The 139,169-nt window shown below is 46.2% G+C and overlaps 47 non-coding genes across 47 annotated transcripts; all 47 read left to right on the top strand.

Annotated features, from left to right (window-relative positions):
- Positions 1 to 30,385: 30,385 nt before the first annotated feature.
- trnad-guc (transfer RNA aspartic acid (anticodon GUC)) lies at positions 30,386 to 30,457 on the top strand. The gene has a single exon. It is a non-coding gene; the product is annotated as a tRNA-Asp (tRNA).
- Positions 30,458 to 32,416: 1,959 nt separating this feature from the next.
- On the top strand, positions 32,417 to 32,488 carry trnad-guc (transfer RNA aspartic acid (anticodon GUC)). The gene has a single exon. It is a non-coding gene; the product is annotated as a tRNA-Asp (tRNA).
- Positions 32,489 to 34,447: 1,959 nt separating this feature from the next.
- trnad-guc (transfer RNA aspartic acid (anticodon GUC)) lies at positions 34,448 to 34,519 on the top strand. The gene has a single exon. It is a non-coding gene; the product is annotated as a tRNA-Asp (tRNA).
- Positions 34,520 to 36,479: 1,960 nt separating this feature from the next.
- trnad-guc (transfer RNA aspartic acid (anticodon GUC)) lies at positions 36,480 to 36,551 on the top strand. The gene has a single exon. It is a non-coding gene; the product is annotated as a tRNA-Asp (tRNA).
- A 1,953-nt stretch (positions 36,552 to 38,504) lies between these two features.
- On the top strand, positions 38,505 to 38,576 carry trnad-guc (transfer RNA aspartic acid (anticodon GUC)). The gene has a single exon. It is a non-coding gene; the product is annotated as a tRNA-Asp (tRNA).
- A 1,953-nt stretch (positions 38,577 to 40,529) lies between these two features.
- Positions 40,530 to 40,601, top strand: trnad-guc (transfer RNA aspartic acid (anticodon GUC)). The gene has a single exon. It is a non-coding gene; the product is annotated as a tRNA-Asp (tRNA).
- A 1,953-nt stretch (positions 40,602 to 42,554) lies between these two features.
- trnad-guc (transfer RNA aspartic acid (anticodon GUC)) lies at positions 42,555 to 42,626 on the top strand. The gene has a single exon. It is a non-coding gene; the product is annotated as a tRNA-Asp (tRNA).
- A 1,953-nt stretch (positions 42,627 to 44,579) lies between these two features.
- trnad-guc (transfer RNA aspartic acid (anticodon GUC)) lies at positions 44,580 to 44,651 on the top strand. Its single transcript has one exon. It is a non-coding gene; the product is annotated as a tRNA-Asp (tRNA).
- A 1,953-nt stretch (positions 44,652 to 46,604) lies between these two features.
- On the top strand, positions 46,605 to 46,676 carry trnad-guc (transfer RNA aspartic acid (anticodon GUC)). The gene has a single exon. It is a non-coding gene; the product is annotated as a tRNA-Asp (tRNA).
- Positions 46,677 to 48,636: 1,960 nt separating this feature from the next.
- On the top strand, positions 48,637 to 48,708 carry trnad-guc (transfer RNA aspartic acid (anticodon GUC)). The gene has a single exon. It is a non-coding gene; the product is annotated as a tRNA-Asp (tRNA).
- A 1,960-nt stretch (positions 48,709 to 50,668) lies between these two features.
- On the top strand, positions 50,669 to 50,740 carry trnad-guc (transfer RNA aspartic acid (anticodon GUC)). Its single transcript has one exon. It is a non-coding gene; the product is annotated as a tRNA-Asp (tRNA).
- Positions 50,741 to 52,693: 1,953 nt separating this feature from the next.
- Positions 52,694 to 52,765, top strand: trnad-guc (transfer RNA aspartic acid (anticodon GUC)). The gene has a single exon. It is a non-coding gene; the product is annotated as a tRNA-Asp (tRNA).
- Positions 52,766 to 54,725: 1,960 nt separating this feature from the next.
- trnad-guc (transfer RNA aspartic acid (anticodon GUC)) lies at positions 54,726 to 54,797 on the top strand. Its single transcript has one exon. It is a non-coding gene; the product is annotated as a tRNA-Asp (tRNA).
- Positions 54,798 to 56,757: 1,960 nt separating this feature from the next.
- Positions 56,758 to 56,829, top strand: trnad-guc (transfer RNA aspartic acid (anticodon GUC)). Its single transcript has one exon. It is a non-coding gene; the product is annotated as a tRNA-Asp (tRNA).
- Positions 56,830 to 58,789: 1,960 nt separating this feature from the next.
- On the top strand, positions 58,790 to 58,861 carry trnad-guc (transfer RNA aspartic acid (anticodon GUC)). Its single transcript has one exon. It is a non-coding gene; the product is annotated as a tRNA-Asp (tRNA).
- A 1,960-nt stretch (positions 58,862 to 60,821) lies between these two features.
- trnad-guc (transfer RNA aspartic acid (anticodon GUC)) lies at positions 60,822 to 60,893 on the top strand. Its single transcript has one exon. It is a non-coding gene; the product is annotated as a tRNA-Asp (tRNA).
- Positions 60,894 to 62,853: 1,960 nt separating this feature from the next.
- trnad-guc (transfer RNA aspartic acid (anticodon GUC)) lies at positions 62,854 to 62,925 on the top strand. The gene has a single exon. It is a non-coding gene; the product is annotated as a tRNA-Asp (tRNA).
- Positions 62,926 to 64,885: 1,960 nt separating this feature from the next.
- Positions 64,886 to 64,957, top strand: trnad-guc (transfer RNA aspartic acid (anticodon GUC)). Its single transcript has one exon. It is a non-coding gene; the product is annotated as a tRNA-Asp (tRNA).
- Positions 64,958 to 66,917: 1,960 nt separating this feature from the next.
- Positions 66,918 to 66,989, top strand: trnad-guc (transfer RNA aspartic acid (anticodon GUC)). The gene has a single exon. It is a non-coding gene; the product is annotated as a tRNA-Asp (tRNA).
- Positions 66,990 to 68,949: 1,960 nt separating this feature from the next.
- On the top strand, positions 68,950 to 69,021 carry trnad-guc (transfer RNA aspartic acid (anticodon GUC)). The gene has a single exon. It is a non-coding gene; the product is annotated as a tRNA-Asp (tRNA).
- Positions 69,022 to 70,981: 1,960 nt separating this feature from the next.
- On the top strand, positions 70,982 to 71,053 carry trnad-guc (transfer RNA aspartic acid (anticodon GUC)). The gene has a single exon. It is a non-coding gene; the product is annotated as a tRNA-Asp (tRNA).
- A 1,960-nt stretch (positions 71,054 to 73,013) lies between these two features.
- On the top strand, positions 73,014 to 73,085 carry trnad-guc (transfer RNA aspartic acid (anticodon GUC)). The gene has a single exon. It is a non-coding gene; the product is annotated as a tRNA-Asp (tRNA).
- A 1,960-nt stretch (positions 73,086 to 75,045) lies between these two features.
- Positions 75,046 to 75,117, top strand: trnad-guc (transfer RNA aspartic acid (anticodon GUC)). The gene has a single exon. It is a non-coding gene; the product is annotated as a tRNA-Asp (tRNA).
- Positions 75,118 to 77,077: 1,960 nt separating this feature from the next.
- On the top strand, positions 77,078 to 77,149 carry trnad-guc (transfer RNA aspartic acid (anticodon GUC)). Its single transcript has one exon. It is a non-coding gene; the product is annotated as a tRNA-Asp (tRNA).
- Positions 77,150 to 79,109: 1,960 nt separating this feature from the next.
- On the top strand, positions 79,110 to 79,181 carry trnad-guc (transfer RNA aspartic acid (anticodon GUC)). Its single transcript has one exon. It is a non-coding gene; the product is annotated as a tRNA-Asp (tRNA).
- A 1,960-nt stretch (positions 79,182 to 81,141) lies between these two features.
- Positions 81,142 to 81,213, top strand: trnad-guc (transfer RNA aspartic acid (anticodon GUC)). Its single transcript has one exon. It is a non-coding gene; the product is annotated as a tRNA-Asp (tRNA).
- Positions 81,214 to 83,173: 1,960 nt separating this feature from the next.
- Positions 83,174 to 83,245, top strand: trnad-guc (transfer RNA aspartic acid (anticodon GUC)). The gene has a single exon. It is a non-coding gene; the product is annotated as a tRNA-Asp (tRNA).
- A 1,960-nt stretch (positions 83,246 to 85,205) lies between these two features.
- On the top strand, positions 85,206 to 85,277 carry trnad-guc (transfer RNA aspartic acid (anticodon GUC)). The gene has a single exon. It is a non-coding gene; the product is annotated as a tRNA-Asp (tRNA).
- A 1,960-nt stretch (positions 85,278 to 87,237) lies between these two features.
- trnad-guc (transfer RNA aspartic acid (anticodon GUC)) lies at positions 87,238 to 87,309 on the top strand. Its single transcript has one exon. It is a non-coding gene; the product is annotated as a tRNA-Asp (tRNA).
- A 1,960-nt stretch (positions 87,310 to 89,269) lies between these two features.
- On the top strand, positions 89,270 to 89,341 carry trnad-guc (transfer RNA aspartic acid (anticodon GUC)). The gene has a single exon. It is a non-coding gene; the product is annotated as a tRNA-Asp (tRNA).
- Positions 89,342 to 91,296: 1,955 nt separating this feature from the next.
- On the top strand, positions 91,297 to 91,368 carry trnad-guc (transfer RNA aspartic acid (anticodon GUC)). Its single transcript has one exon. It is a non-coding gene; the product is annotated as a tRNA-Asp (tRNA).
- Positions 91,369 to 93,328: 1,960 nt separating this feature from the next.
- Positions 93,329 to 93,400, top strand: trnad-guc (transfer RNA aspartic acid (anticodon GUC)). Its single transcript has one exon. It is a non-coding gene; the product is annotated as a tRNA-Asp (tRNA).
- Positions 93,401 to 95,360: 1,960 nt separating this feature from the next.
- Positions 95,361 to 95,432, top strand: trnad-guc (transfer RNA aspartic acid (anticodon GUC)). Its single transcript has one exon. It is a non-coding gene; the product is annotated as a tRNA-Asp (tRNA).
- Positions 95,433 to 97,392: 1,960 nt separating this feature from the next.
- Positions 97,393 to 97,464, top strand: trnad-guc (transfer RNA aspartic acid (anticodon GUC)). The gene has a single exon. It is a non-coding gene; the product is annotated as a tRNA-Asp (tRNA).
- A 1,960-nt stretch (positions 97,465 to 99,424) lies between these two features.
- Positions 99,425 to 99,496, top strand: trnad-guc (transfer RNA aspartic acid (anticodon GUC)). The gene has a single exon. It is a non-coding gene; the product is annotated as a tRNA-Asp (tRNA).
- A 1,960-nt stretch (positions 99,497 to 101,456) lies between these two features.
- trnad-guc (transfer RNA aspartic acid (anticodon GUC)) lies at positions 101,457 to 101,528 on the top strand. The gene has a single exon. It is a non-coding gene; the product is annotated as a tRNA-Asp (tRNA).
- A 1,960-nt stretch (positions 101,529 to 103,488) lies between these two features.
- Positions 103,489 to 103,560, top strand: trnad-guc (transfer RNA aspartic acid (anticodon GUC)). Its single transcript has one exon. It is a non-coding gene; the product is annotated as a tRNA-Asp (tRNA).
- A 1,960-nt stretch (positions 103,561 to 105,520) lies between these two features.
- trnad-guc (transfer RNA aspartic acid (anticodon GUC)) lies at positions 105,521 to 105,592 on the top strand. Its single transcript has one exon. It is a non-coding gene; the product is annotated as a tRNA-Asp (tRNA).
- Positions 105,593 to 107,552: 1,960 nt separating this feature from the next.
- trnad-guc (transfer RNA aspartic acid (anticodon GUC)) lies at positions 107,553 to 107,624 on the top strand. The gene has a single exon. It is a non-coding gene; the product is annotated as a tRNA-Asp (tRNA).
- A 1,960-nt stretch (positions 107,625 to 109,584) lies between these two features.
- On the top strand, positions 109,585 to 109,656 carry trnad-guc (transfer RNA aspartic acid (anticodon GUC)). Its single transcript has one exon. It is a non-coding gene; the product is annotated as a tRNA-Asp (tRNA).
- Positions 109,657 to 111,616: 1,960 nt separating this feature from the next.
- trnad-guc (transfer RNA aspartic acid (anticodon GUC)) lies at positions 111,617 to 111,688 on the top strand. The gene has a single exon. It is a non-coding gene; the product is annotated as a tRNA-Asp (tRNA).
- A 1,960-nt stretch (positions 111,689 to 113,648) lies between these two features.
- trnad-guc (transfer RNA aspartic acid (anticodon GUC)) lies at positions 113,649 to 113,720 on the top strand. The gene has a single exon. It is a non-coding gene; the product is annotated as a tRNA-Asp (tRNA).
- Positions 113,721 to 115,680: 1,960 nt separating this feature from the next.
- Positions 115,681 to 115,752, top strand: trnad-guc (transfer RNA aspartic acid (anticodon GUC)). Its single transcript has one exon. It is a non-coding gene; the product is annotated as a tRNA-Asp (tRNA).
- A 698-nt stretch (positions 115,753 to 116,450) lies between these two features.
- Positions 116,451 to 116,522, top strand: trnae-uuc (transfer RNA glutamic acid (anticodon UUC)). The gene has a single exon. It is a non-coding gene; the product is annotated as a tRNA-Glu (tRNA).
- Positions 116,523 to 123,808: 7,286 nt separating this feature from the next.
- trnad-guc (transfer RNA aspartic acid (anticodon GUC)) lies at positions 123,809 to 123,880 on the top strand. Its single transcript has one exon. It is a non-coding gene; the product is annotated as a tRNA-Asp (tRNA).
- Positions 123,881 to 125,825: 1,945 nt separating this feature from the next.
- On the top strand, positions 125,826 to 125,897 carry trnad-guc (transfer RNA aspartic acid (anticodon GUC)). Its single transcript has one exon. It is a non-coding gene; the product is annotated as a tRNA-Asp (tRNA).
- Positions 125,898 to 129,868: 3,971 nt separating this feature from the next.
- trnad-guc (transfer RNA aspartic acid (anticodon GUC)) lies at positions 129,869 to 129,940 on the top strand. Its single transcript has one exon. It is a non-coding gene; the product is annotated as a tRNA-Asp (tRNA).
- The last annotated feature ends 9,229 nt before the right edge of the window (positions 129,941 to 139,169 follow it).

The raw sequence follows: 139,169 nt of genomic DNA, 5'->3' as shown, positions 1-139,169 counted from the left end.
CTGAGTGAAGGTATCAGTGGAAGGGACTGTCACTGTAGAACTACTCAGTGTGGGTCGCTAATTGGAGTGGAACACCTGACCCCAGTGTCCATGTATTATTGGGAGTATCAGTCACTGTAGAATTGCACTGAGTGTGGCTCACTAACAGGAGTGGAACACCTGACCCCAGTGGCCATGTATTATTGGGAGTATGTGTCACTGTATAATTGTGTTGAGTGTGGATCAATAACCGGAGTGGAACACCTCATCCCAGTGGTCATGTATTCCTGGGAGTATCTGTCACTGTAGAACAACTGAGTGTGGTTCACTAACTGGAGTGGAACACCTCTTCCTAGTGGCTCGGTATTACTGGGAGTATCTGTCACTGTAGAAATGCACTGAGCATGGGGCACTAACCAGAGTGGAACACCTGACCCGAGTGGCCAAACAATACTGGGAGTATCTGTCATTTTAAAATTGTATTGAGTGTGGGTCACTAACAGGACTGGAACACCTGACCCCAGTGGCCATGTATTATTGGGAGTATCTGTCACTATCGAATTTACAGAGTGAGGATCACTAACCGAAGAGGAACACTTCATCCCAATGGCCATATACCACTGCGATTATCTGTCACTGTAGAATTGTACTGGGTGGAGGTCACGATGCAGAGTGGAACACTGCAGCCCAGAAGCCATGTATTACTGGGAATATCTCTCATTGTAGAATTGTACTGAGTGGGGGTCACTTACCGGTGTGGAACACCTTATCATAGTGGCCATGAATTACTGGGAGTATCTGTCACTGTAGAACTACTGAGTGTGGGTCACTAACAATTGTGGAACAGCTGTCACTTGTGGCCATGTGTTACTGGGAGTATCTGCCATTTTGGAATTGTATTGAGTGTGGGTCACTAACCAGAGCAGAACAACTGACCCCAGTATCCATGTATTAATGGGAATATCTGTCACTGTAGAATTGTACTGAATGTGGGTCACTAACCGAAGTTGAACATCAAACCCCAGTGGTCCTGTATTACTGGGAGTTCCTTTCACTGTAGAACTGTACAGAGTTTGAGTTGCCAACCGGAATGGAACACCTGGCCCCTGGCCAAGTATTAATGGGAGTATCTCGCACTGTAGAATGTTGCTGAGTCTGGATTACTAATCGCAGTGAAACACCTCACCCCTGTGGCCATGTATTATTGGGAGTATCTGTCACTGTAGAACTGTACTGAGTGTGGGTCACTAACTGGAGTCGAACAAATCAGTTCCAATTTTACTTTTTTTTAGATGACTGATCTCTCCCTTTCATGGAGCTGCATTTGTGTTTTCCGAATATAATCAATGGCTATGTGGAAGATTTTTGCTGTTGGTTGAAGAAGTTTGTTATAAGCATATGTGGCGCTGCAGCAAAGGTTCACGACATTGATTCCTGGGATGAGAGGGCTGTCCCATTATGAGACATTGTGTAGAATTGGCCTATACTCACTGAAGTTTAGAAGAATGAGAGGTGATCTCATTGAAACGTACAGGATTCTTAAGGGGATTGCCAGATTTAGATGCTGAGAGGTTGTTTCCCCTGTTTGAAGTGTCTAGAACTAGGGGCATAATCTCAGGATAAAGGATAGGTCATTTAAGACCGAGATGTGAAGGATATTCTTCACTCAGATGGCTGTGAATCTTTGGAATTCTCTGCCCCAGAGGCCTGTGAATATTGAGTCTTTGAGTATATTCAAGACTGTGACAGATGTATTTTTGGACTCTGGGGGAATCAAGGGATATGGAGACCGGGCAGGAAAGGGCTCTTGAGGTCGATGATCAGCCATGATCTAATTGAATGGCGGAGCTGGCTCCAGGGGCCGTATGGCCTACTCCTGCTCCTATTTCTTATGTTCTTATGTACATACGTAAGTTGAAATCTCTTGATATTGCATTTTTGCCCATTGAACTGCACCAGCAGAAACAGATGTTAACTAATGACTGACAGGTAAGCAGCAGGATAGCAGTGTTACAGTATTCAAATCATCTGTATAATGAGTCATTCTTACTCTGTGTAGAATTATTGTAAACACTTTAATTGTTTTGGTGCTCATTAATCCCCTTCCCCCCACATGTTCCTGAGAATCTGTGTGTCTTGAGTCCTGAAAGTTTCCGTTAGACAGGATGTGGTTATTGATTATTCCACTTCTGTACCGGATTAAGTTTTGACGAACCAGTTCTTATCTCTGATTCAGTCTCTACACAGGTAACCTGCACCGATCTCAGTGAGGTGAGTCCCTGCGAGAAGAGTGACGTATAACTGAAGAACATGCATATCAGGTTTTCGTAATACAGAGATCATTTCGGGGCCAGTAAATAATAGCATTAAAATGGATAATAATGAAATAAATAGTGCAGTGCTTCAATAAATAACACACTTCAATATCTGCAATGATTAACTGAACTGATGAATGTGATTAATTTGTAATCAAGTTACGGAGAACTCCTTGGAATTTGCTTTCAACCTCGTGTACTTCCCTAGCTTCCCCTTAAATGAATCTCTGCTATTCACCGCAAGTACTCCAAGTTGTAACGATTTCCACATTCTAACCAATCTCTGAATAAAGAACCGTCTCCTCAATTCCATATGGGATTTATTAGTTATTATCTTTAACCGATTATCTCCAGTTTTGCACTCACATCTCAAGTATAAACATGTACCCTGTGTTATGCTTTCAATATTTAAAGCCCTCTATTAGGCCACCTGTCCACCTTCTCCTTGTAAAAAATTGCACTTTCTCCTGAGCCTTAATATCCTTTATGTAATATGGAGATCAGTACTGCACACAGTATACTCAGTGTGGTATTAACAAGGTTCTATATAAGTTTAAGCTAACCTCTTTGCTTTACGATTCTATTCTTCTGGAAATGAACCCCAGTGCTTTGATTGCATGTTTATGGCTTGCTATTGCATTGCTACTTTATGCATTGCTACTTTAAATGATTTGGTAATCAGCACCCCTCTACCCCATTCCCACTCTGATTTTCCAAGGAGTATTTGGAAACATTATTCTTCCTAACAAAACACAATGCCTCTCACTCAGCTATATTGAAATTAATTTTCCATTTAAACGCCATTTCTGCAAGTTTATTACTGCCTTCAGGTATTGTGTTGCATTCTTCCTCTGTATTAACTGTACTCCTAACTTGGATTCTTCTGCAAGTTTTGACTTTGTGCTTCTGCTTTCCGAATCAATATCGTTTATGTAAATGGTGAACAACAGGGGTCGCAACGCCGATCCTTGTGGAACATCATTGCTCACCATCCACCGATCTGAGTAAATAGCTTCATCCACTTTACCCTATTGTCTGTTCTTGCAGCCATCTTTCTATCCATTCTGCTGCTTGTCCCCAACTCCATTTGAGCTGTGATTCAGTCTGCTATGTGGTACTTTATCGAATGGCTTTAAAAAATCAATGTATATTACATCGACTGCATTACCGTTATCAACACTTTCTGATACGTATTCAAAGTATTCACTAAGTTTATACAAACAAGACATTCTAAAGCGGGTGCAGGAACAGAGGGACCTGGGGGAACATGTACACAAATCGTTAAAGGTGGCAGGGCAGGTTGAGAAAGCGGCTAAAAAAGCTTACAGGAATCTGGCCTTTCTAAATAGAGGCATAGAGTAAAAAAGCAAGAAAGTTATGAGGAACATTTATAAAACATTGGATCGGCCACAACTGCAGTATTGTGTCCAATTCTGGGCACTGCACTTTAGGAAGTGCATGACGGCTTTAGAGAGGGTGCAGAAAAGATTTACAAGAATGGTTCCAGGGATAATGAACTTCAGTTACATAGATATACTAGAGAAGCAGGGGTTGTTCTTCTTAGAGCAGAGATGATTGACAGGAGATTTGATAGAGGTGATCAAAATCATGAGGGGTCTAGACAGAGTAGATTGAGAGAAGCTGTTCCAATTGGCAGAACGTTCGAAAACCAGAGGACACAGGTTTTAGGTGATGTACAGAACATCCAAAGGCGACATGAAGAAAAACTTTTTAAGGCAGCGAGTTGTTATGATCTGGAATGCACTGTCTTAATGCGTGGTGGAGGCAGATTCAATCGTGGCTTTCAAAAGGAAATGGGATAAGAACCTGAAGGAAAACAATTGCAGGGCTTCGGAGAAAGGGTGGGGGATTGGGACTAGCTGAAGTGCATGTGCAGAGAGTGAGCACGGACTCGACGGGCCGATTAGCCTCCTTCTGTGCTGTAACCATTCTATGGTTCCATTTTGGAAAACCTGCTGACTACTTGTTATTATATTTTGTGTTTCTAGATATTTTTCTGTTACATCTTTGAGTAGGGATTACATTATGTTTCCTACCATCGACCTTATGCTAACTGGCCTGTAGATCCTTGGAATTGTTCTATTTTCCATTTTAATCGCAGGAATAACGTGTAAATGGTGACCCACAGAGGTCTTCCCTTCCCTTCCTCGAATTCTCGATCTTCATTTCAAGGGCTAGGACGTCCACCAATATCTACTATAAGCCCACCGACTCTCGCAGGAATCTTGAGTAGACTTCCTCCTACCCAGCTTCCTGGAATGGCTCTCTTCTATTCTCACAGTTTTCCACCTCGGTTGCATATGTTCTGACGATGCCACCTTCCACAACAGTGCTTCTGAAATGTCTTCATATTTTCTCAGCCGAGTAATCACCTGCATTGTGATTGACAGGGCCCGTGACCATGTCAATCCTCTGTTGCTGCCATCACCCCTTGCCCTCCCTGCTAGAACCTAGTCAGGGTTCCACTTGTCATCAGCTTCCTCTGCACCAGCCTTCACATTCAACGGATCATCCTCTGTCATTTCCGCCATGTCTAGCTAAGTCCACCAACAAACATATCTTCCCCTGCCCTCCCGTCGCCCCGGCCTTGGCAACATCCTGGCCCACTCTTCCTTCACCCCTAACATCTGCACTTCTCCAGCAGCTTCCTATGCAAGCGCAGGAGATGGAACAGCTGCCCTTTCCCCTCGTTCGTTCCCACCATCCAGGACCCCAAACATTCCATTCACGTGAAAGACTAACGTACTTGTACTTCTTCCAATTTAACACGTCATATTCGCTGCCCACGATCCAGTCTCCTGTACATTGGGTGGACTAAATGCAGATTGAGTAATTGCTTTGCTGAACGCCTCCGTTCAGTCCACAAGTGTGACCCTGAGCTTCAGGTCAATTGACACTTTAATTCTACATCGCACTCACACTCTGAATTCTCTGTTCTCGGCCTTCTGCACTGTTCCCCTTTTAAACTCATTGAGGAACAGCACTGTATTTTTCGATTAGGCATTTTATTGTCTTCCGGACTCAACACTAAGTTTATAAACTTCAGATCATAACCTCCGTTCCAGTTTTCTCGGACAACATGTGCAGAAAATGAAGGATGGCTCCACCAGATCCACTGAGAGTTGGGGAGGTGTAGGCTGGGGCTTGGGGTGGCGATCCCGGTACACGGCCACTGCGAGTGGAGGAGGTGTGGGCTGGGGCTTGGGGCGGCGATCTCGGTGCATGGCCAGTGGGAGTGGAGGAGGTGTGGGCTGGGGCTTGGGGTGGCGATTTTGGCACATGGCCATCGGGCTAGTCCAAATACCTGCGGTCTACCCAACTTTCTCTCCCACATGTGCTACCGCTCCCCCTTGTTATTCTGCTGTAACCATTTACACCTCCTCTTGAACCATCTTCTGTTTCTTTAATTGTCCCATTCGCTTTGCACCATCATTCATTTTGCATTCAATCACTCCTGCCCTCCACTGATCTCAATCCTTCATCGGTGTTCTTTCTTGATGCTACCGCACATGTCTCTGAAATTGGCATTGCTTTAATACTGTTCATCTCTGATATCTTCCAGTTCTGATGAAACGTCATCGACCTGAAATGATAAGGCTGTCTCTCTATGCACAGATGCTGCCTTAGCTACTGAGTATTTTCAGCAATGTGTTTTTTATCAGACTTACAGCAGTCACAGTACTTTGCTTTTGATCAAATACTTATGCATAGTTAATAAGAGGGGTGGGTTACATAGGCGATGACACGCATGGTTTGGGGTGGATATGTAATATCAGAAAGGGGGGCGACGCCGGAGCAGGACCAGGTAGGTCTGATGCACAAATCTGGAGGGGAATGGAGCCTCCAATGCGCCGGTGTGTCCGATCACAGACCGGGAGTTTCATCGGACCCAGGTGTTAGACTGAGACCGGGGGTTTGACCGGTCCCGGGGGTTTGACCGGTCCCGGGGGTTTGAACAGTCCCGGGGGTTTGACAGGTTCGGAGGGATTGACTGGTCCCGGGGGTTTGACTGGTCCCGGGGGTTTGGCTGGACTCGGGGGTTTGACAGGTTTGGAGGGATGGACTTGTCCCTGGGGTTAGACCTGTCCTGGGGTTTGGTTGGACCCGGGGGTTTGACCGGTCCCAGGGGTTAGATCATTCCCGGCGATGTGTCCAATTCCCAGTCTTGGGGATGTGCGAACCCGGGGTTCTATTCATGGGAGTCGGCCGATGGGTAGACCTTGGGGGTGCGTGTTGAAAGCATTCCAGAAGCACAGCAAGCCCGGCCAGCCGTAGTTAAACATGTAAAACAGGTTAAATCCGAAGCTGCCCGCCTCATTAAAAAATTTATATTGTGTACCCGCCTCTTGGGAGCCGTTCATTGCCCCCCCCCCCGCCACTTCCGTCTCCGTTAAACTCGGAAGCGGGCGGGTTGGAGGTGGGTTGGTTCGGGAGGATGTTGTTCAAATTTCACCTCAGACCCGACCCGATCCCAACTGTTTTTGGTGCCTTAAAATCCAGCCCTTACTGTCTGGGCTCATACACGGAGAATGTGTGATCAGTAATTACCAGTCTCTTTTCCCTTCTGTGTTTTACAGTGAATTTGCTGGCGATTGTGATCCTGTCCCGGGGAAAGTGCGGGCTCTCAACCTGCACCACCCGCTATCTGGTGGCCATGGCAGCGGCGGATCTCCTGGTCATTGTCACTGAGGTCATACTGAGGAGGATCAGCATGTATTATTTCCCATGGTCTTTCCTGTCCATCACCCCTGTGTGTAGTGTTAACACTGTCCTGACCGCTGCAGCCACAGACTTTTCTGTCTGGTTCACCGTCACTTTCACCTTTGATCGATTTGTGGCCATTTGTTGCCAGAAGCTGAAATCTAAATATTGCACCGAGAAAACTGCGGCTGTGGTTCTAGCAACAACCGGCATTCTGCTCTGTTTAAAAAACGTTCCCTTCTACTTTGCAATTCAACCCAGGTGTACAATTGACAACGTGCCGTGGTTCTGTGACACAATCCTGAGCTATTATACTGAACCCGGGTGGGTGGGATTTACCTGGTTTGATCGGGCTTTAACCCCATTGCTCCCATTCGCTTTAATTCTGTCGCTCAACGCTCTGACAGTCAGACACATTTTAGTGGCCAGTCGGATCCGTAAGGGGATGAAGGGTGAGAACAAGGGACAGAAAGCCAGAGACCCAGAGATAGAGAGCAGAAGGAAGTCTGTAATTTTGCTCTTCACCATATCTGCCAGCTTCATGCTGCTGTGGCTGGTCTATGTTATAAATTTCTTATATTATAACATTGCAGGAACAAATCCCTATTATTACAATGGCTCTTTAATTATCTTCAGACAAGTCGGAGTTATGCTGCAGATTTTAAGTTGCTGCACAAACACATTTATTTATGGGGTGACGCAGTCCAAGTTCAGAGAGCAGCTGAAGAGCGCCGTGAAATATCCACTTACCTCAATTATTCAATACATTAATAATCAGAAATAACTGAATGCAACCCAGAGGCGGCTCCCACACTTTCCAGCCCAGCAATGTAATATTCAGCCCCAGACTGCCATCCACTGACTTACACCAGCAATCGCTGGAGATCTGAAGATACAGCCTGCGGCGGGGCGAGCACTGTATTTAGGACTCGGCGCTGTTTCTGACTGACATTTCCCACGTTGTCTTTCGGGCAGGAACACTAGTTTGCTGCTTTCACTCTGAGCTCTTCTGTGAAGAGTCCCTTCAGCGACTGAGGGCAGCAATTCATTCGCAGCTTCCGGAGTAACAGCCTGGTCAATAAGTAGGCAGGCATGGACTATAAAGCACACAAACAGGCCGTTCGGCCCAATCAATCTGTGCTGCTATTTATGCTCCACACCAGTCTCCTCTCATTGAATCTACCTCACCTCAGCCTCTCAGAATATCTTTATATTCCCCTTTCTAGCATTTACTCGTCTAGTTTCCTTCTGAATAAATCTAAAGTATTTTCCTCAAGCACTTCCTGTGCTAATATGTTCCACATTCTCAACACTCTCTGAGTACAGAAATTGCTCCTTATTTCCCTATAGAATTTATTAGTAACTGTCTTGTATTTATGACCCCAAGTCTTGCATTCTCCCACGTGTAAAGATTCTCTCCACATCCACCCTGTCCAACCCATTCATAATGTTCAAGATCTTTATCAGGCCTCATCAAAGTCGTCTCCCTTCTTTAGCAGAAAGGCCCAACCTGTTCAATCGTTCCCGATAGCTGCAATCTTTCAGTTCTGGTGCCATTCAAATAAATATTTGTAAACCGAAGCTATTCTTCCCGTTCACAAACTCCGTTGCCTAGGCAACGACTCCATCCCTCTCCTTAGCACCAGTTTGCTTTTTGCAACATTGGTGTCGTATTTGAGCACGGGATGATCTTCCGACTAGATATTCACTCCATCACCAGGACGGCATACTTCCAACTCCGTAATATCGCCGAAATTCGCCCCTGCCTCAGCTCATCTGCTGCTCAAACCTTCATCCATGCTTTTGGTAGCTCTAGTCTTGATAACACCAACTCTCTCCTGGACAGTTTCCCATCTTCCACCCCCCATAACTTGAGCTCCTCCAAAGCTGTGCTGCCTTTCACCTAAACCACACCTAAACACGATCAAAATCACTAAGGAAGTGGTACTCGGTAAAATAATGGGACTCAAGGCGGATAAATCACTTGGACCTGATGGCTTACATCCTAAGGTCTTGAGGGAAGTGGCGGTAGGGTTTTTGGATGAATTGGCAATAATTTTCCAAAACTCCCTGGACTCGGCAAAGGTCCCGGCAGACTGGAAAACTGCTAATGTAACACCCTTATTTAAAAAGGGCAGCAGACAGAAGGCTGGAAACTATAGACCGGTCAGCCTAACATCTGTGGTAGGTAAAATTTTGGAGTCCATTATTAAGGAGACAGTAACAGGACATTTGGATAATCATAATTTAATAGAACAAAGTCAGCATGGTTTTATGAAGGGGAAGTCATGTTTGACAAATTTGCTGGAGTTCTTTGAGGAAGTAACGTATAGGGTGGATAAAGGGGAACCAGTGGACGTAGTGTATTTAGGCTTCCAAAAGACATTTGACAAGGTGCCACACAAAAGATTATTGCTTAAGATAAAAAATCACGGGATTGGGGGTAATATTCTGGCATGGATAGAGGATTGGCTATCTAAAAGAAGGCAGAGAGTTGGGATAAATGGTTCATTCTCAGACTGGCAATCAGTAACTAGTGGTGTTCCGCAGGGGTCAGTGCTGGGTCCCCAACTCTTTACAATCTATATTAACGATTTGGAGGAGGGGACCGAGTGGAACATATCAAAGTTTGCAGATGATACTAAGATGGGAGGGAATGTAGTGAGTGAGGAGGACATAAAAAACCTGCAAGGGGACATCGACAGGCTAAGTAAGTGGGCAGAGATTTGGCAGATGGAATACAATACTGGAAAGTGTGAGGTTATGCACTTTGGCAGGAAAAATCGTAGAGCAAGTTATTATCTTAATGGCAAGAAACTGTAAAGTACTGAAGTACAAAGGGATCTGGGGGTCCTGGTGCACGAAACTGAAAAGGTTAGTATGCAGGTGCAGCAAGTGATTAAGAAGGGCAATGGAATGTTGGCTTTCATTGCTAGGGGGATAGAATATAAAAATAGGGAGGTATTGCTTCAGTTGTACAAGGTATTGGTGAGGCCGCACCTGGAATACTGCGTACAGTTTTGGTGTCCATACTTATGAAAGGACATACTTGCTCTCGAGTCAGTACAAAGAAGGTTCACTCGGTTAATCCCGGGGATGAGGGGATGGACATATGAGGAGAGGTTGAGTAGATTGGGACTCTACTCATTGGAGTTCAGAAGAATGAGAGGCGATCTTATTGAAACATATAAGATTGTGAAGGGGTTGGATCGGGTGGATGCGGGGAAGATGTTCCCGATGATGGGTGAAACTAGAACTAGGGGGCATAGTCTTAGAATAAGGGGCTGCTCTTTCAAAACTGAGATGAGGAGGAACTACTTCACTCAGAGGGTGGTAGGTCCATGGAATATGCTGCCCCAAAAAGCTGTAGAAGCTACATCATTACATAAATTTAAAACAGAAATAGACAGTTTCCTAGAAGTAAAGGGAATTAAGCGTTACGGGGAGCGGGCAGGAATTTGGACATGAGTCTAGGTTCAGATCGGTCATGGCCCTGTGGGTAGCGGAGCGGGCCCAGGGGCCGTGTAGCCTGATCCTGCTCCTATTCGTGTGTCTAATTCGGTTAGATTCAGGAGATGGTTCTGTGATAGTGGATTGGCGGTTAGGATCAGATCAGCCATGATCTTATTGAATGGCGGAGCAGGCTCGAGGGGCCGATTGGCCTACTCCTGCTCCTATTTCTTATGTTCTTATGTTCTTATCCCTGTAAACCACCACCCCTGTGCTCCGCTGAATTACATTGGCTCCCGTTCCGGCAATGCCTCCATTTTAAAATTATCATTCTTGTTTTCAAATCCCTGCATGGCCTCGCCCTCCCTACCACTGTAAGCTCTATCAGCCCCTCAACACTCCCGAGATCTCTGTGCTCCTCTAATTCTGGCCTATTGCACATCCCCGATTTTAACTGCTTCACCATTGGCGGCTGTGCTTTCAGTTGGCTGGGCCCTCAACTCAGGAATCCCCTCCCTAAACCTCTCTGCTTCTCTAAATCTCCCTCCGTCTTTAAGATACTGCTTAAAACATACCACTTTGACTAAGCTTCTGGTCATCTTTCCTAATATCTTGCTTATGTGGCTCAGGGTAAGGTTTTGTTCAATAATGCTCCCATGAATCGCTTGGGCAATTTTGCTATGTTAAAGGCGCTATATAAATGAAATTGTTCTTGTTGTAAGTCTTTTTTTGCACGTTCTCCAGTTCTTCTATTCCATTTTTATATCATGGTGACCATAACTATGCACAGTTCTCTAAGTGTGACCTGACCCGGGTCCTATACATGTTTAATGCAATTTACAAAGTATTTACAGCACAGAGACAGGCCAGTCGACTCAAATTTCCATGTGGTTGTACATGCTCCACACGAGCCTCCACTCATCCTCCTTCATCTAACCCAGTAAAAATATCGTTCTATTCCTTTTCCCCTCATGTGCTTGTCTCACTCCCCTTTAAATATGTCTCTGCTATTCGCATCAACTGTTCCTTGTGTTAGCAATTCCACATTCTGACCAGTCATTTCTTAAACTGGTTTCTCCTGAATTCCCTGTTAGGATTATTAATGACTATCTTAAATCTATGACCCCAAGTTCTGGTCTCCCCTGCAAGTGCAAACACCTTCATCAATCTACCTTTGAAACCCTTTCATAATCTCAAAGAACATTATCGGATTATCCCTCAGCCTTCACTTCCCTAAAGAAAAGAGCCCCAGCCTGTTGAGTCTTTCCTGACAGGTATAACCTCTCAGTTCCTGTATAATTCTAGTAAATACTTCGCCTTCGCCAGTCCCTCTGTGCCCTTTTTATAAGATGGAGACTATGCTCACAGTAAACCAAGTGTGGTCTAACCAAGGTTCCATACAAGTTTAAATTAACTTCTTTTTTTTACAAATCTATGCCTCTAGAAATGGACCCCAGTGCTCTCTTTGTTTTTATGGCCTTATCAACCTGCATTGCAACTTATACTGATTTATATAACTGTACCCTCACATCCCTCTGTCCCTCAACCCCGTTTAGAATTTATTTTCGAAGGAGTATGTGACCTCTGTATACTTCCTATTAAAATCCACTACCTCACATTTCTCTATATGAGGTTCAATTACCCATTCTGCCAGTTTAATAAAGTCTTCCTGGATTTTGTCGCAGTCCTCTGTATTAACTGTGAACCCTCATTTTGGGTGGCATCCACAATGTTTGCAATTGCACTTCCGATTCCTGAGTCCGAATTGTTTAAGTAAATGGTGAACAAATGTGTTCCCAGCACCGATCCTTGTGAAACATCACTTCCCACCATTGGCCAAATTCACTTCTTTTGAATTCTATCACCTTAGAAATAAACCCCAAATCATTGTTAGCATTTTAATTGCTTTGCTGTCCAGTGATACTGCTTTTAATTTTTTGTTCACCTGTAGCCCTACAGCCCTTTCCACTTCTGCCAGGTTCAGTTTCTTACTTTCTAACGTATCGGTGATTATAGAATCATGGAATGATACAGCACAAAACGAGGCCATTCGGCCCACCATACCTGTTCCGGCTCTTTGGAAGCACTGTCCAATTAATCCCACTCCTCTGCTCTTACCCCTGTATTTTTTTTATCTCAAGTATTTTTTCCAAATCCACATTGAAAGTTACTATTGAATCTGCTTCCACCGCCCTTTCAGGCAGCGCATTCCAGATCACAACAACTCGCTGTATATAACAAAAACTTCCTCATGTTGTCTCGGGTTCCTTTGCATTAAGTATGTGTCCTCTGGCGACCCCACTGCCACTGGAAACAGTTGCTCCTTAATTACTCTATTAACTCTATTTAGGCTTATGAACAGACCGTGCACTCAATCGTCTCCACACCTTCTGCGTCTCGCTTATTCAGATAGCCACCACTTTTACATTGTTGTTTCTTCCATTTTTTACAATCTATCGACTGCCCCCCCCATTGCTGCCACTCTCGCACCCACCATCTATCCGCCGTTAAGCCGTTCACCCTTCCAAACTTGCTGTTTGAACCGCACCTACCATCTGCTCCTGTGCTCCAATTCGATTAATATAACATGAATATTTTTTTTCAATCTAACCTATCCAGACAGTGAAAATACATTAAGACAAGGATAAGCGAAGATCCGTTCTCTATAAGTAGGTGGTGAGCAGGAGTCTGTGTTCAGGATGCGGGTCAGATGTGTTTTTCATTCCATTAATCTGAGGAACGTTTGATTAGGAGGGGAAATATTCCCTTTTATTGTCTCCTCTTATAATTGTGGTAACTTTCACGCTCAATGCGTCAGGAATAGTTCAGTTGAGAGAGCGTTAGAAGGAAGATCACAATGAGCCACCTATGCTCAGAATTTTATTACCACAATTGGCACAATTCTCAAATATTTCTCTATGGAAATGGTTGTCGTTCTTTCTACCTTTGTTTTTTTCTTCCCTCAGGCTCGTTCTCTCCACTCTCACTGACTCTCTGCCGCCGGTTCTCACACTGTCATTTGTTGTCTTCTTGTACTGTTTCCCATCAGGTTCGCACTCTCCTCTCTCACTGACTCTCTGCCGCCGGTTCTCCCGCTTTCATTTGTTGTCCTCTTGTACTGTTTCCCATCAGGTTCACACTCTCCACTCTCACTGACTCTCTGCCGCCGGCTCTCCCGCTTTCATTTGTTGTCCTCTTGCATTGTTTCCCCTCAGGCTCGCACTCTCCGCTCTAACTGACTCTCTGCCGCCGGTTCTCCCGCTTTATTTGTTGTCCTCTTGCACTGTTTCCCCTCAGGCTCGCACTCTCCGCTCTCACGGACTCTCTGCCGCCGGTTCTCCCGCTTTTATTTGTTGTCCTCTTGCACTGTTTCCCCTCAGGTTCACATGCTCCGCTCAAACTTGCACTTCCTTAACGCCTTTCACCATCTCAGGGCGTCCCAACGCTCTTTACAGCGAATGAAGTATTTTAAAGTTTATCAATATGACAATAATACATTTTCAGCCTGAGACAGAGAGAGGAATGGATTCGATTTTAGGCGTTGTTACTTTTCCAGAGAGCACGAGCGATCAGAGAGTCAGTAGACACAACACCAGCCGGCAACACATTTCTGCCAGTGGGAATAGTTGCTCCGTAATTACTCTATTAAATTATTTTGGCTTTTGAACACCTCTATCAAATCTCCTCTTAACCTTCTCAGCTCTAATCAGAACAACCCCTGCTTCTCCAGTCTCTTCACATAACTGAAATCCCTTATCCCTGGTACCATTCTAGTAAATCTCCTCTTAACCTTCCCAGCTCTAATCAGAACAACCCCAGCTTCTCCAGTCTCTCCACATAACTGAAGTCCCTTATCCCTGGTACCATTCTAGTAAATCTCTTCTGCACACGCTCAAAGGCCTTGAAATTTTCCTAAAGTGAGGTGCCCAGAATTGGACAAAGTACTCCACCTGAAGCCTAATCAGCTCTTTATAAAATGTTCTCATAACTACTATGCTTTTGTACTTTATTGCTTATTAATAAAGCGAAGGATCCCATATGTTTTATTAACATACTTCTCAAATTATCTGGCCGGCTTCAAAAATTAGTTCACATACATGCCAAGGTCCATCTGTTCCAGCACTCCCTTTAAAGATGTGCCATTGAGATCACATTGCCTCTTCTCATTTTTCACTTCACAATTCTCTCTGTTAAATAGAATCTGCCAAGTGCCTGCCTAATTGAATCAGATTTCGGATTATGCTGTATGCAAAGTGATTGGATTCGGAAAGAAACGCCCTCAGAGAAGAGCAGGATCATGTCAGGGACGTATCTGAAGCACTCAAAACCTCCAGCCTGAGGTACAGTTTATAAGGGTAAAGACACAGCAAACTTTTCTTGGCCTTTAGATTCTTGCTTTCGGCTCCAATTATATTTTATTCTGTTAATGCAAAATATGTCAGTAAACTGAGTAACGAGATAATTTTATATGCATGAATGAGGGTCAGTTAGAAGGTTTTGCATGAATGACTTTTTAACCGAAGTTCAGCCATGATCATATTGAATGGTGGAGCAGGCTCGAAGGGCCGAATGGCCTACTCCTGCTCCTATTTCTTATGCACTCTTGTTGGCCAGTCAGTCTGCATCCCCTTGAAGTATTTTACTATCCTCCTCGTTGTGTGCTGCTTTTCTGAGATTCGATGCCTTAAATACTTCCCTCCAGTATGAAAAAGAACCCGTCACCACGAAACTCTGCTTTCTGACCCTTAGCCAATTTGGTATCCATGCTGCCCTGTCCCATTAATCCCATGGCTATAATTTTGTGACCAGGTATGTCATGTGGTACTTTGTCAAACGCCTTTTCAAAGTCCATGTACACAACATCAACCACACTACCCTCATGATGCTTCTATTTTCCTACCAAAGTGCATCACCTTGCATTAATCGATGTTAAACATCACTTGCCACTTAACTGCGCAGTCTATACGTTTTATAATGTCTATTGTGAGAAGTCATATAGAGAAATGTCTTCTCAATATTTGAAGCAAAGCATCAGTGTATTGAATAAAAAACAATAATCTATATATATATAAAAGCATCGTGGTGTCTGTCTGTCTGCGTGTCTGTGTGTCTGTGTGTCTGTGAGTATGTCCGGGCTTAACTCAAAGGTTATAGAGCCTACCTACACATATGTTATAACAAAAGAAAGCTTATGATTAGGGGAGTGTCAGAGACGTATTTACTTTTTGGTCAGACAAAAGTTGTTCGGACAGTATACAAAAAATATTCACAAAACGGACAAAATCCACTCATTAGCTGTTGACCAATCCTACGGGGGAATCCGCTCATTAGCGTTGACTGACGTGAAGGTTGAACAATCCTACGGGGGGAGCGCGCTGCGTCACGGGGGGCGTTTCATGGCGTGTGTGGGCGGGGTTTAATGCTTCAAACTGCCGTTGGTGCCTCACAAAATGGCAGCCGTCCATCTTCACCCACAAAATCTCCCTCCGGCTCTCACCTTTTACCGGGGGAGAGGCTGCTTTAAATTAGATTCACTCACTGGCGTCTCTCTTCATCTGTTTTGATGTGGCCCGCGAGACAGCGTGTGGGGGAGCAGCGGCGGCGGGGTGTTTGTTATGGAGCAACTCTGCCTCTGTCCAACCATGGGCCCCAGTCCCACCCTCTGTCTCCTCCTCCTCCTTCTCGCCGCTTTCTCCCCTCTCTCCTGTGGCCCTGGCCTCTACGCTCTGCAGGATGTCACTGCCGAGCTCTTCGGGTCGGAGGCCCGGGGAACCATGGCCGCTTTTGGAGACTTCAACTCGGTGACAGGTGAGGAGGGTGTTTGTTATTCACGTTAGGCGGCAGGCCGCAGTGGGAGCTCAGCTCGGGTGACTCGGGCCGGGCCTCAGGTGCTACGCCGCCCACGGGGGCTCCGGGGCAGCGGGCCACAGCGCGAGCTCAGCTCGGGTGACTCAGGCCCGGTGTCAGGCGCTACGCTACCCCCTGGGGCTCCGGGGCAGCGGCCCACAGTGGGAGCTCAGCTGCGGTGATTTAAGCCGGGCCTGAGGTGCTACGCCGTGCACGGGTGGTCTGGTCTATCTCCTTCCCTCACTCTCTCCTTCTCTCTCTCTCTGTCTCTCGCTCCTTCCCTCTCTCTCTCTCTCTCCTTCCCTCACTCTCTCTCTCTCCTTCCCTCTCTCTCTCTCTCTCCTTCCCTCTCTCTCTCTCTCTCTCTCTGTCTCACTCTCCTTCCCCCTCTCTCTCTCTCTCCTTCTCTCTCTCCCTGTCTCTCTCTCCTTCCCTCTCTCTCTCTCTCTCCTTACCTCTCTCTCTCGCTCCTTCCCCGCAATGTCAATCAACAAGGCACAGGGGCAGACTTTGCACGGGCGCCACCGGGCACTCCAGCTAGTAATTAATAAAGGCTGCCATCTAAAGCAATGTGTGGTATTGGAATTTTATCCAAAATTCTGAGGATTTATTGCAGAGTAAACTCATGGCTTCTCACTTTGTACCATTGCTTCTCGAAGAAGTTGGTGAAGATATTATTTATATCAAATAACAGAATTGCCCTCCTGTATGCTTCAGCCTCACTTTGTGACTTTCGAAATCTACGTATGCATCGAACATACTAAACTCCTTCCCACCCCACCTAATATCCTCAGCTCCGCCTCACCCCATCTAATATCCTCAGCTCTGCGCCACCCCACCTAATATCCTCAGCTCCTCCCCACCCCAACTAATATCATCAGCTCCTCCCAACCCCAACTAATATTCGCAGCTCCTCCCCACTCCACCTAATATCCTGAGCTCATCCCCTCCCCATCTAATATCCTCAGCTCTGCCCCACCCGGCCTAATGTCCTCAGCTCCTCCCCACCCCAACTAATATCAACACCTCCCCGCCCCACCTAATATCCGCAGCGCCTCCCCACTCCACCTAATATCCTCAGCTCCTCCCCACCCCACCTAATATCCTCAGCTGATCCCCACACCACCTAATATCCGCAGCTCCTCCCCACTCCACCTAATATCGTCAGCTTCTCCCCACACCACCTAATATCCTCAACTCTTCTCACCCCACCTAATATCCTCAGCTCCGCCCCACCTCACCTAATCTCCTCAGCTCTCCCCACCCCACCTAATATCCGCAGCTCCTCCCCACTCCACCTAATATCCTTAGCTCATCCCCACCCCAACTAATATCCTCAGCTCCGCCCCACCTCAGCTCATTTTGTCAGCTCCTCCCCACTCCACCTAATGTCCTCAGCTCATCCCCACGCCACCTAATATAATCAGATCCTCCCAACCCCATCTAATATACTCTACTCTTCCCCAGCCCACCTAATATCCGCAGCTCCTCCCCACTCCACCAAATATCCTCAGCTCCTCCCCACCCCACCTAATACCCTCTGCTCCGCCCCACCTCAGCTCATATCGTCAGCTCCTCCCCGCGCCACCTAATGTCCTCAGCTCATCCCCACGCCACTTAATATACTCAGCTCCTCCCCACCCCATCTAATATCCTCAGCTCCTCCTCACCCCACCTAATATCCTCAGCTCCTCCCCACCACCATCCACAGCTCCTCCACACGCCAGGAAATAACCTCAGCTCCTCCCCACCACACTGAATATCCTCAGCTCCGCCCTACCCCACTAATATCCTCAGCTCCTCCCCACCCCACCTAATATCCTCAGCTCCTCCCCAATGCAGCTAATATCCTCAGCAGCTCCTGCACCCACCTAATATCCTCAGCTCCTCTCCACCCCACCTAATATCTTCAGCTCCTCCTGAACCCATCTAATACCCTGAACACCTCCCCACACCACCTAATATGCTCAGCTCCTCCCCGCCCTACATAATATCCTCAGCTCATCCCCACCAGACCTAATATCCTCAGCTCCTCCCCATCCCAACTAATATCCTCAGCTCCTCCCCAACCCAGCTAATATCCTTAGCTACTCCTGAACCCACCTAATATCCTCAGCTGATCCCCACACCAGCTAATATCCTCAGCTCCTCCCCACCCTACCTAATATCCTCAGCTTATCCCCACCAGACCTAATATCCTCAGCTCCTCCCCATCCCAACTAATTACCTCAGCTCCTCCCCAACCCAGCTAATATCCTTAGCTACTCCTGAACCCACCTGATATCCTCAGCTCCTCCCCACCCCAACTAATATTCTCAGCTCCTCCCCAACCCAGCTAATATCCTTAGCTACTCCTAAACCCACTTAATATCCTCAGCTCCTCCCCATCCCAATTAATATTCTCAGCTCCTCCCCAACCCAGCTAATATCCTCAGCTCCTCCCCACCTCAACTAATATCCTCAGCTCCTCTCCACCCCAGCTAATATCCTCAGCTCCTCCCCACTAATGTTCCATCGAATCTTTTTGTACTGAGCAGCTGCAATCTCCTTTGAGCTCGACCTTTTCTTCCACGGGCAAATTTTAAAACGACAAATATTTGAGCAACTTTTAGAAAAGCAACTTACCCAACAACGACAGTAGCAACAACCAGTTAAAATCATATATACAGTAATGAGATATTGCCACCCCAGCACCTCAAATCATGAGGCAATCAGATAAGTTTCTGCAAGTTTAACATAACTTCCCTGCTTTTGAAATCTATTCCTCTAGAAATGAGCCCGTGCTTTATTTGCAATTTCATGGAGTTTTAACCTGCGTTGCTACTTCTGATGATTTGTGAATCTATACCCCGAGATACCTTTGCACCTCTACTCCATTTAGACTCTTATTTTCCAAGGAGTAGCTAGGCTCCTTAAACCTGCTACCACAATGCTCCACCTCAAACTTACGTATATTGAAATTCATTTGTAATTTACATGCCTATTCTGCTATTTTGTTTACGGTAGAATTAATTAAAAGCTTTTAGTTCGACATGTACAAATTCTATTTAAATAAAAACTTGTCAGAAATGACTGGGATATAAAAGAACTGCAGAATGATAAATTAACACTTCAGCAACGTCACTCAGTTACACATCGACAAACAATCCAAAAGCTCAACTTGAGCTGAATGAGGCATATCCATTCATGCGATTTGTATTAATTTTAAAGTTTTCAACTTATTAGCCCATCCCTCTTGTCACTATAGCAAAGGCTGCACAAGCAGCAGGCGCAGCGACTTTCCCATGGCGCTGACGTGCTGTACGTCCAGATATGTAATCAGAATAATAATCACAATGCAACCAGGCAACCAACAAATATGAAGTGCTGTAGTTCTTTAGTACACAGTATTAAAAAAAATTGAACAAAAACGGATATCCATATTTCCAAATTCAATCAATTCCATTAATAAACATGTTCTTGTTGAACCGACACCCCCCCCCCCATGTAACATGACAGAAATGCAGAACTTATTCACAAGTGCAGAAAACATATACACATTTTGCGTCACTGAATTAAAAATAAAAAGCAGGGAAATCGATTTTACACAAATAAATATTCATCACTCCTCCTGGACAAGAGAACCATTCAGACTGACTTCGAAATATTTACTAATATGTTGATGTAAAGATGTTAAGTTTGCTTCCAATGTTTTTCTCTCAAACATTCTCCACAATATTAATCCCTGCTCTTATCACGAAAAGTGTTGAATTATTTTAGGTACTTCCCAAGTAAACAGCAGGAAACAAACTTTATTGTGGTCTCAATTTTCAATCTCCTAAATCAAAAATGTATACCTAATCAAAATGACAGTTTAGCTGTTTAATCAAAGTATTTTGCGTGTCTTTCTCAATAAAGAAGTAATGGTTTCTTCTAAAGTAGCTGCCTCCATTTTTCATACATCAATACAGAGTTCTTGTTTCTATTAACACTCCACTAATCATTTAAGAAGGAATCTATAGTTACGTTATTGCTGGGATTGTTCAGACTATAGAACGACAGACAAAATAAAATCGTTCACAATAGCAAAATACAGCGGATGCTGGAATCTGAAATATACACAGAAAAAGCTGGGAATACACAGCAGGCCAGGCAGCATCTGTGGAGAGCGAGAGATGAACAAAGTTAAGGCTTCAGGTCTGTGGCCTGTTGTCGCAACTGGATAAAGTTAGAGATTTAACCAGATGCAGAGGCCGGATTTAACCACTGCTGCCTTCCACCATATCACAGACCATCCCCTTTTGTTCCTTCCGCCCGCCCACATTTCGCTGACTCTGCACCTGGTTAAAATCTGTAACAACTCTAACATTTTTCATTTCTGAAGAAAGGTCACAGACCTGAAACGTTCAATCTGTTTTTCTCTCTCTCCACCGATGCTGCCTGGCCTGCTGAGTATATCCAGCATTTTCTCTTTTTATATTATGTAAAATAAAATTGTTTGTGTTTTTCCCCATTTTTGGTTCTCTTCCTAAACGTCTTAATTATATTATTATAAAATCAATAAAAAGTAATAAGTTACTCCTCCAAAACCTCCACTACTCTCCCCGAATTCAACTGCATGTTTCTGTGAAGCTAATCACTTCATTCCATTGTTGAAAATCAAATTTTGAGCAATTTCCAATTTAAAAAGTTTTAAGTATTTAGCGCCTGCTTAAAATAATTCCGACTTCAAGACGCGCTTGAAACTTGTTTCGATGCGGGGAACATTGATGTTTGCTTGTTTCTTCCAAAATCATATTCGAAACGTAGGGGTAAAGAAGTGTTTATAACATTTATTTATTGAGAAAATTTCTTTAAAAATCTTTAAGTTCTTTCTGGTCACATCGCAGCTATGACAGAAGAAGTTGCTCCAAGTTTCTCTTTCCCTCTTGAAAGCTGTCTTTAAACATGCTGCAATAATATAAAATAAACTCTAATTACAAACGGAGCTCAAATAAGAAAGTGAATAAAGTGGTTAAACTTCCTAAGAAGGCGGTGAGGTTATCTTTCCCCAGTACCATCGTGAACCATCGTCAGAGCTGGAAAAAGTTGGAGATGCAACAGGTTTTAAGCAGGTGTAAAGGCAGGGAAAGTGGGGGAGCGGAGGAAGGAAATAAAGGGACAGTCTGTGCTAGGATTGAAGGCAGGAGAGATGAAATGTTGCAAATGGGGATGGCAGAATGATCAACAGCTGCCACCTGCAAAAATAAGTTCAGGGGTTATAGTCTGAAATTGATGAACTCAGTGTTGAGTCCAGAAGGCTGTAATGTGCCTAATCGAAAGAGGAGGTGCTGTTCCTCCAGCTTGCATTGAGCTTCATTGGATCAGTGTAACAGGCCTAGGACAGAGTGGCCTGTGTTGGAGTGGAGCGGCGAATTAAAGTGACAGGCGACCAGATGCTCGAGGTCACCATTACGGACGAAATGGACCTGTTCTGCAAAGTGGTATTCCCAATCTGGCTTTGATCTCCCCAATGAAGAGGAGACCGCACCATGAGCAGTGAATACAGTATACTAAATTGGAAGAAGTACAAGTAAATCGCTGTTTCACCTGGAAGGGTTGCTTGAAGCCCTGGACAGTGGGAAGGTAGGAAGTAAAAGGGCATGTATTGCTACTCCTGCACTTACACGGGAAGGTGCCGGGCGAACGGGAAGGAGTGTTGGGGTGATAGAGGATTGGACCAGGGTGTTGTGGAGGGAGCGGCCCCTTCAGAATGCTGAAAGTGGAGGTGAGGGCAAGATGTGCTTGGCGGTGGTATCACGCTGGAAGTGGCAGAAATGGCGGAAGATTTTTGCAGGTGGCAGCTGTTGATCATTCTGCAACCCCCATTTGCAACATTTCATCTCTCCTGCCTTCAATCCTAGCACAGACTGTCCCATTATTTCTTTGAATGTGGAGACTGGTGGGGTGAAAGCTGATGACAAGGGGAACCCTATTGTGGTTCCGCGAGGGAGGGGAAAAGGTGAGAGCAGAAGTGCGGGAAATAGAATGGACACAGTCAAGAGCCGTGTCAACCACGGTAGAGGGGAATCCTAGGTTGAGGAAAGAGGAAGACATGTCTGAAGCACTGGAATGGAATGAGGCATCGTCAGGCCAGAAGCGGCAGAGATGGAGCAACTGGGAGAATGGAATAAAATCCTTACAGGAAGCAGGGTGGGAGGAAGTGCAGTCCAGATATCTGTGGGAGTCCGTGGGCTTATAGTGAATATAATAGAAAAATACTTCGGATATTGGACATCTTACATAACAATAAAAAACGCTGGAAATACTCAGCAGGCCAGGCAGAATATGTGGAGAGCCGAACAGAGTTAATGTTTCAGGTCTGGGACCCTTCATCAGAACTGGAGAAAGCTGGAGATGTAACAGATATTAAGCAGGTGCATGGACGGGGGAGGGGGCGTGGGTGGGAGGAATGTATTGAAGGAAAATACTGTGCTTATGTAGGAAGCGACTCATGCCCTCATTTGTTTAAAGTAATAAGCAGACAAAAACACAGGTATTTGATCAAAATGAACCCGCAGATGACCACGCACAAATAAACAACCAGAGAGGCAGACGGAGTTGGGAAACACCAGGAAATCGACAAGGAATATTGACAAGGAGTAAAGTGCTTTGCGATCAGAAAATTGCTGGATTATGATGCTTGTTGAACGGCATCACCCTAACAAATTTAGCTGATCACAGCATGGCTATCAATCAATTCATTGCCAGTGTGAAAAATGCAACTCTTGATACTTAGCAACGTGTGCAAGACTGGAATGAGAGAGTGCCTGGGCCGTGGTCAGTGATAGCTTATCCTGAGCATCAAGATATTCATTAGGCCTGAGCCCTTGCTGCGTAAGAAAATTCTCCTCATCTCCCCTCTGGGCCTTTTGCCGGTTATGTCCTTCGGTTACCGACCCTCCTGCCACTGCAAACGGTTTCTCCTTATTTATTCTTTCAATGCACCTTGCAATTATGAAAAACTCTATTAAATTTCCTCTTAAACTTCTGAGGAAAGCAATCTCAGCTTCTCCAGTCTCTCAACATAACTGAAGTCCTTCACCCCTCGGACCACTCTGTGAGACGTGAAACCGAGGCTCTCGCTCTCTGTGTGTCTCTCTCTATCTTTGTCTCTGTCTCTCTCTTTGTCTCTGTATACATTTCTGAGGGGGATTGACAGGGTAGATGCACGAAGGATGTTTCCCCTCTTGGGGGAATCTAGAACTAGGGGGCAAAGATTCAGGCTAAGGGGTCGTCCATTTAAAACGGAGGAATTTCTTCTCTCAGAGGGTCATGAATCTTTGGAAATCTCTAACCCAGAGAGCTGTGGAGGCGGAGTCATTGGATATAATCAAGTCGGAGATTGACAAATATTTGAGCTGCATAGAAACGTAGAAGATAGGATCAGGAGAAGTCCATTCGGCCCCTCGAGCCTGCTCCTCCGTTCAATGCGGTCATGGCTGATCATCCAGATTCAGCATCCTGTCCCTGCTTTCTCCCCATATCCCTTGATCCCCTCATCCTTAAGAAATATTTCTAACGCCTTCTTGAATGTATTTAATGAATTGGCCTCAACTGTCTTCTGTGGTAGAGAATTCCACAGGTTCACCACTCTGGGTGAAGCAATTCCTCCTAATCTCAGCCCTAAATGGCTTACCCCTTAACCTTAGACAGTGACCCCTGGTTCTGGACTCCCGCACCATCGGGAACAGCCTTCCTGCATCTAGTATGTCTAGTCCTGTTAGAATTTTATAAGTTTCAATGAGATCCCCTCTCATTCTTATAAACTCTAGCGAATATAAGACTAATCAATCCAATCTCACGTCATACGTCATTCCTGCCATTCCAGGTATCAGTCTGGTGAATCTTCGCTGCACTCCCTCCAGGGCAAGATCATCCTTCGTCAGATAAGGCGACCAAAGCTGCACACAATACTCAAGGTATGGTTTCACCAAGGCCCTGTAGAATTCCATCAACTCATTCTTGTTCCTGTACACGAATGTTCTCGCTGTGAAGGACAGCATACCATTTGCCTTCTTAACCGCCCGCTGCACCTGCATGCTTGCCTTCAGCGACTGGTGCACAAGGACACCCACGTCTCGTTGCACTTCCCCTTTTCCCAATCTATTGCCGTTCAGTTAATAATCTGCCTTCCTGTTTTTGCCACCAAAGTGGATAACCTCGCATTTATTTACATTATACTGCATCTCCCACGCATCTGCCCAATCGCCCAACCTATCCAAATCGTACACGCCCACCCAGCTTTGTGTCGTCTGCAAACTTGCTGATATTACATCTAGTTCCCCCGTCTAGATCAATAGTATATATTGTGAATAACTGGGGTCCTAGCCCCAATCCCTCTGCTACCCCACTAGTCAGTGCCGTCAACTCGGAAAAAGACCCATTTATTCCAAATCTTTGCTTCCTGTCTGCCAACCAGTTTTCTATCCAAGTCAGTACATTACCCCCAATCCCATGTGCTTTAACTTTGCATGCTCGTCTCTTATGCAGGACCTTATCGAAGGCCTTCTGAAATTCCAAATACACCACATCCACTTGTACTCCCTTTTCTATTCTACCAGTTACATCTTCAAATAATTCCAGTAGATTAGTCAAGCACGATTTACCTTTTGTAAATCCATTTTGACTTTGTCCGACATAACAACAGAAAATGCTGGAAAAAATCAGCAGGCCAGGCAACATCCATGGAGAGAAAATAGAGTCTACGTTGAAAATAGACCCGAAATGTTGACTCTATTTTCTCTCCACGGATGTTGCCTGGCCTGCTGAGCTTTTCCAGCATTTCCTGTTGTTATTTCGGATTTCCAGCATCTGCAGCATTTTGCTTTTGACTTTGTCCGATCCTGTCATTGTTTTCCAAGTGCTGTGCTATTGGACAATAGCATTTTCCCCACTACCGATGTCATGCTTACCGGTCTATAATGCCCCGTTTTTGCTCTACCACCTTTTTTAAATAGTGGTGTTACATTACCTTCCCTCCAATCCATGGGAATTGTTCCAGAATTTATAGAATTTTGGAAGATGACCAGCATTGCATCTATTATTTCTAGGGCCACTTCCTTAAGTACCCTAGGATGTAGATTATCAGGCGCTGAGGATTTATCGGCCCTCAATCCCGTCAATTTCCCTAACACCATTTCCCTACAAACACTGATTTCATTCAGTTCCTCCCTTTCATTAAACCTTATGTTCCCCGACATCTCTGGGAGTTTATTGGTGTCCTCCTTTGTGAAGACAGAACAAAAGTATGGATTTAATTTGTCTGCCATGTCTTTGTTCCCCATTATAAATTCCCCTGATTCTGACTGCAAGGGACCTGCGCTTCACTTTAACAATCTCTTTCTGTTCACATATCTATAGATGCTTTTACTGTCAGTTTTTATGTTCCCTGATAGCTTACTCTCATACTCTATATTCCCCCTCTTAATTAATACCTTTGTCCTCCTTTGCTGGATCCTAAACATATAAAGATAGAAACATAGAAGATAGGAGCAGGAGTCGGCCATTCAGCCCCTCGAGCCTGCTCCACCATTCAATGAAATCATGGCTGATCATTCAAATTCAGTACCCTGTCCCTGCCTTCTCCCCATATCCCTTGATCCCATTGGCCTGAAGAAATAGATCTAACTCCTACTTGAACATATTTAATGAATTTGCCTCCACTGCCTTCTGGTGTAGAGAATTCCACAGGTTCACCACACTGTGGCTTACCCCTTTTCCTTAAACTCTGACACCTGGGTCTGGACTCGCTGGCCATCTGGAACATCCTTCCTGCATCTAGTCTGTCTAGTCCTGTTAGAATATTATAAGTTTCAACGAGACCCCCTCTCATTCTTCTAAACTCCAGCGAGTAAAAGCCCAGTCGACACAATCTCTCCTCATACATCATTCCTGCCATCCCAGGTATCAGTCTGGGAAACTGCTCCCAATCGTCAGACAGCAAAATGTTCTATAGTTATATAAAAAGAAAAAGGGTGGCTAAAGTAAATGTTGGTCCCTTAGAGAATGAGACTGGGAAATTAATGCTGGGAAACATGGATATGGCAAAAAAGCTGAACAATTATTTTGTATCAGTCTTTACGGCAGAGGACACTAAGAATATCCCAACACTGGACAAACAGTGGGCTCTGGCGGGGGAGGGAAGCTAAATACGATTAAAATCACTAAGGAAGTGGTACTTGGTAAAATAATGGGACTCAAGGCGGATAAATCCCCTGGACCTGATGGTTTACATCCTAGGGTCTTGAGGGAAGTGGCGGTAGGGATTGTGGATGCATTGGTAATAATTTTCCAAAACTTCCTGGACTCAGCAAAGGTCCCAGCAGATTGGAAAACTGCTAATGCAACACCCTTATTTAAAAAAGGTAGTAGTCAGAAGGCTGAAAACTACAGACCTGTTAGCCTAACATCTGTGGTTTGTAAAATTTTAGAGTCCATTATTAAGGAGACAGTAACGGGACATTTGGATAAACATAATTTAATAGGACAAAGTCAGCATGGTTTTATGAAGGGGAAGTCATGTTTGACAAATTTGCTTGTGTACTTTGAGGAAGTAACATACAGGGTGGATAAAGGGGGACCAGTGGATGTATTGTATTTAGACTTCCAAAAGGCATTTGACAAGGTGCCACACAAAAGATTATTGCTCAAGATAAAAAATCATGGGATTAGGGGTAATATTCTGGCATGGGTGCAGGATTGGCTACCTAACAGAAAGCAGAGAGTTAGGATAAATGGTTCGTTCTCAGACTGGCAATCAGTAACTATTGGTGTCCCGCAGGGGCCAGTGCTGGGTCCCCAACACTTTGCAATCTATATTAATGATTTGGAGGAGGGGACCGAGTCTAACATATCAAAGTTTGCAGATGATACAAAGATGGGAAGGAAAGTAGTGAATGAGGAGGACATAAAAAACCTGCAAAGGGAGATAGACAGGCTACGTAAGTGGGCAGCGATTTGCCAGATGGAATACAATACTGGAAAGTGTGAGGTTATGTACTTTGGCAGAAAAAAATCATAGAGCAAGTTATTATCTTAATGGCAAGAAACTGGAAAGTACTGTAATACAAGGGGATCTGGGGGTCCTGGTGCACGAAACACAAAAAGTTAGTATGCAGGTGCAGCAAGTGATCAAGAAGGCCAATGGAATGTTGGCTTTTATTGCTTGGGGGACAGAATATAAAAACAGGGAGGTATTGTTGCAGTTGTACAAGGTATTGGTGAGCCCGCACCTGGAATACTGCATACAGTTTTGTTGTCCATACTTAAGAAAATACATACTTGCTCTCGAGTCAGTACAAAGAAGGTTCACTCGGTTAATCCCAGGGATCAGGGGCTGGTCATATGAGAGAGGTTGAGTAGATTGGGACACTACTCAATGGAGTTCAGAAGAATGAGAGGCGATCTTATTGAAATATATAAGATTCTGAAGGGGCTTGATCGGGTGGATGTGGTGAGGATGTTCCCAATGATGGCTGAAACTAGAACTAGGGGGCATAATCTTAGACTAAGGGGCTGCTCTTTCAAACTGAGATGAGGAGAAACTTCTTCAATCAGAGGGTAGTAGGTCTGTGGAATTTGCTGCCCCAGAAAGCTGTGGAAGCTACATATTTAAATAAATTTAAAACAGAAATAGACAGTTTCTTACAATTAACGGGAATTAGGTGTTACGGGGAGCCGGCAGGAAATTGAACATGAGTCTATGTTCGGAACGGTCATGGCCCTGTGGGTAAAGGAGCGGGCTCAGTGGCCATGTAGCCTGGTTCTGCTCCTACTTCTTATGTTCTAATTATGTGTTAGATTGCAGGAGATGGTTCTATTCCTGTTCCTGGCTGGGGTGAAAATCAACTTTTACAGAATGTAAGTACTGTAGAAAATATAGGGACAGTGATCTCCTGGAAGAGTTGCGATCGCCCAGATGGGTCGGAGAAGAATTTCCCAGATTTTTTTCTCCCAAATTGGCCATTGGGTTTTTTATCAGGTTTTTCGCCTCTCCCAGGAGATCACATGGGTTCGGGAGGGATGTAGAGTAACAGTAGATTTGAGGTTAGGATCAGATCAGCCATGATCTATTGAATGCTGGAGCAGGCTCGAGGGGCCGATTAGCCTACTCCTGCTCCTATTTCTTATGTTCTTTTGTTTGCTGCTTTATCTGTCCAATTGATATGTCCTCTCCTTGGAACTTATGCTATCATTAATTTCCCTTGTTAGCCAATGTTGAGGGAGTCAAGGGTTATGGGGTGCGGACGTTGAGCCGAAGATCTGATCAGCCATGATCTTATTGAATGGCGGGGCATGCTGGAGTGTCCGAATGGCATACTCCTGCTCCAATTTCTTCTGTACTTATTTTTATTTCTGTCCCTTCTGCCACTTTGTCCCTCTGTTCCCAGGTCGATTATTGCTCTGACAGATTCTGCATCTTTCAGTTCCTCGCTAGCATAGTGGTGAGTATCCCCGCCTGTCATGATAACTTATCCTGAGCAGTAAGAAAAACATTACGCCTGAGCCCTTGCTGTGTAAGCCAATTCTCCCCATACTGATTATTTTGCTGGTTATCTTCAATCGGTGTCCTCTGGTTACCGTCACTCCTGCCACTGGCAAGCGTTTCTCCTTATTGCCTCTATCTAATCCCCTTGTAATTTTGAAGGCCTCTTATTAAATTTCCTCTTAACTTCTGAGGAAAACAATCCCAGACTCTCAACATAACTAAAGTCCCTTAAATCTCGGGCCAATCAGCAAGACGTCAAACTGAGGGTCTCGCTCTGTATGTCTATTTTTGTCTACCTCTTTGTCCCTGTCTCTCTCTGTATAGGATTCTGAGGATGCTTGACAGGATAGATGCAGGGAGGATATTTCTCCTCCTGGGGGAATCGATAACTTGGGGGCAGAGCTCAGAATCAGTGGTCGCCCAATTAAAACAGAGATGAGGAGGAATTTCTTCTCTCAGAGTGTAGTGAAACTTTGGAATCCTCTACCCCAGAGAGCTGTGCAGGCGGAGTCATTGAATATAATCAAGGCGGAGACAGACATATGCTTGAGATACAGTGGAGTCACGGGTTATGTGGAGTGGGCGGAAAAGTGGCGTTGATTCGAAGATCTGATCAGCCATGACCTTATTGAATGGCGGGGCAGGCGCGACGAGACGAATGGCACACCCCTGCTACAATTTCTTCTGTTCTTATTCTTATCTCTGTCCCTTCTGCCTCTTTGTCCCTCTGTTCACAGGTCGATTTTTGCTCTGACAGATTCGGTATGTTTTAGATCCTCGTTAGTATAACGGTGAGTATCCCTGCCTGTAATGTGGAGACAGGGGTTCATCCCCCAAATTTAATTCTTTGGGCAGCTCCTTAAAATGCTCCTGGGAGAAGTTGAACAGGACAAAATGAACTAAAATAATTTAAAATATGTACTGGCATAAGAAGAACTGTATAACAATTCCCCCATATTAAATTTCCTCCTAACCGTCTGAAGAAAACAATCACAAACTCTCAACATAGCTGAAGCTCCTTATCCCTCGGACCACTCTGCAAGACGTCAAACTGAGTGTCTCGCTCTGTATGCCTATCTTTGTCTCCCTCTTTGTCCCTGTCTCTCTCTGTATAGGATTCTGAGGGTGCTTGACAGGATAGATGCAGGGAGGATGTTTCCCCTCCTGGGGGAATCTACAACTAGGGGGCAAAGCTTCAGGATATCCGGTCGACCATTTAAAACGGAGATGGGGAGGAATTTCTTCTCTCAGAATGTCGTGAATCTTTGGAATCCTCTGCCCCAGAGAGCTGTGGAGGCGGAGTCATTGAATATATTCAAGGTGGAGACAGACATATATTTGAGCTACAGTGGAGTCAAGGGTTATGGGGAGCGGGCAGGAAAGTGGCGTTGAGTAGAAGAACTGATCAGCCATGATCTTATTGAATGGCGGGGCAGGCTCGAGGGGCCGAATGGCCCACTCCTGCTCCTATTCCTTCTGTTCTTAGTCTTATTTCTGTCCCTTCAGCCTCTGTCCCTCTGTTCACAGGTCGATTTTTGCTCTGACAGATTCGGCACTTTTCAGTTCCTCGTTAGTATAGTGGTGAGTATCCCCGCCTGTCACGCGGGAGACCGGGGTTCAATTCCCCGACGGGGAGAATTTTTAACATCCCCAATTTTAAACCTTTGGGCAGCTCCTTAAAAAGACCCTGGGAAAAGTTGAATAGAACAAAATGAACGAAAATAATTTTAAAATATGTACATGACGAAATGTATAACAACTCCCTGCACCAGTTCCTCGTTAGTAGAGTGTTCTCCTTCTGTTTGCCTGTTGTGTGGGGCACTGAGGAGGGAGAGAGAAAATGAGATAACAGCGGGAGAAAGCACGACTGCTCTTTCAAAGAGACAGCACAGGCACGATTGGCCGAATGGCCTCCCACCGTGCTGCCAGCCTCCATGAATGCATGACACTGAGAAGGATATCTGAGACATACCCACACAAAGAGAGCACATACGGTATTTTGTGTGTGTTTGCTGCTTTGTCTCAAGCACTGCATAACCATTTCCTCGACAATGTCGTGGATATTATGATGTTCAGTTTTCACTTCCCCGACGGCTTCTCTCTGACTTTATGCCTCTGTCTCTGAGAAAAGCATAGAAGGAAATATATGGCAAATGGACGCCTTCCCGCACTTGATGCTGTGGTTTAGTGAACATGTCCTTTGTGTTCTCGTCTAAAAGATGTCATCTTGTACGCAAAGTTTGCCTGGCGTGAAAGTGATCTGAATTTCAAAGCAGCAAGGAGGAAAGTCTGCGTTGCTCTGCTTGCTGGCAGGCAGCTTCTTGCAGCTTCCCTGGTGGTCTAGTGGTTAAGAATCAGCGCTTTCACCACCACGGCCCGGGTTCGATTCCCGGTCAGGGAACAGTGCGTTTTGAGGCTGTTTGAAATGCCTCCAATCAATGCACCCGCGCGAAGCAATGCCTGCTCCTGATCAACCTTTGCAATTTCAACACTGCTGCTGCCTCAACAGGTACACAATGCACTTCCTTGCCTTCTGTAAAACGCCGGCTGTTTCAAAGTCAGCAGGAAATTACATTTGGAACGAGACAATTTAAACGTGTTCATGCCCACATTTAACTGCAGCTGACAGTGTCACAACAGTCACGGTTATTATCAAGCTTCCATGTATTTTCTTGTAGGCTGCACCCCCCTAACAAACTTAGCTTATCACAGCCCGGCTATCAATCAACTCAACGCCAGTGTGAAGAATGCAACATTTGAAAGTTAGCAACGTGTGCAAGACTTTAGTGAGAGAGAGTTGGGCCGTGATAACATTTCTAAGCAGTAAGATATTCAGTAGGCCTGAGCCCTTGCTGCGTAATACAATTCTCCCCATACTGATTCTGTTATCTTCAATTGGTCTCCTCTGGTTACCGTCATACCTGCCACTGGCAAGCGTTTCTCCTTATTACCTCAAACAAATCCCCTTGTAATTTTGAAAGCCTCTTATTAAATTTCCTCTTAACCGTCTGAAGAAAACAATCACAAACTCTCAACATAGCTGAAGCTCCTTATCCCTCGGACCACTCTGCAAGACGTCAAACTGAGTGTCTCGCTCTGTATGCCTATCTTTGTCTCCCTCTTTGTCCCTGTCTCTCTCTGTATAGGATTCTGAGGGTGCTTGACAGGATAGATGCAGGGAGGATGTTTCCCCTCCTGGGGGAATCTACAACTAGGGGGCAAAGCTTCAGGATATCCGGTCGACCATTTAAAACGGAGATGAGGAGGAATTTCTTCTCTCAGAATGTCGTGAATCTTTGGAATCCTCTACCCCAGAGAGCTGTGGAGGCGGAGTCATTGAATATATTCAAGGTGGAGACAGACATATATTTGAGCTACAGTGGAGTCAAGGGTTATGGGGAGCGGGCAGGAAAGTGGCGTTGAGTAGAAGAACTGATCAGCCATGATCTTATTGAATGGCGGGGCAGGCTCGAGGGGCCGAATGGCCCACTCCTGCTCCTATTCCTTCTGTTCTTAGTCTTATTTCTGTCCCTTCAGCCTCTGTCCCTCTGTTCACAGGTCGATTTTTGCTCTGACAGATTCGGCACTTTTCAGTTCCTCGTTAGTATAGTGGTGAGTATCCCCGCCTGTCACGCGGGAGACCGGGGTTCAATTCCCCGACGGGGAGAATTTTTAACATCCCCAATTTTAAACCTTTGGGCAGCTCCTTAAAAAGACCCTGGGAAAAGTTGAATAGAACAAAATGAACGAAAATAATTTTAAAATATGTACATGACGAAATGTATAACAACTCCCTGCACCAGTTCCTCGTTAGTAGAGTGTTCTCCTTCTGTTTGCCTGTTGTGTGGGCCACTGAGGAGGGAGAGAGAAAATGAGATAACAGCGGGAGAAAGCACGACTGCTCTTTCAAAGAGACAGCACAGGCACGATTGGCCGAATGGCCTCCCACCGTGCTGCCAGCCTCCATGAATGCATGACACTGAGAAGGATATCTGAGACATACCCACACAAAGAGAGCACATACGGTATTTTGTGTGTGTTTGCTGCTTTGTCTCAAGCACTGCATAACCATTTCCTCGACAATGTCGTGGATATTATGATGTTCAGTTTTCACTTCCCCGACGGCTTCTCTCTGACTTTATGCCTCTGTCTCTGAGAAAAGCATAGAAGGAAATATATGGCAAATGGACGCCTTCCCGCACTTGATGCTGTGGTTTAGTGAACATGTCCTTTGTGTTCTCGTCTAAAAGATGTCATCTTGTACGCAAAGTTTGCCTGGCGTGAAAGTGATCTGAATTTCAAAGCAGCAAGGAGGAAAGTCTGCGTTGCTCTGCTTGCTGGCAGGCAGCTTCTTGCAGCTTCCCTGGTGGTCTAGTGGTTAAGAATCAGCGCTTTCACCACCACGGCCCGGGTTCGATTCCCGGTCAGGGAACAGTGCGTTTTGAGGCTGTTTGAAATGCCTCCAATCAATGCACCCGCGCGAAGCAATGCCTGCTCCTGATCAACCTTTGCAATTTCAACACTGCTGCTGCCTCAACAGGTACACAATGCACTTCCTTGCCTTCTGTAAAACGCCGGCTGTTTCAAAGTCAGCAGGAAATTACATTTGGAACGAGACAATTTAAACGTGTTCATGCCCACATTTAACTGCAGCTGACAGTGTCACAACAGTCACGGTTATTATCAAGCTTCCATGTATTTTCTTGTAGGCTGCACCCCCCTAACAAACTTAGCTTATCACAGCACGGCTATCAATCAACTCAACGCCAGTGTGAAGAATGCAACATTTGAAAGTTAGCAACGTGTGCAAGACTTTAGTGAGAGAGAGTTGGGCCGTGATAACATTTCTAAGCAGTAAGATATTCAGTAGGCCTGAGCCCTTGCTGCGTAATACAATTCTCCCCATACTGATTCTGTTATCTTCAATTGGTCTACTCTGGTTACCGTCATACCTGCCACTGGCAAGCGTTTCTCCTTATTACCTCAAACAAATCCCCTTGTAATTTTGAAAGCCTCTTATTAAATTTCCTCTTAACCGTCTGAAGAAAACAAACACAAACTCTCAACATAGCTGAAGTTCCTTATCCCTCGGACCACTCTGCAAGACGTCAAACTGAGTGTCTCGCTCTGTATGTCTATCTTTGTCTCCCTCTTTGTCCCTGTCTCTCTCTGTATAGGATTCTGAGGGTGCTTGACAGGATAGATGCAGGGAGGATGTTTCCCCTCCTGGGGGAATCTACAACTAGGGGGCAAAGCTTCAGGATATCCGGTCGACCATTTAAAACGGAGATGAGGAGGAATTTCTTCTCTCAGAATGTCGTGAATCTTTGGAATCCTCTACCCCAGAGAGCTGTGGAGGCGGAGTCATTGAATATATTCAAGGTGGAGACAGACATATATTTGAGCTACAGTGGAGTCAAGGGTTATGGGGAGCGGGCAGGAAAGTGGCGTTGAGTAGAAGAACTGATCAGCCATGATCTTATTGAATGGCGGGGCAGGCTCGAGGGGCCGAATGGCCCACTCCTGCTCCTATTCCTTCTGTTCTTAGTCTTATTTCTGTCCCTTCAGCCTCTGTCCCTCTGTTCACAGGTCGATTTTTGCTCTGACAGATTCGGCACTTTTCAGTTCCTCGTTAGTATAGTGGTGAGTATCCCCGCCTGTCACGCGGGAGACCGGGGTTCAATTCCCCGACGGGGAGAATTTTTAACATCCCCAATTTTAAACCTTTGGGCAGCTCCTTAAAAAGACCCTGGGAAAAGTTGAATAGAACAAAATGAACGAAAATAATTTTAAAATATGTACATGACGAAATGTATAACAACTCCCTGCACCAGTTCCTCGTTAGTAGAGTGTTCTCCTTCTGTTTGCCTGTTGTGTGGGCCACTGAGGAGGGAGAGAGAAAATGAGATAACAGCGGGAGAAAGCACGACTGCTCTTTCAAAGAGACAGCACAGGCACGATTGGCCGAATGGCCTCCCACCGTGCTACCAGCCTCCATGAATGCATGACACTGAGATGGATATCTGAGACATACCCACACAAAGAGAGCACATACGGGTATTTTGTGTGTGTTTGCTGCTTTGTCTCAAGCACTGCATAACCATTTCCTCGACAATGTCGTGGATATTATGATGTTCAGTTTTCACTTCCCCGACGGCTTCTCTCTGACTTTATGCCTCTGTCTCTGAGAAAAGCATAGAAGGAAATATATGGCAAATGGACGCCTTCCCGCACTTGATGCTGTGGTTTAGTGAACATGTCCTTTGTGTTCTCGTCTAAAAGATGTCATCTTGTACGCAAAGTTTGCCTGGCGTGAAAGTGATCTGAATTTCAAAGCAGCAAGGAGGAAAGTCTGCGTTGCTCTGCTTGCTGGCAGGCAGCTTCTTGCAGCTTCCCTGGTGGTCTAGTGGTTAAGAATCAGCGCTTTCACCACCACGGCCCGGGTTCGATTCCCGGTCAGGGAACAGTGCGTTTTGAGGCTGTTTGAAATGCCTCCAATCAATGCACCCGCGCGAAGCAATGCCTGCTCCTGATCAACCTTTGCAATTTCAACACTGCTGCTGCCTCAACAGGTACACAATGCACTTCCTTGCCTTCTGTAAAACGCCGGCTGTTTCAAAGTCAGCAGGAAATTACATTTGGAACGAGACAATTTAAACGTGTTCATGCCCACATTTAACTGCAGCTGACAGTGTCACAACAGTCACGGTTATTATCAAGCTTCCATGTATTTTCTTGTAGGCTGCACCCCCCTAACAAACTTAGCTTATCACAGCACGGCTATCAATCAACTCAACGCCAGTGTGAAGAATGCAACATTTGAAAGTTAGCAACGTGTGCAAGACTTTAGTGAGAGAGAGTTGGGCCGTGATAACATTTCTAAGCAGTAAGATATTCAGTAGGCCTGAGCCCTTGCTGCGTAATACAATTCTCCCCATACTGATTCTGTTATCTTCAATTGGTCTACTCTGGTTACCGTCATACCTGCCACTGGCAAGCGTTTCTCCTTATTACCTCAAACAAATCCCCTTGTAATTTTGAAAGCCTCTTATTAAATTTCCTCTTAACCGTCTGAAGAAAACAAACACAAACTCTCAACATAGCTGAAGTTCCTTATCCCTCGGACCACTCTGCAAGACGTCAAACTGAGTGTCTCGCTCTGTATGTCTATCTTTGTCTCCCTCTTTGTCCCTGTCTCTTTCTGTATAGGATTCTGAGGGTGCTTGACAGGATAGATGCAGGGAGGATGTTTCCCCTCCTGGGGGAATCTACAACTAGGGGGCAAAGCTTCAGGATATCCGGTCGACCATTTAAAACGGAGATGAGGAGGAATTTCTTCTCTCAGAATGTCGTGAATCTTTGGAATCCTCTACCCCAGAGAGCTGTGGAGGCGGAGTCATTGAATATATTCAAGGTGGAGACAGACATATATTTGAGCTACAGTGGAGTCAAGGGTTATGGGGAGCGGGCAGGAAAGTGGCGTTGAGTAGAAGAACTGATCAGCCATGATCTTATTGAATGGCGGGGCAGGCTCGAGGGGCCGAATGGCCCACTCCTGCTCCTATTCCTTCTGTTCTTAGTCTTATTTCTGTCCCTTCAGCCTCTGTCCCTCTGTTCACAGGTCGATTTTTGCTCTGACAGATTCGGCACTTTTCAGTTCCTCGTTAGTATAGTGGTGAGTATCCCCGCCTGTCACGCGGGAGACCGGGGTTCAATTCCCCGACGGGGAGAATTTTTAACATCCCCAATTTTAAACCTTTGGGCAGCTCCTTAAAAAGATCCTGGGAAAAGTTGAATAGAACAAAATGAACGAAAATAATTTTAAAATATGTACATGACGAAATGTATAACAACTCCCTGCACCAGTTCCTCGTTAGTAGAGTGTTCTCCTTCTGTTTGCCTGTTGTGTGGGGCACTGAGGAGGGAGAGAGAAAATGAGATAACAGCGGGAGAAAGCACGACTGCTCTTTCAAAGAGACAGCACAGGCACGATTGGCCGAATGGCCTCCCACCGTGCTGCCAGCCTCCATGAATGCATGACACTGAGATGGATATCTGAGACATACCCACACAAAGAGAGCACATACGGGTATTTTGTGTGTGTTTGCTGCTTTGTCTCAAGCACTGCATAACCATTTCCTCGACAATGTCGTGGATATTATGATGTTCAGTTGTCACTCCCCCGACGGCTTCTCTCTGACTTTATGCCTCTGAGAAAAGCATAGAAGGAAATATATGGCAAATGGACGCCTTCCCGCACTTGATGCTGTGGTTTAGTGAACATGTCCTTTGTGTTCTCGTCTAAAAGATGTCATCTTGTCCGAAAAGTTTGCCTGGCGTGAAAGTGATCTGAATTTCAAAGCAGCAAGGAGGAAAGTCTGCGTTGCTCTGCTTGCTGGCAGGCCGTTTTTTGCAGCTTACCTGGTGGTCTAGTGGTTAAGATTCGGCGCTTTCACCGCCGCGGCCCGGGTTCGATTCCCGGTTAGGGAACAGTGCGTTTTGAGGCTTTTGAAATGCCTCCAATCAATGCACCCGCGCGAAGCAATGCCTGCTCCTGATCAACCTTTGCAATTTCAACACTGCTGCTGCCTCAACAGGTACACAATGCACTTCCTTGCCTTCTGTAAAATGCCGGCTGTTTCAAAGTCAGCAGGAAATTACATTTGGAACGAGACAATTTAAACGTGTTCATGCCCACATTTAACTGCAGCTGACAGTGTCACAACAGTCACGGTTATTATCAAGCTTCCATGTATTTTCTTGTAGGCTGCACCCCCCTAACAAACATAGCTTATCACAGCACGGCTATCAATCAACTCAACGCCAGTGTGAAGAATGCAACATTTGAAAGTTAGCAACGTGTGCAAGACTTTAGTGAGAGAGAGTTGGGCCGTGATAACATTTCTAAGCAGTAAGATATTCAGTAGGCCTGAGCCCTTGCTGCGTAATACAATTCTCCCCATACTGATTCTGTTATCTTCAATTGGTCTACTCTGGTTACCGTCATACCTGCCACTGGCAAGCGTTTCTCCTTATTACCTCAAACAAATCCCCTTGTAATTTTGAAAGCCTCTTATTAAATTTCCTCTTAACCGTCTGAAGAAAACAATCACAAACTCTCAACATAGCTGAAGCTCCTTATCCCTCGGACCACTCTGCAAGACGTCAAACTGAGTGTCTCGCTCTGTATGCCTATCTTTGTCTCCCTCTTTGTCCCTGTCTCTCTCTGTATAGGATTCTGAGGGTGCTTGACAGGATAGATGCAGGGAGGATGTTTCCCCTCCTGGGGGAATCTACAACTAGGGGGCAAAGCTTCAGGATATCCGGTCGACCATTTAAAACGGAGATGAGGAGGAATTTCTTCTCTCAGAATGTCGTGAATCTTTGGAATCCTCTACCCCAGAGAGCTGTGGAGGCGGAGTCATTGAATATATTCAAGGTGGAGACAGACATATATTTGAGCTACAGTGGAGTCAAGGGTTATGGGGAGCGGGCAGGAAAGTGGCGTTGAGTAGAAGAACTGATCAGCCATGATCTTATTGAATGGCGGGGCAGGCTCGAGGGGCCGAATGGCCCACTCCTGCTCCTATTCCTTCTGTTCTTAGTCTTATTTCTGTCCCTTCAGCCTCTGTCCCTCTGTTCACAGGTCGATTTTTGCTCTGACAGATTCGGCACCTTTCAGTTCCTCGTTAGTATAGTGGTGAGTATCCCCGCCTGTCACGCGGGAGACCGGGGTTCAATTCCCCGACGGGGAGAATTTTTAACATCCCCAATTTTAAACCTTTGGGCAGCTCCTTAAAAAGACCCTGGGAAAAGTTGAATAGAACAAAATGAACGAAAATAATTTTAAAATATGTACATGACGAAATGTATAACAACTCCCTGCACCAGTTCCTCGTTAGTAGAGTGTTCTCCTTCTGTTTGCCTGTTGTGTGGGGCACTGAGGAGGGAGAGAGAAAATGAGATAACAGCGGGAGAAAGCACGACTGCTCTTTCAAAGAGACAGCACAGGCACGATTGGCCGAATGGCCTCCCACCGTGCTACCAGCCTCCATGAATGCATGACACTGAGATGGATATCTGAGACATACCCACACAAAGAGAGCACATACGGGTATTTTGTGTGTGTTTGCTGCTTTGTCTCAAGCACTGCATAACCATTTCCTCGACAATGTCGTGGATATTATGATGTTCAGTTGTCACTTCCCCGACGGCTTCTCTCTGACTTTATGCCTCTGAGAAAAGCATAGAAGGAAATATATGGCAAATGGACGCCTTCCCGCACTTGATGCTGTGGTTTAGTGAACATGTCCTTTGTGTTCTCGTCTAAAAGATGTCATCTTGTCCGAAAAGTTTGCCTGGCGTGAAAGTGATCTGAATTTCAAAGCAGCAAGGAGGAAAGTCTGCGTTGCTCTGCTTGCTGGCAGGCCGTTTTTTGCAGCTTACCTGGTGGTCTAGTGGTTAAGATTCGGCGCTTTCACCGCCGCGGCCCGGGTTCGATTCCCGGTTAGGGAACAGTGCGTTTTGAGGCTTTTGAAATGCCTCCAATCAATGCACCCGCGCGAAGCAATGCCTGCTCCTGATCAACCTTTGCAATTTCAACACTGCTGCTGCCTCAACAGGTACACAATGCACTTCCTTGCCTTCTGTAAAATGCCGGCTGTTTCAAAGTCAGCAGGAAATTACATTTGGAACGAGACAATTTAAACGTGTTCATGCCCACATTTAACTGCAGCTGACAGTGTCACAACAGTCACGGTTATTATCAAGCTTCCATGTATTTTCTTGTAGGCTGCACCCCCCTAACAAACATAGCTTATCACAGCACGGCTATCAATCAACTCAACGCCAGTGTGAAGAATGCAACATTTGAAAGTTAGCAACGTGTGCAAGACTTTAGTGAGAGAGAGTTGGGCCGTGATAACATTTCTAAGCAGTAAGATATTCAGTAGGCCTGAGCCCTTGCTGCGTAATACAATTCTCCCCATACTGATTCTGTTATCTTCAATTGGTCTACTCTGGTTACCGTCATACCTGCCACTGGCAAGCGTTTCTCCTTATTACCTCAAACAAATCCCCTTGTAATTTTGAAAGCCTCTTATTAAATTTCCTCTTAACCGTCTGAAGAAAACAAACACAAACTCTCAACATAGCTGAAGTTCCTTATCCCTCGGACCACTCTGCAAGACGTCAAACTGAGTGTCTCGCTCTGTATGTCTATCTTTGTCTCCCTCTTTGTCCCTGTCTCTTTCTGTATAGGATTCTGAGGGTGCTTGACAGGATAGATGCAGGGAGGATGTTTCCCCTCCTGGGGGAATCTACAACTAGGGGGCAAAGCTTCAGGATATCCGGTCGACCATTTAAAACGGAGATGAGGAGGAATTTCTTCTCTCAGAATGTCGTGAATCTTTGGAATCCTCTACCCCAGAGAGCTGTGGAGGCGGAGTCATTGAATATATTCAAGGTGGAGACAGACATATATTTGAGCTACAGTGGAGTCAAGGGTTATGGGGAGCGGGCAGGAAAGTGGCGTTGAGTAGAAGAACTGATCAGCCATGATCTTATTGAATGGCGGGGCAGGCTCGAGGGGCCGAATGGCCCACTCCTGCTCCTATTCCTTCTGTTCTTAGTCTTATTTCTGTCCCTTCAGCCTCTGTCCCTCTGTTCACAGGTCGATTTTTGCTCTGACAGATTCGGCACTTTTCAGTTCCTCGTTAGTATAGTGGTGAGTATCCCCGCCTGTCACGCGGGAGACCGGGGTTCAATTCCCCGACGGGGAGAATTTTTAACATCCCCAATTTTAAACCTTTGGGCAGCTCCTTAAAAAGATCCTGGGAAAAGTTGAATAGAACAAAATGAACGAAAATAATTTTAAAATATGTACATGACGAAATGTATAACAACTCCCTGCACCAGTTCCTCGTTAGTAGAGTGTTCTCCTTCTGTTTGCCTGTTGTGTGGGGCACTGAGGAGGGAGAGAGAAAATGAGATAACAGCGGGAGAAAGCACGACTGCTCTTTCAAAGAGACAGCACAGGCACGATTGGCCGAATGGCCTCCCACCGTGCTGCCAGCCTCCATGAATGCATGACACTGAGATGGATATCTGAGACATACCCACACAAAGAGAGCACATACGGGTATTTTGTGTGTGTTTGCTGCTTTGTCTCAAGCACTGCATAACCATTTCCTCGACAATGTCGTGGATATTATGATGTTCAGTTGTCACTTCCCCGACGGCTTCTCTCTGACTTTATGCCTCTGAGAAAAGCATAGAAGGAAATATATGGCAAATGGACGCCTTCCCGCACTTGATGCTGTGGTTTAGTGAACATGTCCTTTGTGTTCTCGTCTAAAAGATGTCATCTTGTCCGAAAAGTTTGCCTGGCGTGAAAGTGATCTGAATTTCAAAGCAGCAAGGAGGAAAGTCTGCGTTGCTCTGCTTGCTGGCAGGCCGTTTTTTGCAGCTTACCTGGTGGTCTAGTGGTTAAGATTCGGCGCTTTCACCGCCGCGGCCCGGGTTCGATTCCCGGTTAGGGAACAGTGCGTTTTGAGGCTTTTGAAATGCCTCCAATCAATGCACCCGCGCGAAGCAATGCCTGCTCCTGATCAACCTTTGCAATTTCAACACTGCTGCTGCCTCAACAGGTACACAATGCACTTCCTTGCCTTCTGTAAAATGCCGGCTGTTTCAAAGTCAGCAGGAAATTACATTTGGAACGAGACAATTTAAACGTGTTCATGCCCACATTTAACTGCAGCTGACAGTGTCACAACAGTCACGGTTATTATCAAGCTTCCATGTATTTTCTTGTAGGCTGCACCCCCCTAACAAACATAGCTTATCACAGCACGGCTATCAATCAACTCAACGCCAGTGTGAAGAATGCAACATTTGAAAGTTAGCAACGTGTGCAAGACTTTAGTGAGAGAGAGTTGGGCCGTGATAACATTTCTAAGCAGTAAGATATTCAGTAGGCCTGAGCCCTTGCTGCGTAATACAATTCTCCCCATACTGATTCTGTTATCTTCAATTGGTCTACTCTGGTTACCGTCATACCTGCCACTGGCAAGCGTTTCTCCTTATTACCTCAAACAAATCCCCTTGTAATTTTGAAAGCCTCTTATTAAATTTCCTCTTAACCGTCTGAAGAAAACAATCACAAACTCTCAACATAGCTGAAGCTCCTTATCCCTCGGACCACTCTGCAAGACGTCAAACTGAGTGTCTCGCTCTGTATGCCTATCTTTGTCTCCCTCTTTGTCCCTGTCTCTCTCTGTATAGGATTCTGAGGGTGCTTGACAGGATAGATGCAGGGAGGATGTTTCCCCTCCTGGGGGAATCTACAACTAGGGGGCAAAGCTTCAGGATATCCGGTCGACCATTTAAAACGGAGATGAGGAGGAATTTCTTCTCTCAGAATGTCGTGAATCTTTGGAATCCTCTACCCCAGAGAGCTGTGGAGGCGGAGTCATTGAATATATTCAAGGTGGAGACAGACATATATTTGAGCTACAGTGGAGTCAAGGGTTATGGGGAGCGGGCAGGAAAGTGGCGTTGAGTAGAAGAACTGATCAGCCATGATCTTATTGAATGGCGGGGCAGGCTCGAGGGGCCGAATGGCCCACTCCTGCTCCTATTCCTTCTGTTCTTAGTCTTATTTCTGTCCCTTCAGCCTCTGTCCCTCTGTTCACAGGTCGATTTTTGCTCTGACAGATTCGGCACTTTTCAGTTCCTCGTTAGTATAGTGGTGAGTATCCCCGCCTGTCACGCGGGAGACCGGGGTTCAATTCCCCGACGGGGAGAATTTTTAACATCCCCAATTTTAAACCTTTGGGCAGCTCCTTAAAAAGACCCTGGGAAAAGTTGAATAGAACAAAATGAACGAAAATAATTTTAAAATATGTACATGACGAAATGTATAACAACTCCCTGCACCAGTTCCTCGTTAGTAGAGTGTTCTCCTTCTGTTTGCCTGTTGTGTGGGGCACTGAGGAGGGAGAGAGAAAATGAGATAACAGCGGGAGAAAGCACGACTGCTCTTTCAAAGAGACAGCACAGGCACGATTGGCCGAATGGCCTCCCACCGTGCTACCAGCCTCCATGAATGCATGACACTGAGATGGATATCTGAGACATACCCACACAAAGAGAGCACATACGGGTATTTTGTGTGTGTTTGCTGCTTTGTCTCAAGCACTGCATAACCATTTCCTCGACAATGTCGTGGATATTATGATGTTCAGTTGTCACTTCCCCGACGGCTTCTCTCTGACTTTATGCCTCTGAGAAAAGCATAGAAGGAAATATATGGCAAATGGACGCCTTCCCGCACTTGATGCTGTGGTTTAGTGAACATGTCCTTTGTGTTCTCGTCTAAAAGATGTCATCTTGTCCGAAAAGTTTGCCTGGCGTGAAAGTGATCTGAATTTCAAAGCAGCAAGGAGGAAAGTCTGCGTTGCTCTGCTTGCTGGCAGGCCGTTTTTTGCAGCTTACCTGGTGGTCTAGTGGTTAAGATTCGGCGCTTTCACCGCCGCGGCCCGGGTTCGATTCCCGGTTAGGGAACAGTGCGTTTTGAGGCTTTTGAAATGCCTCCAATCAATGCACCCGCGCGAAGCAATGCCTGCTCCTGATCAACCTTTGCAATTTCAACACTGCTGCTGCCTCAACAGGTACACAATGCACTTCCTTGCCTTCTGTAAAATGCCGGCTGTTTCAAAGTCAGCAGGAAATTACATTTGGAACGAGACAATTTAAACGTGTTCATGCCCACATTTAACTGCAGCTGACAGTGTCACAACAGTCACGGTTATTATCAAGCTTCCATGTATTTTCTTGTAGGCTGCACCCCCCTAACAAACATAGCTTATCACAGCACGGCTATCAATCAACTCAACGCCAGTGTGAAGAATGCAACATTTGAAAGTTAGCAACGTGTGCAAGACTTTAGTGAGAGAGAGTTGGGCCGTGATAACATTTCTAAGCAGTAAGATATTCAGTAGGCCTGAGCCCTTGCTGCGTAATACAATTCTCCCCATACTGATTCTGTTATCTTCAATTGGTCTACTCTGGTTACCGTCATACCTGCCACTGGCAAGCGTTTCTCCTTATTACCTCAAACAAATCCCCTTGTAATTTTGAAAGCCTCTTATTAAATTTCCTCTTAACCGTCTGAAGAAAACAAACACAAACTCTCAACATAGCTGAAGTTCCTTATCCCTCGGACCACTCTGCAAGACGTCAAACTGAGTGTCTCGCTCTGTATGTCTATCTTTGTCTCCCTCTTTGTCCCTGTCTCTTTCTGTATAGGATTCTGAGGGTGCTTGACAGGATAGATGCAGGGAGGATGTTTCCCCTCCTGGGGGAATCTACAACTAGGGGGCAAAGCTTCAGGATATCCGGTCGACCATTTAAAACGGAGATGAGGAGGAATTTCTTCTCTCAGAATGTCGTGAATCTTTGGAATCCTCTACCCCAGAGAGCTGTGGAGGCGGAGTCATTGAATATATTCAAGGTGGAGACAGACATATATTTGAGCTACAGTGGAGTCAAGGGTTATGGGGAGCGGGCAGGAAAGTGGCGTTGAGTAGAAGAACTGATCAGCCATGATCTTATTGAATGGCGGGGCAGGCTCGAGGGGCCGAATGGCCCACTCCTGCTCCTATTCCTTCTGTTCTTAGTCTTATTTCTGTCCCTTCAGCCTCTGTCCCTCTGTTCACAGGTCGATTTTTGCTCTGACAGATTCGGCACTTTTCAGTTCCTCGTTAGTATAGTGGTGAGTATCCCCGCCTGTCACGCGGGAGACCGGGGTTCAATTCCCCGACGGGGAGAATTTTTAACATCCCCAATTTTAAACCTTTGGGCAGCTCCTTAAAAAGATCCTGGGAAAAGTTGAATAGAACAAAATGAACGAAAATAATTTTAAAATATGTACATGACGAAATGTATAACAACTCCCTGCACCAGTTCCTCGTTAGTAGAGTGTTCTCCTTCTGTTTGCCTGTTGTGTGGGGCACTGAGGAGGGAGAGAGAAAATGAGATAACAGCGGGAGAAAGCACGACTGCTCTTTCAAAGAGACAGCACAGGCACGATTGGCCGAATGGCCTCCCACCGTGCTGCCAGCCTCCATGAATGCATGACACTGAGATGGATATCTGAGACATACCCACACAAAGAGAGCACATACGGGTATTTTGTGTGTGTTTGCTGCTTTGTCTCAAGCACTGCATAACCATTTCCTCGACAATGTCGTGGATATTATGATGTTCAGTTTTCACTTCCCCGACGGCTTCTCTCTGACTTTATGCCTCTGAGAAAAGCATAGAAGGAAATATATGGCAAATGGACGCCTTCCCGCACTTGATGCTGTGGTTTAGTGAACATGTCCTTTGTGTTCTCGTCTAAAAGATGTCATCTTGTCCGAAAAGTTTGCCTGGCGTGAAAGTGATCTGAATTTCAAAGCAGCAAGGAGGAAAGTCTGCGTTGCTCTGCTTGCTGGCAGGCCGTTTTTTGCAGCTTACCTGGTGGTCTAGTGGTTAAGATTCGGCGCTTTCACCGCCGCGGCCCGGGTTCGATTCCCGGTTAGGGAACAGTGCGTTTTGAGGCTTTTGAAATGCCTCCAATCAATGCACCCGCGCGAAGCAATGCCTGCTCCTGATCAACCTTTGCAATTTCAACACTGCTGCTGCCTCAACAGGTACACAATGCACTTCCTTGCCTTCTGTAAAATGCCGGCTGTTTCAAAGTCAGCAGGAAATTACATTTGGAACGAGACAATTTAAACGTGTTCATGCCCACATTTAACTGCAGCTGACAGTGTCACAACAGTCACGGTTATTATCAAGCTTCCATGTATTTTCTTGTAGGCTGCACCCCCCTAACAAACATAGCTTATCACAGCACGGCTATCAATCAACTCAACGCCAGTGTGAAGAATGCAACATTTGAAAGTTAGCAACGTGTGCAAGACTTTAGTGAGAGAGAGTTGGGCCGTGATAACATTTCTAAGCAGTAAGATATTCAGTAGGCCTGAGCCCTTGCTGCGTAATACAATTCTCCCCATACTGATTCTGTTATCTTCAATTGGTCTACTCTGGTTACCGTCATACCTGCCACTGGCAAGCGTTTCTCCTTATTACCTCAAACAAATCCCCTTGTAATTTTGAAAGCCTCTTATTAAATTTCCTCTTAACCGTCTGAAGAAAACAAACACAAACTCTCAACATAGCTGAAGTTCCTTATCCCTCGGACCACTCTGCAAGACGTCAAACTGAGTGTCTTGCTCTGTATGTCTATCTTTGTCTCCCTCTTTGTCCCTGTCTCTCTCTGTATAGGATTCTGAGGGTGCTTGACAGGATAGATGCAGGGAGGATGTTTCCCCTCCTGGGGGAATCTACAACTAGGGGGCAAAGCTTCAGGATATCCGGTCGACCATTTAAAACGGAGATGAGGAGGAATTTCTTCTCTCAGAATGTCGTGAATCTTTGGAATCCTCTACCCCAGAGAGCTGTGGAGGCGGAGTCATTGAATATATTCAAGGTGGAGACAGACATATATTTGAGCTACAGTGGAGTCAAGGGTTATGGGGAGCGGGCAGGAAAGTGGCGTTGAGTAGAAGAACTGATCAGCCATGATCTTATTGAATGGCGGGGCAGGCTCGAGGGGCCGAATGGCCCACTCCTGCTCCTATTCCTTCTGTTCTTAGTCTTATTTCTGTCCCTTCAGCCTCTGTCCCTCTGTTCACAGGTCGATTTTTGCTCTGACAGATTCGGCACTTTTCAGTTCCTCGTTAGTATAGTGGTGAGTATCCCCGCCTGTCACGCGGGAGACCGGGGTTCAATTCCCCGACGGGGAGAATTTTTAACATCCCCAATTTTAAACCTTTGGGCAGCTCCTTAAAAAGACCCTGGGAAAAGTTGAATAGAACAAAATGAACGAAAATAATTTTAAAATATGTACATGACGAAATGTATAACAACTCCCTGCACCAGTTCCTCTTTAGTAGAGTGTTCTCCTTCTGTTTGCCTGTTGTGTGGGGCACTGAGGAGGGAGAGAGAAAATGAGATAACAGCGGGAGAAAGCACGACTGCTCTTTCAAAGAGACAGCACAGGCACGATTGGCCGAATGGCCTCCCACCGTGCTGCCAGCCTCCATGAATGCATGACACTGAGATGGATATCTGAGACATACCCACACAAAGAGAGCACATACGGGTATTTTGTGTGTGTTTGCTGCTTTGTCTCAAGCACTGCATAACCATTTCCTCGACAATGTCGTGGATATTATGATGTTCAGTTTTCACTTCCCCGACGGCTTCTCTCTGACTTTATGCCTCTGTCTCTGAGAAAAGCATAGAAGGAAATATATGGCAAATGGACGCCTTCCCGCACTTGATGCTGTGGTTTAGTGAACATGTCCTTTGTGTTCTCGTCTAAAAGATGTCATCTTGTACGCAAAGTTTGCCTGGCGTGAAAGTGATCTGAATTTCAAAGCAGCAAGGAGGAAAGTCTGCGTTACTCTGCTTGCTGGCAGGCAGCTTCTTGCAGCTTCCCTGGTGGTCTAGTGGTTAAGAATCAGCGCTTTCACCACCACGGCCCGGGTTCGATTCCCGGTCAGGGAACAGTGCGTTTTGAGGCTGTTTGAAATGCCTCCAATCAATGCACCCGCGCGAAGCAATGCCTGCTCCTGATCAACCTTTGCAATTTCAACACTGCTGCTGCCTCAACAGGTACACAATGCACTTCCTTGCCTTCTGTAAAACGCCGGCTGTTTCAAAGTCAGCAGGAAATTACATTTGGAACGAGACAATTTAAACGTGTTCATGCCCACATTTAACTGCAGCTGACAGTGTCACAACAGTCACGGTTATTATCAAGCTTCCATGTATTTTCTTGTAGGCTGCACCCCCCTAACAAACATAGCTTATCACAGCACGGCTATCAATCAACTCAACGCCAGTGTGAAGAATGCAACATTTGAAAGTTAGCAACGTGTGCAAGACTTTAGTGAGAGAGAGTTGGGCCGTGATAACATTTCTAAGCAGTAAGATATTCAGTAGGCCTGAGCCCTTGCTGCGTAATACAATTCTCCCCATACTGATTCTGTTATCTTCAATTGGTCTACTCTGGTTACCGTCATACCTGCCACTGGCAAGCGTTTCTCCTTATTACCTCAAACAAATCCCCTTGTAATTTTGAAAGCCTCTTATTAAATTTCCTCTTAACCGTCTGAAGAAAACAAACACAAACTCTCAACATAGCTGAAGTTCCTTATCCCTCGGACCACTCTGCAAGACGTCAAACTGAGTGTCTTGCTCTGTATGTCTATCTTTGTCTCCCTCTTTGTCCCTGTCTCTCTCTGTATAGGATTCTGAGGGTGCTTGACAGGATAGATGCAGGGAGGATGTTTCCCCTCCTGGGGGAATCTACAACTAGGGGGCATAGCTTCAGGATATCCGGTCGACCATTTAAAACGGAGATGAGGAGGAATTTCTTCTCTCAGAATGTCGTGAATCTTTGGAATCCTCTACCCCAGAGAGCTGTGGAGGCGGAGTCACTGAATATATTCAAGGTGGAGGTAGACATATATTTGAGCTGCAGTGGAGTCAAGGGTTATGGGGAGCGGGCAGGAAAGTGGCGTTGAGTAGAAGAACTGATCAGCCATGATCTTATTGAATGGCGGGGCAGGCTCGAGGGGCCGAATGGCCCACTCCTGCTCCTATTCCTTCTGTTCTTAGTCTTATTTCTGTCCCTTCAGCCTCTGTCCCTCTGTTCACAGGTCGATTTTTGCTCTGACAGATTCGGCACTTTTCAGTTCCTCGTTAGTATAGTGGTGAGTATCCCCGCCTGTCACGCGGGAGACCGGGGTTCAATTCCCCGACGGGGAGAATTTTTAACATCCCCAATTTTAAACCTTTGGGCAGCTCCTTAAAAAGACCCTGGGAAAAGTTGAATAGAACAAAATGAACGAAAATAATTTTAAAATATGTACATGACGAAATTTATAACAACTCCCTGCACCAGTTCCTCGTTAGTAGAGTGTTCTCCTTCTGTTTGCCTGTTGTGTGGGGCACTGAGGAGGGAGAGAGAAAATGAGATAACAGCGGGAGAAAGCACGACTGCTCTTTCAAAGAGACAGCACAGGCACGATTGGCCGAATGGCCTCCCACCGTGCTGCCAGCCTCCATGAATGCATGACACTGAGATGGATATCTGAGACATACCCACACAAAGAGAGCACATACGGGTATTTTGTGTGTGTTTGCTGCTTTGTCTCAAGCACTGCATAACCATTTCCTCGACAATGTCGTGGATATTATGATGTTCAGTTTTCACTTCCCCGACGGCTTCTCTCTGACTTTATGCCTCTGTCTCTGAGAAAAACATAGAAGGAAATATATGGCAAATGGACGCCTTCCCGCACTTGATGCTGTGGTTTAGTGAACATGTCCTTTGTGTTCTCGTCTAAAAGATGTCATCTTGTACGCAAAGTTTGCCTGGCGTGAAAGTGATCTGAATTTCAAAGCAGCAAGGAGGAAAGTCTGCGTTGCTCTGCTTGCTGGCAGGCAGCTTCTTGCAGCTTCCCTGGTGGTCTAGTGGTTAAGAATCAGCGCTTTCACCACCACGGCCCGGGTTCGATTCCCGGTCAGGGAACAGTGCGTTTTGAGGCTGTTTGAAATGCCTCCAATCAATGCACCCGCGCGAAGCAATGCCTGCTCCTGATCAACCTTTGCAATTTCAACACTGCTGCTGCCTCAACAGGTACACAATGCACTTCCTTGCCTTCTGTAAAACGCCGGCTGTTTCAAAGTCAGCAGGAAATTACATTTGGAACGAGACAATTTAAACGTGTTCATGCCCACATTTAACTGCAGCTGACAGTGTCACAACAGTCACGGTTATTATCAAGCTTCCATGTATTTTCTTGTAGGCTGCACCCCCCTAACAAACATAGCTTATCACAGCACGGCTATCAATCAACTCAACGCCAGTGTGAAGAATGCAACATTTGAAAGTTAGCAACGTGTGCAAGACTTTAGTGAGAGAGAGTTGGGCCGTGATAACATTTCTAAGCAGTAAGATATTCAGTAGGCCTGAGCCCTTGCTGCGTAATACAATTCTCCCCATACTGATTCTGTTATCTTCAATTGGTCTACTCTGGTTACCGTCATACCTGCCACTGGCAAGCGTTTCTCCTTATTACCTCAAACAAATCCCCTTGTAATTTTGAAAGCCTCTTATTAAATTTCCTCTTAACCGTCTGAAGAAAACAAACACAAACTCTCAACATAGCTGAAGTTCCTTATCCCTCGGACCACTCTGCAAGACGTCAAACTGAGTGTCTCGCTCTGTATGTCTATCTTTGTCTCCCTCTTTGTCCCTGTCTCTTTCTGTATAGGATTCTGAGGGTGCTTGACAGGATAGATGCAGGGAGGATGTTTCCCCTCCTGGGGGAATCTACAACTAGGGGGCAAAGCTTCAGGATATCCGGTCGACCATTTAAAACGGAGATGAGGAGGAATTTCTTCTCTCAGAATGTCGTGAATCTTTGGAATCCTCTACCCCAGAGAGCTGTGGAGGCGGAGTCATTGAATATATTCAAGGTGGAGACAGACATATATTTGAGCTACAGTGGAGTCAAGGGTTATGGGGAGCGGGCAGGAAAGTGGCGTTGAGTAGAAGAACTGATCAGCCATGATCTTATTGAATGGCGGGGCAGGCTCGAGGGGCCGAATGGCCCACTCCTGCTCCTATTCCTTCTGTTCTTAGTCTTATTTCTGTCCCTTCAGCCTCTGTCCCTCTGTTCACAGGTCGATTTTTGCTCTGACAGATTCGGCACTTTTCAGTTCCTCGTTAGTATAGTGGTGAGTATCCCCGCCTGTCACGCGGGAGACCGGGGTTCAATTCCCCGACGGGGAGAATTTTTAACATCCCCAATTTTAAACCTTTGGGCAGCTCCTTAAAAAGATCCTGGGAAAAGTTGAATAGAACAAAATGAACGAAAATAATTTTAAAATATGTACATGACGAAATGTATAACAACTCCCTGCACCAGTTCCTCGTTAGTAGAGTGTTCTCCTTCTGTTTGCCTGTTGTGTGGGGCACTGAGGAGGGAGAGAGAAAATGAGATAACAGCGGGAGAAAGCACGACTGCTCTTTCAAAGAGACAGCACAGGCACGATTGGCCGAATGGCCTCCCACCGTGCTGCCAGCCTCCATGAATGCATGACACTGAGATGGATATCTGAGACATACCCACACAAAGAGAGCACATACGGGTATTTTGTGTGTGTTTGCTGCTTTGTCTCAAGCACTGCATAACCATTTCCTCGACAATGTCGTGGATATTATGATGTTCAGTTGTCACTTCCCCGACGGCTTCTCTCTGACTTTATGCCTCTGAGAAAAGCATAGAAGGAAATATATGGCAAATGGACGCCTTCCCGCACTTGATGCTGTGGTTTAGTGAACATGTCCTTTGTGTTCTCGTCTAAAAGATGTCATCTTGTCCGAAAAGTTTGCCTGGCGTGAAAGTGATCTGAATTTCAAAGCAGCAAGGAGGAAAGTCTGCGTTGCTCTGCTTGCTGGCAGGCGGTTTTTTGCAGCTTACCTGGTGGTCTAGTGGTTAAGATTCGGCGCTTTCACCGCCGCGGCCCGGGTTCGATTATCGGTTAGGGAACAGTGCGTTTTGAGGCTTTTGAAATGCCTCCAATCAATGCACCCGCGCGAAGCAATGCCTGCTCCTGATCAACCTTTGCAATTTCAACACTGCTGCTGCCTCAACAGGTACACAATGCACTTCCTTGCCTTCTGTAAAATGCCGGCTGTTTCAAAGTCAGCAGGAAATTACATTTGGAACGAGACAATTTAAACGTGTTCATGCCCACATTTAACTGCAGCTGACAGTGTCACAACAGTCACGGTTATTATCAAGCTTCCATGTATTTTCTTGTAGGCTGCACCCCCCTAACAAACATAGCTTATCACAGCACGGCTATCAATCAACTCAACGCCAGTGTGAAGAATGCAACATTTGAAAGTTAGCAACGTGTGCAAGACTTTAGTGAGAGAGAGTTGGGCCGTGATAACATTTCTAAGCAGTAAGATATTCAGTAGGCCTGAGCCCTTGCTGCGTAATACAATTCTCCCCATACTGATTCTGTTATCTTCAATTGGTCTACTCTGGTTACCGTCATACCTGCCACTGGCAAGCGTTTCTCCTTATTACCTCAAACAAATCCCCTTGTAATTTTGAAAGCCTCTTATTAAATTTCCTCTTAACCGTCTGAAGAAAAGAAACACAAACTCTCAACATAGCTGAAGTTCCTTATCCCTCGGACCACTCTGCAAGACGTCAAACTGAGTGTCTTGCTCTGTATGTCTATCTTTGTCTCCCTCTTTGTCCCTGTCTCTCTCTGTATAGGATTCTGAGGGTGCTTGACAGGATAGATGCAGGGAGGATGTTTCCCCTCCTGGGGGAATCTACAACTAGGGGGCAAAGCTTCAGGATATCCGGTCGACCATTTAAAACGGAGATGAGGAGGAATTTCTTCTCTCAGAATGTCGTGAATCTTTGGAATCCTCTACCCCAGAGAGCTGTGGAGGCGGAGTCATTGAATATATTCAAGGTGGAGACAGACATATATTTGAGCTACAGTGGAGTCAAGGGTTATGGGGAGCGGGCAGGAAAGTGGCGTTGAGTAGAAGAACTGATCAGCCATGATCTTATTGAATGGCGGGGCAGGCTCGAGGGGCCGAATGGCCCACTCCTGCTCCTATTCCTTCTGTTCTTAGTCTTATTTCTGTCCCTTCAGCCTCTGTCCCTCTGTTCACAGGTCGATTTTTGCTCTGACAGATTCGGCACTTTTCAGTTCCTCGTTAGTATAGTGGTGAGTATCCCCGCCTGTCACGCGGGAGACCGGGGTTCAATTCCCCGACGGGGAGAATTTTTAACATCCCCAATTTTAAACCTTTGGGCAGCTCCTTAAAAAGACCCTGGGAAAAGTTGAATAGAACAAAATGAACGAAAATAATTTTAAAATATGTACATGACGAAATGTATAACAACTCCCTGCACCAGTTCCTCTTTAGTAGAGTGTTCTCCTTCTGTTTGCCTGTTGTGTGGGGCACTGAGGAGGGAGAGAGAAAATGAGATAACAGCGGGAGAAAGCACGACTGCTCTTTCAAAGAGACAGCACAGGCACGATTGGCCGAATGGCCTCCCACCGTGCTGCCAGCCTCCATGAATGCATGACACTGAGATGGATATCTGAGACATACCCACACAAAGAGAGCACATACGGGTATTTTGTGTGTGTTTGCTGCTTTGTCTCAAGCACTGCATAACCATTTCCTCGACAATGTCGTGGATATTATGATGTTCAGTTTTCACTTCCCCGACGGCTTCTCTCTGACTTTATGCCTCTGTCTCTGAGAAAAGCATAGAAGGAAATATATGGCAAATGGACGCCTTCCCGCACTTGATGCTGTGGTTTAGTGAACATGTCCTTTGTGTTCTCGTCTAAAAGATGTCATCTTGTACGCAAAGTTTGCCTGGCGTGAAAGTGATCTGAATTTCAAAGCAGCAAGGAGGAAAGTCTGCGTTGCTCTGCTTGCTGGCAGGCAGCTTCTTGCAGCTTCCCTGGTGGTCTAGTGGTTAAGAATCAGCGCTTTCACCACCACGGCCCGGGTTCGATTCCCGGTCAGGGAACAGTGCGTTTTGAGGCTGTTTGAAATGCCTCCAATCAATGCACCCGCGCGAAGCAATGCCTGCTCCTGATCAACCTTTGCAATTTCAACACTGCTGCTGCCTCAACAGGTACACAATGCACTTCCTTGCCTTCTGTAAAACGCCGGCTGTTTCAAAGTCAGCAGGAAATTACATTTGGAACGAGACAATTTAAACGTGTTCATGCCCACATTTAACTGCAGCTGACAGTGTCACAACAGTCACGGTTATTATCAAGCTTCCATGTATTTTCTTGTAGGCTGCACCCCCCTAACAAACATAGCTTATCACAGCACGGCTATCAATCAACTCAACGCCAGTGTGAAGAATGCAACATTTGAAAGTTAGCAACGTGTGCAAGACTTTAGTGAGAGAGAGTTGGGCCGTGATAACATTTCTAAGCAGTAAGATATTCAGTAGGCCTGAGCCCTTGCTGCGTAATACAATTCTCCCCATACTGATTTTGTCATCTTCAATTGGTCTACTCTGGTTACCGTCATACCTGCCACTGGCAAGCGTTTCTCCTTATTACCTCAAACAAATCCCCTTGTAATTTTGAAAGCCTCTTATTAAATTTCCTCTTAACCGTCTGAAGAAAACAAACACAAACTCTCAACATAGCTGAAGTTCCTTATCCCTCGGACCACTCTGCAAGACGTCAAACTGAGTGTCTTGCTCTGTATGTCTATCTTTGTCTCCCTCTTTGTCCCTGTCTCTCTCTGTATAGGATTCTGAGGGTGCTTGACAGGATAGATGCAGGGAGGATGTTTCCCCTCCTGGGGGAATCTACAACTAGGGGGCAAAGCTTCAGGATATCCGGTCGACCATTTAAAACGGAGATGAGGAGGAATTTCTTCTCTCAGAATGTCGTGAATCTTTGGAATCCTCTACCCCAGAGAGCTGTGGAGGCGGAGTCATTGAATATATTCAAGGTGGAGACAGACATATATTTGAGCTACAGTGGAGTCAAGGGTTATGGGGAGCGGGCAGGAAAGTGGCGTTGAGTAGAAGAACTGATCAGCCATGATCTTATTGAATGGCGGGGCAGGCTCGAGGGGCCGAATGGCCCACACCTGCTCCTATTCCTTCTGTTCTTAGTCTTATTTCTGTCCCTTCAGCCTCTGTCCCTCTGTTCACAGGTCGATTTTTGCTCTGACAGATTCGGCACTTTTCAGTTCCTCGTTAGTATAGTGGTGAGTATCCCCGCCTGTCACGCGGGAGACCGGGGTTCAATTCCCCGACGGGGAGAATTTTTAACATCCCCAATTTTAAACCTTTGGGCAGCTCCTTAAAAAGACCCTGGGAAAAGTTGAATAGAACAAAATGAACGAAAATAATTTTAAAATATGTACATGACGAAATTTATAACAACTCCCTGCACCAGTTCCTCGTTAGTAGAGTGTTCTCCTTCTGTTTGCCTGTTGTGTGGGGCACTGAGGAGGGAGAGAGAAAATGAGATAACAGCGGGAGAAAGCACGACTGCTCTTTCAAAGAGACAGCACAGGCACGATTGGCCGAATGGCCTCCCACCGTGCTGCCAGCCTCCATGAATGCATGACACTGAGATGGATATCTGAGACATACCCACACAAAGAGAGCACATACGGGTATTTTGTGTGTGTTTGCTGCTTTGTCTCAAGCACTGCATAACCATTTCCTCGACAATGTCGTGGATATTATGATGTTCAGTTTTCACTTCCCCGACGGCTTCTCTCTGACTTTATGCCTCTGTCTCTGAGAAAAGCATAGAAGGAAATATATGGCAAATGGACGCCTTCCCGCACTTGATGCTGTGGTTTAGTGAACATGTCCTTTGTGTTCTCGTCTAAAAGATGTCATCTTGTACGCAAAGTTTGCCTGGCGTGAAAGTGATCTGAATTTCAAAGCAGCAAGGAGGAAAGTCTGCGTTGCTCTGCTTGCTGGCAGGCAGCTTCTTGCAGCTTCCCTGGTGGTCTAGTGGTTAAGAATCAGCGCTTTCACCACCACGGCCCGGGTTCGATCCCCGGTCAGGGAACAGTGCGTTTTGAGGCTGTTTGAAATGCCTCCAATCAATGCACCCGCGCGAAGCAATGCCTGCTCCTGATCAACCTTTGCAATTTCAACACTGCTGCTGCCTCAACAGGTACACAATGCACTTCCTTGCCTTCTGTAAAACGCCGGCTGTTTCAAAGTCAGCAGGAAATTACATTTGGAACGAGACAATTTAAACGTGTTCATGCCCACATTTAACTGCAGCTGACAGTGTCACAACAGTCACGGTTATTATCAAGCTTCCATGTATTTTCTTGTAGGCTGCACCCCCCTAACAAACATAGCTTATCACAGCACGGCTATCAATCAACTCAACGCCAGTGTGAAGAATGCAACATTTGAAAGTTAGCAACGTGTGCAAGACTTTAGTGAGAGAGAGTTGGGCCGTGATAACATTTCTAAGCAGTAAGATATTCAGTAGGCCTGAGCCCTTGCTGCGTAATACAATTCTCCCCATACTGATTCTGTTATCTTCAATTGGTCTACTCTGGTTACCGTCATACCTGCCACTGGCAAGCGTTTCTCCTTATTACCTCAAACAAATCCCCTTGTAATTTTGAAAGCCTCTTATTAAATTTCCTCTTAACCGTCTGAAGAAAACAAACACAAACTCTCAACATAGCTGAAGTTCCTTATCCCTCGGACCACTCTGCAAGACGTCAAACTGAGTGTCTTGCTCTGTATGTCTATCTTTGTCTCCCTCTTTGTCCCTGTCTCTCTCTGTATAGGATTCTGAGGGTGCTTGACAGGATAGATGCAGGGAGGATGTTTCCCCTCCTGGGGGAATCTACAACTAGGGGGCATAGCTTCAGGATATCCGGTCGACCATTTAAAACGGAGATGAGGAGGAATTTCTTCTCTCAGAATGTCGTGAATCTTTGGAATCCTCTACCCCAGAGAGCTGTGGAGGCGGAGTCACTGAATATATTCAAGGTGGAGGTAGACATATATTTGAGCTGCAGTGGAGTCAAGGGTTATGGGGAGCGGGCAGGAAAGTGGCGTTGAGTAGAAGAACTGATCAGCCATGATCTTATTGAATGGCGGGGCAGGCTCGAGGGGCCGAATGGCCCACTCCTGCTCCTATTCCTTCTGTTCTTAGTCTTATTTCTGTCCCTTCAGCCTCTGTCCCTCTGTTCACAGGTCGATTTTTGCTCTGACAGATTCGGCACTTTTCAGTTCCTCGTTAGTATAGTGGTGAGTATCCCCGCCTGTCACGCGGGAGACCGGGGTTCAATTCCCCGACGGGGAGAATTTTTAACATCCCCAATTTTAAACCTTTGGGCAGCTCCTTAAAAAGACCCTGGGAAAAGTTGAATAGAACAAAATGAACGAAAATAATTTTAAAATATGTACATGACGAAATTTATAACAACTCCCTGCACCAGTTCCTCGTTAGTAGAGTGTTCTCCTTCTGTTTGCCTGTTGTGTGGGGCACTGAGGAGGGAGAGAGAAAATGAGATAACAGCGGGAGAAAGCACGACTGCTCTTTCAAAGAGACAGCACAGGCACGATTGGCCGAATGGCCTCCCACCGTGCTGCCAGCCTCCATGAATGCATGACACTGAGATGGATATCTGAGACATACCCACACAAAGAGAGCACATACGGGTATTTTGTGTGTGTTTGCTGCTTTGTCTCAAGCACTGCATAACCATTTCCTCGACAATGTCGTGGATATTATGATGTTCAGTTTTCACTTCCCCGACGGCTTCTCTCTGACTTTATGCCTCTGTCTCTGAGAAAAACATAGAAGGAAATATATGGCAAATGGACGCCTTCCCGCACTTGATGCTGTGGTTTAGTGAACATGTCCTTTGTGTTCTCGTCTAAAAGATGTCATCTTGTACGCAAAGTTTGCCTGGCGTGAAAGTGATCTGAATTTCAAAGCAGCAAGGAGGAAAGTCTGCGTTGCTCTGCTTGCTGGCAGGCAGCTTCTTGCAGCTTCCCTGGTGGTCTAGTGGTTAAGAATCAGCGCTTTCACCACCACGGCCCGGGTTCGATTCCCGGTCAGGGAACAGTGCGTTTTGAGGCTGTTTGAAATGCCTCCAATCAATGCACCCGCGCGAAGCAATGCCTGCTCCTGATCAACCTTTGCAATTTCAACACTGCTGCTGCCTCAACAGGTACACAATGCACTTCCTTGCCTTCTGTAAAACGCCGGCTGTTTCAAAGTCAGCAGGAAATTACATTTGGAACGAGACAATTTAAACGTGTTCATGCCCACATTTAACTGCAGCTGACAGTGTCACAACAGTCACGGTTATTATCAAGCTTCCATGTATTTTCTTGTAGGCTGCACCCCCCTAACAAACATAGCTTATCACAGCACGGCTATCAATCAACTCAACGCCAGTGTGAAGAATGCAACATTTGAAAGTTAGCAACGTGTGCAAGACTTTAGTGAGAGAGAGTTGGGCCGTGATAACATTTCTAAGCAGTAAGATATTCAGTAGGCCTGAGCCCTTGCTGCGTAATACAATTCTCCCCATACTGATTTTGTCATCTTCAATTGGTCTACTCTGGTTACCGTCATACCTGCCACTGGCAAGCGTTTCTCCTTATTACCTCAAACAAATCCCCTTGTAATTTTGAAAGCCTCTTATTAAATTTCCTCTTAACCGTCTGAAGAAAACAAACACAAACTCTCAACATAGCTGAAGTTCCTTATCCCTCGGACCACTCTGCAAGACGTCAAACTGAGTGTCTTGCTCTGTATGTCTATCTTTGTCTCCCTCTTTGTCCCTGTCTCTCTCTGTATAGGATTCTGAGGGTGCTTGACAGGATAGATGCAGGGAGGATGTTTCCCCTCCTGGGGGAATCTACAACTAGGGGGCAAAGCTTCAGGATATCCGGTCGACCATTTAAAACGGAGATGAGGAGGAATTTCTTCTCTCAGAATGTCGTGAATCTTTGGAATCCTCTACCCCAGAGAGCTGTGGAGGCGGAGTCATTGAATATATTCAAGGTGGAGACAGACATATATTTGAGCTACAGTGGAGTCAAGGGTTATGGGGAGCGGGCAGGAAAGTGGCGTTGAGTAGAAGAACTGATCAGCCATGATCTTATTGAATGGCGGGGCAGGCTCGAGGGGCCGAATGGCCCACACCTGCTCCTATTCCTTCTGTTCTTAGTCTTATTTCTGTCCCTTCAGCCTCTGTCCCTCTGTTCACAGGTCGATTTTTGCTCTGACAGATTCGGCACTTTTCAGTTCCTCGTTAGTATAGTGGTGAGTATCCCCGCCTGTCACGCGGGAGACCGGGGTTCAATTCCCCGACGGGGAGAATTTTTAACATCCCCAATTTTAAACCTTTGGGCAGCTCCTTAAAAAGACCCTGGGAAAAGTTGAATAGAACAAAATGAACGAAAATAATTTTAAAATATGTACATGACGAAATTTATAACAACTCCCTGCACCAGTTCCTCGTTAGTAGAGTGTTCTCCTTCTGTTTGCCTGTTGTGTGGGGCACTGAGGAGGGAGAGAGAAAATGAGATAACAGCGGGAGAAAGCACGACTGCTCTTTCAAAGAGACAGCACAGGCACGATTGGCCGAATGGCCTCCCACCGTGCTGCCAGCCTCCATGAATGCATGACACTGAGATGGATATCTGAGACATACCCACACAAAGAGAGCACATACGGGTATTTTGTGTGTGTTTGCTGCTTTGTCTCAAGCACTGCATAACCATTTCCTCGACAATGTCGTGGATATTATGATGTTCAGTTTTCACTTCCCCGACGGCTTCTCTCTGACTTTATGCCTCTGTCTCTGAGAAAAACATAGAAGGAAATATATGGCAAATGGACGCCTTCCCGCACTTGATGCTGTGGTTTAGTGAACATGTCCTTTGTGTTCTCGTCTAAAAGATGTCATCTTGTACGCAAAGTTTGCCTGGCGTGAAAGTGATCTGAATTTCAAAGCAGCAAGGAGGAAAGTCTGCGTTGCTCTGCTTGCTGGCAGGCAGCTTCTTGCAGCTTCCCTGGTGGTCTAGTGGTTAAGAATCAGCGCTTTCACCACCACGGCCCGGGTTCGATTCCCGGTCAGGGAACAGTGCGTTTTGAGGCTGTTTGAAATGCCTCCAATCAATGCACCCGCGCGAAGCAATGCCTGCTCCTGATCAACCTTTGCAATTTCAACACTGCTGCTGCCTCAACAGGTACACAATGCACTTCCTTGCCTTCTGTAAAACGCCGGCTGTTTCAAAGTCAGCAGGAAATTACATTTGGAACGAGACAATTTAAACGTGTTCATGCCCACATTTAACTGCAGCTGACAGTGTCACAACAGTCACGGTTATTATCAAGCTTCCATGTATTTTCTTGTAGGCTGCACCCCCCTAACAAACATAGCTTATCACAGCACGGCTATCAATCAACTCAACGCCAGTGTGAAGAATGCAACATTTGAAAGTTAGCAACGTGTGCAAGACTTTAGTGAGAGAGAGTTGGGCCGTGATAACATTTCTAAGCAGTAAGATATTCAGTAGGCCTGAGCCCTTGCTGCGTAATACAATTCTCCCCATACTGATTTTGTCATCTTCAATTGGTCTACTCTGGTTACCGTCATACCTGCCACTGGCAAGCGTTTCTCCTTATTACCTCAAACAAATCCCCTTGTAATTTTGAAAGCCTCTTATTAAATTTCCTCTTAACCGTCTGAAGAAAACAAACACAAACTCTCAACATAGCTGAAGTTCCTTATCCCTCGGACCACTCTGCAAGACGTCAAACTGAGTGTCTTGCTCTGTATGTCTATCTTTGTCTCCCTCTTTGTCCCTGTCTCTCTCTGTATAGGATTCTGAGGGTGCTTGACAGGATAGATGCAGGGAGGATGTTTCCCCTCCTGGGGGAATCTACAACTAGGGGGCAAAGCTTCAGGATATCCGGTCGACCATTTAAAACGGAGATGAGGAGGAATTTCTTCTCTCAGAATGTCGTGAATCTTTGGAATCCTCTACCCCAGAGAGCTGTGGAGGCGGAGTCATTGAATATATTCAAGGTGGAGACAGACATATATTTGAGCTACAGTGGAGTCAAGGGTTATGGGGAGCGGGCAGGAAAGTGGCGTTGAGTAGAAGAACTGATCAGCCATGATCTTATTGAATGGCGGGGCAGGCTCGAGGGGCCGAATGGCCCACACCTGCTCCTATTCCTTCTGTTCTTAGTCTTATTTCTGTCCCTTCAGCCTCTGTCCCTCTGTTCACAGGTCGATTTTTGCTCTGACAGATTCGGCACTTTTCAGTTCCTCGTTAGTATAGTGGTGAGTATCCCCGCCTGTCACGCGGGAGACCGGGGTTCAATTCCCCGACGGGGAGAATTTTTAACATCCCCAATTTTAAACCTTTGGGCAGCTCCTTAAAAAGACCCTGGGAAAAGTTGAATAGAACAAAATGAACGAAAATAATTTTAAAATATGTACATGACGAAATTTATAACAACTCCCTGCACCAGTTCCTCGTTAGTAGAGTGTTCTCCTTCTGTTTGCCTGTTGTGTGGGGCACTGAGGAGGGAGAGAGAAAATGAGATAACAGCGGGAGAAAGCACGACTGCTCTTTCAAAGAGACAGCACAGGCACGATTGGCCGAATGGCCTCCCACCGTGCTGCCAGCCTCCATGAATGCATGACACTGAGATGGATATCTGAGACATACCCACACAAAGAGAGCACATACGGGTATTTTGTGTGTGTTTGCTGCTTTGTCTCAAGCACTGCATAACCATTTCCTCGACAATGTCGTGGATATTATGATGTTCAGTTTTCACTTCCCCGACGGCTTCTCTCTGACTTTATGCCTCTGTCTCTGAGAAAAGCATAGAAGGAAATATATGGCAAATGGACGCCTTCCCGCACTTGATGCTGTGGTTTAGTGAACATGTCCTTTGTGTTCTCGTCTAAAAGATGTCATCTTGTACGCAAAGTTTGCCTGGCGTGAAAGTGATCTGAATTTCAAAGCAGCAAGGAGGAAAGTCTGCGTTGCTCTGCTTGCTGGCAGGCAGCTTCTTGCAGCTTCCCTGGTGGTCTAGTGGTTAAGAATCAGCGCTTTCACCACCACGGCCCGGGTTCGATTCCCGGTCAGGGAACAGTGCGTTTTGAGGCTGTTTGAAATGCCTCCAATCAATGCACCCGCGCGAAGCAATGCCTGCTCCTGATCAACCTTTGCAATTTCAACACTGCTGCTGCCTCAACAGGTACACAATGCACTTCCTTGCCTTCTGTAAAACGCCGGCTGTTTCAAAGTCAGCAGGAAATTACATTTGGAACGAGACAATTTAAACGTGTTCATGCCCACATTTAACTGCAGCTGACAGTGTCACAACAGTCACGGTTATTATCAAGCTTCCATGTATTTTCTTGTAGGCTGCACCCCCCTAACAAACATAGCTTATCACAGCACGGCTATCAATCAACTCAACGCCAGTGTGAAGAATGCAACATTTGAAAGTTAGCAACGTGTGCAAGACTTTAGTGAGAGAGAGTTGGGCCGTGATAACATTTCTAAGCAGTAAGATATTCAGTAGGCCTGAGCCCTTGCTGCGTAATACAATTCTCCCCATACTGATTCTGTTATCTTCAATTGGTCTACTCTGGTTACCGTCATACCTGCCACTGGCAAGCGTTTCTCCTTATTACCTCAAACAAATCCCCTTGTAATTTTGAAAGCCTCTTATTAAATTTCCTCTTAACCGTCTGAAGAAAACAAACACAAACTCTCAACATAGCTGAAGTTCCTTATCCCTCGGACCACTCTGCAAGACGTCAAACTGAGTGTCTTGCTCTGTATGTCTATCTTTGTCTCCCTCTTTGTCCCTGTCTCTCTCTGTATAGGATTCTGAGGGTGCTTGACAGGATAGATGCAGGGAGGATGTTTCCCCTCCTGGGGGAATCTACAACTAGGGGGCATAGCTTCAGGATATCCGGTCGACCATTTAAAACGGAGATGAGGAGGAATTTCTTCTCTCAGAATGTCGTGAATCTTTGGAATCCTCTACCCCAGAGAGCTGTGGAGGCGGAGTCACTGAATATATTCAAGGTGGAGGTAGACATATATTTGAGCTGCAGTGGAGTCAAGGGTTATGGGGAGCGGGCAGGAAAGTGGCGTTGAGTAGAAGAACTGATCAGCCATGATCTTATTGAATGGCGGGGCAGGCTCGAGGGGCCGAATGGCCCACTCCTGCTCCTATTCCTTCTGTTCTTAGTCTTATTTCTGTCCCTTCAGCCTCTGTCCCTCTGTTCACAGGTCGATTTTTGCTCTGACAGATTCGGCACTTTTCAGTTCCTCGTTAGTATAGTGGTGAGTATCCCCGCCTGTCACGCGGGAGACCGGGGTTCAATTCCCCGACGGGGAGAATTTTTAACATCCCCAATTTTAAACCTTTGGGCAGCTCCTTAAAAAGACCCTGGGAAAAGTTGAATAGAACAAAATGAACGAAAATAATTTTAAAATATGTACATGACGAAATTTATAACAACTCCCTGCACCAGTTCCTCGTTAGTAGAGTGTTCTCCTTCTGTTTGCCTGTTGTGTGGGGCACTGAGGAGGGAGAGAGAAAATGAGATAACAGCGGGAGAAAGCACGACTGCTCTTTCAAAGAGACAGCACAGGCACGATTGGCCGAATGGCCTCCCACCGTGCTGCCAGCCTCCATGAATGCATGACACTGAGATGGATATCTGAGACATACCCACACAAAGAGAGCACATACGGGTATTTTGTGTGTGTTTGCTGCTTTGTCTCAAGCACTGCATAACCATTTCCTCGACAATGTCGTGGATATTATGATGTTCAGTTTTCACTTCCCCGACGGCTTCTCTCTGACTTTATGCCTCTGTCTCTGAGAAAAACATAGAAGGAAATATATGGCAAATGGACGCCTTCCCGCACTTGATGCTGTGGTTTAGTGAACATGTCCTTTGTGTTCTCGTCTAAAAGATGTCATCTTGTACGCAAAGTTTGCCTGGCGTGAAAGTGATCTGAATTTCAAAGCAGCAAGGAGGAAAGTCTGCGTTGCTCTGCTTGCTGGCAGGCAGCTTCTTGCAGCTTCCCTGGTGGTCTAGTGGTTAAGAATCAGCGCTTTCACCACCACGGCCCGGGTTCGATTCCCGGTCAGGGAACAGTGCGTTTTGAGGCTGTTTGAAATGCCTCCAATCAATGCACCCGCGCGAAGCAATGCCTGCTCCTGATCAACCTTTGCAATTTCAACACTGCTGCTGCCTCAACAGGTACACAATGCACTTCCTTGCCTTCTGTAAAACGCCGGCTGTTTCAAAGTCAGCAGGAAATTACATTTGGAACGAGACAATTTAAACGTGTTCATGCCCACATTTAACTGCAGCTGACAGTGTCACAACAGTCACGGTTATTATCAAGCTTCCATGTATTTTCTTGTAGGCTGCACCCCCCTAACAAACATAGCTTATCACAGCACGGCTATCAATCAACTCAACGCCAGTGTGAAGAATGCAACATTTGAAAGTTAGCAACGTGTGCAAGACTTTAGTGAGAGAGAGTTGGGCCGTGATAACATTTCTAAGCAGTAAGATATTCAGTAGGCCTGAGCCCTTGCTGCGTAATACAATTCTCCCCATACTGATTTTGTCATCTTCAATTGGTCTACTCTGGTTACCGTCATACCTGCCACTGGCAAGCGTTTCTCCTTATTACCTCAAACAAATCCCCTTGTAATTTTGAAAGCCTCTTATTAAATTTCCTCTTAACCGTCTGAAGAAAACAAACACAAACTCTCAACATAGCTGAAGTTCCTTATCCCTCGGACCACTCTGCAAGACGTCAAACTGAGTGTCTTGCTCTGTATGTCTATCTTTGTCTCCCTCTTTGTCCCTGTCTCTCTCTGTATAGGATTCTGAGGGTGCTTGACAGGATAGATGCAGGGAGGATGTTTCCCCTCCTGGGGGAATCTACAACTAGGGGGCAAAGCTTCAGGATATCCGGTCGACCATTTAAAACGGAGATGAGGAGGAATTTCTTCTCTCAGAATGTCGTGAATCTTTGGAATCCTCTACCCCAGAGAGCTGTGGAGGCGGAGTCATTGAATATATTCAAGGTGGAGACAGACATATATTTGAGCTACAGTGGAGTCAAGGGTTATGGGGAGCGGGCAGGAAAGTGGCGTTGAGTAGAAGAACTGATCAGCCATGATCTTATTGAATGGCGGGGCAGGCTCGAGGGGCCGAATGGCCCACACCTGCTCCTATTCCTTCTGTTCTTAGTCTTATTTCTGTCCCTTCAGCCTCTGTCCCTCTGTTCACAGGTCGATTTTTGCTCTGACAGATTCGGCACTTTTCAGTTCCTCGTTAGTATAGTGGTGAGTATCCCCGCCTGTCACGCGGGAGACCGGGGTTCAATTCCCCGACGGGGAGAATTTTTAACATCCCCAATTTTAAACCTTTGGGCAGCTCCTTAAAAAGACCCTGGGAAAAGTTGAATAGAACAAAATGAAGGAAAATAATTTTAAAATATGTACATGACGAAATTTATAACAACTCCCTGCACCAGTTCCTCGTTAGTAGAGTGTTCTCCTTCTGTTTGCCTGTTGTGTGGGGCACTGAGGAGGGAGAGAGAAAATGAGATAACAGCGGGAGAAAGCACGACTGCTCTTTCAAAGAGACAGCACAGGCACGATTGGCCGAATGGCCTCCCACCGTGCTGCCAGCCTCCATGAATGCATGACACTGAGATGGATATCTGAGACATACCCACACAAAGAGAGCACATACGGGTATTTTGTGTGTGTTTGCTGCTTTGTCTCAAGCACTGCATAACCATTTCCTCGACAATGTCGTGGATATTATGATGTTCAGTTTTCACTTCCCCGACGGCTTCTCTCTGACTTTATGCCTCTGTCTCTGAGAAAAGCATAGAAGGAAATATATGGCAAATGGACGCCTTCCCGCACTTGATGCTGTGGTTTAGTGAACATGTCCTTTGTGTTCTCGTCTAAAAGATGTCATCTTGTACGCAAAGTTTGCCTGGCGTGAAAGTGATCTGAATTTCAAAGCAGCAAGGAGGAAAGTCTGCGTTGCTCTGCTTGCTGGCAGGCAGCTTCTTGCAGCTTCCCTGGTGGTCTAGTGGTTAAGAATCAGCGCTTTCACCACCACGGCCCGGGTTCGATCCCCGGTCAGGGAACAGTGCGTTTTGAGGCTGTTTGAAATGCCTCCAATCAATGCACCCGCGCGAAGCAATGCCTGCTCCTGATCAACCTTTGCAATTTCAACACTGCTGCTGCCTCAACAGGTACACAATGCACTTCCTTGCCTTCTGTAAAACGCCGGCTGTTTCAAAGTCAGCAGGAAATTACATTTGGAACGAGACAATTTAAACGTGTTCATGCCCACATTTAACTGCAGCTGACAGTGTCACAACAGTCACGGTTATTATCAAGCTTCCATGTATTTTCTTGTAGGCTGCACCCCCCTAACAAACATAGCTTATCACAGCACGGCTATCAATCAACTCAACGCCAGTGTGAAGAATGCAACATTTGAAAGTTAGCAACGTGTGCAAGACTTTAGTGAGAGAGAGTTGGGCCGTGATAACATTTCTAAGCAGTAAGATATTCAGTAGGCCTGAGCCCTTGCTGCGTAATACAATTCTCCCCATACTGATTCTGTTATCTTCAATTGGTCTACTCTGGTTACCGTCATACCTGCCACTGGCAAGCGTTTCTCCTTATTACCTCAAACAAATCCCCTTGTAATTTTGAAAGCCTCTTATTAAATTTCCTCTTAACCGTCTGAAGAAAACAAACACAAACTCTCAACATAGCTGAAGTTCCTTATCCCTCGGACCACTCTGCAAGACGTCAAACTGAGTGTCTTGCTCTGTATGTCTATCTTTGTCTCCCTCTTTGTCCCTGTCTCTCTCTGTATAGGATTCTGAGGGTGCTTGACAGGATAGATGCAGGGAGGATGTTTCCCCTCCTGGGGGAATCTACAACTAGGGGGCATAGCTTCAGGATATCCGGTCGACCATTTAAAACGGAGATGAGGAGGAATTTCTTCTCTCAGAATGTCGTGAATCTTTGGAATCCTCTACCCCAGAGAGCTGTGGAGGCGGAGTCACTGAATATATTCAAGGTGGAGGTAGACATATATTTGAGCTGCAGTGGAGTCAAGAGTTATGGGGAGCGGGCAGGAAAGTGGCGTTGAGTAGAAGAACTGATCAGCCATGATCTTATTGAATGGCGGGGCAGGCTCGAGGGGCCGAATGGCCCACTCCTGCTCCTATTCCTTCTGTTCTTAGTCTTATTTCTGTCCCTTCAGCCTCTGTCCCTCTGTTCACAGGTCGATTTTTGCTCTGACAGATTCGGCACTTTTCAGTTCCTCGTTAGTATAGTGGTGAGTATCCCCGCCTGTCACGCGGGAGACCGGGGTTCAATTCCCCGACGGGGAGACTTTTTAACATCCCCAATTTTAAACCTTTGGGCAGCTCCTTAAAAAGACCCTGGGAAAAGTTGAATAGAACAAAATGAACGAAAATAATTTTAAAATATGTACATGACGAAATTTATAACAACTCCCTGCACCAGTTCCTCGTTAGTAGAGTGTTCTCCTTCTGTTTGCCTGTTGTGTGGGGCACTGAGGAGGGAGAGAGAAAATGAGATAACAGCGGGAGAAAGCACGACTGCTCTTTCAAAGAGACAGCACAGGCACGATTGGCCGAATGGCCTCCCACCGTGCTGCCAGCCTCCATGAATGCATGACACTGAGATGGATATCTGAGACATACCCACACAAAGAGAGCACATACGGGTATTTTGTGTGTGTTTGCTGCTTTGTCTCAAGCACTGCATAACCATTTCCTCGACAATGTCGTGGATATTATGATGTTCAGTTTTCACTTCCCCGACGGCTTCTCTCTGACTTTATGCCTCTGTCTCTGAGAAAAACATAGAAGGAAATATATGGCAAATGGACGCCTTCCCGCACTTGATGCTGTGGTTTAGTGAACATGTCCTTTGTGTTCTCGTCTAAAAGATGTCATCTTGTACGCAAAGTTTGCCTGGCGTGAAAGTGATCTGAATTTCAAAGCAGCAAGGAGGAAAGTCTGCGTTGCTCTGCTTGCTGGCAGGCAGCTTCTTGCAGCTTCCCTGGTGGTCTAGTGGTTAAGAATCAGCGCTTTCACCACCACGGCCCGGGTTCGATTCCCGGTCAGGGAACAGTGCGTTTTGAGGCTGTTTGAAATGCCTCCAATCAATGCACCCGCGCGAAGCAATGCCTGCTCCTGATCAACCTTTGCAATTTCAACACTGCTGCTGCCTCAACAGGTACACAATGCACTTCCTTGCCTTCTGTAAAACGCCGGCTGTTTCAAAGTCAGCAGGAAATTACATTTGGAACGAGACAATTTAAACGTGTTCATGCCCACATTTAACTGCAGCTGACAGTGTCACAACAGTCACGGTTATTATCAAGCTTCCATGTATTTTCTTGTAGGCTGCACCCCCCTAACAAACATAGCTTATCACAGCACGGCTATCAATCAACTCAACGCCAGTGTGAAGAATGCAACATTTGAAAGTTAGCAACGTGTGCAAGACTTTAGTGAGAGAGAGTTGGGCCGTGATAACATTTCTAAGCAGTAAGATATTCAGTAGGCCTGAGCCCTTGCTGCGTAATACAATTCTCCCCATACTGATTTTGTCATCTTCAATTGGTCTACTCTGGTTACCGTCATACCTGCCACTGGCAAGCGTTTCTCCTTATTACCTCAAACAAATCCCCTTGTAATTTTGAAAGCCTCTTATTAAATTTCCTCTTAACCGTCTGAAGAAAACAAACACAAACTCTCAACATAGCTGAAGTTCCTTATCCCTCGGACCACTCTGCAAGACGTCAAACTGAGTGTCTTGCTCTGTATGTCTATCTTTGTCTCCCTCTTTGTCCCTGTCTCTCTCTGTATAGGATTCTGAGGGTGCTTGACAGGATAGATGCAGGGAGGATGTTTCCCCTCCTGGGGGAATCTACAACTAGGGGGCAAAGCTTCAGGATATCCGGTCGACCATTTAAAACGGAGATGAGGAGGAATTTCTTCTCTCAGAATGTCGTGAATCTTTGGAATCCTCTACCCCAGAGAGCTGTGGAGGCGGAGTCATTGAATATATTCAAGGTGGAGACAGACATATATTTGAGCTACAGTGGAGTCAAGGGTTATGGGGAGCGGGCAGGAAAGTGGCGTTGAGTAGAAGAACTGATCAGCCATGATCTTATTGAATGGCGGGGCAGGCTCGAGGGGCCGAATGGCCCACACCTGCTCCTATTCCTTCTGTTCTTAGTCTTATTTCTGTCCCTTCAGCCTCTGTCCCTCTGTTCACAGGTCCATTTTTGCTCTGACAGATTCGGCACTTTTCAGTTCCTCGTTAGTATAGTGGTGAGTATCCCCGCCTGTCACGCGGGAGACCGGGGTTCAATTCCCCGACGGGGAGAATTTTTAACATCCCCAATTTTAAACCTTTGGGCAGCTCCTTAAAAAGACCCTGGGAAAAGTTGAATAGAACAAAATGAACGAAAATAATTTTAAAATATGTACATGACGAAATTTATAACAACTCCCTGCACCAGTTCCTCGTTAGTAGAGTGTTCTCCTTCTGTTTGCCTGTTGTGTGGGGCACTGAGGAGGGAGAGAGAAAATGAGATAACAGCGGGAGAAAGCACGACTGCTCTTTCAAAGAGACAGCACAGGCACGATTGGCCGAATGGCCTCCCACCGTGCTGCCAGCCTCCATGAATGCATGACACTGAGATGGATATCTGAGACATACCCACACAAAGAGAGCACATACGGGTATTTTGTGTGTGTTTGCTGCTTTGTCTCAAGCACTGCATAACCATTTCCTCGACAATGTCGTGGATATTATGATGTTCAGTTTTCACTTCCCCGACGGCTTCTCTCTGACTTTATGCCTCTGTCTCTGAGAAAAACATAGAAGGAAATATATGGCAAATGGACGCCTTCCCGCACTTGATGCTGTGGTTTAGTGAACATGTCCTTTGTGTTCTCGTCTAAAAGATGTCATCTTGTACGCAAAGTTTGCCTGGCGTGAAAGTGATCTGAATTTCAAAGCAGCAAGGAGGAAAGTCTGCGTTGCTCTGCTTGCTGGCAGGCAGCTTCTTGCAGCTTCCCTGGTGGTCTAGTGGTTAAGAATCAGCGCTTTCACCACCACGGCCCGGGTTCGATTCCCGGTCAGGGAACAGTGCGTTTTGAGGCTGTTTGAAATGCCTCCAATCAATGCACCCGCGCGAAGCAATGCCTGCTCCTGATCAACCTTTGCAATTTCAACACTGCTGCTGCCTCAACAGGTACACAATGCACTTCCTTGCCTTCTGTAAAACGCCGGCTGTTTCAAAGTCAGCAGGAAATTACATTTGGAACGAGACAATTTAAACGTGTTCATGCCCACATTTAACTGCAGCTGACAGTGTCACAACAGTCACGGTTATTATCAAGCTTCCATGTATTTTCTTGTAGGCTGCACCCCCCTAACAAACATAGCTTATCACAGCACGGCTATCAATCAACTCAACGCCAGTGTGAAGAATGCAACATTTGAAAGTTAGCAACGTGTGCAAGACTTTAGTGAGAGAGAGTTGGGCCGTGATAACATTTCTAAGCAGTAAGATATTCAGTAGGCCTGAGCCCTTGCTGCGTAATACAATTCTCCCCATACTGATTTTGTCATCTTCAATTGGTCTACTCTGGTTACCGTCATACCTGCCACTGGCAAGCGTTTCTCCTTATTACCTCAAACAAATCCCCTTGTAATTTTGAAAGCCTCTTATTAAATTTCCTCTTAACCGTCTGAAGAAAACAAACACAAACTCTCAACATAGCTGAAGTTCCTTATCCCTCGGACCACTCTGCAAGACGTCAAACTGAGTGTCTTGCTCTGTATGTCTATCTTTGTCTCCCTCTTTGTCCCTGTCTCTCTCTGTATAGGATTCTGAGGGTGCTTGACAGGATAGATGCAGGGAGGATGTTTCCCCTCCTGGGGGAATCTACAACTAGGGGGCAAAGCTTCAGGATATCCGGTCGACCATTTAAAACGGAGATGAGGAGGAATTTCTTCTCTCAGAATGTCGTGAATCTTTGGAATCCTCTACCCCAGAGAGCTGTGGAGGCGGAGTCATTGAATATATTCAAGGTGGAGACAGACATATATTTGAGCTACAGTGGAGTCAAGGGTTATGGGGAGCGGGCAGGAAAGTGGCGTTGAGTAGAAGAACTGATCAGCCATGATCTTATTGAATGGCGGGGCAGGCTCGAGGGGCCGAATGGCCCACACCTGCTCCTATTCCTTCTGTTCTTAGTCTTATTTCTGTCCCTTCAGCCTCTGTCCCTCTGTTCACAGGTCGATTTTTGCTCTGACAGATTCGGCACTTTTCAGTTCCTCGTTAGTATAGTGGTGAGTATCCCCGCCTGTCACGCGGGAGACCGGGGTTCAATTCCCCGACGGGGAGAATTTTTAACATCCCCAATTTTAAACCTTTGGGCAGCTCCTTAAAAAGACCCTGGGAAAAGTTGAATAGAACAAAATGAACGAAAATAATTTTAAAATATGTACATGACGAAATTTATAACAACTCCCTGCACCAGTTCCTCGTTAGTAGAGTGTTCTCCTTCTGTTTGCCTGTTGTGTGGGGCACTGAGGAGGGAGAGAGAAAATGAGATAACAGCGGGAGAAAGCACGACTGCTCTTTCAAAGAGACAGCACAGGCACGATTGGCCGAATGGCCTCCCACCGTGCTGCCAGCCTCCATGAATGCATGACACTGAGATGGATATCTGAGACATACCCACACAAAGAGAGCACATACGGGTATTTTGTGTGTGTTTGCTGCTTTGTCTCAAGCACTGCATAACCATTTCCTCGACAATGTCGTGGATATTATGATGTTCAGTTTTCACTTCCCCGACGGCTTCTCTCTGACTTTATGCCTCTGTCTCTGAGAAAAGCATAGAAGGAAATATATGGCAAATGGACGCCTTCCCGCACTTGATGCTGTGGTTTAGTGAACATGTCCTTTGTGTTCTCGTCTAAAAGATGTCATCTTGTACGCAAAGTTTGCCTGGCGTGAAAGTGATCTGAATTTCAAAGCAGCAAGGAGGAAAGTCTGCGTTGCTCTGCTTGCTGGCAGGCAGCTTCTTGCAGCTTCCCTGGTGGTCTAGTGGTTAAGAATCAGCGCTTTCACCACCACGGCCCGGGTTCGATCCCCGGTCAGGGAACAGTGCGTTTTGAGGCTGTTTGAAATGCCTCCAATCAATGCACCCGCGCGAAGCAATGCCTGCTCCTGATCAACCTTTGCAATTTCAACACTGCTGCTGCCTCAACAGGTACACAATGCACTTCCTTGCCTTCTGTAAAACGCCGGCTGTTTCAAAGTCAGCAGGAAATTACATTTGGAACGAGACAATTTAAACGTGTTCATGCCCACATTTAACTGCAGCTGACAGTGTCACAACAGTCACGGTTATTATCAAGCTTCCATGTATTTTCTTGTAGGCTGCACCCCCCTAACAAACATAGCTTATCACAGCACGGCTATCAATCAACTCAACGCCAGTGTGAAGAATGCAACATTTGAAAGTTAGCAACGTGTGCAAGACTTTAGTGAGAGAGAGTTGGGCCGTGATAACATTTCTAAGCAGTAAGATATTCAGTAGGCCTGAGCCCTTGCTGCGTAATACAATTCTCCCCATACTGATTCTGTTATCTTCAATTGGTCTACTCTGGTTACCGTCATACCTGCCACTGGCAAGCGTTTCTCCTTATTACCTCAAACAAATCCCCTTGTAATTTTGAAAGCCTCTTATTAAATTTCCTCTTAACCGTCTGAAGAAAACAAACACAAACTCTCAACATAGCTGAAGTTCCTTATCCCTCGGACCACTCTGCAAGACGTCAAACTGAGTGTCTTGCTCTGTATGTCTATCTTTGTCTCCCTCTTTGTCCCTGTCTCTCTCTGTATAGGATTCTGAGGGTGCTTGACAGGATAGATGCAGGGAGGATGTTTCCCCTCCTGGGGGAATCTACAACTAGGGGGCATAGCTTCAGGATATCCGGTCGACCATTTAAAACGGAGATGAGGAGGAATTTCTTCTCTCAGAATGTCGTGAATCTTTGGAATCCTCTACCCCAGAGAGCTGTGGAGGCGGAGTCACTGAATATATTCAAGGTGGAGGTAGACATATATTTGAGCTGCAGTGGAGTCAAGGGTTATGGGGAGCGGGCAGGAAAGTGGCGTTGAGTAGAAGAACTGATCAGCCATGATCTTATTGAATGGCGGGGCAGGCTCGAGGGGCCGAATGGCCCACTCCTGCTCCTATTCCTTCTGTTCTTAGTCTTATTTCTGTCCCTTCAGCCTCTGTCCCTCTGTTCACAGGTCGATTTTTGCTCTGACAGATTCGGCACTTTTCAGTTCCTCGTTAGTATAGTGGTGAGTATCCCCGCCTGTCACGCGGGAGACCGGGGTTCAATTCCCCGACGGGGAGAATTTTTAACATCCCCAATTTTAAACCTTTGGGCAGCTCCTTAAAAAGACCCTGGGAAAAGTTGAATAGAACAAAATGAACGAAAATAATTTTAAAATATGTACATGACGAAATTTATAACAACTCCCTGCACCAGTTCCTCGTTAGTAGAGTGTTCTCCTTCTGTTTGCCTGTTGTGTGGGGCACTGAGGAGGGAGAGAGAAAATGAGATAACAGCGGGAGAAAGCACGACTGCTCTTTCAAAGAGACAGCACAGGCACGATTGGCCGAATGGCCTCCCACCGTGCTGCCAGCCTCCATGAATGCATGACACTGAGATGGATATCTGAGACATACCCACACAAAGAGAGCACATACGGGTATTTTGTGTGTGTTTGCTGCTTTGTCTCAAGCACTGCATAACCATTTCCTCGACAATGTCGTGGATATTATGATGTTCAGTTTTCACTTCCCCGACGGCTTCTCTCTGACTTTATGCCTCTGTCTCTGAGAAAAACATAGAAGGAAATATATGGCAAATGGACGCCTTCCCGCACTTGATGCTGTGGTTTAGTGAACATGTCCTTTGTGTTCTCGTCTAAAAGATGTCATCTTGTACGCAAAGTTTGCCTGGCGTGAAAGTGATCTGAATTTCAAAGCAGCAAGGAGGAAAGTCTGCGTTGCTCTGCTTGCTGGCAGGCAGCTTCTTGCAGCTTCCCTGGTGGTCTAGTGGTTAAGAATCAGCGCTTTCACCACCACGGCCCGGGTTCGATTCCCGGTCAGGGAACAGTGCGTTTTGAGGCTGTTTGAAATGCCTCCAATCAATGCACCCGCGCGAAGCAATGCCTGCTCCTGATCAACCTTTGCAATTTCAACACTGCTGCTGCCTCAACAGGTACACAATGCACTTCCTTGCCTTCTGTAAAACGCCGGCTGTTTCAAAGTCAGCAGGAAATTACATTTGGAACGAGACAATTTAAACGTGTTCATGCCCACATTTAACTGCAGCTGACAGTGTCACAACAGTCACGGTTATTATCAAGCTTCCATGTATTTTCTTGTAGGCTGCACCCCCCTAACAAACATAGCTTATCACAGCACGGCTATCAATCAACTCAACGCCAGTGTGAAGAATGCAACATTTGAAAGTTAGCAACGTGTGCAAGACTTTAGTGAGAGAGAGTTGGGCCGTGATAACATTTCTAAGCAGTAAGATATTCAGTAGGCCTGAGCCCTTGCTGCGTAATACAATTCTCCCCATACTGATTTTGTCATCTTCAATTGGTCTACTCTGGTTACCGTCATACCTGCCACTGGCAAGCGTTTCTCCTTATTACCTCAAACAAATCCCCTTGTAATTTTGAAAGCCTCTTATTAAATTTCCTCTTAACCGTCTGAAGAAAACAAACACAAACTCTCAACATAGCTGAAGTTCCTTATCCCTCGGACCACTCTGCAAGACGTCAAACTGAGTGTCTTGCTCTGTATGTCTATCTTTGTCTCCCTCTTTGTCCCTGTCTCTCTCTGTATAGGATTCTGAGGGTGCTTGACAGGATAGATGCAGGGAGGATGTTTCCCCTCCTGGGGGAATCTACAACTAGGGGGCAAAGCTTCAGGATATCCGGTCGACCATTTAAAACGGAGATGAGGAGGAATTTCTTCTCTCAGAATGTCGTGAATCTTTGGAATCCTCTACCCCAGAGAGCTGTGGAGGCGGAGTCATTGAATATATTCAAGGTGGAGACAGACATATATTTGAGCTACAGTGGAGTCAAGGGTTATGGGGAGCGGGCAGGAAAGTGGCGTTGAGTAGAAGAACTGATCAGCCATGATCTTATTGAATGGCGGGGCAGGCTCGAGGGGCCGAATGGCCCACACCTGCTCCTATTCCTTCTGTTCTTAGTCTTATTTCTGTCCCTTCAGCCTCTGTCCCTCTGTTCACAGGTCGATTTTTGCTCTGACAGATTCGGCACTTTTCAGTTCCTCGTTAGTATAGTGGTGAGTATCCCCGCCTGTCACGCGGGAGACCGGGGTTCAATTCCCCGACGGGGAGAATTTTTAACATCCCCAATTTTAAACCTTTGGGCAGCTCCTTAAAAAGACCCTGGGAAAAGTTGAATAGAACAAAATGAACGAAAATAATTTTAAAATATGTACATGACGAAATTTATAACAACTCCCTGCACCAGTTCCTCGTTAGTAGAGTGTTCTCCTTCTGTTTGCCTGTTGTGTGGGGCACTGAGGAGGGAGAGAGAAAATGAGATAACAGCGGGAGAAAGCACGACTGCTCTTTCAAAGAGACAGCACAGGCACGATTGGCCGAATGGCCTCCCACCGTGCTGCCAGCCTCCATGAATGCATGACACTGAGATGGATATCTGAGACATACCCACACAAAGAGAGCACATACGGGTATTTTGTGTGTGTTTGCTGCTTTGTCTCAAGCACTGCATAACCATTTCCTCGACAATGTCGTGGATATTATGATGTTCAGTTTTCACTTCCCCGACGGCTTCTCTCTGACTTTATGCCTCTGTCTCTGAGAAAAACATAGAAGGAAATATATGGCAAATGGACGCCTTCCCGCACTTGATGCTGTGGTTTAGTGAACATGTCCTTTGTGTTCTCGTCTAAAAGATGTCATCTTGTACGCAAAGTTTGCCTGGCGTGAAAGTGATCTGAATTTCAAAGCAGCAAGGAGGAAAGTCTGCGTTGCTCTGCTTGCTGGCAGGCAGCTTCTTGCAGCTTCCCTGGTGGTCTAGTGGTTAAGAATCAGCGCTTTCACCACCACGGCCCGGGTTCGATTCCCGGTCAGGGAACAGTGCGTTTTGAGGCTGTTTGAAATGCCTCCAATCAATGCACCCGCGCGAAGCAATGCCTGCTCCTGATCAACCTTTGCAATTTCAACACTGCTGCTGCCTCAACAGGTACACAATGCACTTCCTTGCCTTCTGTAAAACGCCGGCTGTTTCAAAGTCAGCAGGAAATTACATTTGGAACGAGACAATTTAAACGTGTTCATGCCCACATTTAACTGCAGCTGACAGTGTCACAACAGTCACGGTTATTATCAAGCTTCCATGTATTTTCTTGTAGGCTGCACCCCCCTAACAAACATAGCTTATCACAGCACGGCTATCAATCAACTCAACGCCAGTGTGAAGAATGCAACATTTGAAAGTTAGCAACGTGTGCAAGACTTTAGTGAGAGAGAGTTGGGCCGTGATAACATTTCTAAGCAGTAAGATATTCAGTAGGCCTGAGCCCTTGCTGCGTAATACAATTCTCCCCATACTGATTTTGTCATCTTCAATTGGTCTACTCTGGTTACCGTCATACCTGCCACTGGCAAGCGTTTCTCCTTATTACCTCAAACAAATCCCCTTGTAATTTTGAAAGCCTCTTATTAAATTTCCTCTTAACCGTCTGAAGAAAACAAACACAAACTCTCAACATAGCTGAAGTTCCTTATCCCTCGGACCACTCTGCAAGACGTCAAACTGAGTGTCTTGCTCTGTATGTCTATCTTTGTCTCCCTCTTTGTCCCTGTCTCTCTCTGTATAGGATTCTGAGGGTGCTTGACAGGATAGATGCAGGGAGGATGTTTCCCCTCCTGGGGGAATCTACAACTAGGGGGCAAAGCTTCAGGATATCCGGTCGACCATTTAAAACGGAGATGAGGAGGAATTTCTTCTCTCAGAATGTCGTGAATCTTTGGAATCCTCTACCCCAGAGAGCTGTGGAGGCGGAGTCATTGAATATATTCAAGGTGGAGACAGACATATATTTGAGCTACAGTGGAGTCAAGGGTTATGGGGAGCGGGCAGGAAAGTGGCGTTGAGTAGAAGAACTGATCAGCCATGATCTTATTGAATGGCGGGGCAGGCTCGAGGGGCCGAATGGCCCACACCTGCTCCTATTCCTTCTGTTCTTAGTCTTATTTCTGTCCCTTCAGCCTCTGTCCCTCTGTTCACAGGTCGATTTTTGCTCTGACAGATTCGGCACTTTTCAGTTCCTCGTTAGTATAGTGGTGAGTATCCCCGCCTGTCACGCGGGAGACCGGGGTTCAATTCCCCGACGGGGAGAATTTTTAACATCCCCAATTTTAAACCTTTGGGCAGCTCCTTAAAAAGACCCTGGGAAAAGTTGAATAGAACAAAATGAACGAAAATAATTTTAAAATATGAACATGACGAAATTTATAACAACTCCCTGCACCAGTTCCTCGTTAGTAGAGTGTTCTCCTTCTGTTTGCCTGTTGTGTGGGGCACTGAGGAGGGAGAGAGAAAATGAGATAACAGCGGGAGAAAGCACGACTGCTCTTTCAAAGAGACAGCACAGGCACGATTGGCCGAATGGCCTCCCACCGTGCTGCCAGCCTCCATGAATGCATGACACTGAGATGGATATCTGAGACATACCCACACAAAGAGAGCACATACGGGTATTTTGTGTGTGTTTGCTGCTTTGTCTCAAGCACTGCATAACCATTTCCTCGACAATGTCGTGGATATTATGATGTTCAGTTTTCACTTCCCCGACGGCTTCTCTCTGACTTTATGCCTCTGTCTCTGAGAAAAGCATAGAAGGAAATATATGGCAAATGGACGCCTTCCCGCACTTGATGCTGTGGTTTAGTGAACATGTCCTTTGTGTTCTCGTCTAAAAGATGTCATCTTGTACGCAAAGTTTGCCTGGCGTGAAAGTGATCTGAATTTCAAAGCAGCAAGGAGGAAAGTCTGCGTTGCTCTGCTTGCTGGCAGGCAGCTTCTTGCAGCTTCCCTGGTGGTCTAGTGGTTAAGAATCAGCGCTTTCACCACCACGGCCCGGGTTCGATCCCCGGTCAGGGAACAGTGCGTTTTGAGGCTGTTTGAAATGCCTCCAATCAATGCACCCGCGCGAAGCAATGCCTGCTCCTGATCAACCTTTGCAATTTCAACACTGCTGCTGCCTCAACAGGTACACAATGCACTTCCTTGCCTTCTGTAAAACGCCGGCTGTTTCAAAGTCAGCAGGAAATTACATTTGGAACGAGACAATTTAAACGTGTTCATGCCCACATTTAACTGCAGCTGACAGTGTCACAACAGTCACGGTTATTATCAAGCTTCCATGTATTTTCTTGTAGGCTGCACCCCCCTAACAAACATAGCTTATCACAGCACGGCTATCAATCAACTCAACGCCAGTGTGAAGAATGCAACATTTGAAAGTTAGCAACGTGTGCAAGACTTTAGTGAGAGAGAGTTGGGCCGTGATAACATTTCTAAGCAGTAAGATATTCAGTAGGCCTGAGCCCTTGCTGCGTAATACAATTCTCCCCATACTGATTCTGTCATCTTCAATTGGTCTACTCTGGTTACCGTCATACCTGCCACTGGCAAGCGTTTCTCCTTATTACCTCAAACAAATCCCCTTGTAATTTTGAAAGCCTCTTATTAAATTTCCTCTTAACCGTCTGAAGAAAACAAACACAAACTCTCAACATAGCTGAAGTTCCTTATCCCTCGGACCACTCTGCAAGACGTCAAACTGAGTGTCTTGCTCTGTATGTCTATCTTTGTCTCCCTCTTTGTCCCTGTCTCTCTCTGTATAGGATTCTGAGGGTGCTTGACAGGATAGATGCAGGGAGGATGTTTCCCCTCCTGGGGGAATCTACAACTAGGGGGCAAAGCTTCAGGATATCCGGTCGACCATTTAAAACGGAGATGAGGAGGAATTTCTTCTCTCAGAATGTCGTGAATCTTTGGAATCCTCTACCCCAGAGAGCTGTGGAGGCGGAGTCATTGAATATATTCAAGGTGGAGACAGACATATATTTGAGCTACAGTGGAGTCAAGGGTTATGGGGAGCGGGCAGGAAAGTGGCGTTGAGTAGAAGAACTGATCAGCCATGATCTTATTGAATGGCGGGGCAGGCTCGAGGGGCCGAATGGCCCACACCTGCTCCTATTCCTTCTGTTCTTAGTCTTATTTCTGTCCCTTCAGCCTCTGTCCCTCTGTTCACAGGTCGATTTTTGCTCTGACAGATTCGGCACTTTTCAGTTCCTCGTTAGTATAGTGGTGAGTATCCCCGCCTGTCACGCGGGAGACCGGGGTTCAATTCCCCGACGGGGAGAATTTTTAACATCCCCAATTTTAAACCTTTGGGCAGCTCCTTAAAAAGACCCTGGGAAAAGTTGAATAGAACAAAATGAACGAAAATAATTTTAAAATATGTACATGACGAAATTTATAACAACTCCCTGCACCAGTTCCTCGTTAGTAGAGTGTTCTCCTTCTGTTTGCCTGTTGTGTGGGGCACTGAGGAGGGAGAGAGAAAATGAGATAACAGCGGGAGAAAGCACGACTGCTCTTTCAAAGAGACAGCACAGGCACGATTGGCCGAATGGCCTCCCACCGTGCTGCCAGCCTCCATGAATGCATGACACTGAGATGGATATCTGAGACATACCCACACAAAGAGAGCACATACGGGTATTTTGTGTGTGTTTGCTGCTTTGTCTCAAGCACTGCATAACCATTTCCTCGACAATGTCGTGGATATTATGATGTTCAGTTTTCACTTCCCCGACGGCTTCTCTCTGACTTTATGCCTCTGTCTCTGAGAAAAGCATAGAAGGAAATATATGGCAAATGGACGCCTTCCCGCACTTGATGCTGTGGTTTAGTGAACATGTCCTTTGTGTTCTCGTCTAAAAGATGTCATCTTGTACGCAAAGTTTGCCTGGCGTGAAAGTGATCTGAATTTCAAAGCAGCAAGGAGGAAAGTCTGCGTTGCTCTGCTTGCTGGCAGGCAGCTTCTTGCAGCTTCCCTGGTGGTCTAGTGGTTAAGAATCAGCGCTTTCACCACCACGGCCCGGGTTCGATCCCCGGTCAGGGAACAGTGCGTTTTGAGGCTGTTTGAAATGCCTCCAATCAATGCACCCGCGCGAAGCAATGCCTGCTCCTGATCAACCTTTGCAATTTCAACACTGCTGCTGCCTCAACAGGTACACAATGCACTTCCTTGCCTTCTGTAAAACGCCGGCTGTTTCAAAGTCAGCAGGAAATTACATTTGGAACGAGACAATTTAAACGTGTTCATGCCCACATTTAACTGCAGCTGACAGTGTCACAACAGTCACGGTTATTATCAAGCTTCCATGTATTTTCTTGTAGGCTGCACCCCCCTAACAAACATAGCTTATCACAGCACGGCTATCAATCAACTCAACGCCAGTGTGAAGAATGCAACATTTGAAAGTTAGCAACGTGTGCAAGACTTTAGTGAGAGAGAGTTGGGCCGTGATAACATTTCTAAGCAGTAAGATATTCAGTAGGCCTGAGCCCTTGCTGCGTAATACAATTCTCCCCATACTGATTCTGTTATCTTCAATTGGTCTACTCTGGTTACCGTCATACCTGCCACTGGCAAGCGTTTCTCCTTATTACCTCAAACAAATCCCCTTGTAATTTTGAAAGCCTCTTATTAAATTTCCTCTTAACCGTCTGAAGAAAACAAACACAAACTCTCAACATAGCTGAAGTTCCTTATCCCTCGGACCACTCTGCAAGACGTCAAACTGAGTGTCTTGCTCTGTATGTCTATCTTTGTCTCCCTCTTTGTCCCTGTCTCTCTCTGTATAGGATTCTGAGGGTGCTTGACAGGATAGATGCAGGGAGGATGTTTCCCCTCCTGGGGGAATCTACAACTAGGGGGCATAGCTTCAGGATATCCGGTCGACCATTTAAAACGGAGATGAGGAGGAATTTCTTCTCTCAGAATGTCGTGAATCTTTGGAATCCTCTACCCCAGAGAGCTGTGGAGGCGGAGTCACTGAATATATTCAAGGTGGAGGTAGACATATATTTGAGCTGCAGTGGAGTCAAGGGTTATGGGGAGCGGGCAGGAAAGTGGCGTTGAGTAGAAGAACTGATCAGCCATGATCTTATTGAATGGCGGGGCAGGCTCGAGGGGCCGAATGGCCCACTCCTGCTCCTATTCCTTCTGTTCTTAGTCTTATTTCTGTCCCTTCAGCCTCTGTCCCTCTGTTCACAGGTCGATTTTTGCTCTGACAGATTCGGCACTTTTCAGTTCCTCGTTAGTATAGTGGTGAGTATCCCCGCCTGTCACGCGGGAGACCGGGGTTCAATTCCCCGACGGGGAGACTTTTTAACATCCCCAATTTTAAACCTTTGGGCAGCTCCTTAAAAAGACCCTGGGAAAAGTTGAATAGAACAAAATGAACGAAAATAATTTTAAAATATGTACATGACGAAATTTATAACAACTCCCTGCACCAGTTCCTCGTTAGTAGAGTGTTCTCCTTCTGTTTGCCTGTTGTGTGGGGCACTGAGGAGGGAGAGAGAAAATGAGATAACAGCGGGAGAAAGCACGACTGCTCTTTCAAAGAGACAGCACAGGCACGATTGGCCGAATGGCCTCCCACCGTGCTGCCAGCCTCCATGAATGCATGACACTGAGATGGATATCTGAGACATACCCACACAAAGAGAGCACATACGGGTATTTTGTGTGTGTTTGCTGCTTTGTCTCAAGCACTGCATAACCATTTCCTCGACAATGTCGTGGATATTATGATGTTCAGTTTTCACTTCCCCGACGGCTTCTCTCTGACTTTATGCCTCTGTCTCTGAGAAAAGCATAGAAGGAAATATATGGCAAATGGACGCCTTCCCGCACTTGATGCTGTGGTTTAGTGAACATGTCCTTTGTGTTCTCGTCTAAAAGATGTCATCTTGTACGCAAAGTTTGCCTGGCGTGAAAGTGATCTGAATTTCAAAGCAGCAAGGAGGAAAGTCTGCGTTGCTCTGCTTGCTGGCAGGCAGCTTCTTGCAGCTTCCCTGGTGGTCTAGTGGTTAAGAATCAGCGCTTTCACCACCACGGCCCGGGTTCGATTCCCGGTCAGGGAACAGTGCGTTTTGAGGCTGTTTGAAATGCCTCCAATCAATGCACCCGCGCGAAGCAATGCCTGCTCCTGATCAACCTTTGCAATTTCAACACTGCTGCTGCCTCAACAGGTACACAATGCACTTCCTTGCCTTCTGTAAAACGCCGGCTGTTTCAAAGTCAGCAGGAAATTACATTTGGAACGAGACAATTTAAACGTGTTCATGCCCACATTTAACTGCAGCTGACAGTGTCACAACAGTCACGGTTATTATCAAGCTTCCATGTATTTTCTTGTAGGCTGCACCCCCCTAACAAACATAGCTTATCACAGCACGGCTATCAATCAACTCAACGCCAGTGTGAAGAATGCAACATTTGAAAGTTAGCAACGTGTGCAAGACTTTAGTGAGAGAGAGTTGGGCCGTGATAACATTTCTAAGCAGTAAGATATTCAGTAGGCCTGAGCCCTTGCTGCGTAATACAATTCTCCCCATACTGATTTTGTCATCTTCAATTGGTCTACTCTGGTTACCGTCATACCTGCCACTGGCAAGCGTTTCTCCTTATTACCTCAAACAAATCCCCTTGTAATTTTGAAAGCCTCTTATTAAATTTCCTCTTAACCGTCTGAAGAAAACAAACACAAACTCTCAACATAGCTGAAGTTCCTTATCCCTCGGACCACTCTGCAAGACTTCAAACTGAGTGTCTTGCTCTGTATGTCTATCTTTGTCTCCCTCTTTGTCCCTGTCTCTCTCTGTATAGGATTCTGAGGGTGCTTGACAGGATAGATGCAGGGAGGATGTTTCCCCTCCTGGGGGAATCTACAACTAGGGGGCAAAGCTTCAGGATATCCGGTCGACCATTTAAAACGGAGATGAGGAGGAATTTCTTCTCTCAGAATGTCGTGAATCTTTGGAATCCTCTACCCCAGAGAGCTGTGGAGGCGGAGTCATTGAATATATTCAAGGTGGAGACAGACATATATTTGAGCTACAGTGGAGTCAAGGGTTATGGGGAGCGGGCAGGAAAGTGGCGTTGAGTAGAAGAACTGATCAGCCATGATCTTATTGAATGGCGGGGCAGGCTCGAGGGGCCGAATGGCCCACACCTGCTCCTATTCCTTCTGTTCTTAGTCTTATTTCTGTCCCTTCAGCCTCTGTCCCTCTGTTCACAGGTCGATTTTTGCTCTGACAGATTCGGCACTTTTCAGTTCCTCGTTAGTATAGTGGTGAGTATCCCCGCCTGTCACGCGGGAGACCGGGGTTCAATTCCCCGACGGGGAGAATTTTTAACATCCCCAATTTTAAACCTTTGGGCAGCTCCTTAAAAAGACCCTGGGAAAAGTTGAATAGAACAAAATGAACGAAAATAATTTTAAAATATGTACATGACGAAATTTATAACAACTCCCTGCACCAGTTCCTCGTTAGTAGAGTGTTCTCCTTCTGTTTGCCTGTTGTGTGGGGCACTGAGGAGGGAGAGAGAAAATGAGATAACAGCGGGAGAAAGCACGACTGCTCTTTCAAAGAGACAGCACAGGCACGATTGGCCGAATGGCCTCCCACCGTGCTGCCAGCCTCCATGAATGCATGACACTGAGATGGATATCTGAGACATACCCACACAAAGAGAGCACATACGGGTATTTTGTGTGTGTTTGCTGCTTTGTCTCAAGCACTGCATAACCATTTCCTCGACAATGTCGTGGATATTATGATGTTCAGTTTTCACTTCCCCGACGGCTTCTCTCTGACTTTATGCCTCTGTCTCTGAGAAAAGCATAGAAGGAAATATATGGCAAATGGACGCCTTCCCGCACTTGATGCTGTGGTTTAGTGAACATGTCCTTTGTGTTCTCGTCTAAAAGATGTCATCTTGTACGCAAAGTTTGCCTGGCGTGAAAGTGATCTGAATTTCAAAGCAGCAAGGAGGAAAGTCTGCGTTGCTCTGCTTGCTGGCAGGCAGCTTCTTGCAGCTTCCCTGGTGGTCTAGTGGTTAAGAATCAGCGCTTTCACCACCACGGCCCGGGTTCGATTCCCGGTCAGGGAACAGTGCGTTTTGAGGCTGTTTGAAATGCCTCCAATCAATGCACCCGCGCGAAGCAATGCCTGCTCCTGATCAACCTTTGCAATTTCAACACTGCTGCTGCCTCAACAGGTACACAATGCACTTCCTTGCCTTCTGTAAAACGCCGGCTGTTTCAAAGTCAGCAGGAAATTACATTTGGAACGAGACAATTTAAACGTGTTCATGCCCACATTTAACTGCAGCTGACAGTGTCACAACAGTCACGGTTATTATCAAGCTTCCATGTATTTTCTTGTAGGCTGCACCCCCCTAACAAACATAGCTTATCACAGCACGGCTATCAATCAACTCAACGCCAGTGTGAAGAATGCAACATTTGAAAGTTAGCAACGTGTGCAAGACTTTAGTGAGAGAGAGTTGGGCCGTGATAACATTTCTAAGCAGTAAGATATTCAGTAGGCCTGAGCCCTTGCTGCGTAATACAATTCTCCCCATACTGATTTTGTCATCTTCAATTGGTCTACTCTGGTTACCGTCATACCTGCCACTGGCAAGCGTTTCTCCTTATTACCTCAAACAAATCCCCTTGTAATTTTGAAAGCCTCTTATTAAATTTCCTCTTAACCGTCTGAAGAAAACAAACACAAACTCTCAACATAGCTGAAGTTCCTTATCCCTCGGACCACTCTGCAAGACTTCAAACTGAGTGTCTTGCTCTGTATGTCTATCTTTGTCTCCCTCTTTGTCCCTGTCTCTCTCTGTATAGGATTCTGAGGGTGCTTGACAGGATAGATGCAGGGAGGATGTTTCCCCTCCTGGGGGAATCTACAACTAGGGGGCAAAGCTTCAGGATATCCGGTCGACCATTTAAAACGGAGATGAGGAGGAATTTCTTCTCTCAGAATGTCGTGAATCTTTGGAATCCTCTACCCCAGAGAGCTGTGGAGGCGGAGTCATTGAATATATTCAAGGTGGAGACAGACATATATTTGAGCTACAGTGGAGTCAAGGGTTATGGGGAGCGGGCAGGAAAGTGGCGTTGAGTAGAAGAACTGATCAGCCATGATCTTATTGAATGGCGGGGCAGGCTCGAGGGGCCGAATGGCCCACACCTGCTCCTATTCCTTCTGTTCTTAGTCTTATTTCTGTCCCTTCAGCCTCTGTCCCTCTGTTCACAGGTCGATTTTTGCTCTGACAGATTCGGCACTTTTCAGTTCCTCGTTAGTATAGTGGTGAGTATCCCCGCCTGTCACGCGGGAGACCGGGGTTCAATTCCCCGACGGGGAGAATTTTTAACATCCCCAATTTTAAACCTTTGGGCAGCTCCTTAAAAAGACCCTGGGAAAAGTTGAATAGAACAAAATGAACGAAAATAATTTTAAAATATGTACATGACGAAATTTATAACAACTCCCTGCACCAGTTCCTCTTTAGTAGAGTGTTCTCCTTCTGTTTGCCTGTTGTGTGGGGCACTGAGGAGGGAGAGAGAAAATGAGATAACAGCGGGAGAAAGCACGACTGCTCTTTCAAAGAGACAGCACAGGCACGATTGGCCGAATGGCCTCCCACCGTGCTGCCAGCCTCCATGAATGCATGACACTGAGATGGATATCTGAGACATACCCACACAAAGAGAGCACATACGGGTATTTTGTGTGTGTTTGCTGCTTTGTCTCAAGCACTGCATAACCATTTCCTCGACAATGTCGTGGATATTATGATGTTCAGTTTTCACTTCCCCGACGGCTTCTCTCTGACTTTATGCCTCTGTCTCTGAGAAAAGCATAGAAGGAAATATATGGCAAATGGACGCCTTCCCGCACTTGATGCTGTGGTTTAGTGAACATGTCCTTTGTGTTCTCGTCTAAAAGATGTCATCTTGTACGCAAAGTTTGCCTGGCGTGAAAGTGATCTGAATTTCAAAGCAGCAAGGAGGAAAGTCTGCGTTGCTCTGCTTGCTGGCAGGCAGCTTCTTGCAGCTTCCCTGGTGGTCTAGTGGTTAAGAATCAGCGCTTTCACCACCACGGCCCGGGTTCGATTCCCGGTCAGGGAACAGTGCGTTTTGAGGCTGTTTGAAATGCCTCCAATCAATGCACCCGCGCGAAGCAATGCCTGCTCCTGATCAACCTTTGCAATTTCAACACTGCTGCTGCCTCAACAGGTACACAATGCACTTCCTTGCCTTCTGTAAAACGCCGGCTGTTTCAAAGTCTGCAGGAAATTACATTTGGAACGAGACAATTTAAACGTGTTCATGCCCACATTTAACTGCAGCTGACAGTGTCACAACAGTCACGGTTATTATCAAGCTTCCATGTATTTTCTTGTAGGCTGCACCCCCCTAACAAACATAGCTTATCACAGCACGGCTATCAATCAACTCAACGCCAGTGTGAAGAATGCAACATTTGAAAGTTAGCAACGTGTGCAAGACTTTAGTGAGAGAGAGTTGGGCCGTGATAACATTTCTAAGCAGTAAGATATTCAGTAGGCCTGAGCCCTTGCTGCGTAATACAATTCTCCCCATACTGATTCTGTTATCTTCAATTGGTCTACTCTGGTTACCGTCATACCTGCCACTGGCAAGCGTTTCTCCTTATTACCTCAAACAAATCCCCTTGTAATTTTGAAAGCCTCTTATTAAATTTCCTCTTAACCGTCTGAAGAAAACAAACACAAACTCTCAACATAGCTGAAGTTCCTTATCCCTCGGACCACTCTGCAAGACGTCAAACTGAGTGTCTTGCTCTGTATGTCTATCTTTGTCTCCCTCTTTGTCCCTGTCTCTCTCTGTATAGGATTCTGAGGGTGCTTGACAGGATAGATGCAGGGAGGATGTTTCCCCTCCTGGGGGAATCTACAACTAGGGGGCAAAGCTTCAGGATATCCGGTCGACCATTTAAAACGGAGATGAGGAGGAATTTCTTCTCTCAGAATGTCGTGAATCTTTGGAATCCTCTACCCCAGAGAGCTGTGGAGGCGGAGTCACTGAATATATTCAAGGTGGAGGTAGACATATATTTGAGCTGCAGTGGAGTCAAGGGTTATGGGGAGCGGGCAGGAAAGTGGCGTTGAGTAGAAGAACTGATCAGCCATGATCTTATTGAATGGCGGGGCAGGCTCGAGGGGCCGAATGGCCCACTCCTGCTCCTATTCCTTCTGTTCTTAGTCTTATTTCTGTCCCTTCAGCCTCTGTCCCTCTGTTCACAGGTCGATTTTTGCTCTGACAGATTCGGCACTTTTCAGTTCCTCGTTAGTATAGTGGTGAGTATCCCCGCCTGTCACGCGGGAGACCGGGGTTCAATTCCCCGACGGGGAGAATTTTTAACATCCCCAATTTTAAACCTTTGGGCAGCTCCTTAAAAAGACCCTGGGAAAAGTTGAATAGAACAAAATGAACGAAAATAATTTTAAAATATGTACATGACGAAATTTATAACAACTCCCTGCACCAGTTCCTCGTTAGTAGAGTGTTCTCCTTCTGTTTGCCTGTTGTGTGGGGCACTGAGGAGGGAGAGAGAAAATGAGATAACAGCGGGAGAAAGCACGACTGCTCTTTCAAAGAGACAGCACAGGCACGATTGGCCGAATGGCCTCCCACCGTGCTGCCAGCCTCCATGAATGCATGACACTGAGATGGATATCTGAGACATACCCACACAAAGAGAGCACATACGGGTATTTTGTGTGTGTTTGCTGCTTTGTCTCAAGCACTGCATAACCATTTCCTCGACAATGTCGTGGATATTATGATGTTCAGTTTTCACTTCCCCGACGGCTTCTCTCTGACTTTATGCCTCTGTCTCTGAGAAAAGCATAGAAGGAAATATATGGCAAATGGACGCCTTCCCGCACTTGATGCTGTGGTTTAGTGAACATGTCCTTTGTGTTCTCGTCTAAAAGATGTCATCTTGTACGCAAAGTTTGCCTGGCGTGAAAGTGATCTGAATTTCAAAGCAGCAAGGAGGAAAGTCTGCGTTGCTCTGCTTGCTGGCAGGCAGCTTCTTGCAGCTTCCCTGGTGGTCTAGTGGTTAAGAATCAGCGCTTTCACCACCACGGCCCGGGTTCGATTCCCGGTCAGGGAACAGTGCGTTTTGAGGCTGTTTGAAATGCCTCCAATCAATGCACCCGCGCGAAGCAATGCCTGCTCCTCATCAACCTTTGCAATTTCAACACTGCTGCTGCCTCAACAGGTACACAATGCACTTCCTTGCCTTCTGTAAAACGCCGGCTGTTTCAAAGTCAGCAGGAAATTACATTTGGAACGAGACAATTTAAACGTGTTCATGCCCACATTTAACTGCAGCTGACAGTGTCACAACAGTCACGGTTATTATCAAGCTTCCATGTATTTTCTTGTAGGCTGCACCCCCCTAACAAACATAGCTTATCACAGCACGGCTATCAATCAACTCAACGCCAGTGTGAAGAATGCAACATTTGAAAGTTAGCAACGTGTGCAAGACTTTAGTGAGAGAGAGTTGGGCCGTGATAACATTTCTAAGCAGTAAGATATTCAGTAGGCCTGAGCCCTTGCTGCGTAATACAATTCTCCCCATACTGATTCTGTCATCTTCAATTGGTCTACTCTGGTTACCGTCATACCTGCCACTGGCAAGCGTTTCTCCTTATTACCTCAAACAAATCCCCTTGTAATTTTGAAAGCCTCTTATTAAATTTCCTCTTAACCGTCTGAAGAAAACAAACACAAACTCTCAACATAGCTGAAGTTCCTTATCCCTCGGACCACTCTGCAAGACGTCAAACTGAGTGTCTTGCTCTGTATGTCTATCTTTGTCTCCCTCTTTGTCCCTGTCTCTCTCTGTATAGGATTCTGAGGGTGCTTGACAGGATAGATGCAGGGAGGATGTTTCCCCTCCTGGGGGAATCTACAACTAGGGGGCAAAGCTTCAGGATATCCGGTCGACCATTTAAAACGGAGATGAGGAGGAATTTCTTCTCTCAGAATGTCGTGAATCTTTGGAATCCTCTACCCCAGAGAGCTGTGGAGGCGGAGTCATTGAATATATTCAAGGTGGAGACAGACATATATTTGAGCTACAGTGGAGTCAAGGGTTATGGGGAGCGGGCAGGAAAGTGGCGTTGAGTAGAAGAACTGATCAGCCATGATCTTATTGAATGGCGGGGCAGGCTCGAGGGGCCGAATGGCCCACTCCTGCTCCTATTCCTTCTGTTCTTAGTCTTATTTCTGTCCATTCAGCCTCTGTCCCTCTGTTCACAGGTCGATTTTTGCTCTGACAGATTCGGCACCTTTCAGTTCCTCGTTAGTATAGTGGTGAGTATCCCCGCCTGTCACGCGGGAGACCGGGGTTCAATTCCCCGACGGGGAGAATTTTTAACATCCCCAATTTTAAACCTTTGGGCAGCTCCTTAAAAAGACCCTGGGAAAAGTTGAATAGAACAAAATGAACGAAAATAATTTTAAAATATGTACATGACGAAATGTATAACAACTCCCTGCACCAGTTCCTCGTTAGTAGAGTGTTCTCCTTCTGTTTGCCTGTTGTGTGGGGCACTGAGGAGGGAGAGAGAAAATGAGATAACAGCGGGAGAAAGCACGACTGCTCTTTCAAAGAGACAGCACAGGCACGATTGGCCGAATGGCCTCCCACCGTGCTGCCAGCCTCCATGAATGCATGACACTGAGATGGATATCTGAGACATACCCACACAAAGAGAGCACATACGGGTATTTTGTGTGTATTTGCTGCTTTGTCTCAAGCACTGCATAACCATTTCCTCGACAATGTCGTGGATATTATGATGTTCAGTTTTCACTTCCCCGACGGCTTCTCTCTGACTTTATGCCTCTGTCTCTGAGAAAAGCATAGAAGGAAATATATGGCAAATGGACGCCTTCCCGCACTTGATGCTGTGGTTTAGTGAACATGTCCTTTGTGTTCTCGTCTAAAAGACGTCATCTTGTACGCAAAGTTTGCCTGCCGTGAAAGTGATCTGAATTTCAAAGCAGCAAGGAGGAAAGTCTGCGTTGCTCTGCTTGCTGGCAGGCAGCTTCTTGCAGCTTCCCTGGTGGTCTAGTGGTTAAGAATCAGCGCTTTCACCACCCCGGCCCGGGTTCGATTCCCGGTCAGGGAACAGTGCGTTTTGAGGCTGTTTGAAATGCCTCCAATCAATGCACCCGCGCGAAGCAATGCCTGCTCCTGATCAACCTTTGCAATTTCAACACTGCTGCTGCCTCAACAGGTACACAATGCACTTCCTTGCCTTCTGTAAAATGCCTGCTGTTTCAAAGTCAGCAGGAAATTACATTTGGAACGAGACAATTTAAACGTGTTCATGCCCACATTTAACTGCAGCTGACAGTGTCACAACAGTCACGGTTATTATCAAGCTTCCATGTATTTTCTTGTAGGCTGCACCCCCCTAACAAACATAGCTTATCACAGCACGGCTATCAATCAACGCCAGTGTGAAGAATGCAACATTTGAAAGTTAGCAACGTGTGCAAGACTTTAGTGAGAGAGAGTTGGGCCGTGATAACATTTCTAAGCAGTAAGATATTCAGTAGGCCTGAGCCCTTGCTGCGTAATACAATTCTCCCCATACTGATTCTGTCATCTTCAATTGGTCTACTCTGGTTACCGTCATACCTGCCACTGGCAAGCGTTTCTCCTTATTACCTCAAACAAATCCCCTTGTAATTTTGAAAGCCTCTTATTAAATTTCCTCTTAACCGTCTGAAGAAAACAAACACAAACTCTCAACATAGCTGAAGTTCCTTATCCCTCGGACCACTCTGCAAGACGTCAAACTGAGTGTCTTGCTCTGTATGTCTATCTTTGTCTCCCTCTTTGTCCCTGTCTCTCTCTGTATAGGATTCTGAGGGTGCTTGACAGGATAGATGCAGGGAGGATGTTTCCCCTCCTGGGGGAATCTACAACTAGGGGGCATAGCTTCAGGATATCCGGTCGACCATTTAAAACGGAGATGAGGAGGAATTTCTTCTCTCAGAATGTCGTGAATCTTTGGAATCCTCTACCCCAGAGAGCTGTGGAGGCGGAGTCACTGAATATATTCAAGGTGGAGGTAGACATATATTTGAGCTGCAGTGGAGTCAAGGGTTATGGGGAGCGGGCAGGAAAGTGGCGTTGAGTAGAAGAACTGATCAGCCATGATCTTATTGAATGGCGGGGCAGGCTCGAGGGGCCGAATGGCCCACTCCTGCTCCTATTCCTTCTGTTCTTAGTCTTATTTCTGTCCCTTCAGCCTCTGTCCCTCTGTTCACAGGTCCATTTTTGCTCTGACAGATTCGGCACTTTTCAGTTCCTCGTTAGTATAGTGGTGAGTATCCCCGCCTGTCACGCGGGAGACCGGGGTTCAATTCCCCGACGGGGAGACTTTTTAACATCCCCAATTTTAAACCTTTGGGCAGCTCCTTAAAAAGACCCTGGGAAAAGTTGAATAGAACAAAATGAACGAAAATAATTTTAAAATATGTACATGACGAAATTTATAACAACTCCCTGCACCAGTTCCTCGTTAGTAGAGTGTTCTCCTTCTGTTTGCCTGTTGTGTGGGGCACTGAGGAGGGAGAGAGAAAATGAGATAACAGCGGGAGAAAGCACGACTGCTCTTTCAAAGAGACAGCACAGGCACGATTGGCCGAATGGCCTCCCACCGTGCTGCCAGCCTCCATGAATGCATGACACTGAGATGGATATCTGAGACATACCCACACAAAGAGAGCACATACGGGTATTTTGTGTGTGTTTGCTGCTTTGTCTCAAGCACTGCATAACCATTTCCTCGACAATGTCGTGGATATTATGATGTTCAGTTTTCACTTCCCCGACGGCTTCTCTCTGACTTTATGCCTCTGTCTCTGAGAAAAACATAGAAGGAAATATATGGCAAATGGACGCCTTCCCGCACTTGATGCTGTGGTTTAGTGAACATGTCCTTTGTGTTCTCGTCTAAAAGATGTCATCTTGTACGCAAAGTTTGCCTGGCGTGAAAGTGATCTGAATTTCAAAGCAGCAAGGAGGAAAGTCTGCGTTGCTCTGCTTGCTGGCAGGCAGCTTCTTGCAGCTTCCCTGGTGGTCTAGTGGTTAAGAATCAGCGCTTTCACCACCACGGCCCGGGTTCGATTCCCGGTCAGGGAACAGTGCGTTTTGAGGCTGTTTGAAATGCCTCCAATCAATGCACCCGCGCGAAGCAATGCCTGCTCCTGATCAACCTTTGCAATTTCAACACTGCTGCTGCCTCAACAGGTGCACAATGCACTTCCTTGCCTTCTGTAAAACGCCGGCTGTTTCAAAGTCAGCAGGAAATTACATTTGGAACGAGACAATTTAAACGTGTTCATGCCCACATTTAACTGCAGCTGACAGTGTCACAACAGTCACGGTTATTATCAAGCTTCCATGTATTTTCTTGTAGGCTGCACCCCCCTAACAAACATAGCTTATCACAGCACGGCTATCAATCAACTCAACGCCAGTGTGAAGAATGCAACATTTGAAAGTTAGCAACGTGTGCAAGACTTTAGTGAGAGAGAGTTGGGCCGTGATAACATTTCTAAGCAGTAAGATATTCAGTAGGCCTGAGCCCTTGCTGCGTAATACAATTCTCCCCATACTGATTCTGTTATCTTCAATTGGTCTACTCTGGTTACCGTCATACCTGCCACTGGCAAGCGTTTCTCCTTATTACCTCAAACAAATCCCCTTGTAATTTTGAAAGCCTCTTATTAAATTTCCTCTTAACCGTCTGAAGAAAACAAACACAAACTCTCAACATAGCTGAAGTTCCTTATCCCTCGGACCACTCTGCAAGACGTCAAACTGAGTGTCTTGCTCTGTATGTCTATCTTTGTCTCCCTCTTTGTCCCTGTCTCTCTCTGTATAGGATTCTGAGGGTGCTTGACAGGATAGATGCAGGGAGGATGTTTCCCCTCCTGGGGGAATCTACAACTAGGGGGCATAGCTTCAGGATATCCGGTCGACCATTTAAAACGGAGATGAGGAGGAATTTCTTCTCTCAGAATGTCGTGAATCTTTGGAATCCTCTACCCCAGAGAGCTGTGGAGGCGGAGTCACTGAATATATTCAAGGTGGAGGTAGACATATATTTGAGCTGCAGTGGAGTCAAGGGTTATGGGGAGCGGGCAGGAAAGTGGCGTTGAGTAGAAGAACTGATCAGCCATGATCTTATTGAATGGCGGGGCAGGCTCGAGGGGCCGAATGGCCCACTCCTGCTCCTATTCCTTCTGTTCTTAGTCTTATTTCTGTCCCTTCAGCCTCTGTCCCTCTGTTCACAGGTCGATTTTTGCTCTGACAGATTCGGCACTTTTCAGTTCCTCGTTAGTATAGTGGTGAGTATCCCCGCCTGTCACGCGGGAGACCGGGGTTCAATTCCCCGACGGGGAGAATTTTTAACATCCCCAATTTTAAACCTTTGGGCAGCTCCTTAAAAAGACCCTGGGAAAAGTTGAATAGAACAAAATGAACGAAAATAATTTTAAAATATGTACATGACGAAATTTATAACAACTCCCTGCACCAGTTCCTCGTTAGTAGAGTGTTCTCCTTCTGTTTGCCTGTTGTGTGGGGCACTGAGGAGGGAGAGAGAAAATGAGATAACAGCGGGAGAAAGCACGACTGCTCTTTCAAAGAGACAGCACAGGCACGATTGGCCGAATGGCCTCCCACCGTGCTGCCAGCCTCCATGAATGCATGACACTGAGATGGATATCTGAGACATACCCACACAAAGAGAGCACATACGGGTATTTTGTGTGTGTTTGCTGCTTTGTCTCAAGCACTGCATAACCATTTCCTCGACAATGTCGTGGATATTATGATGTTCAGTTTTCACTTCCCCGACGGCTTCTCTCTGACTTTATGCCTCTGTCTCTGAGAAAAGCATAGAAGGAAATATATGGCAAATGGACGCCTTCCCGCACTTGATGCTGTGGTTTAGTGAACATGTCCTTTGTGTTCTCGTCTAAAAGATGTCATCTTGTACGCAAAGTTTGCCTGGCGTGAAAGTGATCTGAATTTCAAAGCAGCAAGGAGGAAAGTCTGCGTTGCTCTGCTTGCTGGCAGGCAGCTTCTTGCAGCTTCCCTGGTGGTCTAGTGGTTAAGAATCAGCGCTTTCACCACCACGGCCCGGGTTCGATCCCCGGTCAGGGAACAGTGCGTTTTGAGGCTGTTTGAAATGCCTCCAATCAATGCACCCGCGCGAAGCAATGCCTGCTCCTGATCAACCTTTGCAATTTCAACACTGCTGCTGCCTCAACAGGTACACAATGCACTTCCTTGCCTTCTGTAAAACGCCGGCTGTTTCAAAGTCAGCAGGAAATTACATTTGGAACGAGACAATTTAAACGTGTTCATGCCCACATTTAACTGCAGCTGACAGTGTCACAACAGTCACGGTTATTATCAAGCTTCCATGTATTTTCTTGTAGGCTGCACCCCCCTAACAAACATAGCTTATCACAGCACGGCTATCAATCAACTCAACGCCAGTGTGAAGAATGCAACATTTGAAAGTTAGCAACGTGTGCAAGACTTTAGTGAGAGAGAGTTGGGCCGTGATAACATTTCTAAGCAGTAAGATATTCAGTAGGCCTGAGCCCTTGCTGCGTAATACAATTCTCCCCATACTGATTCTGTTATCTTCAATTGGTCTACTCTGGTTACCGTCATACCTGCCACTGGCAAGCGTTTCTCCTTATTACCTCAAACAAATCCCCTTGTAATTTTGAAAGCCTCTTATTAAATTTCCTCTTAACCGTCTGAAGAAAACAAACACAAACTCTCAACATAGCTGAAGTTCCTTATCCCTCGGACCACTCTGCAAGACGTCAAACTGAGTGTCTTGCTCTGTATGTCTATCTTTGTCTCCCTCTTTGTCCCTGTCTCTCTCTGTATAGGATTCTGAGGGTGCTTGACAGGATAGATGCAGGGAGGATGTTTCCCCTCCTGGGGGAATCTACAACTAGGGGGCATAGCTTCAGGATATCCGGTCGACCATTTAAAACGGAGATGAGGAGGAATTTCTTCTCTCAGAATGTCGTGAATCTTTGGAATCCTCTACCCCAGAGAGCTGTGGAGGCGGAGTCACTGAATATATTCAAGGTGGAGGTAGACATATATTTGAGCTGCAGTGGAGTCAAGGGTTATGGGGAGCGGGCAGGAAAGTGGCGTTGAGTAGAAGAACTGATCAGCCATGATCTTATTGAATGGCGGGGCAGGCTCGAGGGGCCGAATGGCCCACTCCTGCTCCTATTCCTTCTGTTCTTAGTCTTATTTCTGTCCCTTCAGCCTCTGTCCCTCTGTTCACAGGTCGATTTTTGCTCTGACAGATTCGGCACTTTTCAGTTCCTCGTTAGTATAGTGGTGAGTATCCCCGCCTGTCACGCGGGAGACCGGGGTTCAATTCCCCGACGGGGAGACTTTTTAACATCCCCAATTTTAAACCTTTGGGCAGCTCCTTAAAAAGACCCTGGGAAAAGTTGAATAGAACAAAATGAACGAAAATAATTTTAAAATATGTACATGACGAAATTTATAACAACTCCCTGCACCAGTTCCTCGTTAGTAGAGTGTTCTCCTTCTGTTTGCCTGTTGTGTGGGGCACTGAGGAGGGAGAGAGAAAATGAGATAACAGCGGGAGAAAGCACGACTGCTCTTTCAAAGAGACAGCACAGGCACGATTGGCCGAATGGCCTCCCACCGTGCTGCCAGCCTCCATGAATGCATGACACTGAGATGGATATCTGAGACATACCCACACAAAGAGAGCACATACGGGTATTTTGTGTGTGTTTGCTGCTTTGTCTCAAGCACTGCATAACCATTTCCTCGACAATGTCGTGGATATTATGATGTTCAGTTTTCACTTCCCCGACGGCTTCTCTCTGACTTTATGCCTCTGTCTCTGAGAAAAACATAGAAGGAAATATATGGCAAATGGACGCCTTCCCGCACTTGATGCTGTGGTTTAGTGAACATGTCCTTTGTGTTCTCGTCTAAAAGATGTCATCTTGTACGCAAAGTTTGCCTGGCGTGAAAGTGATCTGAATTTCAAAGCAGCAAGGAGGAAAGTCTGCGTTGCTCTGCTTGCTGGCAGGCAGCTTCTTGCAGCTTCCCTGGTGGTCTAGTGGTTAAGAATCAGCGCTTTCACCACCACGGCCCGGGTTCGATTCCCGGTCAGGGAACAGTGCGTTTTGAGGCTGTTTGAAATGCCTCCAATCAATGCACCCGCGCGAAGCAATGCCTGCTCCTGATCAACCTTTGCAATTTCAACACTGCTGCTGCCTCAACAGGTGCACAATGCACTTCCTTGCCTTCTGTAAAACGCCGGCTGTTTCAAAGTCAGCAGGAAATTACATTTGGAACGAGACAATTTAAACGTGTTCATGCCCACATTTAACTGCAGCTGACAGTGTCACAACAGTCACGGTTATTATCAAGCTTCCATGTATTTTCTTGTAGGCTGCACCCCCCTAACAAACATAGCTTATCACAGCACGGCTATCAATCAACTCAACGCCAGTGTGAAGAATGCAACATTTGAAAGTTAGCAACGTGTGCAAGACTTTAGTGAGAGAGAGTTGGGCCGTGATAACATTTCTAAGCAGTAAGATATTCAGTAGGCCTGAGCCCTTGCTGCGTAATACAATTCTCCCCATACTGATTCTGTTATCTTCAATTGGTCTACTCTGGTTACCGTCATACCTGCCACTGGCAAGCGTTTCTCCTTATTACCTCAAACAAATCCCCTTGTAATTTTGAAAGCCTCTTATTAAATTTCCTCTTAACCGTCTGAAGAAAACAAACACAAACTCTCAACATAGCTGAAGTTCCTTATCCCTCGGACCACTCTGCAAGACGTCAAACTGAGTGTCTTGCTCTGTATGTCTATCTTTGTCTCCCTCTTTGTCCCTGTCTCTCTCTGTATAGGATTCTGAGGGTGCTTGACAGGATAGATGCAGGGAGGATGTTTCCCCTCCTGGGGGAATCTACAACTAGGGGGCAAAGCTTCAGGATATCCGGTCGACCATTTAAAACGGAGATGAGGAGGAATTTCTTCTCTCAGAATGTCGTGAATCTTTGGAATCCTCTACCCCAGAGAGCTGTGGAGGCGGAGTCATTGAATATATTCAAGGTGGAGACAGACATATATTTGAGCTACAGTGGAGTCAAGGGTTATGGGGAGCGGGCAGGAAAGTGGCGTTGAGTAGAAGAACTGATCAGCCATGATCTTATTGAATGGCGGGGCAGGCTCGAGGGGCCGAATGGCCCACACCTGCTCCTATTCCTTCTGTTCTTAGTCTTATTTCTGTCCCTTCAGCCTCTGTCCCTCTGTTCACAGGTCGATTTTTGCTCTGACAGATTCGGCACTTTTCAGTTCCTCGTTAGTATAGTGGTGAGTATCCCCGCCTGTCACGCGGGAGACCGGGGTTCAATTCCCCGACGGGGAGAATTTTTAACATCCCCAATTTTAAACCTTTGGGCAGCTCCTTAAAAAGACCCTGGGAAAAGTTGAATAGAACAAAATGAACGAAAATAATTTTAAAATATGTACATGACGAAATTTATAACAACTCCCTGCACCAGTTCCTCGTTAGTAGAGTGTTCTCCTTCTGTTTGCCTGTTGTGTGGGGCACTGAGGAGGGAGAGAGAAAATGAGATAACAGCGGGAGAAAGCACGACTGCTCTTTCAAAGAGACAGCACAGGCACGATTGGCCGAATGGCCTCCCACCGTGCTGCCAGCCTCCATGAATGCATGACACTGAGATGGATATCTGAGACATACCCACACAAAGAGAGCACATACGGGTATTTTGTGTGTGTTTGCTGCTTTGTCTCAAGCACTGCATAACCATTTCCTCGACAATGTCGTGGATATTATGATGTTCAGTTTTCACTTCCCCGACGGCTTCTCTCTGACTTTATGCCTCTGTCTCTGAGAAAAACATAGAAGGAAATATATGGCAAATGGACGCCTTCCCGCACTTGATGCTGTGGTTTAGTGAACATGTCCTTTGTGTTCTCGTCTAAAAGATGTCATCTTGTACGCAAAGTTTGCCTGGCGTGAAAGTGATCTGAATTTCAAAGCAGCAAGGAGGAAAGTCTGCGTTGCTCTGCTTGCTGGCAGGCAGCTTCTTGCAGCTTCCCTGGTGGTCTAGTGGTTAAGAATCAGCGCTTTCACCACCACGGCCCGGGTTCGATTCCCGGTCAGGGAACAGTGCGTTTTGAGGCTGTTTGAAATGCCTCCAATCAATGCACCCGCGCGAAGCAATGCCTGCTCCTGATCAACCTTTGCAATTTCAACACTGCTGCTGCCTCAACAGGTACACAATGCACTTCCTTGCCTTCTGTAAAACGCCGGCTGTTTCAAAGTCAGCAGGAAATTACATTTGGAACGAGACAATTTAAACGTGTTCATGCCCACATTTAACTGCAGCTGACAGTGTCACAACAGTCACGGTTATTATCAAGCTTCCATGTATTTTCTTGTAGGCTGCACCCCCCTAACAAACATAGCTTATCACAGCACGGCTATCAATCAACTCAACGCCAGTGTGAAGAATGCAACATTTGAAAGTTAGCAACGTGTGCAAGACTTTAGTGAGAGAGAGTTGGGCCGTGATAACATTTCTAAGCAGTAAGATATTCAGTAGGCCTGAGCCCTTGCTGCGTAATACAATTCTCCCCATACTGATTTTGTCATCTTCAATTGGTCTACTCTGGTTACCGTCATACCTGCCACTGGCAAGCGTTTCTCCTTATTACCTCAAACAAATCCCCTTGTAATTTTGAAAGCCTCTTATTAAATTTCCTCTTAACCGTCTGAAGAAAACAAACACAAACTCTCAACATAGCTGAAGTTCCTTATCCCTCGGACCACTCTGCAAGACGTCAAACTGAGTGTCTTGCTCTGTATGTCTATCTTTGTCTCCCTCTTTGTCCCTGTCTCTCTCTGTATAGGATTCTGAGGGTGCTTGACAGGATAGATGCAGGGAGGATGTTTCCCCTCCTGGGGGAATCTACAACTAGGGGGCAAAGCTTCAGGATATCCGGTCGACCATTTAAAACGGAGATGAGGAGGAATTTCTTCTCTCAGAATGTCGTGAATCTTTGGAATCCTCTACCCCAGAGAGCTGTGGAGGCGGAGTCATTGAATATATTCAAGGTGGAGACAGACATATATTTGAGCTACAGTGGAGTCAAGGGTTATGGGGAGCGGGCAGGAAAGTGGCGTTGAGTAGAAGAACTGATCAGCCATGATCTTATTGAATGGCGGGGCAGGCTCGAGGGGCCGAATGGCCCACACCTGCTCCTATTCCTTCTGTTCTTAGTCTTATTTCTGTCCCTTCAGCCTCTGTCCCTCTGTTCACAGGTCGATTTTTGCTCTGACAGATTCGGCACTTTTCAGTTCCTCGTTAGTATAGTGGTGAGTATCCCCGCCTGTCACGCGGGAGACCGGGGTTCAATTCCCCGACGGGGAGAATTTTTAACATCCCCAATTTTAAACCTTTGGGCAGCTCCTTAAAAAGACCCTGGGAAAAGTTGAATAGAACAAAATGAACGAAAATAATTTTAAAATATGTACATGACGAAATTTATAACAACTCCCTGCACCAGTTCCTCGTTAGTAGAGTGTTCTCCTTCTGTTTGCCTGTTGTGTGGGGCACTGAGGAGGGAGAGAGAAAATGAGATAACAGCGGGAGAAAGCACGACTGCTCTTTCAAAGAGACAGCACAGGCACGATTGGCCGAATGGCCTCCCACCGTGCTGCCAGCCTCCATGAATGCATGACACTGAGATGGATATCTGAGACATACCCACACAAAGAGAGCACATACGGGTATTTTGTGTGTGTTTGCTGCTTTGTCTCAAGCACTGCATAACCATTTCCTCGACAATGTCGTGGATATTATGATGTTCAGTTTTCACTTCCCCGACGGCTTCTCTCTGACTTTATGCCTCTGTCTCTGAGAAAAGCATAGAAGGAAATATATGGCAAATGGACGCCTTCCCGCACTTGATGCTGTGGTTTAGTGAACATGTCCTTTGTGTTCTCGTCTAAAAGATGTCATCTTGTACGCAAAGTTTGCCTGGCGTGAAAGTGATCTGAATTTCAAAGCAGCAAGGAGGAAAGTCTGCGTTGCTCTGCTTGCTGGCAGGCAGCTTCTTGCAGCTTCCCTGGTGGTCTAGTGGTTAAGAATCAGCGCTTTCACCACCACGGCCCGGATTCGATCCCCGGTCAGGGAACAGTGCGTTTTGAGGCTGTTTGAAATGCCTCCAATCAATGCACCCGCGCGAAGCAATGCCTGCTCCTGATCAACCTTTGCAATTTCAACACTGCTGCTGCCTCAACAGGTACACAATGCACTTCCTTGCCTTCTGTAAAACGCCGGCTGTTTCAAAGTCAGCAGGAAATTACATTTGGAACGAGACAATTTAAACGTGTTCATGCCCACATTTAACTGCAGCTGACAGTGTCACAACAGTCACGGTTATTATCAAGCTTCCATGTATTTTCTTGTAGGCTGCACCCCCCTAACAAACATAGCTTATCACAGCACGGCTATCAATCAACTCAACGCCAGTGTGAAGAATGCAACATTTGAAAGTTAGCAACGTGTGCAAGACTTTAGTGAGAGAGAGTTGGGCCGTGATAACATTTCTAAGCAGTAAGATATTCAGTAGGCCTGAGCCCTTGCTGCGTAATACAATTCTCCCCATACTGATTTTGTCATCTTCAATTGGTCTACTCTGGTTACCGTCATACCTGCCACTGGCAAGCGTTTCTCCTTATTACCTCAAACAAATCCCCTTGTAATTTTGAAAGCCTCTTATTAAATTTCCTCTTAACCGTCTGAAGAAAACAAACACAAACTCTCAACATAGCTGAAGTTCCTTATCCCTCGGACCACTCTGCAAGACGTCAAACTGAGTGTCTTGCTCTGTATGTCTATCTTTGTCTCCCTCTTTGTCCCTGTCTCTCTCTGTATAGGATTCTGAGGGTGCTTGACAGGATAGATGCAGGGAGGATGTTTCCCCTCCTGGGGGAATCTACAACTAGGGGGCAAAGCTTCAGGATATCCGGTCGACCATTTAAAACGGAGATGAGGAGGAATTTCTTCTCTCAGAATGTCGTGAATCTTTGGAATCCTCTACCCCAGAGAGCTGTGGAGGCGGAGTCATTGAATATATTCAAGGTGGAGACAGACATATATTTGAGCTACAGTGGAGTCAAGGGTTATGGGGAGCGGGCAGGAAAGTGGCGTTGAGTAGAAGAACTGATCAGCCATGATCTTATTGAATGGCGGGGCAGGCTCGAGGGGCCGAATGGCCCACACCTGCTCCTATTCCTTCTGTTCTTAGTCTTATTTCTGTCCCTTCAGCCTCTGTCCCTCTGTTCACAGGTCGATTTTTGCTCTGACAGATTCGGCACTTTTCAGTTCCTCGTTAGTATAGTGGTGAGTATCCCCGCCTGTCACGCGGGAGACCGGGGTTCAATTCCCCGACGGGGAGACTTTTTAACATCCCCAATTTTAAACCTTTGGGCAGCTCCTTAAAAAGACCCTGGGAAAAGTTGAATAGAACAAAATGAACGAAAATAATTTTAAAATATGTACATGACGAAATTTATAACAACTCCCTGCACCAGTTCCTCGTTAGTAGAGTGTTCTCCTTCTGTTTGCCTGTTGTGTGGGGCACTGAGGAGGGAGAGAGAAAATGAGATAACAGCGGGAGAAAGCACGACTGCTCTTTCAAAGAGACAGCACAGGCACGATTGGCCGAATGGCCTCCCACCGTGCTGCCAGCCTCCATGAATGCATGACACTGAGATGGATATCTGAGACATACCCACACAAAGAGAGCACATACGGGTATTTTGTGTGTGTTTGCTGCTTTGTCTCAAGCACTGCATAACCATTTCCTCGACAATGTCGTGGATATTATGATGTTCAGTTTTCACTTCCCCGACGGCTTCTCTCTGACTTTATGCCTCTGTCTCTGAGAAAAACATAGAAGGAAATATATGGCAAATGGACGCCTTCCCGCACTTGATGCTGTGGTTTAGTGAACATGTCCTTTGTGTTCTCGTCTAAAAGATGTCATCTTGTACGCAAAGTTTGCCTGGCGTGAAAGTGATCTGAATTTCAAAGCAGCAAGGAGGAAAGTCTGCGTTGCTCTGCTTGCTGGCAGGCAGCTTCTTGCAGCTTCCCTGGTGGTCTAGTGGTTAAGAATCAGCGCTTTCACCACCACGGCCCGGGTTCGATTCCCGGTCAGGGAACAGTGCGTTTTGAGGCTGTTTGAAATGCCTCCAATCAATGCACCCGCGCGAAGCAATGCCTGCTCCTGATCAACCTTTGCAATTTCAACACTGCTGCTGCCTCAACAGGTACACAATGCACTTCCTTGCCTTCTGTAAAACGCCGGCTGTTTCAAAGTCAGCAGGAAATTACATTTGGAACGAGACAATTTAAACGTGTTCATGCCCACATTTAACTGCAGCTGACAGTGTCACAACAGTCACGGTTATTATCAAGCTTCCATGTATTTTCTTGTAGGCTGCACCCCCCTAACAAACATAGCTTATCACAGCACGGCTATCAATCAACTCAACGCCAGTGTGAAGAATGCAACATTTGAAAGTTAGCAACGTGTGCAAGACTTTAGTGAGAGAGAGTTGGGCCGTGATAACATTTCTAAGCAGTAAGATATTCAGTAGGCCTGAGCCCTTGCTGCGTAATACAATTCTCCCCATACTGATTTTGTCATCTTCAATTGGTCTACTCTGGTTACCGTCATACCTGCCACTGGCAAGCGTTTCTCCTTATTACCTCAAACAAATCCCCTTGTAATTTTGAAAGCCTCTTATTAAATTTCCTCTTAACCGTCTGAAGAAAACAAACACAAACTCTCAACATAGCTGAAGTTCCTTATCCCTCGGACCACTCTGCAAGACGTCAAACTGAGTGTCTTGCTCTGTATGTCTATCTTTGTCTCCCTCTTTGTCCCTGTCTCTCTCTGTATAGGATTCTGAGGGTGCTTGACAGGATAGATGCAGGGAGGATGTTTCCCCTCCTGGGGGAATCTACAACTAGGGGGCAAAGCTTCAGGATATCCGGTCGACCATTTAAAACGGAGATGAGGAGGAATTTCTTCTCTCAGAATGTCGTGAATCTTTGGAATCCTCTACCCCAGAGAGCTGTGGAGGCGGAGTCATTGAATATATTCAAGGTGGAGACAGACATATATTTGAGCTACAGTGGAGTCAAGGGTTATGGGGAGCGGGCAGGAAAGTGGCGTTGAGTAGAAGAACTGATCAGCCATGATCTTATTGAATGGCGGGGCAGGCTCGAGGGGCCGAATGGCCCACACCTGCTCCTATTCCTTCTGTTCTTAGTCTTATTTCTGTCCCTTCAGCCTCTGTCCCTCTGTTCACAGGTCGATTTTTGCTCTGACAGATTCGGCACTTTTCAGTTCCTCGTTAGTATAGTGGTGAGTATCCCCGCCTGTCACGCGGGAGACCGGGGTTCAATTCCCCGACGGGGAGAATTTTTAACATCCCCAATTTTAAACCTTTGGGCAGCTCCTTAAAAAGACCCTGGGAAAAGTTGAATAGAACAAAATGAACGAAAATAATTTTAAAATATGTACATGACGAAATTTATAACAACTCCCTGCACCAGTTCCTCGTTAGTAGAGTGTTCTCCTTCTGTTTGCCTGTTGTGTGGGGCACTGAGGAGGGAGAGAGAAAATGAGATAACAGCGGGAGAAAGCACGACTGCTCTTTCAACGAGACAGCACAGGCACGATTGGCCGAATGGCCTCCCACCGTGCTGCCAGCCTCCATGAATGCATGACACTGAGATGGATATCTGAGACATACCCACACAAAGAGAGCACATACGGGTATTTTGTGTGTGTTTGCTGCTTTGTCTCAAGCACTGCATAACCATTTCCTCGACAATGTCGTGGATATTATGATGTTCAGTTTTCACTTCCCCGACGGCTTCTCTCTGACTTTATGCCTCTGTCTCTGAGAAAAGCATAGAAGGAAATATATGGCAAATGGACGCCTTCCCGCACTTGATGCTGTGGTTTAGTGAACATGTCCTTTGTGTTCTCGTCTAAAAGATGTCATCTTGTACGCAAAGTTTGCCTGGCGTGAAAGTGATCTGAATTTCAAAGCAGCAAGGAGGAAAGTCTGCGTTGCTCTGCTTGCTGGCAGGCAGTTTCTTGCAGCTTCCCTGGTGGTCTAGTGGTTAAGAATCAGCGCTTTCACCACCACGGCCCGGGTTCGATCCCCGGTCAGGGAACAGTGCGTTTTGAGGCTGTTTGAAATGCCTCCAATCAATGCACCCGCGCGAAGCAATGCCTGCTCCTGATCAACCTTTGCAATTTCAACACTGCTGCTGCCTCAACAGGTACACAATGCACTTCCTTGCCTTCTGTAAAACGCCGGCTGTTTCAAAGTCAGCAGGAAATTACATTTGGAACGAGACAATTTAAACGTGTTCATGCCCACATTTAACTGCAGCTGACAGTGTCACAACAGTCACGGTTATTATCAAGCTTCCATGTATTTTCTTGTAGGCTGCACCCCCCTAACAAACATAGCTTATCACAGCACGGCTATCAATCAACTCAACGCCAGTGTGAAGAATGCAACATTTGAAAGTTAGCAACGTGTGCAAGACTTTAGTGAGAGAGAGTTGGGCCGTGATAACATTTCTAAGCAGTAAGATATTCAGTAGGCCTGAGCCCTTGCTGCGTAATACAATTCTCCCCATACTGATTCTGTTATCTTCAATTGGTCTACTCTGGTTACCGTCATACCTGCCACTGGCAAGCGTTTCTCCTTATTACCTCAAACAAATCCCCTTGTAATTTTGAAAGCCTCTTATTAAATTTCCTCTTAACCGTCTGAAGAAAACAAACACAAACTCTCAACATAGCTGAAGTTCCTTATCCCTCGGACCACTCTGCAAGACGTCAAACTGAGTGTCTTGCTCTGTATGTCTATCTTTGTCTCCCTCTTTGTCCCTGTCTCTCTCTGTATAGGATTCTGAGGGTGCTTGACAGGATAGATGCAGGGAGGATGTTTCCCCTCCTGGGGGAATCTACAACTAGGGGGCATAGCTTCAGGATATCCGGTCGACCATTTAAAACGGAGATGAGGAGGAATTTCTTCTCTCAGAATGTCGTGAATCTTTGGAATCCTCTACCCCAGAGAGCTGTGGAGGCGGAGTCACTGAATATATTCAAGGTGGAGGTAGACATATATTTGAGCTGCAGTGGAGTCAAGGGTTATGGGGAGCGGGCAGGAAAGTGGCGTTGAGTAGAAGAACTGATCAGCCATGATCTTATTGAATGGCGGGGCAGGCTCGAGGGGCCGAATGGCCCACTCCTGCTCCTATTCCTTCTGTTCTTAGTCTTATTTCTGTCCCTTCAGCCTCTGTCCCTCTGTTCACAGGTCGATTTTTGCTCTGACAGATTCGGCACTTTTCAGTTCCTCGTTAGTATAGTGGTGAGTATCCCCGCCTGTCACGCGGGAGACCGGGGTTCAATTCCCCGACGGGGAGACTTTTTAACATCCCCAATTTTAAACCTTTGGGCAGCTCCTTAAAAAGACCCTGGGAAAAGTTGAATAGAACAAAATGAACGAAAATAATTTTAAAATATGTACATGACGAAATTTATAACAACTCCCTGCACCAGTTCCTCGTTAGTAGAGTGTTCTCCTTCTGTTTGCCTGTTGTGTGGGGCACTGAGGAGGGAGAGAGAAAATGAGATAACAGCGGGAGAAAGCACGACTGCTCTTTCAAAGAGACAGCACAGGCACGATTGGCCGAATGGCCTCCCACCGTGCTGCCAGCCTCCATGAATGCATGACACTGAGATGGATATCTGAGACATACCCACACAAAGAGAGCACATACGGGTATTTTGTGTGTGTTTGCTGCTTTGTCTCAAGCACTGCATAACCATTTCCTCGACAATGTCGTGGATATTATGATGTTCAGTTTTCACTTCCCCGACGGCTTCTCTCTGACTTTATGCCTCTGTCTCTGAGAAAAACATAGAAGGAAATATATGGCAAATGGACGCCTTCCCGCACTTGATGCTGTGGTTTAGTGAACATGTCCTTTGTGTTCTCGTCTAAAAGATGTCATCTTGTACGCAAAGTTTGCCTGGCGTGAAAGTGATCTGAATTTCAAAGCAGCAAGGAGGAAAGTCTGCGTTGCTCTGCTTGCTGGCAGGCAGCTTCTTGCAGCTTCCCTGGTGGTCTAGTGGTTAAGAATCAGCGCTTTCACCCCCACGGCCCGGGTTCGATTCCCGGTCAGGGAACAGTGCGTTTTGAGGCTGTTTGAAATGCCTCCAATCAATGCACCCGCGCGAAGCAATGCCTGCTCCTGATCAACCTTTGCAATTTCAACACTGCTGCTGCCTCAACAGGTGCACAATGCACTTCCTTGCCTTCTGTAAAACGCCGGCTGTTTCAAAGTCAGCAGGAAATTACATTTGGAACGAGACAATTTAAACGTGTTCATGCCCACATTTAACTGCAGCTGACAGTGTCACAACAGTCACGGTTATTATCAAGCTTCCATGTATTTTCTTGTAGGCTGCACCCCCCTAACAAACATAGCTTATCACAGCACGGCTATCAATCAACTCAACGCCAGTGTGAAGAATGCAACATTTGAAAGTTAGCAACGTGTGCAAGACTTTAGTGAGAGAGAGTTGGGCCGTGATAACATTTCTAAGCAGTAAGATATTCAGTAGGCCTGAGCCCTTGCTGCGTAATACAATTCTCCCCATACTGATTCTGTTATCTTCAATTGGTCTACTCTGGTTACCGTCATACCTGCCACTGGCAAGCGTTTCTCCTTATTACCTCAAACAAATCCCCTTGTAATTTTGAAAGCCTCTTATTAAATTTCCTCTTAACCGTCTGAAGAAAACAAACACAAACTCTCAACATAGCTGAAGTTCCTTATCCCTCGGACCACTCTGCAAGACGTCAAACTGAGTGTCTTGCTCTGTATGTCTATCTTTGTCTCCCTCTTTGTCCCTGTCTCTCTCTGTATAGGATTCTGAGGGTGCTTGACAGGATAGATGCAGGGAGGATGTTTCCCCTCCTGGGGGAATCTACAACTAGGGGGCAAAGCTTCAGGATATCCGGTCGACCATTTAAAACGGAGATGAGGAGGAATTTCTTCTCTCAGAATGTCGTGAATCTTTGGAATCCTCTACCCCAGAGAGCTGTGGAGGCGGAGTCACTGAATATATTCAAGGTGGAGGTAGACATATATTTGAGCTGCAGTGGAGTCAAGGGTTATGGGGAGCGGGCAGGAAAGTGGCGTTGAGTAGAAGAACTGATCAGCCATGATCTTATTGAATGGCGGGGCAGGCTCGAGGGGCCGAATGGCCCACTCCTGCTCCTATTCCTTCTGTTCTTAGTCTTATTTCTGTCCCTTCAGCCTCTGTCCCTCTGTTCACAGGTCGATTTTTGCTCTGACAGATTCGGCACTTTTCAGTTCCTCGTTAGTATAGTGGTGAGTATCCCCGCCTGTCACGCGGGAGACCGGGGTTCAATTCCCCGACGGGGAGAATTTTTAACATCCCCAATTTTAAACCTTTGGGCAGCTCCTTAAAAAGACCCTGGGAAAAGTTGAATAGAACAAAATGAACGAAAATAATTTTAAAATATGTACATGACGAAATTTATAACAACTCCCTGCACCAGTTCCTCGTTAGTAGAGTGTTCTCCTTCTGTTTGCCTGTTGTGTGGGGCACTGAGGAGGGAGAGAGAAAATGAGATAACAGCGGGAGAAAGCACGACTGCTCTTTCAAAGAGACAGCACAGGCACGATTGGCCGAATGGCCTCCCACCGTGCTGCCAGCCTCCATGAATGCATGACACTGAGATGGATATCTGAGACATACCCACACAAAGAGAGCACATACGGGTATTTTGTGTGTTTTTGCTGCTTTGTCTCAAGCACTGCATAACCATTTCCTCGACAATGTCGTGGATATTATGATGTTCAGTTTTCACTTCCCCGACGGCTTCTCTCTGACTTTATGCCTCTGTCTCTGAGAAAAGCATAGAAGGAAATATATGGCAAATGGACGCCTTCCCGCACTTGATGCTGTGGTTTAGTGAACATGTCCTTTGTGTTCTCGTCTAAAAGATGTCATCTTGTACGCAAAGTTTGCCTGGCGTGAAAGTGATCTGAATTTCAAAGCAGCAAGGAGGAAAGTCTGCGTTGCTCTGCTTGCTGGCAGGCAGCTTCGTGCAGCTTCCCTGGTGGTCTAGTGGTTAAGAATCAGCGCTTTCACCACCACGGCCCGGGTTCGATTCCCGGTCAGGGAACAGTGCGTTTTGAGGCTGTTTGAAATGCCTCCAATCAATGCACCCGCGCGAAGCAATGCCTGCTCCTGATCAACCTTTGCAATTTCAACACTGCTGCTGCCTCAACAGGTACACAATGCACTTCCTTGCCTTCTGTAAAACGCCGGCTGTTTCAAAGTCAGCAGGAAATTACATTTGGAACGAGACAATTTAAACGTGTTCATGCCCACATTTAACTGCAGCTGACAGTGTCACAACAGTCACGGTTATTATCAAGCTTCCATGTATTTTCTTGTAGGCTGCACCCCCCTAACAAACATAGCTTATCACAGCACGGCTATCAATCAACTCAACGCCAGTGTGAAGAATGCAACATTTGAAAGTTAGCAACGTGTGCAAGACTTTAGTGAGAGAGAGTTGGGCCGTGATAACATTTCTAAGCAGTAAGATATTCAGTAGGCCTGAGCCCTTGCTGCGTAATACAATTCTCCCCATACTGATTTTGTCATCTTCAATTGGTCTACTCTGGTTACCGTCATACCTGCCACTGGCAAGCGTTTCTCCTTATTACCTCAAACAAATCCCCTTGTAATTTTGAAAGCCTCTTATTAAATTTCCTCTTAACCGTCTGAAGAAAACAAACACAAACTCTCAACATAGCTGAAGTTCCTTATCCCTCGGACCACTCTGCAAGACGTCAAACTGAGTGTCTTGCTCTGTATGTCTATCTTTGTCTCCCTCTTTGTCCCTGTCTCTCTCTGTATAGGATTCTGAGGGTGCTTGACAGGATAGATGCAGGGAGGATGTTTCCCCTCCTGGGGGAATGTACAACTAGGGGGCAAAGCTTCAGGATATCCGGTCGACCATTTAAAACGGAGATGAGGAGGAATTTCTTCTCTCAGAATGTCGTGAATCTTTGGAATCCTCTACCCCAGAGAGCTGTGGAGGCGGAGTCATTGAATATATTCAAGGTGGAGACAGACATATATTTGAGCTACAGTGGAGTCAAGGGTTATGGGGAGCGGGCAGGAAAGTGGCGTTGAGTAGAAGAACTGATCAGCCATGATCTTATTGAATGGCGGGGCAGGCTCGAGGGGCCGAATGGCCCACACCTGCTCCTATTCCTTCTGTTCTTAGTCTTATTTCTGTCCCTTCAGCCTCTGTCCCTCTGTTCACAGGTCGATTTTTGCTCTGACAGATTCGGCACTTTTCAGTTCCTCGTTAGTATAGTGGTGAGTATCCTCGCCTGTCACGCGAGAGACCGGGGTTCAATTCCCCGACGGGGAGAATTTTTAACATCCCCAATTTTAAACCTTTGGGCAGCTCCTTAAAAAGACCCTGGGAAAAGTTGAATAGAACAAAATGAACGAAAATAATTTTAAAATATGTACATGACGAAATTTATAACAACTCCCTGCACCAGTTCCTCGTTAGTAGAGTGTTCTCCTTCTGTTTGCCTGTTGTGTGGGGCACTGAGGAGGGAGAGAGAAAATGAGATAACAGCGGGAGAAAGCACGACTGCTCTTTCAAAGAGACAGCACAGGCACGATTGGCCGAATGGCCTCCCACCGTGCTGCCAGCCTCCATGAATGCATGACACTGAGATGGATATCTGAGACATACCCACACAAAGAGAGCACATACGGGTATTTTGTGTGTTTTTGCTGCTTTGTCTCAAGCACTGCATAACCATTTCCTCGACAATGTCGTGGATATTATGATGTTCAGTTTTCACTTCCCCGACGGCTTCTCTCTGACTTTATGCCTCTGTCTCTGAGAAAAGCATAGAAGGAAATATATGGCAAATGGACGCCTTCCCGCACTTGATGCTGTGGTTTAGTGAACATGTCCTTTGTGTTCTCGTCTAAAAGATGTCATCTTGTACGCAAAGTTTGCCTGGCGTGAAAGTGATCTGAATTTCAAAGCAGCAAGGAGGAAAGTCTGCGTTGCTCTGCTTGCTGGCAGGCAGCTTCGTGCAGCTTCCCTGGTGGTCTAGTGGTTAAGAATCAGCGCTTTCACCACCACGGCCCGGGTTCGATCCCCGGTCAGGGAACAGTGCGTTTTGAGGCTGTTTGAAATGCCTCCAATCAATGCACCCGCGCGAAGCAATGCCTGCTCCTGATCAACCTTTGCAATTTCAACACTGCTGCTGCCTCAACAGGTACACAATGCACTTCCTTGCCTTCTGTAAAACGCCGGCTGTTTCAAAGTCAGCAGGAAATTACATTTGGAACGAGACAATTTAAACGTGTTCATGCCCACATTTAACTGCAGCTGACAGTGTCACAACAGTCACGGTTATTATCAAGCTTCCATGTATTTTCTTGTAGGCTGCACCCCCCTAACAAACATAGCTTATCACAGCACGGCTATCAATCAACTCAACGCCAGTGTGAAGAATGCAACATTTGAAAGTTAGCAACGTGTGCAAGACTTTAGTGAGAGAGAGTTGGGCCGTGATAACATTTCTAAGCAGTAAGATATTCAGTAGGCCTGAGCCCTTGCTGCGTAATACAATTCTCCCCATACTGATTTTGTCATCTTCAATTGGTCTACTCTGGTTACCGTCATACCTGCCACTGGCAAGCGTTTCTCCTTATTACCTCAAACAAATCCCCTTGTAATTTTGAAAGCCTCTTATTAAATTTCCTCTTAACCGTCTGAAGAAAACAAACACAAACTCTCAACATAGCTGAAGTTCCTTATCCCTCGGACCACTCTGCAAGACGTCAAACTGAGTGTCTTGCTCTGTATGTCTATCTTTGTCTCCCTCTTTGTCCCTGTCTCTCTCTGTATAGGATTCTGAGGGTGCTTGACAGGATAGATGCAGGGAGGATGTTTCCCCTCCTGGGGGAATCTACAACTAGGGGGCAAAGCTTCAGGATATCCGGTCGACCATTTAAAACGGAGATGAGGAGGAATTTCTTCTCTCAGAATGTCGTGAATCTTTGGAATCCTCTACCCCAGAGAGCTGTGGAGGCGGAGTCATTGAATATATTCAAGGTGGAGACAGACATATATTTGAGCTACAGTGGAGTCAAGGGTTATGGGGAGCGGGCAGGAAAGTGGCGTTGAGTAGAAGAACTGATCAGCCATGATCTTATTGAATGGCGGGGCAGGCTCGAGGGGCCGAATGGCCCACACCTGCTCCTATTCCTTCTGTTCTTAGTCTTATTTCTGTCCCTTCAGCCTCTGTCCCTCTGTTCACAGGTCGATTTTTGCTCTGACAGATTCGGCACTTTTCAGTTCCTCGTTAGTATAGTGGTGAGTATCCCCGCCTGTCACGCGGGAGACCGGGGTTCAATTCCCCGACGGGGAGAATTTTTAACATCCCCAATTTTAAACCTTTGGGCAGCTCCTTAAAAAGACCCTGGGAAAAGTTGAATAGAACAAAATGAACGAAAATAATTTTAAAATATGTACATGACGAAATTTATAACAACTCCCTGCACCAGTTCCTCGTTAGTAGAGTGTTCTCCTTCTGTTTGCCTGTTGTGTGGGGCACTGAGGAGGGAGAGAGAAAATGAGATAACAGCGGGAGAAAGCACGACTGCTCTTTCAAAGAGACAGCACAGGCACGATTGGCCGAATGGCCTCCCACCGTGCTGCCAGCCTCCATGAATGCATGACACTGAGATGGATATCTGAGACATACCCACACAAAGAGAGCACATACGGGTATTTTGTGTGTGTTTGCTGCTTTGTCTCAAGCACTGCATAACCATTTCCTCGACAATGTCGTGGATATTATGATGTTCAGTTTTCACTTCCCCGACGGCTTCTCTCTGACTTTATGCCTCTGTCTCTGAGAAAAGCATAGAAGGAAATATATGGCAAATGGACGCCTTCCCGCACTTGATGCTGTGGTTTAGTGAACATGTCCTTTGTGTTCTCGTCTAAAAGATGTCATCTTGTACGCAAAGTTTGCCTGGCGTGAAAGTGATCTGAATTTCAAAGCAGCAAGGAGGAAAGTCTGCGTTGCTCTGCTTGCTGGCAGGCAGCTTCTTGCAGCTTCCCTGGTGGTCTAGTGGTTAAGAATCAGCGCTTTCACCACCACGGCCCGGGTTCGATTCCCGGTCAGGGAACAGTGCGTTTTGAGGCTGTTTGAAATGCCTCCAATCAATGCACCCGCGCGAAGCAATGCCTGCTCCTGATCAACCTTTGCAATTTCAACACTGCTGCTGCCTCAACAGGTACACAATGCACTTCCTTGCCTTCTGTAAAACGCCGGCTGTTTCAAAGTCAGCAGGAAATTACATTTGGAACGAGACAATTTAAACGTGTTCATGCCCACATTTAACTGCAGCTGACAGTGTCACAACAGTCACGGTTATTATCAAGCTTCCATGTATTTTCTTGTAGGCTGCACCCCCCTAACAAACATAGCTTATCACAGCACGGCTATCAATCAACTCAACGCCAGTGTGAAGAATGCAACATTTGAAAGTTAGCAACGTGTGCAAGACTTTAGTGAGAGAGAGTTGGGCCGTGATAACATTTCTAAGCAGTAAGATATTCAGTAGGCCTGAGCCCTTGCTGCGTAATACAATTCTCCCCATACTGATTTTGTCATCTTCAATTGGTCTACTCTGGTTACCGTCATACCTGCCACTGGCAAGCGTTTCTCCTTATTACCTCAAACAAATCCCCTTGTAATTTTGAAAGCCTCTTATTAAATTTCCTCTTAACCGTCTGAAGAAAACAAACACAAACTCTCAACATAGCTGAAGTTCCTTATCCCTCGGACCACTCTGCAAGACTTCAAACTGAGTGTCTTGCTCTGTATGTCTATCTTTGTCTCCCTCTTTGTCCCTGTCTCTCTCTGTATAGGATTCTGAGGGTGCTTGACAGGATAGATGCAGGGAGGATGTTTCCCCTCCTGGGGGAATCTACAACTAGGGGGCAAAGCTTCAGGATATCCGGTCGACCATTTAAAACGGAGATGAGGAGGAATTTCTTCTCTCAGAATGTCGTGAATCTTTGGAATCCTCTACCCCAGAGAGCTGTGGAGGCGGAGTCATTGAATATATTCAAGGTGGAGACAGACATATATTTGAGCTACAGTGGAGTCAAGGGTTATGGGGAGCGGGCAGGAAAGTGGCGTTGAGTAGAAGAACTGATCAGCCATGATCTTATTGAATGGCGGGGCAGGCTCGAGGGGCCGAATGGCCCACTCCTGCTCCTATTCCTTCTGTTCTTATTCTTATTTCTGTCCCTTCAGCCTCTGTCCCTCTGTTCACAGGTCGATTTTTGCTCTGACAGATTCGGCACTTTTCAGTTCCTCGTTAGTATAGTGGTGAGTATCCCCGCCTGTCACGCGGGAGACCGGGGTTCAATTCCCCGACGGGGAGAATTTTTAACATCCCCAATTTTAAACCTTTGGGCAGCTCCTTAAAAAGACCCTGGGAAAAGTTGAATAGAACAAAATGAACGAAAATAATTTTAAAATATGTACATGACGAAATTTATAACAACTCCCTGCACCAGTTCCTCGTTAGTAGAGTGTTCTCCTTCTGTTTGCCTGTTGTGTGGGGCACTGAGGAGGGAGAGAGAAAATGAGATAACAGCGGGAGAAAGCACGACTGCTCTTTCAAAGAGACAGCACAGGCACGATTGGCCGAATGGCCTCCCACCGTGCTGCCAGCCTCCATGAATGCATGACACTGAGATGGATATCTGAGACATACCCACACAAAGAGAGCACATACGGGTATTTTGTGTGTGTTTGCTGCTTTGTCTCAAGCACTGCATAACCATTTCCTCGACAATGTCGTGGATATTATGATGTTCAGTTTTCACTTCCCCGACGGCTTCTCTCTGACTTTATGCCTCTGTCTCTGAGAAAAGCATAGAAGGAAATATATGGCAAATGGACGCCTTCCCGCACTTGATGCTGTGGTTTAGTGAACATGTCCTTTGTGTTCTCGTCTAAAAGATGTCATCTTGTACGCAAAGTTTGCCTGGCGTGAAAGTGATCTGAATTTCAAAGCAGCAAGGAGGAAAGTCTGCGTTGCTCTGCTTGCTGGCAGGCAGCTTCTTGCAGCTTCCCTGGTGGTCTAGTGGTTAAGAATCAGCGCTTTCACCACCACGGCCCGGGTTCGATTCCCGGTCAGGGAACAGTGCGTTTTGAGGCTGTTTGAAATGCCTCCAATCAATGCACCCGCGCGAAGCAATGCCTGCTCCTGATCAACCTTTGCAATTTCAACACTGCTGCTGCCTCAACAGGTACACAATGCACTTCCTTGCCTTCTGTAAAACGCCGGCTGTTTCAAAGTCTGCAGGAAATTACATTTGGAACGAGACAATTTAAACGTGTTCATGCCCACATTTAACTGCAGCTGACAGTGTCACAACAGTCACGGTTATTATCAAGCTTCCATGTATTTTCTTGTAGGCTGCACCCCCCTAACAAACATAGCTTATCACAGCACGGCTATCAATCAACTCAACGCCAGTGTGAAGAATGCAACATTTGAAAGTTAGCAACGTGTGCAAGACTTTAGTGAGAGAGAGTTGGGCCGTGATAACATTTCTAAGCAGTAAGATATTCAGTAGGCCTGAGCCCTTGCTGCGTAATACAATTCTCCCCATACTGATTCTGTTATCTTCAATTGGTCTACTCTGGTTACCGTCATACCTGCCACTGGCAAGCGTTTCTCCTTATTACCTCAAACAAATCCCCTTGTAATTTTGAAAGCCTCTTATTAAATTTCCTCTTAACCGTCTGAAGAAAACAAACACAAACTCTCAACATAGCTGAAGTTCCTTATCCCTCGGACCACTCTGCAAGACGTCAAACTGAGTGTCTTGCTCTGTATGTCTATCTTTGTCTCCCTCTTTGTCCCTGTCTCTCTCTGTATAGGATTCTGAGGGTGCTTGACAGGATAGATGCAGGGAGGATGTTTCCCCTCCTGGGGGAATCTACAACTAGGGGGCAAAGCTTCAGGATATCCGGTCGACCATTTAAAACGGAGATGAGGAGGAATTTCTTCTCTCAGAATGTCGTGAATCTTTGGAATCCTCTACCCCAGAGAGCTGTGGAGGCGGAGTCACTGAATATATTCAAGGTGGAGGTAGACATATATTTGAGCTGCAGTGGAGTCAAGGGTTATGGGGAGCGGGCAGGAAAGTGGCGTTGAGTAGAAGAACTGATCAGCCATGATCTTATTGAATGGCGGGGCAGGCTCGAGGGGCCGAATGGCCCACTCCTGCTCCTATTCCTTCTGTTCTTAGTCTTATTTCTGTCCCTTCAGCCTCTGTCCCTCTGTTCACAGGTCGATTTTTGCTCTGACAGATTCGGCACTTTTCAGTTCCTCGTTAGTATAGTGGTGAGTATCCCCGCCTGTCACGCGGGAGACCGGGGTTCAATTCCCCGACGGGGAGAATTTTTAACATCCCCAATTTTAAACCTTTGGGCAGCTCCTTAAAAAGACCCTGGGAAAAGTTGAATAGAACAAAATGAACGAAAATAATTTTAAAATATGTACATGACGAAATTTATAACAACTCCCTGCACCAGTTCCTCGTTAGTAGAGTGTTCTCCTTCTGTTTGCCTGTTGTGTGGGGCACTGAGGAGGGAGAGAGAAAATGAGATAACAGCGGGAGAAAGCACGACTGCTCTTTCAAAGAGACAGCACAGGCACGATTGGCCGAATGGCCTCCCACCGTGCTGCCAGCCTCCATGAATGCATGACACTGAGATGGATATCTGAGACATACCCACACAAAGAGAGCACATACGGGTATTTTGTGTGTGTTTGCTGCTTTGTCTCAAGCACTGCATAACCATTTCCTCGACAATGTCGTGGATATTATGATGTTCAGTTTTCACTTCCCCGACGGCTTCTCTCTGACTTTATGTCTCTGAGAGAAGCATAGAAGGAAATATATGGCAAATGGACGCCTTCCCGCACTTGATGCTGTGGCTTAGTGAACATGTCCTTTGTGTTCTCGTCTAAAATATGTCATCTTGTACGAAAAGTTTGCCTGGCGTGAAAGTGATCTGAATTTCAAAGCAGCAAGGAGGAAAGTCTGCGTTGCTCTGCTTGCTGGCAGGCAGCTTCTTGCAGCTTCTTGCAGCTTCTCTGGTGGTCTAGTGGTTAAGATTCGGCGCTTTCACCGCCGCGGCCCGGGTTCGATTCCCGGTTAGAGAACAGTGCGTTTTGAGGCTGTTTGAAAAGCCTCCAATCAATGCACCCGCGCGAAGCAATGCTTGCTCCTGATCAACCTTTGCAATTTCAACACTGCTGCTGCCTCAACAGGTACACAATGCACTTCCTTGCCTGCTGTTTCAAAGTCAGCAGGAAATTACATTTGGGACGAGACAATTTAAACGTGTACATGCCCACAATTTAACTGCAGCTGACAGTGTCAGAACAGTCACGGTTATTATTAAACTTCCATGTATTTTATTGCAGGCTGCACCCCCCTAACAAACTTAGCTTATCACAGCACGGCTATCAATCAACTCAACGCCAGTTTGAAGAATGCAACATTTGAAAGTTAGCAACGTGTGCAAGACTTTAGTGAGAGAGAGTTGGGCCGTGATAACATTTCTAAGCAGTAAGATATTCAGTAGGCCTGAGCCCTTGCTGCGTAATACAATTCTCCCCATACTGATTCTGTTATCTTCAATTGGTCTCCTCTGGTTACCGTCATACCTGCCACTGGCAAGCGTTTCTCCTTATTACCTCAATCAAATCCCCTTGTAATTTTGAAAGCCTCTTATTAAATTTCCTCTTAACCGTCTGAGGAAATCAATCACAAACTCTCAACATAACTGAAGTTCCTTATCCCTCGGACCACTCTGCAAGACGTCAAACTGAGTGTCTCGCTCTGTATGTCTATCTTTGTCTCCCTCTTTGTCCCTGTCTCTCTCTGTATAGGATTCTGAGGGTGCTTGACAGGATAGATGCAGGGAGGATGTTTCCCCTCCTGGGGGAATCTACAACTAGGGGGCAAAGCTCCAGGATATCCGGTCGCCCATTTAAAACGGAGATGAGGAGGAATTTCTTCTCTCAGAATGTCGTGAATCTTTGGAATCCTCTACCCCAGAGAGCTGTGGAGGCGGAGTCACAGAATATATTCAAGGTGGAGATAGACATATATTTGAGCTACAGTGGAGTCAAAGGTTATGGGGAGCGTGCAGGAAAGTGGCGTTGAGTAGAAGATCTGATCAGCCATGATCTTATTGAATGGCGGGGCAGGCTCGAGGGGCCGAATGGCCCACTCCTGCTCCTATTCCTTCTGTTCTTATTCTTATTTCTGTCCCTTCTGCCTCTGTCCCTTTGTTCACAGGTCGATTTTTGCTCTGACAGATTCGGCACCTTTCAGTTCCTCGTTAGTATAGTGGTGAGTATCCCCGCCTGTCACGCGGGAGACCGCGGTTCAATTCCCCGACGGGGAGAATTTTTAACATCCCCAATTTTAAACCTTTGGGCAGCTCCTTAAAAAGACCCTGGGAAAAGTTAAATAGAACAAAATGAACGAAAATAATTTTAAAATATGTACATGACGAAATTTATAACAACTCCCTGCACCAGTTCCTCGTTAGTAGAGTGTTCTCCTTCTGTTTGCCTGTTGTGTGGGGCACTGAGGAGGGAGAGAGAAAATGAGATAACAGCGGGAGAAAGCACGACTGCTCTTTCAAAGAGACAGCACAGGCACGATTGGCCGAATGGCCTCCCACCGTGCTGCCAGCCTCCATGAATGCATGACACTGAGATGGATATCTGAGACATACCCACACAAAGAGAGCACATACGGGTATTTTGTGTGTGTTTGCTGCTTTGTCTCAAGCACTGCATAACCATTTCCTCGACAATGTCGTGGAAATTATGATGTCAGTTTTCACTTCCCCGACGGCTTCTCTCTGACTTTATGCCTCTGTCTCTGAGAGAAGCATAGAAGGAAATATATGGCAAATGGACGCCTTCCCGCACTTGATGCTGTGGCTTAGTGAACATGTCCTTTGTGTTCTCGTCTAAAAGATGTCATCTTGTACGAAAAGTTTGCCTGGCGTGAAAGTGATCTGAATTTCAAAGCAGCAAGGAGGAAAGTCTGCGTTGCTCTGCTTGCTGGCAGGCAGCTTCTTGCAGCTTCCCTGGTGGTCTAGTGGTTAAGATTCGGCGCTTTCACCGCCGCGGCCCGGGTTCGATTCCCGGTTAGAAAACAGTACGTTTTGAGGCTGTTTGATAAGCCTCCAATCAATGCACCCGCGCGAAGCAATGTCTGCTCCTGATCAACCTTTGCAATTTCAACACTGCTGCTGCCTCAACAGGTACACAATGCACTTCCTTGCCTTCTGTAAAATGCCTGCTGTTTCAAAGTCAGCAGGAAATTACATTTGGGACGAGACAATTTAAACGTGTACATGCCCACAATTTAACTGCAGCTGACAGTGTCAGAACAGTCACGGTTATTATCAAACTTCCATGTATTTTATTGCAGGCTGCACCCCCCTAACAAACTTAGCTTATCACAGCACGGCTATCAATCAACTCAACGCCAGTTTGAAGAATGCAACATTTGAAAGTTAGCAACGTGTGCAAGACTTTAGTGAGAGAGAGTTGGGCCGTGATAACAGTTCTAAGCAGTAAGATATTCAGTAGGCCTGAGCCCTTGCTGCGTAATACAATTCTCCCCATACTGATTCTGTTATCTTCAATTGGTCTCCTCTGGTTACCGTCATACCTGCCACTGGCAAGCGTTTCTCCTTATTACCTCAATCAAATCCCCTTGTAATTTTGAAAGCCTCTTATTAAATTTCCTCTTAATCGTCTGAGGAAATCAATCACAAACTCTCAACATAACTGAAGTTCCTTATCCCTCGGACCACTCTGCAAGACGTCAAACTGAGTGTCTCGCTCTGTATGTCTATCTTTGTCTCCCTCTTTGTCCCTGTCTCTCTCTGTATAGGATTCTGAGGGTGCTTGACAGGATAGATGCAGGGAGGATGTTTCCCCTCCTGGGGGAATCTACAACTAGGGGGCAAAGCTCCAGGATATCCGGTCGCCCATTTAAAACGGAGATGAGGAGGAATTTCTTCTCTCAGAATGTCGTGAATCTTTGGAATCCTCTACCCCAGAGAGCTGTGGAGGCGGAGTCACAGAATATATTCAAGGTGGAGATAGACATATATTTGAGCTACAGTGGAGTCAAAGGTTATGGGGAGCGTGCAGGAAAGTGGCGTTGAGTAGAAGATCTGATCAGCCATGATCTTATTGAATGGCGGGGCAGGCTCGAGGGGCCGAATGGCCCACTCCTGCTCCTATTCCTTCTGTTCTTATTCTTATTTCTGTCCCTTCTGCCTCTGTCCCTTTGTTCACAGGTCGATTTTTGCTCTGACAGATTCGGCACCTTTCAGTTCCTCGTTATTATAGTGGTGAGTATCCCCGCCTGTCACGCGGGAGACCGGGGTTCAATTCCCCGACGGGGAGAATTTTTAACATCCCCAATTTTAAACCTTTGGGCAGCTCCTTAAAAAGACCCTGGGAAAAGTTGAATAGAACAAAATGAACGAAAATAACTTTAAAATATGTACATGACGAAATTTATAACAACTCCCTGCACCAGTTCCTCGTTAGTAGAGTGTTCTCCTTCTGTTTGCCTGTTGTGTGGGGCACTGAGGAGGGAGAGAGAAAATGAGATAACAGCGGGAGAAAGCACGACTGCTCTTTCAAAGAGACAGCACAGGCACGATTGGCCGAAAGGCCTCCCACCGTGCTGCCAGCCTCCATGAATGCATGACACTGAGATGGATATCTGAGACATACCCACACAAAGAGAGCACATACGGGTATTTTGTGTGTGTTTGCTGCTTTGTCTCAAGCACTGCATAACCATTTCCTCGACAATATCGTGGAAATTATGATGTCAGTTTTCACTTCCCCGACGGCTTCTCTCTGACTTTATGCCTCTGTCTCTGAGAGAAGCATAGAAGGAAATATATGGCAAATGGACGCCTTCCCGCACTTGATGCTGTGGCTTAGTGAACATGTCCTTTGTGTTCTCGTCTAAAAGATGTCATCTTGTACGAAAAGTTTGCCTGGCGTGAAAGTGATCTGAATTTCAAAGCAGCAAGGAGGAAAGTCTGCGTTGCTCTGCTTGCTGGCAGGCAGCTTCTTGCAGCTTCCCTGGTGGTCTAGTGGTTAAGATTCGGCGCTTTCACCGCCGCGGCCCGGGTTCGATTCCCGGTTAGAAAACAGTACGTTTTGAGGCTGTTTGATAAGCCTCCAATCAATGCACCCGCGCGAAGCAATGTCTGCTCCTGATCAACCTTTGCAATTTCAACACTGCTGCTGCCTCAACAGGTACACAATGCACTTCCTTGCCTTCTGTAAAATGCCTGCTGTTTCAAAGTCAGCAGGAAATTACATTTGGGACGAGACAATTTAAACGTGTACATGCCCACAATTTAACTGCAGCTGACAGTGTCAGAACAGTCACGGTTATTATCAAACTTCCATGTATTTTATTGCAGGCTGCACCCCCCTAACAAACTTAGCTTATCACAGCACGGCTATCAATCAACTCAACGCCAGTTTGAAGAATGCAACATTTGAAAGTTAGCAACGTGTGCAAGACTTTAGTGAGAGAGAGTTGGGCCGTGATAACAGTTCTAAGCAGTAAGATATTCAGTAGGCCTGAGCCCTTGCTGCGTAATACAATTCTCCCCATACTGATTCTGTTATCTTCAATTGGTCTCCTCTGGTTACCGTCATACCTGCCACTGGCAAGCGTTTCTCCTTATTACCTCAATCAAATCCCCTTGTAATTTTGAAAGCCTCTTATTAAATTTCCTCTTAATCGTCTGAGGAAATCAATCACAAACTCTCAACATAACTGAAGTTCCTTATCCCTCGGACCACTCTGCAAGACGTCAAACTGAGTGTCTCGCTCTGTATGTCTATCTTTGTCTCCCTCTTTGTCCCTGTCTCTCTCTGTATAGGATTCTGAGGGTGCTTGACAGGATAGATGCAGGGAGGATGTTTCCCCTCCTGGGGGAATCTACAACTAGGGGGCAAAGCTCCAGGATATCCGGTCGCCCATTTAAAACGGAGATGAGGAGGAATTTCTTCTCTCAGAATGTCGTGAATCTTTGGAATCCTCTACCCCAGAGAGCTGTGGAGGCGGAGTCACAGAATATATTCAAGGTGGAGATAGACATATATTTGAGCTACAGTGGAGTCAAAGGTTATGGGGAGCGTGCAGGAAAGTGGCGTTGAGTAGAAGATCTGATCAGCCATGATCTTATTGAATGGCGGGGCAGGCTCGAGGGGCCGAATGGCCCACTCCTGCTCCTATTCCTTCTGTTCTTATTCTTATTTCTGTCCCTTCTGCCTCTGTCCCTTTGTTCACAGGTCGATTTTTGCTCTGACAGATTCGGCACCTTTCAGTTCCTCGTTAGTATAGTGGTGAGTGTCCCCGCCTGTCACGCGGGAGACCGGGGTTCAATTCCCCGACGGGGAGAATTTTTAACATCCCCAATTTTAAACCTTTGGGCAGCTCCTTAAAAAGACCCTGGGAAAAGTTGAATAGAACAAAATGAACGAAAATAACTTTAAAATATGTACATGACGAAATTTATAACAACTCCCTGCACCAGTTCCTCGTTAGTAGAGTGTTCTCCTTCTGTTTGCCTGTTGTGTGGGGCACTGAGGAGGGAGAGAGAAAATGAGATAACAGCGGGAGAAAGCACGACTGCTCTTTCAAAGAGACAGCACAGGCACGATTGGCCGAAAGGCCTCCCACCGTGCTGCCAGCCTCCATGAATGCATGACACTGAGATGGATATCTGAGACATACCCACACAAAGAGAGCACATACGGGTATTTTGTGTGTGTTTGCTGCTTTGTCTCAAGCACTGCATAACCATTTCCTCGACAATATCGTGGAAATTATGATGTCAGTTTTCACTTCCCCGACGGCTTCTCTCTGACTTTATGCCTCTGTCTCTGAGAAAAGCATAGAAGGAAACATATGGCAAATGGACGCCTTCCCGCACTTGATGCTGTGGCTTAGTGAACATGTCCTTTGTGTTCTCGTCTAAAAGATGTCATCTTGTACGAAAAGTTTGCCTGGCGTGAAAGTGATCTGAATTTCAAAGCAGCAAGGAGGAAACTCTGCGTTGCTCTGCTTGCTGGCAGGCAGCTTCTTGCAGCTTCTTGCAGCTTCCCTGGTGGTCTAGTGGTTAAGATTCGGCGCTTTCACCGCCGCGGCCCGGGTTCGATTCCCGGTTAGAGAACAGTGCGTTTTGAGGCTGTTTGAAAAGCCTCCAATCAATGCACCCGCGCGAAGCAATGCCTGCTCCTGATCAACCTTTGCAATTTCAACACTGCTGCTGCCTCAACAGGTACACAATGCACTTCCTTGCCTTCTGTAAAATGCCTGTTGTTTCAAAGTCAGCAGGAAATTACATTTGGGACGAGACAATTTAAACGTGTACATGCCCACATTTAACTGCAGCTGACAGTGTCAGAACAGTCACGGTTATTATCAAACTTCCATGTATTTTCTTGCAGGCTGCACCCCCCTAACAAACTTAGCTTATCACAGCACGGCTATCAATCAACTCAACGCCAGTTTGAAGAATGCAACATTTGAAAGTTAGCAACGTGTGCAAGACTTTAGTGAGAGAGAGTTGGGCCGTGATAACATTTCTAAGCAGTAAGATATTCAGTAGGCCTGAGCCCTTGCTGCGTAATACAATTCTCCCCATACTGATTCTGTTATCTTCAATTGGTCTCCTCTGGTTACCGTCATACCTGCCACTGGCAAGCGTTTCTCCTTATTACCTCAATCAAATCCCCTTGTAATTTTGAAAGCCTCTTATTAAATTTCCTCTTAACCGTCTGAGGAAAACAATCACAAACTCTCAACATAACTGAAGTTCCTTATCCCTCGGACCACTCTGCAAGACGTCAAACTGAGTGTCTCGCTCTGTATGTCTATCTTTGTCTCCCTCTTTGTCCCTGTCTCTCTCTGTATAGGATTCTGAGGGTGCTTGACAGGATAGATGCAGGGAGGATGTTTCCCCTCCTGGGGGAATCTACAACTAGGGGGCAAAGCTCCAGGATATCCGGTCGCCCATTTAAAACGGAGATGAGGAGGAATTTCTTCTCTCAGAATGTCGTGAATCTTTGGAATCCTCTACCCCAGAGAGCTGTGGAGGCGGAGTCACTGAATATATTCAAGGTGGAGATAGACATATATTTGAGCTACAGTGGAGTCAAAGGTTATGGGGAGCGTGCAGGAAAGTGGCGTTGAGTAGAAGATCTGATCAGCCATGATCTTATTGAATGGCGGGGCAGGCTCGAGGGGCCGAATGGCCCACTCCTGCTCCTATTCCTTCTGTTCTTATTCTTATTTCTGTCCCTTCTGCCTGTGTCCCTTTGTTCACAGGTCGATTTTTGCTCTGACAGATTCGGCACCTTTCAGTTCCTCGTTAGTATAGTGGTGAGTATCCCCGCCTGTCACGCGGGAGACCGGGGTTCAATTCCCCGACGGGGAGAATTTTTAACATCCCCAATTTTAAACCTTTGGGCAGCTCCTTAAAAAGACCCTGGGAAAAGTTGAATAGAACAAAATGAACGAAAATAATTTTAAAATATGTACATGACGAAATTTATAACAACTCCCTGCACCAGTTCCTCGTTAGTAGAGTGTTCTCCTTCTGTTGTGTGGGGCACTGAGGAGGGAGAGAGAAAATGAGATAACAGCGGGAGAAAGCACGACTGCTCTTTCAAAGAGACAGCACAGGCACGATTGGCCGAATGGCCTCCCACCGTGCTGCCAGCCTCCATGAATGCATGACACTGAGATGGATATCTGAGACATACCCACACAAAGAGAGCACATACGGGTATTTTGTGTGTGTTTGCTGCTTTGTCTCAAGCACTGCATAACCATTTCCTCGACAATGTCGTGGATATTATGATGTCAGTTTTCACTTCCCCGACGGCTTCTCTCTGACTTTATGCCTCTGAGAGAAGCATAGAAGGAAATATATGGCAAATGCACGCCTTCCCGCACTTGATGCTGTGGCTTAGTGAACATGTCCTTTGTGTACTCGTCTAAAAGATGTCATCTTGTACGAAAAGTTTGCCTGGCGTGAAAGTGATCTGAATTTCAAAGCAGCAAGGAGGAAAGTCTGCGTTGCTCTGCTTGCTGGCAGGCAGCTTCTTGCAGCTTTCCTGGTGGTCTAGTGGTTAAGATTCGGCGCTTTCACCGCCGCGGCCCGGGTTCGATTCCCGGTTAGAGAACGGTGCGTTTTGAGGCTGTTTGAAAAGCCTCCAATCAATGCACCCGCGCGAAGCAATGCCTGCTCCTGATCAACCTTTGCAATTTCAACACTGCTGCTGCCTCAACAGGTGCACAATGCACTTCCTTGCCTTCTGTAAAATGCCTGCTGTTTCAAAGTCAGCAGGAAATTACATTTGGGACGAGACAATTTAAACGTGTACATGCCCACATTTAACTGCAGCTGACAGTGTCAGAACAGTCACGGTTATTATCAAACTTCCATGTATTTTCTTGCAGGCTGCACCCCCCTAACAAACTTAGCTTATCACAGCACGGCTATCAATCAACTCAACGCCAGTTTGAAGAATGCAACATTTGAAAGTTAGCAACGTGTGCAAGACTTTAGTGAGAGAGAGTTGGGCCGTGATAACATTTCTAAGCAGTAAGATATTCAGTAGGCCTGAGCCCTTGCTGCGTAATACAATTCTCCCCATACTGATTCTGTTATCTTCAATTGGTCTCCTCTGGTTACCGTCATACCTGCCACTGGCAAGCGTTTCTCCTTATTACCTCAATCAAATCCCCTTGTAATTTTGAAAGCCTCTTATTAAATTTCCTCTTAACCGTCTGAGGAAAACAATCACAAACTCTCAACATAACTGAAGTTCCTTATCCCTCGGACCACTCTGCAAGACGTCAAACTGAGTGTCTCGCTCTGTATGTCTATCTTTGTCTCCCTCTTTGTCCCTGTCTCTCTTTGTATAGGATTCTGAGGGTGCTTGACAGGATAGATGCAGGGAGGATGTTTCCCCTCCTGGGGGAATCTACAACTAGGGGGCAAAGCTCCAGGATATCCGGTCGCCCATTTAAAACGGAGATGAGGAGGAATTTCTTCTCTCAGAATGTCGTGAATCTTTGGAATCCTCTACCCCAGAGAGCTGTGGAGGCGGAGTCACTGAATATATTCAAGGTGGAGATAGACATATATTTGAGCTACAGTGGAGTCAAAGGTTATGGGGAGCGTGCAGGAAAGTGGCGTTGAGTAGAAGATCTGATCAGCCATGATCTTATTGAATGGCGGGGCAGGCTCGAGGGGCCGAATGGCCCACTCCTGCTCCTATTCCTTCTGTTCTTATTCTTATTTCTGTCCCTTCTGCCTGTGTCCCTTTGTTCACAGGTCGATTTTTGCTCTGACAGATTCGGCACCTTTCAGTTCCTCGTTAGTATAGTGGTGAGTATCCCCGCCTGTCACGCGGGAGACCGGGGTTCAATTCCCCGACGGGGAGAATTTTTAACATCCCCAATTTTAAACCTTTGGGCAGCTCCTTAAAAAGACCCTGGGAAAAGTTGAATAGAACAAAATGAACGAAAATAATTTTAAAATATGTACATGACGAAATTTATAACAACTCCCTGCACCAGTTCCTCGTTAGTAGAGTGTACTCCTTCTGTTGTGTGGGGCACTGAGGAGGGAGAGAGAAAATGAGATAACAGCGGGAGAAAGCACGACTGCTCTTTCAAAGAGACAGCACAGGCACGATTGGCCGAATGGCCTCCCACCGTGCTGCCAGCCTCCATGAATGCATGACACTGAGATGGATATCTGAGACATACCCACACAAAGAGAGCACATACGGGTATTTTGTGTGTGTTTGATGCTTTGTCTCAAGCACTGCATAACCATTTCCTCGACAATGTCGTGGATATTATGATGTCAGTTTTCACTTCCCCGACGGCTTCTCTCTGACTTTATGCCTCTGTGAGAAGCATAGAAGGAAATATATGGCAAATGCACGCCTTCCCGCACTTGATGCTGTGGCTTAGTGAACATGTCCTTTGTGTACTCGTCTAAAAGATGTCATCTTGTACGAAAAGTTTGCCTGGCGTGAAAGTGATCTGAATTTCAAAGCAGCAAGGAGGAAAGTCTGCGTTGCTCTGCTTGCTGGCAGGCAGCTTCTTGCAGCTTTCCTGGTGGTCTAGTGGTTAAGATTCGGCGCTTTACACCGCCGCGGCCCGGGTTCGATTCCCGGTTAGAGAACAGTGCGTTTTGAGGCTGTTTGAAAAGCCTCCAATCAATGCACCCGCGCGAAGCAATGCCTGCTCCTGATCAACCTTTGCAATTTCAACACTGCTGCTGCCTCAACAGGTACACAATGCACTTCCTTGCCTTCTGTAAAATGCCTGCTGTTTCAAAGTCAGCAGGAAATTACATTTGGGACGAGACAATTTAAACGTGTACATGCCCACATTTAACTGCAGCTGACAGTGTCAGAACAGTCACGGTTATTATCAAACTTCCATGTATTTTCTTGCAGGCTGCACCACCCTAACAAACTTAGCTTATCACAGCACGGCTATCAATCAACTCAACGCCAGTTTGAAGAATGCAACATTTGAAAGTTAGCAACGTGTGCAAGACTTTAGTGAGAGAGAGTTGGGCCGTGATAACATTTCTAAGCAGTAAGATATTCAGTAGGCCTGAGCCCTTGCTGCGTAATACAATTCTCCCCATACTGATTCTGTTATCTTCAATTGGTCTCCTCTGGTTACCGTCATACCTGCCACTGGCAAGCGTTTCTCCTTATTACCTCAATCAAATCCCCTTGTAATTTTGAAAGCCTCTTATTAAATTTCCTCTTAACCGTCTGAGGAAAACAATCACAAACTCTCAACATAACTGAAGTTCCTTATCCCTCGGACCACTCTGCAAGACGTCAAACTGAGTGTCTCGCTCTGTATGTCTATCTTTGTCTCCCTCTTTGTCCCTGTCTCTCTCTGTATAGGATTCTGAGGGTGCTTGACAGGATAGATGCAGGGAGGATGTTTCCCCTCCTGGGGGAATCTACAACTAGGGGGCAAAGCTCCAGGATATCCGGTCGCCCACTTAAAACGGAGATGAGGAGGAATTTCTTCTCTCAGAATGTCGTGAATCTTTGGAATCCTCTACCCCAGAGAGCTGTGGAGGCGGAGTCACTGAATATATTCAAGGTGGAGATAGACATATATTTGAGCTACAGTGGAGTCAAAGGTTATGGGGAGCGGGCAGGAAAGTGGCGTTGAGTAGAAGATCTGATCAGCCATGATCTTATTGAATGGCGGGGCAGGCTCGAGGGGCCGAATGGCCCACTCCTGCTCCTATTCCTTCTGTTCTTATTCTTATTTCTGTCCCTTCTGCCTGTGTCCCTTTGTTCAAAGGTCGATTTTTGCTCTGACAGATTCGGCACCTTTCAGTTCCTCGTTAGTATAGTGGTGAGTCACCCCGCCTGTCACGCGGGTGACCGGGGTTCAATTCCCCGACGGGGAGAATTTTTAACATCCCCAATTTTAAACCTTTGGGCAGCTCCTTAAAAAGACCCTGGGAAAAGTTGAATAGAACAAAATGAACGAAAATAATTTTAAAATATGTACATGACGAAATTTATAACAACTCCCTGCACCAGTTCCTCGTTAGTAGAGTGTTCTCCTTCTGTTTGCCTGTTGTGTGGGGCACTGAGGAGGGAGAGAGAAAATGACATAACAGCGGGAGAAAGCACGACTGCTCTTTCAAAGAGACAGCACAGGCACGATTGGCCGAATGGCCTCCCACCGTGCTGCCAGCCTCCATGAATGCATGACACTGAGATGGATATCTGAGACATACCCACACAAAGAGAGCACATACGGGTATTTTGTGTGTGTTTGCTGCTTTGTCTCAAGCACTGCATAACCATTTCCTCGACAATGTCGTGGATATTATGATGTCAGTTTTCACTTCCCCGACGGCTTCTCTCTGACTTTATGCCTCTGAGAGAAGCATAGAAGGAAATATATGGCAAATGCACGCCTTCCCGCACTTGATGCTGTGGCTTAGTGAACATGTCCTTTGTGTACTCGTCTAAAAGATGTCATCTTGTACGAAAAGTTTGCCTGGCGTGAAAGTGATCTGAATTTCAAAGCAGCAAGGAGGAAAGTCTGCGTTGCTCTGCTTGCTGGCAGGCAGCTTCTTGCAGCTTTCCTGGTGGTCTAGTGGTTAAGATTCGGCGCTTTCACCGCCGCGGCCCGGGTTCGATTCCCGGTTAGAGAACAGTGCGTTTTGAGGCTGTTTGAAAAGCCTCCAATCAATGCACCCGCGCGAAGCAATGCCTGCTCCTGATCAACCTTTGCAATTTCAACACTGCTGCTGCCTCAACAGGTGCACAATGCACTTCCTTGCCTTCTGTAAAATGCCTGCTGTTTCAAAGTCAGCAGGAAATTACATTTGGGACGAGACAATTTAAACGTGTACATGCCCACATTTAACTGCAGCTGACAGTGTCAGAACAGTCACGGTTATTATCAAACTTCCATGTATTTTCTTGCAGGCTGCACCCCCCTAACAAACTTAGCTTATCACAGCACGGCTATCAATCAACTCAACGCCAGTTTGAAGAATGCAACATTTGAAAGTTAGCAACGTGTGCAAGACTTTAGTGAGAGAGAGTTGGGCCGTGATAACATTTCTAAGCAGTAAGATATTCAGTAGGCCTGAGCCCTTGCTGCGTAATACAATTCTCCCCATACTGATTCTGTTATCTTCAATTGGTCTCCTCTGGTTACCGTCATACCTGCCACTGGCAAGCGTTTCTCCTTATTACCTCAATCAAATCCCCTTGTAATTTTGAAAGCCTCTTATTAAATTTCCTCTTAACCGTCTGAGGAAAACAATCACAAACTCTCAACATAACTGAAGTTCCTTATCCCTCGGACCACTCTGCAAGACGTCAAACTGAGTGTCTCGCTCTGTATGTCTATCTTTGTCTCCCTCTTTGTCCCTGTCTCTCTTTGTATAGGATTCTGAGGGTGCTTGACAGGATAGATGCAGGGAGGATGTTTCCCCTCCTGGGGGAATCTACAACTAGGGGGCAAAGCTCCAGGATATCCGGTCGCCCATTTAAAACGGAGATGAGGAGGAATTTCTTCTCTCAGAATGTCGTGAATCTTTGGAATCCTCTACCCCAGAGAGCTGTGGAGGCGGAGTCACTGAATATATTCAAGGTGGAGATAGACATATATTTGAGCTACAGTGGAGTCAAAGGTTATGGGGAGCGTGCAGGAAAGTGGCGTTGAGTAGAAGATCTGATCAGCCATGATCTTATTGAATGGCGGGGCAGGCTCGAGGGGCCGAATGGCCCACTCCTGCTCCTATTCCTTCTGTTCTTATTCTTATTTCTGTCCCTTCTGCCTGTGTCCCTTTGTTCACAGGTCGATTTTTGCTCTGACAGATTCGGCACCTTTCAGTTCCTCGTTAGTATAGTGGTGAGTATCCCCGCCTGTCACGCGGGAGACCGGGGTTCAATTCCCCGACGGGGAGAATTTTTAACATCCCCAATTTTAAACCTTTGGGCAGCTCCTTAAAAAGACCCTGGGAAAAGTTGAATAGAACAAAATGAACGAAAATAATTTTAAAATATGTACATGACGAAATTTATAACAACTCCCTGCACCAGTTCCTCGTTAGTAGAGTGTACTCCTTCTGTTGTGTGGGGCACTGAGGAGGGAGAGAGAAAATGAGATAACAGCGGGAGAAAGCACGACTGCTCTTTCAAAGAGACAGCACAGGCACGATTGGCCGAATGGCCTCCCACCGTGCTGCCAGCCTCCATGAATGCATGACACTGAGATGGATATCTGAGACATACCCACACAAAGAGAGCACATACGGGTATTTTGTGTGTGTTTGATGCTTTGTCTCAAGCACTGCATAACCATTTCCTCGACAATGTCGTGGATATTATGATGTCAGTTTTCACTTCCCCGACGGCTTCTCTCTGACTTTATGCCTCTGTGAGAAGCATAGAAGGAAATATATGGCAAATGCACGCCTTCCCGCACTTGATGCTGTGGCTTAGTGAACATGTCCTTTGTGTACTCGTCTAAAAGATGTCATCTTGTACGAAAAGTTTGCCTGGCGTGAAAGTGATCTGAATTTCAAAGCAGCAAGGAGGAAAGTCTGCGTTGCTCTGCTTGCTGGCAGGCAGCTTCTTGCAGCTTTCCTGGTGGTCTAGTGGTTAAGATTCGGCGCTTTACACCGCCGCGGCCCGGGTTCGATTCCCGGTTAGAGAACAGTGCGTTTTGAGGCTGTTTGAAAAGCCTCCAATCAATGCACCCGCGCGAAGCAATGCCTGCTCCTGATCAACCTTTGCAATTTCAACACTGCTGCTGCCTCAACAGGTACACAATGCACTTCCTTGCCTTCTGTAAAATGCCTGCTGTTTCAAAGTCAGCAGGAAATTACATTTGGGACGAGACAATTTAAACGTGTACATGCCCACATTTAACTGCAGCTGACAGTGTCAGAACAGTCACGGTTATTATCAAACTTCCATGTATTTTCTTGCAGGCTGCACCACCCTAACAAACTTAGCTTATCACAGCACGGCTATCAATCAACTCAACGCCAGTTTGAAGAATGCAACATTTGAAAGTTAGCAACGTGTGCAAGACTTTAGTGAGAGAGAGTTGGGCCGTGATAACATTTCTAAGCAGTAAGATATTCAGTAGGCCTGAGCCCTTGCTGCGTAATACAATTCTCCCCATACTGATTCTGTTATCTTCAATTGGTCTCCTCTGGTTACCGTCATACCTGCCACTGGCAAGCGTTTCTCCTTATTACCTCAATCAAATCCCCTTGTAATTTTGAAAGCCTCTTATTAAATTTCCTCTTAACCGTCTGAGGAAAACAATCACAAACTCTCAACATAACTGAAGTTCCTTATCCCTCGGACCACTCTGCAAGACGTCAAACTGAGTGTCTCGCTCTGTATGTCTATCTTTGTCTCCCTCTTTGTCCCTGTCTCTCTCTGTATAGGATTCTGAGGGTGCTTGACAGGATAGATGCAGGGAGGATGTTTCCCCTCCTGGGGGAATCTACAACTAGGGGGCAAAGCTCCAGGATATCCGGTCGCCCACTTAAAACGGAGATGAGGAGGAATTTCTTCTCTCAGAATGTCGTGAATCTTTGGAATCCTCTACCCCAGAGAGCTGTGGAGGCGGAGTCACTGAATATATTCAAGGTGGAGATAGACATATATTTGAGCTACAGTGGAGTCAAAGGTTATGGGGAGCGGGCAGGAAAGTGGCGTTGAGTAGAAGATCTGATCAGCCATGATCTTATTGAATGGCGGGGCAGGCTCGAGGGGCCGAATGGCCCACTCCTGCTCCTATTCCTTCTGTTCTTATTCTTATTTCTGTCCCTTCTGCCTCTGTCCCTCTGTTCAAAGGTCGATTTTTGCTCTGACAGATTCGGCACCTTTCAGTTCCTCGTTAGTATAGTGGTGAGTCACCCCGCCTGTCACGCGGGTGACCGGGGTTCAATTCCCCGACGGGGAGAATTTTTAACATCCCCAATTTTAAACCTTTGGGCAGCTCCTTAAAAAGACCCTGGGAAAAGTTGAATAGAACAAAATGAACGAAAATAATTTTAAAATATGTACATGACGAAATTTATAACAACTCCCTGCACCAGTTCCTCGTTAGTAGAGTGTTCTCCTTCTGTTTGCCTGTTGTGTGGGGCACTGAGGAGGGAGAGAGAAAATGATATAACAGCGGGAGAAAGCACGACTGCTCTTTCAAAGAGACAGCACAGGCACGATTGGCCGAATGGCCTCCCACCGTGCTGCCAGCCTCCATGAATGCATGACACTGAGATGGATATCTGAGACATACCCACACAAAGAGAACACATACGGGTATTTTGTGTGTGTTTGCTGCTTTGTCTCAAGCACTGCATAACCATTTCCTCGACAATGTCGTGGATATTATGATGTCAGTTTTCACTTCCCCGACGGCTTCTCTCTGACTTTATGCCTCTGTCTCTGAGAGAAGCATAGAAGGAAATATATGGCAAATGGACGCCTTCCCGCACTTGATGCTGTGGCTTAGTGAACATGTCCTTTGTGTTCTCGTCTAAAAGATGTCATCTTGTACGAAAAGTTTGCCTGGCGTGAAAGTGATCTGAATTTCAAAGCAGCAAGGAGGAAAGTCTGCGTTGCTCTGCTTGCTGGCAGGCAGCTTCTTGCAGCTTCCCTGGTGGTCTAGTGGTTAAGATTCGGCGCTTTCACCGCCGCGGCCCGGGTTCGATTCCCGGTTAGAGAACAGTGCGTTTTGAGGCTGTTTGAAAAGCCTCCAATCAATGCACCCGCGCGAAGCTATGCCTGCTCCTGATCAACCTTTGCAATTTCAAAACTGCTGCTGCCTCAACAGGTACACAATGCACTTCCTTGCCTTCTGTAAAATGCCTGCTGTTTCAAAGTCAGCAGGAAATTACATTTGGGACGAGACAATTTAAACGTGTACATGCCCACATTTAACTGCAGCTGACAGTGTCAGAACAGTCACGGTTATTATCAAACTTCCATGTATTTTCTTGCAGGCTGCACCCCCCTAACAAACTTAGCGTATCACAGCACGGCTATCAATCAACTCAACGCCAGTTTGAAGAATGCAACATTTGAAAGTTAGCAACGTGTGCAAGACATTAGTGAGAGAGAGTTGGGCCGTGATAACATTTCTAAGCAGTAAGATATTCAGTAGGCCTGAGCCCTTGCTGCGTAATACAATTCTCCCCATACTGATTCTGTTATCTTCAATTGGTCTCCTCTGGTTACCGTCATACCTGCCACTGGCAAGCGTTTCTCCTTATTACCTCAATCAAATCCCCTTGTAATTTTGAAAGCCTCTTATTAAATTTCCTCTTAACCGTCTGAGGAAAACAATCACAAACTCTCAACATAACTGAAGTTCCTTATCCCTCGGACCACTCTGCAAGACGTCAAACTGAGTGTCTCGCTCTGTATGTCTATCTTTGTCTCCCTCTTTGTCCCTGTCTCTCTCTGTATAGGATTCTGAGGGTGCTTGACGGGATAGATGCAGGGAGGATCTTTCCCCTCCTGGGGGAATCTACAACTAGGGGGCAAAGCTCCAGGATATCCGGTCGCCCATTTAAAACGGAGATGAGGAGGAATTTCTTCTCTCAGAATGTCGTGAATCTTTGGAATCCTCTACCCCAGAGAGCTGTGGAGGCGGAGTCACAGAATATATTCAAGGTGGAGATAGACATATATTTGAGCTACAGTGGAGTCAAAGGTTATGGGGAGCGTGCAGGAAAGTGGCGTTGAGTAGAAGATCTGATCAGCCATGATCTTATAAATGGCGGGGCAGGCTCGAGGGGCCGAATGGCCCACTCCTGCTCCTATTCCTTCTGTTCTTATTCTTATTTCTGTCCCTTCTGCCTCTGTCCCTTTGTTCACAGGTCGATTTTTGCTCTGACAGATTCGGCACCTTTCACTTCCTCGTTAGTATAGTGGTGAGTATCCCCGCCTGTCACGCGGGAGACCGCGGTTCAATTCCCCGACGGGGAGAATTTTTAACATCCCCAATTTTAAACCTTTGGGCAGCTCCTTAAAAAGACCCTGGGAAAAGTTGAATAGAACAAAATGAACGAAAATAATTTTAAAATATGTACATGACGAAATTTATAACAACTCCCTGCACCAATTCCTCGTTAGTAGAGTGTTCTCCTTCTGTTTGCCTGTTGTGTGGGGCACTGAGGAGGGAGAGAGAAAATGAGATAACAGCGGGAGAAAGCACGACTGCTCTTTCAAAGAGACAGCACAGGCACGATTGGCCGAATGGCCTCCCACCGTGCTGCCAGCCTCCATGAATGCATGACACTGAGATGGATATCTGAGACATACCCACACAAAGAGAGCACATACGGGTATTTTGTGTGTGTTTGCTGCTTTGTCTCAAGCACTGCATAACCATTTCCTCGACAATGTCGTGGAAATTATGATGTCAGTTTTCACTTCCCCGACGGCTTCTCTCTGACTTTATGCCTCTGTCTCTGAGAAAAGCATAGAAGGAAACATATGGCAAATGGACGCCTTCCCGCACTTGATGCTGTGGCTTAGTGAACATGTCCTTTGTGTTCTCGTCTAAAAGATGTCATCTTGTACGAAAAGTTTGCCTGGCGTGAAAGTGATCTGAATTTCAAAGCAGCAAGGAGGAAAGTCTGCGTTGCTCTGCTTGCTGGCAGGCAGCTTCTTGCAGCTTTCCTGGTGGTCTAGTGGTTAAGATTCGGCGCTTTCACCGCCGCGGCCCGGGTTCGATTCCCGGTTTAGAGAACAGTGCGTTTTGAGGCTGTTTGAAAAGCCTCCAATCAATGCACCCGCGCGAAGCAATGCCTGCTCCTGATCAACCTTTGCAATTTCAACACTGCTGCTGCCTCAACAGGTACACAATGCACTTCCTTGCCTTCTGTAAAATGCCTGCTGTTTCAAAGTCAGCAGGAAATTACATTTGGGACGAGACAATTTAAACATGTACATGCCCACATTTAACTGCTGCTGACAGTGTCAGAACAGTCACGGTTATTATCAAACTTCCATGTATTTTCTTGCAGGCTGCACCCCCCTAACAAACTTAGCTTATCACAGCACGGCTATCAATCAACTCAACGCCAGTTTGAAGAATGCAACATTTGAAAGTTAGCAACGTGTGCAAGACTTTAGTGAGAGAGAGTTGGGCCGTGATAACATTTCTAAGCAGTAAGATATTCAGTAGGCCTGAGCCCTTGCTGCGTAATACAATTCTCCCCATACTGATTCTGTTATCTTCAATTGGTCTCCTCTGGGTACCGTCATACCTGCCACTGGCAAGCGTTTCTCCTTATTACCTCAATCAAATCCCCTTGTAATTTTGAAAGCCTCTTATTAAATTTCCTCTTAACCGTCTGAGGAAAACAATCACAAACTCTCAACATAACTGAAGTTCCTTATCCCTCGGACCACTCTGCAAGACGTCAAACTGAGTGTCTCGCTCTGTATGTCTATCTTTGTCTCCCTCTTTGTCCCTGTCTCTCTCTGTATAGGATTCTGAGGGTGCTTGACAGGATAGATGCAGGGAGGATGTTTCCCCTCCTGGGGGAATCTACAACTAGGGGGCAAAGCTCCAGGATATCCGGTCGCCCATTTAAAACGGAGATGAGGAGGAATTTCTTCTCTCAGAATGTCGTGAATCTTTGGAATCCTCTACCCCAGAGAGCTGTGGAGGCGGAGTCACTGAATATATTCAAGGTGGAGATAGACATATATTTGAGCTACAGTGGAGTCAAAGGTTATGGGGAGCGTGCAGGAAAGTGGCGTTGAGTAGAAGATCTGATCAGCCATGATCTTATTGAATGGCGGGGCAGGCTCGAGGGGCCGAATGGCCCACTCCTGCTCCTATTCCTTCTGTTCTTATTCTTATTTCTGTCCCTTCTGCCTGTGTCCCTTTGTTCACAGGTCGATTTTTGCTCTGACAGATTCGGCACCTTTCAGTTCCTCGTTAGTATAGTGGTGAATATCCCCGCCTGTCACGCGGGAGACCGGGGTTCAATTCCCCGACGGGGAGAATTTTTAACATCCCCAATTTTAAACCTTTGGGCAGCTCCTTAAAAAGACCCTGGGAAAAGTTGAATAGAACAAAATGAACGAAAATAATTTTAAAATATGTACATGACGAAATTTATAACAACTCCCTGCACCAGTTCCTCGTTAGTAGAGTGTTCTCCTTCTGTTGTGTGGGGCACTGAGGAGGGAGAGAGAAAATGAGATAACAGCGGGAGAAAGCACGACTGCTCTTTCAAAGAGACAGCACAGGCACGATTGGCCGAATGGCCTCCCACCGTGCTGCCAGCCTCCATGAATGCATGACACTGAGATGGATATCTGAGACATACCCACACAAAGAGAGCACATACGGGTATTTTGTGTGTGTTTGCTGCTTTGTCTCAAGCACTGCATAACCATTTCCTCGACAATGTCGTGGATATTATGATGTCAGTTTTCACTTCCCCGACGGCTTCTCTCTGACTTTATGCCTCTGTCTCTGAGAGAAGCATAGAAGGAAATATATGGCAAATGGACGCCTTCCCGCACTTGATGCTGTGGCTTAGTGAACATGTCCTTTGTGTTCTCGTCTAAAAGATGTCATCTTGTACGAAAAGTTTGCCTGGCGTGAAAGTGATCTGAATTTCAAAGCAGCAAGGAGGAAAGTCTGCGTTGCTCTGCTTGCTGGCAGGCAGCTTCTTGCAGCTTCCCTGGTGGTCTAGTGGTTAAGATTCGGCGCTTTCACCGCCGCGGCCCGCGTTCGATTCCCGGTTAGAGAACAGTGCGTTTTGAGGCTGTTTGAAAAGCCTCCAATCAATGCACCCGCGCGAAGCAATGCCTGCTCCTGATCAACCTTTGCAATTTCAACACTGCTGCTGCCTCAACAGGTACACAATGCACTTGCCTTCTGTAAAATGCCTGCTGTTTCAAAGTCAGCAGGAAATTACATTTGGGACGAGACAATTTAAACGTGTACATGCCCACATTTAACTGCAGCTGACAGTTTCAGAACAGTCACGGTTATTATCAAACTTCCATGTATTTTCTTGCAGGCTGCACCCCCCTAACAAACTTAGCTTATCACAGCACGGCTATCAATCAACTCAACGCCAGTTTGAAGAATGCAACATTTGAAAGTTAGCAACGTGTGCAAGACTTTAGTGAGAGAGAGTTGGGCCGTGATAACATTTCTAAGCAGTAAGATATTCAGTAGGCCTGAGCCCTTGCTGCGTAATACAATTCTCCCCATACTGATTCTGTTATCTTCAATTGGTCTCCTCTGGTTACCGTCATACCTGCCACTGGCAAGCGTTTCTCCTTATTACCTCAATCAAATCCCCTTGTAATTTTGAAAGCCTCTTATTAAATTTCCTCTTAACCGTCTGAGGAAAACAATCACAAACTCTCAACATAACTGAAGTTCCTTATCCCTCGGACCACTCTGCAAGACGTCAAACTGAGTGTCTCGCTCTGTATGTCTATCTTTGTCTCCCTCTTTGTCCCTGTCTCTCTCTGTATAGGATTCTGAGGGTGCTTGACAGGATAGATGCAGGGAGGATGTTTCCCCTCCTGGGGGAATCTACAACTAGGGGGCAAAGCTCCAGGATATCCGGTCGCCCACTTAAAACGGAGATGAGGAGGAATTTCTTCTCTCAGAATGTCGTGAATCTTTGGAATCCTCTACCCCAGAGAGCTGTGGAGGCGGAGTCACTGAATATATTCAAGGTGGAGATAGACATATATTTGAGCTACAGTGGAGTCAAAGGTTATGGGGAGCGGGCAGGAAAGTGGCGTTGAGTAGAAGATCTGATCAGCCATGATCTTATTGAATGGCGGGGCAGGCTCGAGGGGCCGAATGGCCCACTCCTGCTCCTATTCCTTCTGTTCTTATTCTTATTTCTGTCCCTTCTGCCTGTGTCCCTTTGTTCACAGGTCGATTTTTGCTCTGACAGATTCGACACCTTTCAGTTCCTCGTTAGTATAGTGGTGAGTATCCCCGCCTGTCACGCGGGTGACCGGGGTTCAATTCCCCGACGGGGAGAATTTTTAACATCCCCAATTTTAAACCTTTGGGCAGCTCCTTAAAAAGACCCTGGGAAAAGTTGAATAGAACAAAATGAACGAAAATAATTTTAAAATATGTACATGACGAAATTTATAACAACTCCCTGCACCAGTTCCTCGTTAGTAGAGTGTTCTCCTTCTGTTTGCCTGTTGTGTGGGGCACTGAGGAGGGAGAGAGAAAATGAGATAACAGCGGGAGAAAGCACGACTGCTCTTTCAAAGAGACAGCACAGGCACGATTGGCCGAATGGCCTCCCACCGTGCTGCCAGCCTCCATGAATGCATGACACTGAGATGGATATCTGAGACATACCCACACAAAGAGAACGCAAATGGGTATTTTGTGTGTGTTTGCTGCTTTGTCTCAAGCACTGCATAACCATTTCCTCGACAATGTCGTGGATATTATGATGTCAGTTTTCACTTCCCCGACGGCTTCTCTCTGACTTTTTGCCTCTGTCTCTGAGAGAAGCATAGAAGGAAATATATGGCAAATGGACGCCTTCCCGCACTTGATGCTGTGGCTTAGTGAACATGTCCTTTGTGTTCTCGTCTAAAAGATGTCATCTTGTACGAAAAGTTTGCCTGGCGTGAAAGTGATCTGAATTTCAAAGCAGCAAGGAGGAAAGTCTGCGTTGCTCTGCTTGCTGGCAGGCAGCTTCTTGCAGCTTCCCTGGTGGTCTAGTGGTTAAGATTCGGCGCTTTCACCGCCGCGGCCCGGGTTCGATTCCCGGTTAGAGAACAGTGCGTTTTGAGGCTGTTTGAAAAGCCTCCAATCAATGCACCCGCGCGAAGCAATGCCTGCTCCTGATCAACCTTTGCAATTTCAACACTGCTGCCTCAACAGGTACACAATGCACTTCAATGCCTGCTGTTTCAAAGTCAGCAGGAAATTACATTTGGGACGAGACAATTTAAACGTGTACATGCCCACATTTAACTGCAGCTGACAGTGTCAGAACAGTCACGGTTATTATCAAACTTCCATGTATTTTATTGCAGGCTGCACCCCCCTAACAAACTTAGCTTATCACAGCACGGCTATCAATCAACTCAACGCCAGTTTGAAGAATGCAACATTTGAAAGTTAGCAACGTGTGCAAGACT

Source organism: Somniosus microcephalus, unplaced genomic scaffold, assembly GCF_052327205.1.
Source record: "Somniosus microcephalus isolate GS21.2 unplaced genomic scaffold, FLI_Smic_1.0 unresolved_chr5, whole genome shotgun sequence".
NCBI classification, from domain to species: Eukaryota; Metazoa; Chordata; class Chondrichthyes; order Squaliformes; family Somniosidae; genus Somniosus; species Somniosus microcephalus.
The sequence above is the reverse complement of the archived record's forward strand: the minus strand, read 5'-3'. Positions and strand labels throughout refer to the sequence as shown.